The 124,324-nt window shown below is 42.8% G+C and overlaps 1 protein-coding gene and 1 non-coding gene across 5 annotated transcripts; both read left to right on the forward strand.

Annotated features, from left to right (window-relative positions):
- Positions 1-3,282: 3,282 nt before the first annotated feature.
- On the forward strand, positions 3,283-87,038 carry Rasgef1c (RasGEF domain family member 1C). Of its 4 annotated transcripts, XM_027953350.2 has the most exons (16): positions 3,283-3,429; positions 44,443-44,548; positions 45,389-45,456; positions 54,757-54,939; positions 55,121-55,243; positions 56,266-56,403; positions 60,523-60,723; positions 61,649-61,723; positions 69,783-69,872; positions 71,450-71,552; positions 72,078-72,157; positions 72,240-72,335; positions 75,480-75,575; positions 77,364-77,487; positions 85,723-85,795; positions 86,287-87,038. In XM_027953350.2, exons 4-16 carry the CDS (start codon positions 54,763-54,765, stop codon positions 86,309-86,311), a joined length of 1,401 nt encoding a protein of 466 aa, XP_027809151.1. In that variant the 5' UTR covers positions 3,283-3,429; positions 44,443-44,548; positions 45,389-45,456; positions 54,757-54,762; the 3' UTR covers positions 86,312-87,038. The 4 variants fall into 4 exon arrangements, with proteins under 4 accessions (XP_027809151.1, XP_027809150.1, XP_071468251.1 ...); XM_027953349.2 differs by lacking the exon at positions 45,389-45,456; XM_071612150.1 differs by lacking the exons at positions 3,283-3,429; positions 45,389-45,456 and adding an exon at positions 43,562-43,580.
- On the forward strand, positions 49,667-49,770 carry LOC114106436 (U6 spliceosomal RNA). The gene has a single exon (XR_003585188.1). It is a non-coding gene; the product is annotated as a U6 spliceosomal RNA (small nuclear RNA).
- Positions 87,039-124,324: the final 37,286 nt, after the last annotated feature.

Below are 124,324 nucleotides of genomic sequence, written 5' to 3' on the forward strand. Positions count from 1 at the left end.
TATAAGCAATAGTAGAATGTGACACCCATACACCCCAGTAGCTGACTATATGATAACTTCCTCCTGGAGTTTTGCCCTTGTAGTAACTTTGGAGAGCTTTCACCAGACCCAAGAATGGACACTGGGTTACACTAATAAAATGCATTGGCCAGAGCCCAAAATTCTGTCCTCATTGTTCTCAGATTTTATTGGTAATCCTGCTCGGCAGTCTTGCTTGCTGTCAGACTCCTTCCTGAGTCACCTGCTGTGGCTGTGCCAAGAGTTGGGGGCAGACGTGATGTGGAAGCCATGCAGGCTCCAGGCACTGGGCGTCTGCAGCTATTGAAACCTCAAGGGTTTCTTCCTTCACTCCCAAGGTCTCACCCCCCTACTGCACCCACAAGTCCAGATACCTCCAGGTGTGTCCTAAATTCCTTGTGGCAGAAATCTCAGCAGTCCCTGTCTTCTGTGAAGGGGCTCCTCCCCCTCCTTGGGAAAAATGTCTCCATTCCCCCTGGTCTTACCCTAGCAGCTTTTGCCACTCCTCACACATTTTCCTTGTCTTCCCATTACCCAGCCCTGCAGCTTCTTCCCCAGAAATAGCCCTCACTTGGGTCTGACCCCATCTCTTGCTCCTGCCTGGTATAGATACTCAGCTGTTCCCTGCCGCCGCCACCTCCACAGGCTTCTGCCTGCTGCTTCTCCCTCACATCCACTCTTAGTGGATAAAGACTCAAGCCCCACCAACCCATTGTGCAGGTGGTGGAGCAAACCTGGGTGGCCCAGAGTCGCATGCATGTGGAGATGTCATCTGGGCAACCAAGGCAGGGGTTCCAGAGGGATGCTAGGAAAGCCTTCATGGAAACCAGGACTAGTATTGCTGGAGACAGTACCAGCACCTTCCTGGCAGAATTGGGGCTAAACCTGCCCTTATTGCCATACCCAAGGGACAGAATCCATCTCTTCCTCCTATCCTGGAGGAATTACCTGGTCCTGACCCCTTCCTCCTTAGTTCCCAGAACTTTTCAGCCTCCTTCATCACTCACTTGCCCTCATAGATGTTGACTGCTCATAGGGCCTTTACCCTTGATCTCCCCTCTGCCCAGAACACACCTCCCCAGGCTCCTCATCTTTCAAGTTTCAGTCTAATGCCACATCCCAGAAAGGCCTGTCTACAGTAGCCCCATCCACACTCTATCACCTCCCTATATTGGTTACTTTATGGTACTCAGCGCTCTGTAATTGTCTTTATTTTTTTGTTTGTATGGATGGCAGCCCTGTCTCCCCCAGTGGGCATAGCTGATCACCCCTGTGGGAAAAGTGAGTCCTTTCATTGTTGGCTCACTAGCATGAAAAGCCCCACCTGTCCTGGAGCATAGATTTAGGCTCAGAAGAATTTTTACTGGGTACTGGGGGGCAGCACGCAGCAGAGTCTAAATATCAGGCATGGGAAACCCCTCCTGAGGCTCCTTAATCTTCAATCTCCTCTCTCTAACTTGGAGCTCTGAGGGGGCAGAAACTCAGTCCTACTCACTCCCTGCTATATCCCCAGCCCTTCAGCACACATAGGCCCTAGGTAAATACCCACAGGAAGGATGCCTCAGGGTTGTGGGGGGTTAGGCTGAGCTCACAGATGTCTGGGTGGCTCACCCTCTGTTCCAATGCCCACCCCACACTCCAACGATGAGCCCTTGGGTATGGTCTGCAATGAGAAGGGAGGCTCGGACAAGGCAGTGGATGGACCATCCAAGGAGCCCTACCTGTTCATGTGCTCTTGGGTGGACATGGTGGGGGAACAAATGTCTCTCAATGATTGGCCATAGCACCTGCAGCTAGTGTCCTCCAAAACTGGAGATCACCAAGAACAGGACTCTATGTTGATCTTGAGGCTCAAAAAGCTGCCTTGCTACATCCTCAGTAGAGACCTGACCTGGCAGGGAGAGAGAGGTCTTAAGACACCTTAAGGGGCACTGGCTTCCTCCCTCTTGTCACACACCATGGCCCTACCTCTATCAGTCATGTGGGACATTGAGCTATGAACACAGGAAAGTCCGTTCTTATATTTCAGCTGCTCTTCCAGGCACTGCCCTGCTATAAGTATCCCCAACCCCCACTCTCAGCATGACAACCATGCATGGTGGCCCCAGTCATTGACCTGAAGAAAGATGTTTTGGGGATGTCCAAGCTTTTGCTCACAGAGAAGGGTAGCATAAGGAGAGACTGGCCCCTGCTCCCTTCATTTGCACTGGGTGAGGGGGACCCCACAGAACTACTCTGGCCCCATGATATCACAGCTGAATAGGTCAGCTCACTGAATTCTGTTGTAGACTTCTCTTTCCCTTTTTCTAGGGAAAGAGAAGTCTACAACAGAAACCCACATACTTCCAGGAGATGCACCAGGACTGATCTTAGGGCTAGGTTTCAGGGTAACTATTAGAGAAGATTCAGGGGCTCTGTGGAACACTAGCCTGAGGACTAGATCCAATGCTTATTCCCCAAGCTGTGTCTATCTGCTAAAAGCGACTCACACCAGACGCATGCAATGTGCCTGCCTCTGTTCCTTTCTCTCCTTCCCCCACGTGGCCTTTGACATTGGTCTCAGACATCTCCCTCACTGTGATCAGCCTCTGGCCTTGCCTCTGCCCCAGGGCCTTCCCGACCCACTCAACCTACATTGGTCCTGAAAGTGAGATAACACATCTTTGTTATCCTCCTTGCACCCCAGTGTCTTCAGAGCAGCACTCCCTCTTCCTGTGGGCTGATCCCCTGGGATCTTCCTCACCAAGAAGAGAGGTGGTTGTGTGTAGTACCTCCACCCTTCAATGCCCACCCAGTGCCCACAGGACTCAGGTACACAGACAACCCAGTTCGATGGTCATCAGAGAAGGAAAGCCCAGAAGAGTGGACAGTCTTGAAGAAAAAGGGTGAACTGGGTTTCAGAACGCGAGCTGTTGGCCCAGTGAAGAGGAGGCGGTGGGGAAGGGAGTTCAAGCGCTGAGTCCTCCAGGAACAACGCTCATCAGGGCAGTTCTGACTTGTGTGACCTGGCAACAGGGGTGGGAAACGAGCCGCAGCGGAGGGTCCTGAAAGCAGGATTGGACGTCTGGCCTTGACCCTGAGACCCGGGAGCAGAGGAGAGGCCTGGTGGACAGAGCCACCTAGGGTACCCACGAGGCCGCTTGCAAGGCAGCGGGAATACAGTAGCTCTGCGGGGACTCCCAGGGCTCCACCCCGCGCCCCTCCCGCTCGGCGCTCCCCCTTGTGGCCGCGAGGGGGCGCCGAGCAGCGCTCCTTCGGGGCAGACCGCCAGGCGCACGGGCGGGCTGCACCGGGATCTGAACGGGCTGCGGGCAACGGGCAGCGCCCCGGGTCTGCGGCGCCGCGGCTCTCAGCGGGCGCGGCGGGCGCTGCCCGTGGGCCGGGCCCGGGCTTCAGGCGTGCCGGGAGCCGGTGAGTGGTGGCGCGGCCAGGCGGGACACCTGGTGCTGCGGACAAGGGCGCGAGGTTCGCGGGCGCATGGGAGGGGCTGCAAGCGGCGGTGGGGCGCGGGGTGCGGGAGAGGTCGGGATGCTTAGGGGAGGGGCGGCGATCTGGGCGTGGATGGCTGGCATCCAAGCAGCTGGCGGGGACGCTCTGGTCTGACCCAGGGCACAGGTGCGCGCACGGGTGACAGTGCGCGTGGCCGGCGGGCTGGCGGGGCCCGGAACCGCGGCGCGCTGGAGTGTAAGGCCCGCGCGGCGAGGGGTGGACCGTGGAGGGGGCTGCGAGCTGCGTGGGTGTGTGCCCGGAGGGGCAGGAGTGCGCGTGGCGGGGTCAGCAGGGGCTGGGTCGCTGGGACTGGAGATACAAGGAGGAACAGCGGAGGGGACCAGCGAAGGGCACACCCCCTAGCCCGTTGAGAGAGACCGGTTTCTGCCGTGAGTCCCCCGCCGCTCCACTCTGCGTGAAGAACGAGCTTCCTTCAGCCACTCGGGTGGCAGGAAAAGCCAGTCTTCACCCCACACTGGACCTCAGTTTCCCCACCTATGAAATGGGGCGGCACAGCTTACTTGTAGGGTGCTTGTGAAGAAGGGAAAGGGGCCTGATCCTTGGAGGAAGAGGGTGTTGTCACAGAAGCTGGAATCGGATTGGAAAAATGTATCAGTAACTACCATCAAAGGGCCTGCAGGACGGTGGGAGCTGCTTGGGGGCTCTGGGTGTGCCCCCCTCGCTGTGAGAGCGTGCACGATCAAGTGACCACTTCGTGTCTTCTGTTTAGATTGGGATAAGAAGGGCTTCATGCTCAGCATGGAAAAGACCAACCTGGGGCGGAGGCGGTGAGGCTCCCCACCAGCTCCTACCTACTGCTTCCTGGGACTATGAGGCAGGTGTTCTGCTGAGAGACAGAGAGGGTTCTTGGAAAGGTCTACCTGTCAGATAGATGCTGTATTTCCATTTTATAGCTGACATACTGAGGCTTAGAGAGTTGACAAGATTTGTTCAGTCTCAGGGCCATGAAGTGGCAAAGGTGAGGGTCCAACCTATACATTTTGGCCACTGTGCCTACCGACCTGTGCCTAGAGTATTCATTGAGCACCTACTGTGTGATGCCTACTTTCTGCCCCAGTAAGTGCTCTCTCCAGCTGGTGTAGGAGGGAGGAGGCCATCCAATTACAGTTATCAAAGGAGAATCCCACCAGGTGTGATAGTACATACCTGTAATCCCTGCTACTTGGGAAGCTCAGATGGCAGGATTGCAAGTTAAAGGTCAGCCTCCACAATTTAGCGAGACCCTGTCTCAAACAATACAAAGGGTTGGGAACATACTACAGTGATACAGCCACATCAATGTTTATAGCAGCTCTATTCACAATAGCTAAGCTATGCAACCAACCTAGGTGTCCTTCAACAGATGAATGGATAAAGAAAATGTTATATATATATATATATATATATATATATATATATATATATATATATATATATATATATATATATAATATATTTTATATATAATATATATAATGGAATATTACTCAGCCATAAAGAAGAATGAAATTATGGCATTTGCTGATACATGGATGGAACTGGAGACTATCATGCTAAATGAAATAAGCTAATCTCCCCAAAACCAAAGGCTGAATGTTCTCTCAGATAGGTGGATACTAACACACAATGGAAGAATGAAAGCTCTTTGGATTAAACAAAGGGGAATGAAGGGTAGGGAGTGGGGATAGGAATGGGAAAGACAGAATGAATTCCTATGTTCATATATGAATACATGACCAGTGTAACTCCACACCATGTACCACCGCAAGAATCGGATCCTAATTAGATTAAGTTATACTCCATGTATGTATAATATGTCAAAACGTAATTACTGTCAAGTATACCTAAAAAGAACAAATTTCTAAAAGTTGCTGGGGATGTAGCTCAGTGGTAGATAGCCCTTAGGTTCAATTCCCAGAACCAAAAGAAAAAAAAAAATAAAAGGGAAATTCGAGGTCAATGTCAGAGAATAAGTGCTAGGAAGAAAAACAAAAAAATGAGGCAAATGGGGGCAGCTACTTAGCCTGTTCAGGGAAGATGTCCCTGAGCGGTGACTTCTGACCATGCTGTGAATGAAAGGATGGATCTCATGGAAAAAGTCTAAGGGAACAGCAGATTCAAGGTCCCTGAGGCAAGTACAGGTGGTGGACAGCAGGAGCTGAACCAAACAAAGCCAGTGAGAGGAGCTGGTGGAGTTTGGATTTTCATCTAGGTGCAGTGGGCAGACCTCAGAAGGTTTGGAGGTTGATTATTGAAAGGGTGTTCCTAATGGCTGTGGAGAGGTCTCCAGGAGGCAGGAGAGGGAGGAGCCTACTGGAGTCAACCTGGCAGAGATGGGACTGGGCCCTATGATCAGAGATAGATAGATACTTGTGAGGAGGATCCAATAGGCTCTGAGATGTGCCATCCACCCTCTTGGGCCACAGCAACAAGGAGGCCTGGGTCCGGGAAGGACCTGCAGCATGAGTTCAAGCACTGCCCCACTCCCTGCATTCACCAGGGTGCATCACTACCACCCTCCGATCTCCCTATGCCCAGTGGGGATGAAGCGCAGTTGATTTAATCACACTTTCCATTTATTAGATCCAGATTTTGAATCAGAGTTGGAAAAACATTTCCCAGTTCAACTTAAAGAAATTCATTCATGTCTTCTAATACTTGTTTGATGTTTCATTTAATGTACAGACCTAATCTAAACTTTTTCCAAATGTCTGTCCCTCTATTCCAACTCCCATTTATTAAAAAATACATCTTCTCTCTAGTGATTAAAAATGTACCTTTATCACATGCTAAACATCCAAAAGCACTGGGCGTGTTTCTAGTCTGTTTCACAGGTGTGTTTATTTGTGTGCTGATGAAAGCATTACAGTGTGTGTGTGTGTGTGTGTACACGTGTGTGTGCATGGGTGCACTCCAAAACACGTGTGTATTTAAAGACAAGAAAGGCTTTATTCAAGACTATTGCAATAGTCTGGTTGTATTTTGATACCTGATTGGGCTGGTTTCTTACATTTGTTTATTATTTCAAGAATTTCCTACCTGTTCCACTGTGTAGCTAGTATTTGCAAGGAATCACATTAAGTTTATGTTTCAGGAAAAGGAACATCTTCATGAGGTTATGTCACCTCATCCAGAAACAGGAAAATGTCTTTATACGTGTTCAAGGCTACTTTCCTCTCATAGGTCTTTCACATTCCTTGTTAAGTTTACTCATGAGTATTTTGTCTTGTTTGTTGTAACTGTTTCTTAAGCTATGTCTTCTAACTGGATATTGTTTCTATATGTGTAATTTTATGTCTTCCCACTTTACTAAATTTACTTGTTGCTAATTTTATCATTGATTCTTAGATAGTTCAGGTATTCTGTCACCTGCAAATTCAAATAGCTTTTCTTTACTGCTTTTCATACATTCATTGCTTTATTTTATCTAATTAGATTGGCCAATATTTTCAATCAATGTTAGAAATTGAATGGACCTTGTTCTTGGCCTTAGTGAAAAAGGCCACTGGCACTTTCCCCATTTAGAAAGATGATGACTATAGAATGGGAAGAAATGGATAGAGGGAGGGATGGATAGTTAAAATTAAGGGAGTGTCTTAGTCCATTTTCTGCTCCTTTAAGAGAATACTAAAGTCTTAATAATTTATAAACAATAGTTTATTTGGCTTATGCTTCTAGAGATGGTGAAGTCCAAGATCAAGGGTCATATCCTTTAATAACAACCCACTCTCAAGATACAACTAACCCAGGGCCACAATAATGACATTAATCTATTGTTAGGCCGTACCTCAACACTGTCACATTGGGGATGAAGTTTCCAATACATGACTTTGGGGGACACATTCAAGCCATATCACAGAGTATCCATTGATTCCCATTTTAGTGGAAATATTTAATATTTGTGGAAGCCGTATATAGAAATGATAATGTCATCTCTCCTTAGTGCTATTAACATAGTGAATAATATTAGTGGATTTCCTTGTATCAGGTCTGGGACTAAAGTGAGGAAAACAATAAGAAAAATATAGTAAAAATACTAAGCTATTCTTGCATTCTGGAAGCCAAACCCACTTGAGCATGATTTATTCTGTTTCAGTATGATTATATTAGTTATCAGTTGCTACAGAACAGGTTATCATCAACTCAGTGGCTTGAAGCAGCACAAGTTTATTATCTCACACTTTCTATGGCTCGGGAGTCTACACATGGCTCGGCAGGGTTTCTGCTGGTGTTAGTCAAGACTAAGTTCCCACCAACCAGGGAAGAATTTGCTTTTCTATTCACTGTTTTTGTTGGCAGCATTTAGTTCTTTGAGGGTGTAGGACTGAGAGCTTAAATTTTTGCTGGTGGTTGGCTGGATGTCACTTTCAACTTTTGGAGGAGTTCCTAGGGACCACCTCCAGTTCCTTGCCAGGTGGGCTTCCCCAGTGTGGCTGCTTACTTCATTCAACCAGCAAAGAGAAACTCTAGAGCAAATGTATTAGCAAATCAGTCACAATATAACACAACAAAACATAACTTATCATAAAATAACAATATCACATAATCATGCTATCCCATCACCTTTGCCATATTCCATTGGTTGGAGAAAAGTCAAAGATTCCACCCATACTCCACAGTATGAATAGCAAAAGTCAGGCATCATAGGTGGGTGCTGATGAGACCGTCCACCACTAGAGGGTTGGATTCTGATTGCTAATACTTATTTTTGTTAAAATTTCTCCAGTCATTCCTTGGCTTGACAAAGTTTAGCACTTGAAAGGTTCCTTAAGAGCTTATGAGTATAATATTTCTTGATTCCTTTCTTCCTCTACCCTTAATATTTTAAGGATAGATTAGCTGGTTATAAAATCCTTCCTTGGCTCACACTTTCTTTCCTTAAATTTGTTAAGATCTTGCTATGGGTTGTATGACCTACACATTGTTGTCAAGAAGTATGTTATAAGCACACTTTTCTTTCCTTTGCAATTGACTTGATCATTTTTCTGGATTTCCAAAGGACTTTATTGTTGTTGTTATTGTTTCTCTGTTTTCCTTGACTCTCAAAGTCTAATTTTTCCATTAGGCAGTGTCTTTAAAATTGATCTCATTGAAGATGGATTTTCTCAGGTACTTGGGAGAATATGCAGATTCAAAGCTTCTTTTATTTCCATAAAGTTTTCTTGGATCATAGTTTTAAATGTTACTTATGCCATATTATTTTGTTTTTCTTTTTCAGAGGTTCCAATAATATGTATTTTAGATCTTTCCCCACACGGCCCCCCACTTCTGTATCTAACACTTTCTTCTCTTTTAAAAAAAAATTATTTATTTATTCTAATTAGGTATATATAACAGCAGAATGCATTTTGATATATTGTACACAATTGCAGCACAACTTTTCATTTCTGTAGTTGTACACGATGTAGAGTCTCACCATATGTGCAGTCATACAAGTACCTAGGGTAACAATGTCCTTCTCATTCCACCATCTTTCCTGCCCCCATCTCCCCTCCATTATGGATCAGCATCCACTTATTGAGAGAACATTCAGCCTTTGGTTTTTGGGGATTGGCTTACTTCCCTTAGCACAATATTCTCCAACTCCATCCATTTACCTGCAAGTGCCATAATTTTATTCTCTTCTAATGCCAAGTAATATTCCATTGTCTAACACTTTCTTCTGTGAGTCTCTTCACTATATTGTTTATTTGTTTTATGGCTGATTTCATTCATTTCCTTAATGACCATTATTAAATTCTTAGTCAAATCTATTCTCCTTAAGAGATTTTCTAATTTAGTGTTAATTTCTGGCTGATTCTGACTTTTCCTTATTTTCTTTGCCCAGTCCAGACAACTCTAATTTCATGTTTACCTATTTTTTGTCCATTTTTATTGAGGTTATGAGTTTATAATTTGGGAGTTTCCATATGTATATATGTATGATTGTTTTCTTGGAGTGCCTTATTCAGGTTACCATAACAAAATACCATAATATCTAGGTGGTGTTTTAAAATGACAAATGTTTTTCTCACAGTTCTGGAGACTGGGGTGTACAATATCAAGGCACCAGAATATTAGCCATCCAGTAAGGGCCCACTTTTTGGTTGATAGATCACATTCTTACTGCCACTTCCCATGAGGGAAGAGATCTCTGGGGTCTTTTTTAAAATAAAGGTATGAATTTCATTAGTGAGGGCTTTCCTCTTAGACCTAATCACCTCTCAAAGGCCTCATCTCCAAAGATTATCACATTGGCCATTAGGTATCTGCCGCAGTCTGGCTGGGCACAATCAGGAGCCACTTGTCAAAAGAAACTAACTTTATTTTTAGAACCACACACGTCAAACAAAACAGCCTCTCAGGAAAAACCCTCAGAGCCTCAACTGCCACCACTGGCTTTCCACAAGCCTCTCTCTCCCACCCAAGCTTCTCCCCACCTCCCACAATCCTCCTACTCTTGAGGCCGATTGGCTGGGTCACATGGGCGGAGCCAAAAAAGTCCCCCAATGAGCAGCTCCGTGGTCTGAAAGGGCAGGGAAACAGCCCAATGAGCATCACCGCAGAGGAGCCAATCAGCTAGATGTTGCTGGGGCCGCTGTGAGCCAATCATCAGCTGGCAGCTGGAAGTTTGCTGGGGCCCCTTCGGCTGTGGCTCTCAACAGGTATCCACATATGAATTTTAGGGAACACAAACATTCAGTCTGTAGCACAAGGCAATTCAAGTCAGAGTTTAGGGTTACATTTTTCCCTTTGTAAATTGGTTTTGGGGATTATGTTGGCTTTGTATGGATATTGTCTGTCATTGTCTGTTAACTTAGAAACATCATTCTTGAACAGATGACTGAAGGCAGGAGTTGGGGATTTGGGGACCAAACTAGGCCTCCTAGTTTGAGACTTCCCTCTTGATTCGGTGAGGTCTTTACTTGGAGTCTTTTGGGAGGTGGGAGCCATTCCATGCCTCTGAGTTTACAAGTCACTTTTGCTTCCTCAAATTTCTGCTTGTATCTTCTGTGAATTTACTGCTAAGCCTCCAAAGACTCTGCTTCTAAGCCACAGGCCTGTCCCCTGTGCCAAGACAGCCACCTCAGGCTAAATATACTTTCTGTCCCTTTTGATTTCCTAAGTGCTCTGAACCACTGGTCTTTGCTCGTTCTCTATATTTCCCCATGTAGGACTTTCTTCAGGGGACATTTCATCTTAGCTCTTGAACCCAGCTCTCCTCTCCTGTTTTCAACATGGCGCCTACTCCCTCCTCCAATACCAGTGTGGTCTCTAGAGCCAGTTCTGAAGGTTGGAGTTTTCTTGCCTCACTCACACCAGTTGGAAGCGTGAAATGTCCTGTCTCCTCTTCATGCAGGGGTTGAGGGTATGGGTGGTTACATTACAGATCTCTTGGTCGATCTGTATTGGCTTTTATCATGAAGAGATTTAGACTTAGGTGGCTGCTATTACCCTGGGGAATTGGAAATGTCACTAACCTTATTACTTGCAAAAGCTTCATAAAGTACTGTGTACTCTGTCAAAATTCATCAGTTTTTTTTGCAATTGGAACATTTTCAATATCTTACTGCTCATATTTTGGTAAACCATAAAAAAGTAAGTTGCAGGGATCATAGCATCAGCAACATATTAAAATAACCCAGATATCATACTCAAGAAATTAAACATTAATTACAATTTTTTTCCTCCTATACAGTTCATATTCAGCTTTTTTCAGTTGCCCCTGAATGTCCTTTTGGGCCTTATTTTTAAAATGAAGAATCTAATCAGTGGTCAAACATTGTGTTGGTGTGTCATATCTTTTAAATTCTTTTAATCTGCAGTAATCCCTCCATTTTTTCCCCATCTTTCCTGATGAGCTGTTTCGAAAGCTCTGTATCAATTTTCTCACATGATCTGGATCTGTTAGACTCTATGAAAAACAATAAAAGTTGTTTCAGGTCAAACTCATTTTAAGATTACCAAATGTGATACTTGTTTAAAATTACAGAGTGTGATTACAGAGTGTGATACCAGTGCCTTCTCCTAGCTTGTGTCCCTCTGGGGTTTGTGATATCTATCAGCAAGTGTGGAAAGTGGGTAAGGAGAGGAGAAGTGTTATACCTTTGCCTGAGTAGCCACTGGGGAGGGCCTTGGGCCAAAGGCTGTACAAGAATGTTCTGTGATACCTTGGGATTCTGCCTCAGTTTCCCTTCCCACAACTTTGGTGGTGTCCTTCCCAGTCCTCTTCCTTATCACTGCATCCTCCCAGGTGACTGCCTCCTATTCCCCCACCTATGGACCTGCCCCTGTGGGTCCAGCTCTGCCTCACTGGGTTTCCCTTTCAGCAAAGGTACCTGCCGTGTTCATAACATGCAAGTCACCCTAAAGGATTCCACAAGCAATTAAATGTGGTAGAAAGCACCCAAGTCACTGCTCTGATCAGAATGTGTACCCCCAAATTCACAGCTGAAGCTCAATCACCAAGATGATGGCATTAAGAGGTAGAGCCTTTAGGAAATGATTAATTCATGAGATTAGAACCCTCGTGAATAAGGTTAGTGACTTTATAAAAGAGGTACAAGGAGTTGTTTGCACCTTCTTCCCTGTGAGGAAGCAGCAACAATACACCATCTATGGAACAGACGGTGAGGCCTCACCAGACATCAAATCTGCTGATCTTGATCTTAGACCTCCTGGCTCCAGAACTATGGGAAATAAACTTCTATTATATATAAATTATCCTGTCCAAGTATTTTGTGATAGCCATAAGGACGGACTAGCACACACCACCTCCTCACTGCTGAGTCTTATACTCCCAAGACACTAATGGGGCTAATAATGCCAAGGGTTGGAACAGAACAGGTATCCACTGTGCATTCATTTCCTTCTCTTCTTGGGGAAGCCAACATGTGTCCCTCACTTTCAGATATGATAACCTAGGGACCCGACATTCCTCGGCCCAGAAGAGTTCCCTGGGGCCAGAGCCTCCAGAAGGAAGCCCTTTCGTGTTCTGCAAAAAGATACTAGTGTCCTATTGACTTCCATGGTTTCCTTAGGGCATTAGTAGCCAATACTCAGCTGCCAAGGATGCCCCAAACTACTGAGCCCATAACTTGGCCAGGAAGAGCCCTGTCAACTTATCTGTGAGAGACCCATGAGTACGGGGTAGGGAGTGCTCAGTTTCACTATTTTTGAATAAAGTTAACACAGGCTCTAGTATTACCAGATAAAGGCCTTTGCATCCTGCACCAAGGACCATTCTAACTGGCAAATTCCTGCTTTCCATACAATGATATGCTAAAGGCCAAGAAGTAGTGCATCTTCTTGGAATTAGTAAAATAATGCCCCTGCTGAGTAAATATTTACTTGGTTTATTTGTCGTTAGCCACCTCTCTGGCACTGTGACAAAATACCTTAGAAAGGACCAAAGAGAGTTAGCAGGACATTGGATATAGGGCTGGCCACAGGGACTCCACCAGTGAGAGGGATCTGCCTTGCCAGTGAAGGTTTGAGAAGAGCCTCACCTGCCTCAGCCTTGGGACTACACACCTGGTTCTACTTTGGGGGTTGATGTTGGATCTTGGAAAGCCTCAAACTGTTTGGGTCTCATCATCCTGATGTTACTCAGAAATACTTGTGGTTAAATGTTGCTTTGTAATACATAATATTATTACTTATCTACCAAGCAGGGTGGGCCAAGTTCTTTATGAACATTATCTCCTGAGACTGGACATAAACAAAACAGAGAACAAACAATAGAGGAAAACCCCTTTGGAAAAGGTGAATAGTGTTGATGAACTGTTGCAAGACTGACTAATACAAAGAGAGAGAGCAAGAAACACAAGTGACCAATTTCACGAATGAAAAAGGAGACAACATTGCACATTCCACACACATGAAAAGGAGAGTAAGGGATTTTTTTCAAGTCCCAATACATTTGATACTTTAGATAAAATGAACAAATACTTTGAAAGATACAACTTACCAAATTAATATAAGAAAAAATAGAAAACCCGAACAATACTATTTCCATTAAATAAATAGAATTTATAATTACAAAACTTTCACAGACAGAAAGTCTCATGTCTGAGAGGCTTCTCCAGTAGATTCTATCAAATATTCCAGGAAGAAATACCAGGGAACACTCATTCAGTTAGTAGAAATTAATATGTCTGGCAATAACAAACATGAGAGAAGATGTGAGATAGAAACCCTTGTCATCTTTATGTGGGAGTATGAAATAGTACAACCAGTTTGCAAAACCACTTTTAGAATTATCTAGTAAAGTCAATACTTGCCACATATCCTGTAAAAGAGCAGCTCCCCATCAGCAATATATGAGTGTACCTTTTCCCCCGCATCCTCGCCAACAGTTTTTGTTGTTTGTCTTCATAATAGCTGCCATTCTGACTGGAGTGAGATGAAATCTTAGAGTAGTTTTGATTTGCATTTCTCTATTTGCTAGAGATGATGAACATTTTTTCATATATTTGTTGACTGATTGTATATCCCCTTCTGAGAAGTGTCTGTTCAGGTCCTTGGCCCATTTATTGATTGGGTTATTTGTTTTTTCGGTGCTTAGCTTTTTGAGTTCTTTATATACCTTAGAGATTAGTGCTCTATCTGATGTGTGAGGGGTAAAGATTTGCTCCCAAGATTTGGGCTCTCAATTCACCTCACAGATTGTTTCTTTTGCGGAGAAGAAACTTTTTAGTTTGAATCCATCCCATTTATTGATTCTTGGTTTTAATTCTTGTGCTATAGGAGTCTTACTAAGGAAGTTGGGGCCTAATCCACATGATGGAGATTAGGGCCTACTTTTTCTTCTATTAGACACAGAGTCTCTAGTTTAATTCCTAGGTCTTTGATCCACTTGGAGTTGAGTTTTGTGCATGGTAAGAGATAGGGGTTTAATTTCATTTTGTTGCATATGGATTTCCAGTTTCCCCAGCACCATTTGTTGAAGTAGAAAGCAGTATGGAGATTCCTTGGAAAACTGGGAATGGAACTACTATTTGACCCAGCTATCCCTCTTCTTGGTCTATACTCAAAGGTCTTAAAAACAGCATACTACAGGGACACAGCCATAATTCACAATAGCTAAACTGTGGAACCAACCTAGATGCCTTTCAGTAGATGAATGGATTAAAAAAGTGGCATATATCACAATGGAATTTTATTCAGCAAAAACAGAGAATAAAATCATGGCATTTGCAGGTAAATGGATGGCATTGGAGAAGATAATGCTAAGTGAAGTTAGCCAATCACAAAAAAACAAATGCCGAATGTTTTCTCTGATATAAGGAGGCTGACTCATAGTGGGGTACGGAGGGGGAGCATGGGAGGAATAGACAAACTCTAGATAGGGCAGAGGGGAGGGAGGGAAAGGGAGGGCGCAGGGGTTAGCAATGATGGTGGAATGTGATGGACATCATTATCTAAAGTACATGTATGAAGACACAAATTGGTGTTATCATACTTTATATACAACCAGGGATTATGAAAAATTGTGCCGTATATGTGTAATAAGAATTGTAATACATTCTGCTGTCATTTATTTTTTAAAAAAATCAATTAAAATTTTTTAAAAATAAAAGAGTAGTTCCACCCTGGGGTGTTCCTAAGAGAATTTTATGTACATGAGCTCTGGGACTCTGCTCTTGGTAGGAGAAACTGGAACCAACCTAAATTCCATTGGAGGAAAATGGAAAAGGAAATGTGACACACTCACATCATGGACCATCACACCACAGAATCTCAGGGACATCATGAAAGTAAAAGAAAAATGTACACAGGATGATGTCATTTTCATAAAACATAAAAACAAGCAAGCTATATAACATGTTGTTTAGGGATACCTATTTCTGAAATAAAAATGTTTTGCAAATGAGTGTTTTTAAAGTTCCACAAAACAATGATTAAGTATGTGAAATGATGAATATTTTGATTAGTTTGATTTAGCCATTTCACAATATATACCTCTATTGAAACGTCTTGTTACTCACCATGAATATATACACTTTTTATTGGTCACTATTATATAAAAGGTATATAATTATACCTTTTAATTTATTAAAAATAAATTTTAAATTGATTCCAGACAATGTGGATTGGGCTGAGGGAGGGGGGAGGAGGGAGGAGGAGGATACAGATAATTAATGGTATTCTAGTGCTTAATTGGCTGTACGGGCTCCAGGTATCTAATTTGTTATCATGCTTCATGACATATATGCTGCCGGTCTTTTTATGTAGCGAATATTGCATAACAATCCTTTTCAACAAGTACAGCCTTTGTCCAAAATGCTTGAGGCAGGAAGTGTTTCTGATTTCTGATTTCTTCAGATTTTGGAATATTTGCACATCGTACATAATAAAATATCTTGGGCATGGCACCCAAGTCTAAACATGAAATTCACTTACGTTTTATATACAATTTACACACATAGGGATTTGGGGATTTCAGAATACAGGTTCTCAATCTGTAATAAAAGACTGAGAGGACATTCCCCTCACCACCATCATCTCTCTATCCTCCTCTTGTTGGTCTGTTTTCCCTTAGGAGACCACTAATTAATCAAGCCACATAGTTATCAGGGCGCACAGTGACCCTGAGTTCATGTGTGTGAGGGCTGCAGTTGAGGTCAACTCAAAGGGAGCTTTCAGAATGATGGGTTGCCCAACTGTTCTTGAAGGTCAAACAGGAGTCAGGCAAAATGTATGTGGCTGGAGAAGGAGAGGAGGGATGAGCAAGTGTCAAGGCCCCCAGCATGAGAGACTCTGGTGGCTCAGTCATGGACTGAAGCCAGTCATGGACTACTCCATTGTCACCTTACTGCACAGGGAAGGAAGACGGCACCAGGTTTGCAGGAGGGATCTGGACCTTCTTTCTTTTCCTTTTCATTTAAAAGTTTTATTTTTAATTGACATACAAGAGGCTAAGGCAAGAGGACTGCAAGTTCAAAGCCAGCCTCAACAACTTAGCGAGGCCCTAAACAACTCAGTGAGACCCTGTCTCTAAGAAAGAAAAAAAAAAAAAAATATATATATATATATATATATATGTATATGTATATATGTATGTGTGTGTGTGTGTATATATATATATAATGAGCTGGGGATGTGGCTCCATGCTTAAGCAACCCTGGTTCAATCCCCAGTACCCCCCCACACGCAAAAAAGTACTTATTTATAGGGAATGGTGTTATAATTTCATACTTGTATATAATGTGTAATGATCAAATCAGGGTAATTTGCATTTCCATCTCCTCAAATATTATCATTTCTGATATGTTGGGAGCCATCAAACTTTAGTTATTTGAAAAGTGTAAGTAATTGTTGTAGACTATAGTTACTACAGTGTCATAGAACTACTTCCTTATCACCTTGCTGTATTTCGGCACCCGATGTCCACCCTCTCTTTTAACCAGCAACTTCCTGGTTTTCCTGTCAATCTACAGCAAACCTCATGCACCAGAAAGAAAGGTAGAGGAGCGAAGAGATGAGGCCAGAACAAAACAGGAACAGGCTGGGGGCATCCTTCGGAGGGGCGGGTCACCCTGCACACTCAGCTACTGGACCCTGAACAGTTAGTGTGTGGATTGGGGACAGTGGGTTGACTGAATCCCCAGAAATTAATCACATGCCAGGGCCCCTGTAGGCAGTTGCAATCTACTTATGACAAATTTCCACCAAAATGGTTTAACTTCCCAGTACTTTAATGTTTGACCATACGTAGCACCCATTCGTCACCTGGGAAGTGGCCATATCCCCACCAGGGCTTTCCCCCAGCTTAGAACTTCTGACAAAGAGGCTGTTTTGACAAGCCCCTTAAGAATAAAAAATTGCACATTCAGTGTTTTTTTGTGAACGTGTGCAAGGCAGATTGTGGAAAAGGCTTAAAGAGGCTAAGATGACAGAGCATGTGACAGCTGCTCCTGGGATGTGAATTGCAGGCCCCCAGTGGCCTGCGGTTTGAAAACAGATGTTTCTGCATGAACGCAGCCAAATTGTATTAGCACTTTGGATGATGAAAAGGGCTTTAAGTGCCTGCGTGTTGCAGTTCTGAAATGTTTGCTGGGGAAAATGTACTTCTATTTTGCAAACAGCGAGTATAAGAAGGAGGAACAAATTAGGTTATGGTGCCGTAACCAATTTCGTGAGTGGAGTCGTTGACAGATGCACATTTCATATAATAAACGTGATCAGTGATGCTGCCACTTACCTTAATGAGGAGAGAGAGAGAGAGAGACACGCAGAGCCCAGCATCCCTTCCTGCTGCTGTCTTCATCCCCAGCTCAGACAGGGAGGAGGGCCCAGCGGGACTGCCTACCCAAAGCCCAAGGTCACCAGCAGGCCAGTAGAACTTTCAGGGAGAAAGTTACAAGCCTTTCTCTTTTTTTTCCCAACAAAAATTTTCTTATAGAAATTTTCAAAAACACGAAGAATGTAATGAACATGAACCATCCAATACTCATCTTCCAGCTCCCATGGCTGTTAATTCTCAGTTCATCTTCCATGATCTATACTCCCACCCTGTTAAGTTCTTAAAGCAAATCTAAGACATGAAATCAGTTTCTCTCATGACTTTGATTTGCGTCTTGGATCTGACAGGGATTTTATTTGCATAACCATCATGCCATTGACACACCTCATTAAATTAATAATAATTCTTAATATTGTTGCCTTAGTCTGTTTTCTGTTTCTGTAACAAAATATCTAAGACCATGTAATTTATAAAGAATAGAAGTTTATTTAACTCACACTTCTAGAGACTGGGAATCCAAGAGCATGGCACTGGCCTCTGCCCAGCATCTGGTGAGGGCCTACTTGCTACATTATAACATGGTGGAGGGAATCACATGATGAGACAGAGCAAGCATGCTAGCTTGGGTCTCTTTTCCTCTTCTTCCACAAATGCCATCACGAGAACCCCACCCTCATGATCTCATCTAATCTTAATTATCTCCGCAAAAGCCCCATTTACAAATATCACTAACATATGAATTTGAGAATTAAGTTTCCAACACATGAACTTCTGACAAACACATTCAAACCATAGCCATCATCAAATAATATTCAGTCCATAATCATATGCCCTCATTACTTAAAATCTATCTTTTTGCAGTTGTTTTCTACAAATCAGGAAAGATCCAAATTCTACATGTTGCATTTACTTTTATTTTTTAGTTGTCAATAGACCTTTATTTTTATTTATTTAATATGCAGTACTGAGAATCAAACCCAGTGCCTCACACATGCTAGGCAAACACTCTACACTGAGCCATAACCCCAACCTTTGTATTTATTTTTTATACCTCTTGAACTTCTTTTATTCTGTAATAGTCCTTCATCTCTCCTTTTTAAAATTTTCTTCCATTTGGTCTTCATTCCATTAATTTGCTAGATAAGTGGGGACATTTGTCCTGCAGAGTATCCCTGTGTTCTGAATTTTGCTTTTTATATCCTTAGGATGTCATTTAACTTGTTTGTCTATCTCTTACTCTTCTCCAAAGTAGTAGTTAGATCTATAGTAACACTGACAAAAGGTAAAATTAACAATTACAAAAGGTAAAAATTAGCATTTTATTTAACTGACTATATCCAAAATATTATCATTCCAATGTAGTGTAACCAATACAAAAGTTACTGAGGATTTATGCTACATTCTTCAAAACCAGATGTGTTTTTTGTGTTTACAGCACATCTAAGTTCCAGTGTTGTTTTCATCAGAAATGATTGATCTGAATTTAGATTTCATGGAAATTGCAATTCAAAAAAATGCACTTAAAACTTTTTCAATAACTGTAGCAGACATTGGGTTTTATAAACCTCTTTTTTTAAGTTATGTAGTCAACATATAATAAACACTCAAAACATATAGATATATGTAAACTCTTATAAAACATCACTATAATCAAAATAATGCACATACTCCATCCAGTTGCTTTCACTCAGCACAATTATTTTAGAATATACAGTCATCCCCCATTATCCACAGAGAATATGTTCCAAGACCTGCAGTGGATGCCTGAAACTGAGGGCAATATCGACAGTGTGAATATACTAGACAAAAGGATAATTCATGTCCTTGGCAAGACAGAGTGGGACAGCACAAGATTTCATCAAGCTACTCAGAATGGCCTACAAAGTAAAGTTTATGAATTACTTATTTCTGGAATTTTCTAGTTCATATTTTCATACCATATTGCCTATGGGTAACTAAATAGGAAAAAACAAAATTACACATAAGGAGAGACTACTATGTCCATGTTGCTATATGTATCAAGAGTTTCTTCCTTTTCCTTGCTGAGCAGTATTTCCATTGTATGGATATACCACAGTTTGTTTATAGTGACAAGCATTATTTAAGATGGCCCCAAGATTCCTGCCTCATGTCTCACATATTATTCCTGTAAGTGTTTCAGGTACCTCTGAATGTGATGAGATATTTGAGTGTCAGGTATGTTACATAGCAGAAGGGATTTTTACAAATGTAGTTAAGGTCACAAGGCAGTTGATTTTGAGTTAACAAGAAGGATGATTATTTCACATGGTCTTGACTAAATCAGGCAAACCATTAAATAAGAACAGCGTCATTCCTAAAGTAAGACATACTTAGGCCTCAGAGAAATTCTCTTCTTGGTCTTAAAGAAGCAAACTGCCATGTGTGGAGAAGGCTAGTGACCTCAGAACTGAGGGCCTTGGACTTACAACCATAAGGAAATAAATTCTGTCAACCAGTGAGCTTAGAGGGGACCCCAGAGCTCAGACAAGACAGAAACTCCTACTGATACCATGTGTCTTTGTCCATTTTCTGTTGCTACAACAGAATAACTAAGACTGAGCAATTTATAAATAGCGGAGGTTTATTTGGATTCAGAGTTCTAGAAGCTGGGAAATTCAGGATGGGACTCCATCATCTATTCAGCTTGCGGTAGGGCTGTATGCTACATCAACTCAAGGAAGATAGTGGAAGGGTCAATGTAGAAGACAAAATCTAGGGCAGGAACTTACTTTATAAGAACCCGCTGTTGTGGTAACTAACCCAGTTCCATAAAAGGTGGAACTCACTCCCTGAAGAAAGGCATTAGTCTACTTAATGATCTAATAATTTCTCAAAGACCCCACCATCTCTCAGTGCTTTAGGCTGGGAACCAAGTTTCAACATGCACTTTGGAGGGAACAAACTACACCTAAAAAAAAAAACAAAAAACCATAGCATCATTATCATAGCATCATTATCAGTTTTTGAATGCCTGAGCAAAGAATTCAACTAGAATGTTCCAGAATCCTGGCCCAAAGGAAGAGAGAAATAATAAATTTTTATTTTTTAAATCACGAAGTGTGTGGTAATTTGTTACACAGTGATAAGAAATGAGGGTTTGTATCCATTGCATCTGTTGATGAACATTTGGATCGTTTATGCTTTGTAACTATTATAAATAAAGTTGCTATCGAAATGTATATGCTAGTGGATATATGATTTTATTTTTCTTGGATAAATACCTATAAGTGAAATGGCTAGGTAATATGGTAAATCCATGTTTAACTTTTCAAAAAACTGCCAAATTATTTTCCACAGTGGTTGATCATTATACATTCCCTCTAACAGCCTGTGAAAATTTCAATTGCTCTACGTCCTTGAGACATTTGATATTGTCAGTCTTTTATATTTTAGCCATTCTATTAGGTACATAGTGGCTTCAATTCTCATTTCCCTAATGGCTAATAATATTAAGAATCTTTTCTTTTGCTACCACATGTAAATCTTCTTTGATAACTGCCAGTTCAAATGCTTTGCATACTTTTTATTATTATTATTATTATTATTATTATTATTATTATTGTTGTTGTTGTTGTTTTGAGAGTTCTTTACATAGTCTGGGTAAAAGTTTTGTCACATAATGATTTATAAGTCCTTCTGCCCCACTATGTGGCTATCATTTTATTCTCTTCATAGGATGTGTGTGTGTGTGTGTGTGTGTGTGTGTGTGTACTAGGGATTGAACCCAGGGGCACTTAACCACTGAGCCACATCCCAAGTACTTTTTTTTTTTAGTTTTTTTATTAAGAGACAGGATCTCACTGAGTTGCTTAGGGCCTCGCTAAGTTGCTGAGGCTGGCTTTGAATTCACAATCCTCCTGCCTCAGCCTCCTGAGCTGCTGGGATCACAAGTGTGCACCAACACGCCCAGCTTCATAGTGTCTTTTGAAGAGCACAAGTTCTTAATTTTGATGAAGTTGGGCATAGTGACCCATGCCTGTGATAATAGCTGTACTCTGGAAACTAAGGCAAGAGAGTCATAAATTCAAGATGAGGCTAGGCAATTTAACCAGACCCTGTCTCAAAGTAAAATAAAAAGACTGGGAATATAGCCTAGTGATAGAGCACTTGCCTAGTCCATGAGCAAGACCCTGGGTTCAGTCCTAGTACCCTTACTCCTTGCCAAAAGCATTGACCTTAATTTTGATAAAGTCTACTTTATCAATTTTTTTTTACCTCACCTGTGTTACAAAGATTATATCCTGTATTTTTTCTCTGGAAACTTTATTGCTTTCAGTTTTGCTGTTATGCCTATGATACATTTCTAGTTAATTTTTGTTTTGGGTAAGAAAAGTGGATCAGTATCAATTTTTTTTTGCAATTTTTTTCCCAATGAATTGTTCCAACATCATTTGTTGAAATGTCCATCTTTCTACACCAAATTACATTTGTATCTTCTTAAAATGTCTACTGACTATATATTTGTGGCTCTATTTCTAGACTCTCTATTCAATTCATCTCTTTATATATCTTGATATGCTAACACTCTACTCTTTTGATGACTATAGGTTTAAAACAAGTCTTGAAGTTAGGTGGTGCTTTACAAATGCTCCAACTTTGTTCTGTATTAAATGTGGGCTTGGCTATTCCATTTCCTTTGTATTCTGAAATACAATTTACAATCAGTTTTTCAGTTAATAGTATATACAGATCAGTTTGGGAGATTTGACATCTTAATAATACTGAATTTCTGATCCATGAACAGATATTTGTTTGGGTATTTAATTTCTCTCAATAAAGAGAAATTAAACTTTCTTTTCTATTCTCATTCATTTTAAATTTAAACCAGGGTTCTATGGTTCTTGCTTTTGTAGCCAATCCAAATATCTCTGCCTCTTAGTTGAGTTGTTTAGACTGTTTATATTTAATGAGATTATTGATATTGTTGAATTTAAATCAAGAATCTTAATATTTATATTTTATTTATTCCACGTTATTTTATTCTTTTATCTTATTTTTTATTTCTTTTGGATTAATTAGGTATTTTAATGATTCTATTTTATCTCCTTTGTTGACTTGTTAGCTATATGCTTTTTGCTATGTTGTTTTACACTTTTTGTTTCTACCTAGAACATTAATACAGTCTTGGCAAAATAAAAGGCATATTTATTATTTAAAACTTTTCAAGTGTCCTGAACAGCTTATCTGGATTCTCCCCTCGAGGTCTCACAAATCGAGGTCTGGAGTCTCATCTGAGGCTAGGGTCTCCATCCAAGCTCATGACTGGTAGCAAATTTCATTTCCTTGCAGCTATAGAAATCATAGTGGCTTCTTTCCTCAAGATGTGAGTCCTTGGGCTCTAGATCTTCTTTTAAAGAGCTTACCTGTTAAGATCAGGCTCATCTAGGACAATCTCCTTCTGGATTAACTCAAGTCAAGTAATTAAGAGTATTAATTAAGTTTTCAAAATCCTTTCATTTTTGCCAGAGAACCTAATCATATTATGTTAATCATATTCACATATTCTGAAATCAACAGAGGAAGCTATCCCTGCCTCTTCCTAGCTTCCAGTGGTTGCCAGAAATCCTTTGCTTTTGTTGACTTGAAGCTGCACAACTTCAGTCTCTGCCTCCGAATGTCATATAGTGTTCTCCTAGTGGGCTTGTATCTTAAAAGGGACCTTTTCTCATAAGGCGCCAGTTATGTTGGACTAGGGTCCATGCTGCTCTCCTCCAACATGGCCTCATCTTAATAAATTGTATCTGCGATTACTTTATTTCCAAATAAGATCATGTTTTGCGGTACTTGGGGTCAGGACTTTAGCATATCTTTTTTGGAAGGGGCATAAGCCAACTAGTAACAATGCTATTATTGTCATATATTTTATTCCACATATCTATAAGCCCCCCCACGCTACATTATTATTTTTGCTTAAAATAGTCAATTGTATTTTAAAGATACAGGTTGAGTATCCCTTACCAACCTTTGCTAGGACAAAGAACTATTTCAGATTTTTTTTTTGGGGGGGGATGTTGGAATGTTTGCATTTCTGTAATGAGACATCTTGGGGATGGGACCCAAACATGAAATTCACTGTTTCATATAAAACTTATACACATAGCCTGAAGATAATTTTATATTTTAAATAATTTTGTGTATGAAACAAAGTTTTATGGAGTAGCATTTTCCTTTTGTGGCTTCCTGTTGATGCTCAAAAAGTTTCAGATTTTAGAATATTACAGATTTTTGGATTAAGAATGCTCAATCTGTATTTTGATAGTCTTTATATTTCCCCATTTTCAGTGTTCTTGATTCCTTTGTGCAGACCAGGGGTGGATGCAGCCTAGCAGGCTGGTCACATCAGAGCAGAAGAACAGAGCAGGCACCCCAGCTCAGTGTCCAACCCCCAGGGGCATGCCAGGCCCGGCTGGCAGGACTTGCTTTCCTCTGCTCTCTCATGCACTCGAGTGCACTCGCCCACCTGGGCACAACATGTTGAAACTTGAAATTTTGTCTGAACAATAATAGTTTGAGGTGTTTTCTGGTGATTGAAATTAAGGGGTTAGTGAGTGGAAAAGGAAACCAGGTGATTTCTGGGCAGCTGGAAGTGTTCTGTTTCTCAGTCTGGGTGCTGGTGGCCTGAGTGTGTTTCCTTTGGAAGAACTCACTTTGCTGCATCCTTCAACCATATGTCTTTTCAGGATGTAGGTTATACTTCAATAAGAAGTTAAGTACAAAACAACAACAAAGGCTAAAAGGGGAGCTAAGGGCACCAGGGACATGGGTTTTGCTGTCCCTTGGGCAGGAGCCCAAGTGGTCATATTGCCCAGTGGCCAATCTGGGCAGGGGCTTAGCTCCCTGAATTTGGAGGCAGGGACCTGGGACTGGTGAATGAACTCTGCACACTATAGCTTGGTGCACATGCCAGTCCGACTCTGCAAACTGTACAGTGCAATGCACCTGTCTGTTTGTCTTCTGATTACTTTTTGGGTCTTGGAGTACATATCAAAAAGCAGCTGTGGTGGGGTGCTGGCTTTAGAAAAGAGGTAGCCTTGTGACTCTCATGTATCTGCAGCAGCAGTCAAGCCATTCTTTATGCCAACCCCTGCTTTGACAAATGACTTGCAATCAATCACCTCTACTCTCTGTCAAACTCAAATGTGCCCTAAATGCTTTGATGTGTTATTACCTCCGCAGACTAAAAAGTGGCTGGAGGGAGAGGAGTCTGTCTGCTGCCTTTTAGTGTAATTGCTGGCTGGCTTTTCCCAGAGCTGCAGACCAGTCACAGAAGAAGCAGGCTGCCTCCTTCTGGTGGCAGCCAGGGGAACCTGGCCTCACCAGGGGCATAGTTGTTCCACCTCCATCTTCTTTCTTTCCTTTCCCTTCTTTCTTTTTTTCTTTTTCTTTTCTTTTTTTCTTTTTTTTTTACCAATCTGAAAAACCCTTTCTGCTTTTCTGTTTATAAAAGTGATAGAAGCTCATTGCAGGGAGGCGGAGAGTCAGAAATACAGAAAGGGATAAAGGAGAAAACTAAACCCCTTCGCTTCCCCTCTTCCGGATGACAACTCCTCTTGTCATGTAGTGTACCTGGACCTTTTCTCTGGGTGTGTGACATGTAAATTTTTCTTTTGCAAAGATCTCTTCCCACTGAGCATAGCTTTTATTGTTTGGCTTTTCTCACTGAACAATTCATGGACATTCTTCCCCCAAATCTCTTGATTCCTTCAAGAGCTGCTTGATGTTCCTTGACTAGAAGGACCAGCTTGCTTCCTGTGTCTTGTTGCTGTATACGTCTCACTCTGGGCTACTCAGCAGCAGTGACACCCCCTTGCCAGGTGTTGTATTCATCTTCGTGTCCTTCCTGGATTAGGTCCGCAGGGTTAATTGCTGCTCACAGGTGTTGGCTCAGTCTGGCTTCTGCTTCAGGCCATCCTCCAGAGTTGCTCTGCAGAGGGTCCCCAAAGCCACACCTGGGCTCACCCTTGTGCCCTCCTCTGTACTCTCAACCCACTGACCAGCCCGTCCATTGTGAACCCTTCAGCCTTTTCTCCATGCTTCTGAAAGCCACCCCCTCCCCAGAACTCACCCCTTGAACCTCTTCTCCCTATAGTCTCCTTATGTCAGTCGTCTTGGTGGGTCAAGCACAGACCCGAAGAGCCCAGTACGCCCTTGTCATCAGGGATCCCCACCTCCATCCACACATGGCCTGTGAGTGTCCCCTTCCCAATGTGTCCAGAATGCAGCCCCTTCTCCCACCCCCTTAATTCCAGTTTATTCCCTACCCACAACTCTCCCTCTGTTCAGCCTATTCTTCACTCCAGAGCAATTGTACAGCCTTGACCAAACCCACCGTGTCCCCATCTGTGCCCCACAGCCTGTCCCTTGCCTTGCTCCAGCCATGCTGACCTTGCTCTTCTCAGCTTACTCTCTCTTCTGGGCCTTGGCACCTCTGACCCCCACCACATACACACACACACACACACACACACACACACACACTTGTACACACACACATACATACTCGCACACACATACACTCCTACAGACACACACACACACACACTTATACACACACACACTCCTACACACACATATACACACTCCCCCACATACACATACTCCTGTACACACACACACACACACACACACACACACACACACACCCTGCCTTGCTCCTGGGATGTTCTTCCCATGGCTGGTCCTTCCTGCTCCTGAATTTCAGACCAGATAGCATCTCCATACGTCATTCTGTGAGGTAGGTCATTAGGCCCATTTGACAGACGAGAATGTAAGGAAAGTGACCTCTCTAGGATCTCAGAGCCAACAAGGACTGAGCTCACATCTGCTCTCTCATCAGCCTGTCTGAAGACAGTGTGGTTCTGCTATGGTTTAAATATGGCCCTCCAAAATTTATGTTGAAATTTGATTCCCAGTGTCATGGTGTCACAGGATGGTAGGACCTTGAAGGGTGTCTGGGTTGTGAGGGCTCCACTCCCATGGGAGGATTAATGATGCTCTAATGGGACTGAGTGAACTCTCTCAGGACTGAATCAGTTAGCACAGGAGCAGGTGTTATTATAAAGGTCCTCGTGTTTTCTCTCTTTACATGGGCCTGCTTGCCCTTCTGCTTTTCCATCACAAGATGAAGCAGAACCAGGCTCTTGCCAGATGGTGGCACCATGCTCTCTGACTTCCCAGACTTTAAACCCATTAGCCAAAATAACCTTTTTCTTTATACACTATCTAATCTAGGGGATTCTGTTATAGTAACAGAAAACAGATCAAGATAACTTCCCGCAGTCTACAGCTGATTCAGTACAACCCTGATGGCTGGTAATGGTACTTTCCAGAAACATGTCATTTTCTGAAGCCTGGACTGTTAGGATTCTGTTCATTGCAAGTGCAGAGACCCAACTCAAAACACACCTCAGAACAAAGGGAAAAATCTACTTACTTCTGCAAATAAAAAGCGTAAGGGTGGACTTTGGGCATGACTAGATCTAGGACATGGTCTCAGTCTCTCTAACTCTTGACTCTGCTCTCTCTATGTGGGCTTCTTTCAGAAGAGGTCCCCAAGCAGCTTCATTCTTACTGCCTATCCTTCATTTGACCTGAGCAGAAAAAGACACTCTGCTCCAATAATTCAAAATAAACACCCCAAGAACTGAGTCTGGTGGCCCACGCAGATGACATACCTGCCCATGAATCTGTCCCAGAGGCTGGGAGGATGGAAGGCTCTGAGTAGCTGGGCCTGGATCATGTTCCCATCGCAACCATCCTGACCAAGAAATGAGTGGCACTGGGGCTGTGTGTCCTCCTACCACAGGCAAAAGAGGAAGGACAAGTTGGTTCTGTTGTCAGAAAGAAAAACAGATGTGGGGCAGACAGAAGCCACAGAGGCTGTGACCTTGGGCCGCTGTGATAGGGGCAAGCCTTGGCATGGGACCAGAGGTAAACCTGGGTCTCCCTCTGACAGGACGGAACCTGCCTCACCCCAGGCCCACTCTGCCTGTGTCCTGCTGCAGCCTGGCCAGAGGGATCTCGCAGACACACTCCTTTGAAAACCTCTGCTGGGACTGCTGCAGCTTAGAGGAAGTTAAAAGTGGAGCCAATTAACAGTCTTTTTCCTTGGGGAAGCTGCTAGAAGAGCAAAACATAAGCACTCAGTGAATTCAGCTTGAATAATAAGTGACTAAGGCCAGAAGGAGGAAGGAGGAAGGATCAGGCAGGGCTCCTGGGCCCAGGGTCTGGTGTGCAGATGGCTCTGCATGCTTCCTATTCTGGGAAGGAGGTTTCTAGAAATAGCTCCAGCCAGTCTGCCCCTCACTGCCAGTCAGCCCCTCACTGCCAGTCAGGGAGCCCCTCCCTCTCCCTCAGAGGATCTCACTTCCCACCCTGGTCCCCTCACATACTGGCAAAGTTGTCATCTCTCGGAAGCCCTCTTCCCTGCAGCCTCCTCCTCCGGGAGACCAGGTTAATCAAGGTGGGGCAGGAGTCAGAGGCCAAGCTTTGGACCACACAAAAGCCAGAAGGGAACACAGATAGCACTGGCACCCGTTCAGCACCAGCAGCTGGCATCACCAGAGCACTGATGTGACTGTATTCTCCACCATGCCAGAATGTTACCCTCAGAAAGCCAGGGCCCTCTGTCACCTGTGCAGCACAGCTGACGGGCAGCACCAGAAGCATGTCCTCCCCGCCTTCCTGTGCTAGCAGGGACATGGGGTTGTGATAGATGGTGCCTGAGCTGCCTGGAGGCCCTTGCCGAGCCCAGAGTGGCCGGAAGTCATTATTCTGATGACAGGATTGATGGGCCTGGGTGAGGCAGAGTCTTTGCAAGATTAAAGTGGGCACTTAGCGTGGATAGATCAAGTGCCCTCCTGGGGCCACTCTGTCTGCTAGAAGCCTGCAGGGAGGAGGAAGGTGGCTGCCCCCTCAGCCTTGGCCTCTGTCTCCAGAACCTGCCTGCTGCCTGGGAGGGGGTGGCCTCCGAGGCCCAGGGAAGTCCTAAAATCTACCCCACCCAACAACCATGTGTTTTTCCACCCCTTCTAGGCCAGCAACGCTGCCTCTTGGGTTGGGCTGTTATACAACATTATAACAAATGTTGTACAACATTTGTCACAATCTTTAGTCATTATTGTGAGTTTATTTTAATGCTTTTTTTTAAAGCCTATAGTTGGCACATTAAACCCATGAGCTCACAGATATCATGGAAAGGATAGATGCTAATTTTAATATGTGAATTGACACGAGGCAGATAAGTGCTCAGGCCTGGGAAATAGTCTCTGTGGGGTGTTTGCAATGATTCTTTCAATAAGCCCTGACATGAGGGGTTCGTGGCCTGGAGGACCTAAGACAAAGGCCAAGCTCTTGGCAAGACTCAGGGGGCCTGTACTTTTCCAGGTGTACCCAAGGGCACTCCACAGGGTTGATGTGCTGGGGTCCCAAACTTAAGACACTTTCTAGTTAAAGGATCTGTCCAGGTCGAGCCTCAGAACCATCAGGGCTGCACGGAACTGGGGTGAGGCCCAGGCACCTGCATTTTCTGGGAGCTACTTCAGCATCTGGCCAGACTGCTGAGAGTGAAGACAGGTGTACAGTGCCTGCATCTGATCAGGAAGGGCCTTCCCCCAAAGGTGGAAGGCTCCAGACTCAGGCAAGTCCTCCTTGGCTTGGCCATAGCCAAGCAGCCTTTTAGAGAGAACATGTTTCAGGCCGTCTGCTCCTAATCCGATTGCTCTTGGACATCTTTCAGGGGTTGTATGGGAGATGCCACTTTGCTGAGTCCCCAGGGTCGAGTCCCATACAGCAGGGGCTGGCTTCTCAGGCCTGTGGTATGAGTATCTTGCTCTCACTCTGGACCTCTCCCTGTCTGAAGTCTCTCTTTGGAGAACCCCCAAGGCAGAAAAAGAGACCTGTCTCCAGGTATCCTCAAGCCTATCTTCAAACAATAATTAATGCCCAATGTCAGTTTAAGTCCACAGGAAGGGGTGAGCAGTCTCATCAACCCATGTTCCAGATGGATGATGGAGTACAGGTCAGTCTCTCTACCCAAGCTTAAGTTTCCCCTTACGTCAAACACACATAAAAACAAAGCTACTTGCAAGAGATTTTGAATATTCTCATCATCAAGAAATTATAATGGCCAAGCACAGGGGCACACCCCTGTAATCCTAGCAGCTCCGGAGACTGAGACAGGAAGATCATGAGTTCAAAGCCAGCCTCAGCACAAGTGAGGCACTAAGCAACTCAATGAGAACCTGTCTCTAAACACAATACAAAACAGGACTAGGAATATGGCTCAATGGTCAAGTGCCCCTGAGTTCAATTCCCAGTACCCCCAACCCCCCCAAAAAAAGAAATGTAAATGTTTAAGGTGATGGATATGCCAACTACCTTCATTTGATCATTATACAATATACTCATGTATCAAAACATTACACCACACCCCTAAATAGGTACAACTATTTTGTATGAATCAAAGTAATAATAAACCTGGATGTGATGATACAAATCTGTAGTTTCAACACTTAGGAAGCTGATCACTTGAACCCAGGGTTTCAAGACCAGCATGGGCGACATAGTGAGATCTGATCTCAAAACAAATAATAACAATAATAAAATACACAGAGATAACAAAATGTAAAACTTATACTGTAAAAACTAGAATTCATTGTTGAAAGAAATCCAAGAAGATTTAAAGAAATGAAAAGACATCCTAAGCTCATGGACTATCAGACAAGTTGTTAAGAAAGCAATATTCCTCAAAATCATTTATAATTTTAACACAGCCCTTGTTTTAAAGTCTTGGATGATTTCTTTGCAAATTTTGACAAGGTGATCTGTTCTGTATGAAAATTCAAGGGTTCCAGAATAACTAACATAATCTTAAATGAGAACAAATTGGAATCAAAATTTGAAGACTTATTACGAAGCTACAGTAATCAAGACATGGTGGTTTTGCCATAGGATAGACATAGACTCTAAAGGAATGCAACTGAGAATTCAGAAATAAATCTGTGAGTATACTAAAAATCATGGAGCTGTACATTTCAAATGGGGGGATTACAATATTAGTTACATCTTAATAAGTCCATATTTTTAAAAAATACTTTGCAGCAAGTTGAAAGGAACCAGATTTGTGATCGTGTGTTTGTGTGCACACTGTCCGGGTTTTGGCTCTAAATAAAGGCCCCACTGTCCCAGAGGCTGTAGCCCAGGAAAGGGACTGAGCCCAGAATTCCGTATAAAGCCTCTGGGCTGGGGGTTCACACACGCACACATCTTCCTAGTTTTTTTGACAAGGGCCTTTTCTCTGTCTGCTCAACATTTCTGAGAGAAGTCAGAGAAAACAGTATGTTTCTTTGTTATATCATAACGCTGATGACTTCATCGTCCTTGTTCTTCCCAGAAAAGACGATGACGAATTTGTTAAAGTTCAACTGTGAGAGCCTCCTCTTATAGCAAGAATGAGAACTATCCAAAGCAGCTTCTTGCTTTTCAGAGTTATTTTCAGATATTTTCAGGTCCTGCTTGGTGTCACTCAGTGTTTGTCAAGCTCACCATATGCTGGCACTTGATTTTTCTCTAATTCCCAGTCTCTGGGACACCTGCCCTGGGTCACTCACAGGGAGGGACTTTCCAGACTCCTCCACAGCAGACACAAGAATACTATGTATCCCCTACTTTCTGAGACCACTCATGTGTCTAGGTTCCCCACACGGATCACCTTCAATGAGAAAGTGCACAGGTTTTGACTCATTTCCCCAAATTTCAAAATTCAGGGGAGAAATGAAAAAAAAAAAAAATTCTTATTTCTCTGTTATTTAAGGTCTTCTAGACCCTTAACAGGCATCTTTGTATGAAAGAAAATGACCCCAGGAAGTCATGTCCAGGTGGCCACTTCTAACTAAACAGCTGTGGTCAGTGTGAGAGTCTAGTCTCCGGTGTGTCCTGAGGCACTAAGACCCCAGCCTCAGTGCCTTCCTTGTTCCCCAAGCCCCAGGCAACCATGGAGAATTTAATAAGGAGGCAGGTACAGCAGGATTGCACGTGATGGAGACCATGAACTAGTGACATCTCCAAGGGGTGCACCTCTCAGCTCCAGTCAATGGACAGGACCAGGAACCAAATGCAGGCCAATATGGCCATTTCTCCTGAACTTTCCAGGGAAGACAGACATACTGATTGTCATGAAAGCTGCCAGTGGGTAAATAATGTAAGAAAATTCACTTTTTAAAAGGGCATTGTGCAAACCAACCAGGACACCTAGGCCACTGCATGTCAACCTCACCTGGAGAGACCATCACCACGGACTTGGCAGGTGTCTACCAAGAACTGATGCAGGAAACCAAAGGGTAAACTGACTCACCCCTGCCCATGAGCAAGCCAGCAGGCAAGAGAGTCAGCCAGGGAGCACAGGACCCGCCAGGGCATGAGCATGCCTAGAGGGCTGTGCAAAGGGTACAGGAGCCCAGAAAAGGAACTCTGACAGCCAGGGGGAGGGAGGGGACAGGCTTCCCAAAGAAAAGGACATGAGCTGAATCTAGTAAACCTCTGCCAGGCAGACTGGCAGGAAAGGGCCACCCAGGAAAAGGGTAAAGCACATGCAAGGCATGGAGGCAGGAAGAGTACAGAGGCCAAAAGAGAACATGGGCAGGTGGGACAGCTAAAAGCAGAGGCCCACACCAGGGAACTGGGCATGGGGAGGAAGGACTGGGTGGACCCCAGCTCAGGGGTGTTATCTTAGGCAGGGATTTTATCTAGGCCACTGCATGTCAACCTCACCTGGAGAGACCATCACCATGGACTTGGCAGGAAAAGAAGGGTGTGGACCTGGCTCTGTGCTGACTGAGAGGCCCTGGCAGACAGCACCCCTGTGGTATGGCTTCAGGGGAGGGTGAGCAGAGTCGGTAAGCAGACAGCATCTGGGAGGTACATATGTGGCAGACTCAGTGTCTGAACTGCTGGGGAGGCCTGCACCTCTGCTCTCCAAGCCTTTCCTTAGCTACCTCATCATCCCCAGGCCACGTCACACTCAGCCAGGTCCTCAAGTCAGCTCAGCAGAGAAACCAGGTAGCAGAAGCAGTAATGCAGGGACAGGAAACCCAGGCCAGGGAGGCTTCCCAGACATGCCATGTTAAGAGACAGGAAAGCTGAGTGGGGTGACCATCCAGCCATATGGGTGTAGGGAGGGCTTCAGTACCTGATGCAAGAACTCAGAACATCAGTGGTCACTTTTCCCCACTGTGTCACTCATCACAGAGATGGTGGCCCTGCTACTGCTCCTCAGTCCACCTTCAGGTGGAGTGGACAGGGCAGGGCCACACCAATGGATCACTGACCCTACTCTTGACCCCAGTAGACCCAACTAGGTGGGTCTGATAGGCTCCAAAAGGTGAGGGATCCATTTGCTAGCCAATCAGTGGGGAAGACACCTCCCTGCCCAGCAGGCCCACATTCTGTCCCTGGTCACAAAGCAGGCCCCTGGGCCTCCCAGGCTTACCTCCGAAGACTACTCTTAGAAATGACTCCCACAGTCTGCTGAGGAAAAGCCAAGTATTTATTTTTGCCAAATGTTCCCTGTTTTTGAAAGCGCCTGAGAGGTGTTTGTCAGGAGGTGTGGGTGACTCATGCAGACACTTGAAGACAGAGCTGGCTATTTTTGCCCCAGACTCTGAGGAGGTGGGGATGGGGGGCAGGGTGCCCATCACAGGGATGTAGGTGCTCAGGATGACTCAAGGTGACCTACAGCAGGACAGGCCCAAGGCCCAGGCAGTGAGTACTGATGCAATGAAGCCCTTGTGAAACAGACATTCCAAAAGTTGTAAATAAATCCATAGGCAGATAAATCCATAGGCCCCAGAGGCAGGGTCTCAGGCTGCTGGGGTTCTCATCAACTGCACAGTCTCTGATCCTCTCACAGATTATATTATAGTACCAGGGCTATGGGGAGAGAGTACTTCGGTCAATGTGGACATACCCTTCCCATCAGACTTCAGGGCCTGACCATGAGACCACTGCTTCAGCACCCTATCCCCTGCCCCTAGTAATGGCATTTACTTTTTCTGGGATTCCCCCAAATCTCTTTCAGCACTCACCAATGGAAGCTGAGTGTCCCAGGCTGTTGGTGCTCAGAAGTCTCAAAGCCTGAGAATAGTTTCCCCTGCCCTCATACTCCACTGGGTCCTCTTCTCCGGGGTCCCATTCCTGGCTTGGGGAAAGGCCACAGAGTTCCTAGAATGAGGGAGCCATAGCCTGTCTCTCTTACAGTATAGTACCATACCCTGGAACTTTTGCCCTGGGCTGACCCCTGCACTCTAGGATTTAAAGGCACAACTATGGAGTGGCTCTGCAGTGTCCCTTCTTTCTAGGCTCTCACTAGGCAGGAGCCCCAGAGGGGACCTCACACATACCACAACCTGTGCAGAGGCAGAGGCTTCCAGGCAAGGCAGCAGGCCAAAACCAGGGAGCTCAGCCTGGGGGACAGATCCACAATGGCCCCCATGTTCTAACCTTGGCCCTAAGGACTGGGGGAACAGGAGAAGGATGTGGCCTCAAATGCCAGAGAAGCCACTTTGGCTGCAGCACAGAGAGGGTGTAAGGTAGCGGGAGGCAGGTGGTCAGGTTAGCCAGGCATGTTGAGGTCTAAGAAGTTCTGGGGAGCCCCAGGGCAGGACAAAGGGTGAGGGAAAAAAACAACTGGAGAGCTGGCTATGGATAGAGGCTCCAACTGCATTCTTGGGAGCCATGGGAATCTTTGGAATTTATGATGGAGAGGGACCTGGGGTAGTCTGAGTTAGGAAGGTCATGGCAGGGTGGTGAGCTTGGGCATGAGCCGTGGCCCAGCAGACACCAGGAGGCTGTACCTGAGCAGGGCAGGCAGGATGGGAAGAATTGCACCTTTTAGTTGGGGGTGGAGGAGCTCAAAGAGAATCTCCACTGAGGACAGTTAGAACTTTCATCCCTGGGCACTTGTCACTTCACAGGTCTCAGTGGCAAATGTAATTTGTGCACAGTCTGATATTCATTCTCCGTGATAAATAAGGCGCTTGTTTTTGCCTCACCAAACAGGCCTGCTCCCCTCTCCCACAGCTGCTGCCCAGCTGGCCAATGATGTGTAAGCAGCCAGGACATTGCTGTCACACTTGGCTGCTAGCCAGGCACCCACTGAGCTTTCTCCTTGCTCCCCAGCTTCCTCCATCTGCTGCTGCCTCCAGTTCCCTCTCTCTGCCATTCTTTTACTCATTCATTCTTTGACCCAGCAAGCATTTGCTGAGCACTGTTCTAGGTGTCAGGGTGCAGCAATCAGCAGGAGTAGGCAAGCAGTCCCCAGAAGAACTCACAGACCCATGAGGAGTACATATAATTCAGACCTGGATAAATGCCACCAGAAAAATGAAACAAGGTCCATTGTAAAGGGGGACTAGACAGTAAGTGTGTGTTGACCAGAAGTCAGGAAGGCCTCCGAGGGAAGGTGAGGGGGCAGCCAGGGGAGGAACTGGGGAAAGGTGTTTCCGGGGGAAGAACAACAAGCCTGGAGCCCTGAGAAAGGAATGAGCACCTTACCCTAAGCAAATGTGTCATATGTAATTCCTAATCCTAAAGATTGCAAGACATTGTCCTACATGCATGCAAGAAGGCAGCAAAGGGAGAATTGGGGGACCACGTCAGAAAAGTGGGCTTGGAGCTCAGTCATGTAGGACCTTCTGGGACAGCAGAAGGGCCAGGGCAGGTCATGAGATGCAGCCAAAGATGGTGCTGAGCAAATCCCAGGCCTGTGCTGGGCACATTTGCTCACAGCCTGTCCATACTTACACAGGGTTATTATTGTCCTTGTTTTGCATGGGGGAAACTGAGGCTCAGAGAGGAACCAGCCCAGAATTCAAATGCTTCTCATGTCTACCTATCTCCAAATCTCCCTTTCCCAGCTGGCCAACCCTTGCCAGTTCTTACCTTATTGCCCCCAATGCTTACAAAACCCTTTGTTCACTTTCTTCCTGGAATAGTCACATCCAAAATGCATAAATGACGGGCACCCTGTTATGGCATTTTCAAAAGCTTCTCCTAGGAAGAGACACTGAAACTGACCTTCAAGGGGAATAAGGAAGAAGGGTGTTCTAAGAGAGGAAGCAGGGTAAAGCCTGTGTCTTCATCTGTTTTCTGTTTCTGTAATAAAATACTTGAGACCAAGTAATTTATAAGCATAGAGGCTTATCATTGTCCTAGAGCATGGTGCCAGCATCTGTAAGGGCCTCCTTACTGCATCCCAACATGGTGAGGGCATCACATGGTGAGACAGAGCAAGCTTGCTAGCTCAAGTCTCTTCCTCTTCTTTTAAAGCCACTAATGCCTTCATGGGGGCCCCACCCTCATGACCTCTGTAATTACCAGGTTCCTGGATACAGAGTATCCATTCTGGAGGCCACAGAAGCCAACTGCATGTGGAAGGTGCTATAATTTGAATCTGGCTTATCCTCTCTGAAATGCATGTTGAAATTTAATCCCTATTATGTTAAGAGGTGGGACCAGATGGGACCTTCAAGAGATGATTAGGGTTTTGCCCTCATGAATGGATTAACCCATTGATGCAGTAGTGGGTGAATGGATTAATGGGTTATCTTGAGAGTATGTCTGCTATGTAAGTCAGTTTGGGTAGTGGTCTCTTGTACACTATCTAATTACTTCCCCAAAGTCCCACCTCCAGATATAGCTTTGGAGAATAAGTCTCAAATGCATGAACTTTGGGGAGACACATTCAAACCATAGCATCCTGATACAAAAGTGATGCATATCCTATTTGGGATGCAGCAAGCAGGTAGTTAGGCTGATGTCATCTTGTCCAGCATTTCTCATAAAATCAACATACTTATTAAAATTAATACATTTTAAATGAAATTTTACATTCCTACCTAAATCACCAGAATGACTTCCCATAAATAGAAAACAACCCATAAAAGTTAATGTAATAAACACAAATGTTCCTCATTTAAAAAGATAAAAATTATAACATAAATACGAACACCAGCATTCTGGTCTAGGCTGGTGTAAGTACATTTCACTCTCTCTCACTGAATACAGCTAGAAATCTGACACTGAATACAGCTAGAAATCTGACAGAATGCATGAACAACTATGTGAGGAATTAAAAATGAAATATTAAGCAGATTGGGAAATAAAAGCAGAATTTGAAGTACCACCAACCTGGAAGTGACTCTATAATTTTTCCTAACTTAATTGGCCCAGACTGAACTCAGGAAGCCTGAAACATGGAAGGGACATCAGGACTCACAGAGGCTTCCAAGAGAAACCCTCTGGTTGTGGCTCAAGGAAGGAGAAAGGGGTCCTCTTATTATTCAGAGAGAGTAGGAAAAAATCCATTAAAAAAATTGTTTCTGTGTTCCCTCACTCCCTAGCCACAAGCAGTCCCATGGGAGCTTTGCACGGACCCTGTAAGAGCCTCAAACTCAGAGTGAAGCAAAACCTTCCCTTCTGAGTAGAGAACCTACTGTCCCAAAGAGGGTAGGGTGAACCCACTGTTTCTATTTCCCCCTATCCTCCTAGACTCAGGGAAGTGCACACCAGAACAGGGTAAGTAAAGCCCTAGTTCTCTTGCCAAAAGACCAAAAGGAGAAGCCTCGGGAAACTGGAAAATACCATAGAGACTGCAGAGAGGGAGGAACTTGGAAAAGCAACTCCATGAAGTTGTTTATAACTCCTAGCTTATCCTCAAGCTGCGTGAACATGAATCTGACCCTAAATAGCACACCATAGGCTTTGATACCTGAAGTACGAAATAACCACTATCCTGGTCTCACACTGGTCATTAGGTATCACACATATTTCAATACCAATTTTCAACGGCATTGAAAATAACATTAAAACCATAAATAACCCCACAGAAGCCTGGTCAGAACTTTGAGCCTGAAATTAACTAGATCAATTGCCTGCTAAATATTCTCCACAAGATTCAAATAAATACCCAAATTCCATAATTTAGTATTCAAAATGTACAGAACATCATTCAAAACTGACATGTAAAAAAATCAGGAAAATCTTTGCTTATACAGGAAAATATAATGAACAGATACCAAACCAAGATGAAGCAAGTGAATTATTTGGGCTGGGGTTGTGGCTCAGTGGTACAGCTCTTGTCTAGCATGTGTGAGGCACTGGGTTCAATCCTCAGCACCATGTAAATAAATAAAATAAAGGTATTGTGTCCATCTATAACTAAAAAACATATTTTTAAAAACGTTGGAATTATTTGACAGAGATTTTTAAGTAGCTATTATAAAAATCCTCCATCAAGTAAGGGGAAATGCTCTTGAAACAAATGGAAAGTTAGATAGTCTCAGCAAAGAAATAAGATATAAGGAAGAAACAAATGAACATTTTAGAACTGAAAGACACACTAACCAAAAATTTAAAACTCACCCAGCACAGTGGCCCACGCTTGTAATCCCAGCAACTAGGAGACAGAGGCAAGAGAATCACAGGTTCAAAGCCAGCCTTAGTAACTTAGTGAGGCCCTAAGCAACTCAGAGAAACCCTGTCTCAAAATAAAATATTAAAATGTTTCAGGATGTGGCTCAGTGGTTAAGCACCCCTGGATTCAATCCTGGGTACCAAAACAAAATTAAAACTCACTGGTTAGGCTCCAGAGCACAATGAAAATGACTGGGAAAAGGACCAGGGATATTGATAATAGTTCAATAGAAGTGATCCACTCTGAACAACAGAGAGACAATGAAAGAAAAGTTAATGGAATATCAGGCACCTGTGGGACAATAGCAAAAGAAGGAATGTTTGTGTCACCAAAGTCCAAGAAGGGCAGGAGAAAGAGTGCCATAAAGAAAAAGGATTTGAAGAAATGATAGCTGAAAACTTCCCAAAGACATGAACCCACATATTCAAGAACCCCAAAACAAGATGAATCCCAACCAGAATACAACACAAATTCATGACCAGGCACACCATAATCAAGCTGAAAACCAAAGGGGTAAAAAATGTAAAGCAGGCAGTAAAAATTGATGTTTTACTTAAAAGGGAAACATGATTCAAATAACTGTGGACTTCTCTTTATAAACCTTAGCAACCAGAAGTGGAACAACATTTTTAACTTCTAACTAGCAACCTATAATTCTATAAAAATTACCTCCTAAAATATCCTTCAGGATACATGCTCAGATGAAGCAAAACTAAGAGAATTTGTTGCCAACAGAACTGCTCTGAAAGCATTGCTGAAGAAGTTCTGACAGAAAGGAAATGAAACTCTAAGTCCACTTGCACACCAGGAATGAAGGAAGAGCAACAGAAATGGATAAATACCTGTGTAAATGGCAGAGTAGTCATCCCTGAATCCTTAAAATATGTTTAACAGTTGGAAACAAGATGACATTGTCAGGTGATGTTTTCAATAGATGTGGTTGTAACATAAAAGAGACCTACATATAAATAAGGGATGGTAAAACTTCCTACAGAGTGTTAAGTTTTCTATATTTCACTTGAAGTTGTGAAATATTTATTCTAGAATGTTTTTGTTTGTTTGTTTGGTACTGGAGATTTAATCTAGGAACCCTTTACCACTGAGCTACATTTCCAAACCCCACCCCTTTTTTTAAATTTTGAGACAGGGTCTCGCTGAGTTGCTTAGGGCTTCACTAAGTTGCCAGGGCTGGCGTTGAGCCTGCAATCCTTAGCCTCCCAAGTTGCTGGAATTACAGGTGTGTGCCACAACACCTGGCAAAATATTTATTCTAAATAGACTGCAAAGCATTAAAGTATGTACATTGTAATGCCTAGTGCTACCATGAAAAAAAAAAAAACCAAAGAGATGTAATTTTAAAACTGAATATAAAATGGAATAAAAAAATTCAAATAATTCAAAAAAAAAAGGCAGAAGGAAGGAAACAAAGAATGAAAATAAGGGGAGAGAAAAAATAAAGAGGCAGCAAAAAGAAAAAAAAAGAAATCATTACTCTGATTTGAAAACTGCTCTAAAGAATAAGTCAACTAATAAAGAAAACTAGTAGCCCGCATCCAAATACATCAACAGATATATTAATTGTAAATAGTATAAATATACTTATTAAAAGACAAAAGTGTCAGGAGAGGTTTATTTCTTGATTGATATTTTTATTTTTTATTAGAGATTTATAGTTGTACATAACAGTTGGGTTCATCCCAATAAATAGGATAGTTTTTTAAAAATGATTCAATTTTTTGTTGCCTAAAAAAAAATTTCAAATAAATTGCATAGGTAATTTAAAAGAAACAGAATGGAAGAAGATACTAAAACATTCAAAATCCTCATTATTGTGATCATCATCCTCATCCTAGGATGGCTATTTTAACAACAGGCAAAGTAGACTTCAAGGCAAAGAATATTTCCAAAGATAAATATGAACATTAATAGCAATCAAAGAGACATTTATGAAGAGGACATAACAATCCTAAATGTGCACATACCTAACAACGAGCTTCAAAATGGATGAAGCAAAACAGACAGAACTAAAATCAAAGTAGACAAATTCACAAATATAAAGACTTTTAACACACTTCTCTCATTCTTAGAATTAATAGAAATCAGCTCTAAAAAATAAATCTACTAATAAATAAAACTAATAACCCCCATACAAATACATCAACAGATATATTAATTGTAAATAGTATAAATATACTGATTAAAAGACAAAAAAGCATCAGGATGGGTTTATTGATTGATTGATATTTTTAGATAGAGAAGAACTGAACAGCAACAGCAACCAACTGGATCCAATTGACATTTACAGAACAGTCACCCCAAAAGAAAAGCAGAGCACACATTCTTTTTAAGTGCATGTGAAATATTCACCAAAATAAAATCATATCTGGGAACATAAAATTCACTTTAACAATTATAAAAGCATCAAATGCATACAAATATTTTCTGACAATAATGCACTTTGATTAAAAATCAAATATAGAACAATAACAGAAAAATCTGCACACATTTACTTGTAAACATTCCTAAGTTTATAGGTAAGAGAGAGAGAAATTTGAAAATATTTTTAAATGAAAATGCAGTATTTCAAAATTTGTAGGAAATACCTAAAACAGTACCTAAAAAGGCTAAATTCTTACATTAGAAAGGAAGAAAGTTCCCTAATCAGTAATTGAAATTGTTACTTTAAGAAACTAGAAAAAAAAAAACAAGACAGACCCAAAGCAAGCCAAATAAAAGAAACAATGAAGATCAGTATAGAAATTAATGACCCTTGGGCTGGGGTTGTAGCTCGGCGGTAGAGCGCTTGCCTCACACGTGCAAAACCCTGGGTTCGATCCTCAGCACTACACAAATAAATAAATAAATGAAATAAAGATAGTGTGTCCAACTACAATAAATAAAAAAGAAAGAAAGAAAAAGAAATTAATGACCCTGAAATCAGGTCCTCTGCCTTCAGAATTGCTGACCCATCTGGTCAGTATTTGCCTCCCAAAAGATACACTGGGCAAGGCAGAGGGAGAACCCTCTCCCACCTACTGCCAATCCCTATTTTTCAGGGCCTCCCTGCAACTTTCTCTCCCCCAAGCCTAGGAAGCATTTTTCTAATCTGGGGGCTATAAAGGAATTTTGTCTTTTTTCTTTTTAGTTGTACATATTTAAGGTATATAACATTAGTGTTGATAGACATAAATATAAGTGTATTGATTATTATAGCCAAACAAATTTATATATTCATCCTCTCACATAGTTCATTGTTGTTGTTTTAATGGTTAAGAACACCTAAAATCTCCTGTCTTAGTCAATTTCCAGTATACAAAAAATCCTGTTAACTTTACTGGAGGATCTTTGCCTTTATCCATAATGGTTTTCCCACACTTATAAAACTTGAAATCCCAAAAGAAGAGTTCTGTTTTTCTCTGTTCTTTGCAGCTACTTCCTCCCCAGTGCTCTTGGACAGGCTGGCTGTGTGAGAGGGGAAAAGGGAATGTTGGTGGGAAGTCGTCCGTATTTTCTTTATGCTATTAGTATTTTATTTTATTAGTTTTCACTATTTTAAGTGATGTTCCTCCTCCTCTTCTCCCTTCAATATCCACAATTTTCCAGGGTCACATCAAATGCTGGCATGTACCCCTTTCTCAATTTCCTGTCATCGCTCCTGTTGACACATTTCCTGAGTATTGCCACATTATGCTATGTTGTAAATACAGATGCTATAACCTGAATATCAGCATAGCAAAGAAAATGCCTTGATGCCCTTGTAGGAAACATTTATGAATCTACACTAGGGATTTGCCTGGCCTGTATAGGCAGGCTCTTAAGCTGTGTAAAGATTGTTGCCGGTGTAGGACTCTTAGCACTATAGATGTTCTTCTACTCACTTTTCCCCTCACTTCTCTATACAGAGGTTCATTTTGTATTTCTTAGCTTCCAAAACATTTTCAAATCTTTCTATCACTGCATCATTGGAGACAGGCATATCATATATGACTAACTGAAATGAAGAGCAGTTTTTTCTTCCAAGAGGCAAAGCCTGTGTGGGATGATGGGGATGCTGGAATTGGTATTGGGGTAGAAGTCTAGATACGAGCAGAGCAGAAGTCTCCTTACTTCAGGAAGTCGGGTATAGTGATCCCAGGTGGTGAAGCAATGGTCAAAATATGTCACCAACAAAGGAGATTTGTCATCAGTGGGGAGTCTCCCCTTGCCCACAGCCTGAGAAAAACCCTTTGACTAAGAGAGTAACAGCAATATAATATATTGATCACCCTGGTGCCCAGGAGCAGAGGGTGATCAATCTGAAGGCCCCAGAGAACAACTGCACATGGAATGTGCTATGATTTGTATATAACTGGTTTGTCTTGTCTGAAACTCATGTTGAAGTATAATCCCCATTATGAGATATTAAGAGGTGAGACCTTTAAAAAAGGAGTAAGTCTCTGACCTCATGAATGGATTAGTCCATTTATGCAATAATGAATGAATGGATTCATGGGCTAGTGGGTTATCTTGAGAGTGGGTTTTCTGTGAAAGCCAGTTGGGCTAGTACTCTCACACGCTCCCTTTCACCATGTGATGCCCTGCACCATCTTGGGAATCTGCCAGCAATAAGGGCATCGTTACCAGATACAACCCCTTGGTCTTGTTCCAGAATCATGAGCCAAAATCAACCTCTTTTCTTTTTAACTTGCCCAGTCTGTGATGTTGTATTATTAGCAACAGAAAACAAAGACAGAAGGCAGAGCTTGCTCTATTGGACCATGGAGGCTTTGCTGACCTCTATCTGTTGTTCTGCCCTAGTTGGAGCCAAATGGCTTCTTTCAGTAGGACCCTGGGTGAGAGTGAGAAGTGCTGACCTGAATCACCAAAAACAGAGATTTACAGGAAACACTCCAAGTTAGTAAGGAAATGGTATCCAGAGACACTTACACTGACATATCCCTGTCCACCCTCCATGGGTTACACATCTGTGTTCATAAGGGATTTTTAAAGCTCATTTTATTAGCCTGGGTAAGTCACAAAAGTCCAAGTTGTTATAATAATAATTTATTATTATTTAAATTACAAATGTGCTTATAGACTCTTTTGTGTTTGATTCATTTTTTTTAATTAATGAGGGGGAAATATTGAAAGGACATTTCTCCATGTTAGTCTCCAAACAAGGCCCGGGATTTACTTTAATCATATAACCTGCATCATCGGTTCAGGGGGAGGAGGGGATGCTGCACTCTTTGGTCAGGTTTACTTACACCCATCCTGCTTCTCTAGCTCCCCTACCCAGGGTCCCAGCCAATGAGGAGAAATGGTTCCTGGAAGTGAGGAAGCATCAGGAAATTGAAATAACATCCCTTCAATATGGTTTGAGGAAGCAATTAGGTGGTATATCTCAACTTCTATAAAAGAGATGGTATCTTTTGACCCAGTTCCTCTCCTTCTAGAAGTGTCTTGGGAAATCATTGAGAATGTGGTCCAGGGAAGAAGAGGACGTTTTCACTCTGTGGAAAGCTCTATTTTCAGTTGCCAATCTTCTGTGGGTCTTTGGTGCTGTTCACTTGTACTGGACAGGTCCCTTCAAGTCAGGCCCTGAGCTTTCAGAAACTGCTTCTGGAGGTGTGGAAACAGCAGGATCTGTCAGCTGGTAACCGAGGGCCATTTGGAGTCCAAAATAACTCAGCCCAGTGCTCCACTCCCCACCAAGTCTGTCAGGTGGCCTCCTAGAGGCAAAGCCAGGTGCATTCCCAATCTTGGCAAGCACGGTCGCGAGCTCAGGAGTACATCCCAGTACCCTCATAGCATCCCTTCAGACACCAAGGAACAGGGAGGAGACTTTCAGAGGACCCAAACTGCAATAAGATGTGCCTCAGCTTTAGGCTTTGCCAGAAGGGAAAGAGGAGGACCCCAGAGTTTGTTGGGCTCTGCACTGCTCAGAGCAGCTGTGTATGAACTGGCATGATCCAGGTCCAAGTGTGGGGAGTGGGGCTGGTCAAAGGTTCTGATGCAAAGTGTGAGGAGGGCTGAGCTGTGGGCTGGAGCTTCTCCTTCATGAGAATCCAACAGGGCATGCTTAGGGAGCTCCGCAACCCCTGGAGACTGGGCCACTTTGGGGTTTCCTAGTATTCAGGTGGCCCTCCCCAGCTCCCAGCCCCTTATCCCAGCTCCCCTGTTGAATCTCCAGGCCATATCTGTTCTCTACTTAACCTTGACCAATTCTTCTTCACAGAACCATGCCCAGGAGTTGGACCTAGAGTTGGGAGCCCAGGCATCCAGGGACGTCCACTAGTCACCAGCAGTGACCTTGTCCACCCACATTACCTCTCAGGGGCCAGGTATGTTCCTCTGTGAAGTGAGCAATCATTCCCATATAGTTGTTTTAAGTACTGAGTGATAGAAAACAGAAGACACATACGCATGATACAGAGTTTTTCTTCTTTGAATTAAAACTCCTGGAGGTCAGAACCTGAATGGGGGAAGTGAGGCAGGTGCTTCACCCAGGACCCTTGGAAACAGGCCTTAGTTCAGTTCCCTACCTCCTAATACAAAGGAGATGGTCCTTGTTCCTGAAGGAGCAGCAGAAGCTGTCTCAAGCAAAGATGCTAATGTGACTCCCTCAATGATGCCCTGAGCCATCAGATACTACCCAGGGGGCACTACTGCCTTGGCCACTGTGATAAAGTAAGGAATGCAGGCCTCTTCTGAGAGCTTCTGGGGCCCCTGCAGAGAATGGAGTATAACTGAATGGAGACTGAAACAGGAGCTCTGAGGAGGCCAAGCTGCTCGGATCTTTCTCATGGCAGGGGAAGGAAGAGGCCATAAGTTCCTGGTGCTTCCAGACATTTGTAGAGCTATAAGGCCAGCATCGCACTCTACTACTGAGCTAAGCTTCCAGCCCTATTCCAAAAATTTTACAAAGATATAATGGGGAAAAGGAAAGCGAGTTATTGGGCAAGAATGTCTAAAATTCTACACATACTATGGCAAGAGCAGAATAGCTCTGATTTGGAGATGTGGGCTGTCCTATTTCTTTTTTGGTTGCTATACCAGAATACCTGAGAACGGATCATTTATTTAAAAAAAATAGAGTTTTATTTTGGCTCATGGTTCTGGAAGTTGGGTCGTCTAAAATCGTGATTCTTATGAGGACCTCATGCTGTTTTAATTCCTGGTAGCAAGCCAAGGAGCAAATGAGTTTGTGTGGAAGAGGAGAAATCACATTCTATAAGGATTCACTCTCCAGGTAACCAATCCAATCCCATGAGAAAGGCATTAATACCTTTTAACTATCTAATCAGCCTAAATGCCCCACCTATCAGCATAGCCACTATGGCAATCAAGTTGCAGAGAGGATCAACAATATTCAGTCCAGAGCATGAGACTACTATTACCTTCAAGGCCAGCTCAGCAGGGATAATTCCCAGTAGCTATTGATGCCTGGTTGCAGAAAGTCCAGCTAGCAGGCTGGATGAGAAAGATAGTGGGTTATCTGGGCCACAGCCAGCATGGAAATTCTGGTGGACCAGGGGAGCAGAGGCAGCAAGTCTTTTGGGCACAGAGCCTCAGATAGCAGGTGGAACAGTTACCACCTGTATTGTAGTTCCAGCCCCTGGCAGGCAGTGAGTTCCCAAGAGGAGAGCTGACCTTGGGGACCCAGTCTTCTCTATGGCAGGTGGTGTGATGTTTGCTTTGTTACTCGATCTCATTGGCATTTCTCCCTGTTCTGAGCAGGTGAGGACACTTGTCAGAACTCAGGGGAGTAACTTCCTGGCATGACAGTAGTCCTCACAGGGCCCTCCTCCTGCAGTATCCTTTGCTTCTGTCCCTTCCACCTGCTTAGCCCAGTGCCTGCTCAGGAAAGTTTGCCTGGAGAATATGCCCTCTCTAGTCCCCAGGAAGTAGTGAGAACAACATTGCCTTGACCAGCCACCTGCAGGATGGGGATTATAAATTGGCCACCTGGGAGCTAGAGATGTCATTTCTAAATGTACTTTTGAAATGCCTCACAGCATGGCCTCCAAGGTGGCTTTCTTAAAAAGCAGAATTATAGTGAGCCCTCTGTATCTGCAAATTCTGCATCCATGGATCCCACCAACTACAGACAGAAAATATTTAGAAAAATATTGTGTCTGTTCAAAATACAAACAAACGTTTTTCTTATTTTTCCCTAAATAATACAGTAAAATGATTGTTACATGACACTTACATTGCATTACATATTATTAGAGGTGGTTATAATATATATCATATATATTAGAGATGGTTTAAAGTATACAAGAGTATGAGTGTAAGTTATATGCAAATACTACATCTCTTCTTTTTTCCAATATTGAAAATGGAACCATGGATGTTCTACCACTGAACTATATCCCCAGCCCTTTTTATTTTTTGTTTTGAGATGAGGTCTTGCTAGGTTTCCAGGCTGGCCCCAACCTCACCAACCTTCAACCTCAGCCTCCTGAGTAACTTGGGTAATAGGTGTGCATCACTGCCCAGCCAATACTACATTTTTTTAAATAAAAGGGACTTGAGCATCTATGCATTCTAGTATCCACAGAGATCTTGGAACCACTTCCCATGGATATCAAGGGAAAACTATACCGACCACTCTGAAAGTCAGAATAGAAACATGAGAGTTGGGTCCTGGTGTCCCTTAAACCTGGAAAGTGTGGGCATGTGATCAGCCCCTTGGGAGTCCAGCAAAGCCTGTGTTTTTTCATCACCACATCCCAGGCTACTCTCTAAAAGCCTCACACTGAGGAGAAGTGACAGAGCCTTTAGCACTTTCTTTTTTTTTTTTTTTAATTATTTTTTATTGGTTGTTCAAAACATTACAAAGCTCTTGACATATCATATTTCATACATTAGATTCAAGTTGGTTATGAACTCCCAATTTTACCCCAAATACAGATTGCAGAATCACATCGGTTACACATCCACATTTTTACATAATGCCCTATTAGTAACTGTTGTATTCTGCTACCTTTCCTATCCTCTACTATCCCCCCTGCCCTCCCCTCCCATCTTCTCTCTCTACCCCATCTACTGTAATTCATTTCTCTCCTTGTTTATTTTCCCATTCCCCTCACAACCTCTTATATGTAATTTTGTATAACAATGAGGGTCTCCCTCCATTACCATGCAATTTCCCTTTTCTCTCCCTTTCCCTCCCACCTCATGACTCTGTTTAATGTTAATCTTTTCTTCCTGCTCTTCCTCCCTGCTCTGTTCTTAGTTGCTCTCATTATATCAATGAAGACATTTGGTATTTGTTTTTTAGGGATTGGCTAGCTTCACTAAGCATAATCTGCTCTAGTGCCATCCATTTCCCTGCAAATTCCATGATTTTGTCATTTTTCATGAAATTCATATGGAAAAATAAAAGACCCAGAATAGCAAAAGCAATTCTAAGCAGGAAGTGTGAATCAGGCGGTATAGCAATACCAGATTTCAAACTATATTACAGAGCAATAGTAACAAAAACAGCATGGTACTGGTACCAAAACAGGCGGGTGGACCAATGGTACAGAATAGAGGACACAGAGACTAATCCACAAAGCTACAACTACCTTATATTTGATAAAGGAGCTAAAAGCATGCAATGGAGGAAGGATAGCATCTTCAACAAATGGTGCTGGGAAAACTGGAAATTCATATGCAACAAAATGAAACTGAATCCCCTCCTCTTGCCATGCACAAAAGTTAACTCAAAGTGGATCAAGGACCTAGATATCAAATCAGAGACTCTGCGTCTGATAGAAGAAAAAGTTGGCTCCGATCTACATATTGTGGGGTCGGGCTCCAAATTCCTTAACAGGACACCCATAGCACAAGAGTTAATAACAAGAATCAACAAATGGGACTTACTTAAACTGAAAAGTTTTTTCTCAGCAAGAGAAACAATAAGAGATGTAAATAGGGAGCCTACATCATGGGAACAAATTTTTACTCCTCACACTTCAGATAGAGCCCTAATATCCAGAGTATACAAAGAACTCAAAAAATTAGACAATAAGATAACAAATAACTCAATCAACAAATGGGCCAAGGACCTGAACAGACACTTCTCAGAGGAGGACATACAATCAATCAACAAGTACATGAAAAAATGCTCACCATCTCTAGCAGTCAGAGAAATGCAAATCAAAACCACCCTAAGATACCATCTCACTCCAGTAAGATTGGCAGCCATTATGAAATCAAACAACAATTAGTGCTGGCGAGGATGTGGGGAAAAGGGTACACTTGTACATTGCTGGTGGGACTGCAAACTGGTGCGGCCAATTTGGAAAGCAGTATGGAGATTCCTGGGAAAGCTGGGAATGGAACCACCATTTGACCCAGCTATTGCCCTTCTCGGACTATTCCCTGAAGACCTTAAAAGAGCGTACTACAGGGATACTGCCACATCGATGTTCATATTAGCACAATTCACAATTGCTAGACTGTGGAACCAACCCAGATGCCCTTCAATAGAGGAATGGATAAAAAAAAATGTGGCATTTGCCTTTAGCACTTTCTTGCCCTGTGTTTTTGTATGGTTGGATGAAGATGAAAGGTACATTCCTAGTACCTTCATCTCTGTCAAAAGCAGGGAAATGAAAAACCCAGCTCTCCTCTAGGCTGTGACTTCTTAACAGTCCCCAGCCCCATCATACTCTTGTCCCTGTAGACATCTTCCAGTCTCCCAGACAGGAGTTAGGCTTAGGTCATCCTGTCCCAGAAACTTTGACAGTGCCAGAGTCCAAGAGCAGAATGGGTTCTGTGCCTGTCAGCATGACCTAGAGAAGGAAGCATCCCAGTTGGGCATTGGTGGAGGTCAGGATGCCCCCCATTTCAGGGCAAATTGTGGGGGTCCTCTCCCTTCTGTCCACCTTCTTTTCTGTAACCAAATCCCAGGCAACCCATGCTAGGTGTCCCCTTAACTGTTGCATGAGCCTGAGGACCTCTAGCTATGGACCTGATGCAGGATGAGGAGACCTACATGTACCTAGGCAATGGGAATAGATGTAGGCAGAGAAACTGAGGCAGAAGTGCATGCCTAGACCAAAGGCAGGAAGGGGAAATCTGACACAGAAGCCATTCCAGCCTCCTCCCACAGCTAGCCTGCCACAGGTTTGGCTCTTATGTCAGGTCTCCACCAGCTGGATCTTCCAGGAAGGCATCTTATTGGCCCAGACTTGGCTGGTGCCCACCTCTTGGCCAGGGGAGGATGGTGCCTCCACTGACTATCTCAGCAAGACAGTTGCTTTTTCATCAGAGAATGATATTATTTCCCAAAGCAAAAATCTAAAGGTCTAGCCAGAGAGAAAAAAAAAAAAACTGGATGCTAAGAAGGCAAATCAAACAGACAGAAGCTCTAGGAGGGGCAAATTTGGGTCCAAGCTCAGGTCTAGGATGGAAAGAGAACTAGACCCTCGGAGGGGCTGCAGGAGGCTCAAGATTGACATGTGGTACTTGGCTCTGCAGTACATATACTAAAGTTGAAACGATACAGAGATCAGCATGGCCCCTGCACAAGGATGACAGGCAGATTAATGAAGCATTCCATATTAAAAAATATATATATATATATATATATGTGGGATAACCTTGGCACAGGGCCCTGGGGAACCAAACACATTGCTTGGGGAACTGGCCTGTCCCAGGAGGGCTGTTGTAACCAAAAGGCCAGCTAATATGTCCTCCTCTGTTCATGTCCAGGGCACACTCAGGAGTTTGACTGTGTCCTTTTAGCTCTGTAGCTTGGGGACAGAAGCATCAATGCCTATGTGGGTGATTGGCAAGAACAAGGAGTGGACCTCAGAAACACCTGTCTATTCTCAAATTGCATCTCTGCCAGGTATACTTGGCATGTGAGCTGGCTGCCTGCCTTTCACTCTCTAAGCCTCAGTTTCCTTACAGGTGAGGTGGGAGAACTATAGGATGATTTGGAGGTCAGGCAGAGAGGAATGGCCCTGTGAACTCTCCCCGGCCAGCTCCTCAAGCATTAGCCCAGCTCCTCCCTCGCACTGGCCCCACTGCTTGAATGCCTGGTATGTTCGCCAGCTCTTCATCTCCATCTGCACTAATTTGTCTTCAACCACTCTTACCTGTATCACGGGAGTCACTTAAACACGACACGTCTTTACTAAGCACGCTATGTTCTGGGTACAGGGTCAGGCCTTTGGGGTGTAACAGTGAGCAAGCCAGTCTACTTTTAGAGAGCATAGCAAGATTAAAGCCAGTGTGGGGTCTTGGGGGATGGAGAGTTGGGATCCTGGGGAGTCACGAGGGGGCAGCCTGGACAAGACCATCGATGTGTGTTTGAGCTTGTCAAGGAATTCACCCTGGTCATAGGGGACCCTCGCCAGGGGTGGTCAAAAAGTAGACTTTGCAGCTCAAACCTTGGCTCAGCCACTTCAGTTTTGTGCCAGAGCAAGGCATTACCTCTCAGTAAATGTCCCCTTGGTATCCTTGTCACAGGGTGGGCATGTACCCCCAACCCTACTCACCATTCACACAGCCCCAAAATATGTCCAGGTGTTCCTGGGGTCTTTCATCCTGGAGGCTGCATCTGAGCACCCAGCTTTACATTCAGCTTGAATGAATGACACTAAAATAATAACAGGGCAAGCAGAGGGCATGTCAACGATGCATTTGTCAGTGCCCCAGTACAGTCTTTGCCCACATGAACATTATCATTTGTATCCTGTGCAATTTTCTCTCCTGATGTTTTAATCTCATTATGCTATAACCATTTTCTTTGTTATTACTGGATGTTCATAACCATAATTTCAACAGCGAAAGAAAATCCACCGATGGGTGTGTGATTGTCTCCTTGTCTGTTCTTGTTCATCATCTTACAGCATTCTAGACTGAGTTCGCTCTTTACAATTAAAGCAAATAATTTTTTCCAGAGCTTTTTTCCTCTAGGTTAATCTCATGGAGTAAATTGCCAAGAATTTGATGAGGGTGAAAAGACCTAAGAACATAAGGATCTTGGCACATCAATCTTGATACAATTTAAAGGGAGTGTGACACTGTACACCTCACCTCCAGTAATGTTTCAGGGGCTACTCCAACATGCCTGCCAGCATTGGTTATTTTATTGTCTTATTTATTTCATGGATACTGCTATAGTTTGGATCTTAAGTTTTCCCCAAAGGTCCACATGTTAAAGATTTTGTCCCCAGCATCGTGCTATTGGGAAGGAATAAAAATTTTTTAAATTATTATTATTATTATTTTTTCTTGCCAGGTGTGGTGGCTCACACTTGTAATCCCAGCATCTCAGGAGAATCATGAGTTCAAAACCAGCCTCTGCAAATTGGCAAGGCCCTAAACAACTTAGCAAGACTCTGTCTCAAAACAAAAAGGGCTGGGATGTGACTCAGTGGTTAAGCACTCTTGGGTTCAATCCGATGTACCCCCCCCCCAAAAAAAAAAAAGACTAAATACTAATCCATTTGTATGGATAGACTACATTTTATTTATCCATCAGTGGACACTTCAACTGCTTTATCATTGACTTCAGATTTTTTTAAGTGCTGTTGATCAAACCCAGAGCTTTGAGCATGCTAAGCGAGTACTCTACTACTGAGCCATATCCCCAGACTTCATCACTGGCTTTTAAAATTACTCTCAGATGCCTGGTGTAGTGGTGCACATCTGTAATTTCAGCTACTTGGGAGGATGAAGCAGGAGGATCACAAGTTCAAGGTTGGCCTGGGAAACTTAGCAAGACCCTGTCTGAAAATTTAAAAAAATAATAAAAATAAAAAGGGATGGGGTAGAGCATCCTAGACTCAGTCCCTAATATCACAAAAATTAAAAAATTACTCCAGGATAGTCAAACAATGGAATATTATGAGGCAGAAAAAAAGTCTCCTGTCCTGCTATGGAAAGATCTCCCAAATGCATTGTTAATGGAAAGAGACCAGCACAGGACAGTGTGGATTCGCTGCTAGTTTTTTGTATAATAAAGAGGGGGACTATATATATTTATATTTCCTTGTCCTTGTCCAAAACTAATGAAAGCAAGTACAAGAGGGGTTGGGCTGAGACTTCCATCTCCACAGGCCTCTTTGGCTGTGGTTTTGCACACAGGAACATGATGCACCCCATCATTCTGCATTCTCCCTGATCTCCAGTGGTGGCAGCTCTTATCTCATTTTCTCTTGAATAGTCTCCTGAGATCATCCAACCACAACCAGAGAGTTGCCACTCCTGAAAGAGCATGTTCCCCAGTGGGACAGTCTCTGTGTATAATTTTGCCTGTATATTGTCAGCTTTCCTTCACCAGCCCCATGAGGCTGTGCTTTGACCCTCAGTGCCTAGAATGGTGCCAGGAGTCCCTCCATGCATGTATGCAATACCCCTGACAAGCAGAAGAAACCCAGGCCTGGGACCAGCTGGAGACACAATGGGTATTTGGAGGTCAGAGGGCTCCCAGCAGCCCGTCCCCTCTTTATGCATCCCTATGGGTCATGATGGTTTTGCAACTCTCAGCCCCAGTCCCCAGGCTGATCTAGCTGCTCCAAAGCACTGCTGAGCCTGAGAACCATCCTTACTAACCCAACCCCATCCATTGTGCCCAGTGCCCTGCATAGAGCGCCTAGTTCCAGGCCACCCCCCCACCCAAGGTACTCTGAGAGCTTCCAGGGTCACTTCTTGAAGGACTCTTACTCAGAAGGGCCCCTCTCTGGCTCCTTCCACCATCTGCCCTGCCCTGCAGAGAAGTTCCCAGTTCACTTCTAGCCCCAGTACTGGCTGATCTATCTTTGAGAAAATTGGACTGGGATCTGGGGAAGGCTCGAAGCTGCACTGGAAAGAAGTGTCAGGCAACTGGTGGGATGGAACAGAACTTGACAGCTGATGAGTTATCTGTCCTGTGGAATTACTCAGGCACTGAGCTCTGAACATGAGGCAGAGCCAGAGCACCCTGCAGAGCTGGCCACCACTCCCCGCTGAGCATCTGCAGCTCCCTGTGTACCCACATATGCATCAGCCACCCCACTGGGAAAGACAGGAGGTGATTTTGTGAAATGTTAGTTTCATCAGCTGAAAATTGAATGCTTACAGCTTAGCTGGGGATGTGAAAATAAAGCTGTGATTGTCACCGGGGTCAGGACTGTGCAGAATGCCATCACACAGATGCCAATCCCTCCCCATGCTGTAGCCCAGTCCCAGTTCCTCTCATAACCACAGGCCCATGAGACAGTCCTCTGAGGGGTTCCCTTTGATCCCCTATATCATCTCTGACTTCCCATGTCCTTCTGTCTCTACTTTTAGGGCAGAGTCACTCAGGGGCTAAAAGAGACAGAAATTAATTAGGGTCTGCTTTGGGGGCAGAAGAGACAGGGCAAGCAGGGGACTCTGTGAGTCCTGTGGTGAGCTCACAGGACTCTGTGATTGAGAATGTAGGGGTGACCCCAACATCTAGGGTGGGGACTGGTTGAACAGTCACAGGCTTGCTCAAGACATGTCACCAACATGAAGGCCTCTTCCCTTTCAAGAAAGACTAGCCTACAGGAATGTGTGGAAGAGACTCAGAGAGAAAACACAGGCTTCCTGAACATGGAATATAGGGAAGCCAGGTCACAGAGGATACACTCTGGTGTTTGTCTAAAGGAGGTTTGGATGAAGATGACAGAATAACAGCCACAGCTGATCTATCTCCAGGTCAGATACAGAAAAGCAGTGCCTCAGACCTCTGACAAGGCTAACAAGGAGAGTCCACTGATGCCAATCAGAGGTCAGGAATCACGTTGGGACAGGGGGACACTGAGGGAAGCAGAGAAGACCCAACTAAGAAGGGGGCATTTCAACCATGTCTAGAGGGATGGAAGACTGAAGATGATAGGGAAGCCACCCTTCAGGGGGAACAATGTGTATGGTGGCTCAGAGTTGGAGAAAGCATTGTAGTAGAGTACGTGGCTGGTGCCAGCAGCATGCACTGGAAGGTGATAGGAGGTGATGCTGGACAGATCAGCTGGTCCAAATCACAAAAATGCTGGGATGCTGGGTACAGAGGGCAGTGGTTTTGAATATTCCTGAGAGCACTCCAACTTAAATAGGTATACATATGGAAAAGTCCACAGAGCAACTTCAGGCATAATAGAATCTCCAATGCTGTTTCCCACTTTCCTAGTCCTTAATAGTGATACCAGCTCAGGGGCCCCAGAGGAAAGAGAGCTTCCAAGTGCCAAAGAAGTTCTGGGGTTGTGCCTGAGCCCCCAAATTTTGATCAGGCATCTTTGCAGCCAGCGGCAGGAGAAAATATGCTGATTGTACAAGACTTGTCAAAATCAGCCGTCAGGGAGAGAAACTGGAAGTAGAAAAGAAGTGTTTGGCTCCTGGGGGAGAGTTGAAGGGTTTAACAAGGAGAACAGATGCTGTACTATGAGGTAGGAGGACCCTGGCAGCCTGCCCAGGAAGCGATCACTGGATTTAAGAGATCACACAGAGGTGAATATGGAAGGCAGAGTCCTTCCAGCTTGGAACCAGCGAACCAGTAGGCTCCCCGCTCAGCTGCACCCCCAATTGCTCCTTGCCATCGCAGGCAGGCATGCCCCGGACCCTGAGCACCTCCGACATGGTCACCCCAGGCAGACTCAGCCCACCCCCTACAGAGCCCACCGATGTCGAGCAGGCTGGGCAGCCCTTCCTGGATGGAGCACCATCCTCAGCCTCTCTGGACACCCTGATTCAGCATCTGGTACCCACAGCTGACTACTACCCAGAGGTGGGTGAGCCACCCAGTGGGGAGGAAGGGGAGAGGGGAAGGAAGAAGGGAGGCTCTCTCCTTCACTCAGGAATGGAGCATGCAGCAGGGCTGGGAGTGACCTTGGGCCTGGCGAGGTGGAACAGGCTGGAAATATGTCCTCCCTCCGTGCCCTCTTGTGCTTGTGCCATCTTTCTTGCAGAAAGCTTATATCTTCACCTTCCTACTGAGCTCTCGCCTCTTCATCGAGCCTCGGGAGCTCCTGGCCAGGGTCTGCCACCTCTGTATTGAACAGCAGCAGCTGGACAAACCAGTACTGGACAAGGTGAGGGCCTGGAAGACCAGGGAGCCTCTGAAATCAACCTCTCGGGGAGGCAGTGATTGTCCCTGTTCTCCTGACAAGAAGCCTATTGGGCTTTCTCACTTGTCTGCAGTCCAGGCCCTAAAAGGACAGAGCCAAGGCCTTTTCTGCTATGCAGTTTTCCGGGGCTTTGTGGAAACCCTTGAGCTCACATTGAACCCAGTCCTAGGTTTCCAAAACCCAGTGAATAGTATTCCTGCTCTCTGTGAACTGGGATGGTCCTATGGCCTCCACTAGACTTCCTTCACCCAGTACACTCGATTCCATGTCCCTGCTCTCTGGCGTCTGTTGATAGCCCAGCCTTCCCATGGTTCTTCACATCTTTCCTCTGTTACTGGCCTGATCCTGCCTACTGTCACTATTTATATGCATGTCAGTTAGGTTGTACTGTGATGATGATAAAAACTCGGCTTCAACTGGCCTAAGGCAAGCGGTTCATTTAACTGCCAAGTCTCTGGTACTGCTGCCTCCAGAGGATTAAATGACAGCATTAAAACCTTATCTTCCTCATTCTGACCCTCTGCTGTGGTTTTCTCTGGGTTTGCTGGCCTCATTCTAGCTCTTGCAGGTTCTCCTGCGTGGTGACACGCAGCCTCTATCAGCAGGGACACCTTCTAATCTCAAGAACTAGCCCCTTTCTCCACAGGCCAGTAAAAGTCCCAATCTCATTGACCTAGCTTAGGTCACATGCCCACCTGTGAGCCAATTATTACATAAGATGGTGTTTTCTGCTCTGATTGGCCAGCGCTGAACCCCAGGTTCCACCCCTGGGGCAAAGTCAGCTGTTCTAGAACACAGTGTGCCTGAATGAGCAGGGAAAATTGAGATGCTGTCACCATAGAAAGGGAGAAGGGATGCCAGGAAAGCAAAATAGTCTGGCCCCAAAATATGTGTCTGATCCCCTCTTGCTCCCCCATAGTGCAGCCTAGGCCTCTCCCCTCCCTTCCCAGTGCCCTATTCCTGTTGCCCCTCTGCTTGCCTTGCAGGCCCGTGTTCGGAAGTTTGGCCCCAAACTGCTCCAACTACTGGCTGAGTGGACAGAGACCTTCCCGCGGGACTTCCAGGAGGAGTCGGCCATCGGGCATCTGAAAGATGTGGTGGGCCGCATAGCCCCCTGTGATGAGGTGGGCAAGCCTGGATAGAAGTCACTTTGCCTTCTCTGCCCCCTCATATCCAGGCCTGAGCCTGTTTCTTGTGGCTTCCCTGGTCTCTATCCCATACCCCCAGGTCCCCTGATCTCCCAGCTTTGCACACTGCATGCTGTAAAACCAGCCCCTTTGTGACCCATCAAGGAAACAGGTACTGAGGGGCTATGAGCTAATCCAGGCCTCTGGTTCCAGGACTGGTTTCTTGACCTCTCTGTGCCCTGTTCTCATTGACGGCATCAGGTGGCCAAGAAGGGAAGACCTACTCATGGGTTCTTGTGGATGCATAGTCAGGCTGTTGGTCTGTGACCCACCAGGCCACCTGGAAGGGCCACATCTTGGGCCTGTGCCACAGAGGTCTCCCTCCTGCCTCTGTGCTTGATCCATCTCAGGATTATGGGACATGGTTTAGGATGTAGAATAGAAAAAGGTCAGGGAAGAGTTGATGATTGGATGGATGGGAAAAGGAGAGAGTGGAAGCAGGGAAGAGGGATGCTGGCTAACTTGGTGGACAGTTAGGTGCTTTTATGGATGGATATAGGGGAGGATAGGTGCTTGAGTAATTTGCATAGGCAGGTGGATTAATGGAGTGAATGAATGTGGAAAGATTGATGGAAGGAAGGGAGATGAAAGGGGGGAAGGTGAGTGGATAGATGGGTGAAAAGGTGAATGAAGGGTGGGTGAATGGGTAAACATAGAAAGGTAGGAGGAAGAATAGATTAGTAAATTGGTGGATCTGTGGGTAAGTAACTGTAAAGGGGGAGGTGGGTGATAGCACATGAGTTAGGAAGAGATGGGTACAGGACTATGATAAGTGATGGTAAGTGGTGGATAGGTGGGTGGGTGGATGGGTAGATGGATGAGTGAGTGAGTGGATGAAGTAGGAAGGATAGATGAGTAAACTGATGGACCTGTGGGTACAGTGGTAACTGTCTGAAAGGGAAGGTGGATGATAGCACATGGGTAGAGAAGAGATGGTACAGGGATGGTGGGGAGCTGGATGGAGCAGAGTAAGTGAGGTGGGAGCTCCATCTCCTGCTTCATCCCCACTCCCTCCAAGATTTCTTTGGCAGCAGTGAGATCTGAATCATATGATGAGACAGGGTTATTTGCCCTTATCTGACCTGCCTGACATTGTCTCAGGTGCTAGGGGACAAGCTGGTTTTCCTTGGGAAGCCATGACCTCTTCACTATTCTGAGAGTGTCAGGCCTATCACCAAGACTATGTGGTGTGGACCAGAATGGGAGTTCCCTGGTCTCTATCCCATACCCCCAGGCCTAAGCCAGGGATGCTTCCTACGTCTTCACTGTCCCCAAGTCACTCTTCCACAGAAGGTATCCAATCTAAAGAGGATGTCCTCTCTGCACTGGTTCTCTATGCTGGATATTTCCTGGTGGGTGGCAGGTTGTTCCCCTCCCAGCACCACACAGGCTAGTATGGGAAGAGCAATGAAGCAGACTGTGAGTCAGTCCCATAGGGCTCAGAGCCAGGGGATTTAGGTCATATTACTTGAGCCCAGATCCAGTCTCAGAAACCACAGCCGTGTGGCTTTGGGCAAGGTACTTTGTCTCTCTGAGCTTCAGTTTTCTCATCAGTAAACCAGAGACATTCACCACTGCCACTATGCAACTTGGCAGCAAGGAGGTCTGAAGTTATTTCAGCACTTAGTAATTATGAGCTACAATGAGAGGCAAATTGTTCCTCAAATTCAGGCATATGAGAATTATTCTTTAACTTCCATGAAACATTTCAAAAATACCCAAGCATAAAGAAGAGTAACCATGAACTCCTCTGTACCCATCACTTATTCTCAACAGTTATCAAAACTTTGACAAACTTGTTTCCTCTGTGCCCTCACACACTTCCACCTCTCTATAAATTAGTTGTAACCAAATCAAGACGATTATATCTTTTGCTCCAAAAACATTTGCTCATTATTGTTTTGTTTTGTTTTGTGTATATGTGCTGGAAATCCAACTCAGGGCCTCCAGGGATGCCAAACACACATCTACCACTGAGCTCCACCCTCAGCCCTAGCATTGTGTTTATAAAAGATTTCTCACACAGGGAAAGAATTAAATGAAATAAAGTGCTGTGCACAAGGTCATGAGATGAGCATGGGTATTTTCAGAGCTACATATCTTTGAGCAAATTACTTAACCTCTCTGAACCTTGTGTTTCTTTCTATAAAAGGAAGAGTGATAATTCCTCCCTTATGGGACTATGGGAACAAAGGGACCCAGGGTTGTAGAGGAGACAGAATGGTTGGAGATGTCATAGAGGGTGAAACCAGAAAGCAAAGAGACATGATGAATGGTGTAGCCACTCAGGAGACACTGGCTGTGCATTGGAAACTGGAAGGAAATGTCAGGGCTCACAAGTGACTGTGTCACCAGGGCTGGCCATGCTGCATCTAACTTAACCATCTTCCCAGCACTCAATGAGAACCTACAAGGCAGCATTTTATTACACTTTTGGTGCAGTGTTGCTGAGAGAGGCCATTCCTTCGGTGAGCAACAGACAGAAGAGTCGGACCTCAGTCTACCCACTGACTGGTTATTTCCCAAATAACCAGTGGACACCTTCTGCGTCTGACCCCTGTAGCTCTAGGAGTTTGGGTTAGGTTTAGGATTAGAGTTAAGATTAGGATTAACTGCCAGGGGTAGAGGGCAACAGTGAGGCTAGTCAGGTTAAGTGCGCTCTTATCCTGTCCCCTGTATCCTGAGGCTTTGCCATAACCACCCATGGCCACTTCACAGAGAAGTAGTTCCACGGACCAGAGAGGACAGCCTCACCATCACCACAGCACTGGGCACCAACAAACCTCAGACATCAGCAGCACTCATTAAACCCTAAGAGACTGCAAGGAACTGTTGAGGCCCAAAGCCACTCACAGCCCAGTAAGTCAGACACTGCATCTACAAAATGTCACTGGGTTTGTGCATTTCAAAATAGCATGAAGAAAAATTCACCTTTACTTTCTTAAATTACCTGACTATACCAACTATTCACTAGCCTATTGTTTTCTGAGACTTCTGGTCCCGGTTTGTCTAGTTGATGTTTCATCATTGCTGGGAGGCCATGAACTCGGCTCTCTCCTGCTAGCACCCAAATCCTTGGTTCATAGGGAATTGCATGTTTCTCTAGGGGTGACATTTCCTACAGGCTCATGAGCTCAGGGGCCTGTTCTATGGGTTATTGACCCAAACCCTTGGGGATATGGATATTTCTCTTCCAGCCAGGATATTGGTATATTTCTTTAGAAATAGAGGTCTCTGAAGGGAAAAAATGATCACTTTCTCTTGGGAATAGAAGGGTAGGTTCCCCTTGGCCTACCCTGGAAGAAGGGCCATGGCCTTTCATCCTTCCATCCAGCCCAGGGCATGGTCCAGAGCAGGAATCCATCTGTCTGAGCTGAATGATGAAGGGACTCTGTTGGTAGGTTATTGAGCACCCACTACATTCACAGAACTGGGACAGACTCTGATAACATAGAGAAGACAACACAGAATTCCCTGCCTCTCTGGAACTGTCATTCTGGGGTTGTGGGGGAAGTGGGTAATAAACAAACCTGATTATCCCTGATAGTGATCCTATAAAAGAAGTCACATAGAGAGTTACAGAAAACTGCTAGGGTAGAGGGCAGCAGTGAGGCTGGTCAGGAAGTTCTCTCTGAGCTGGGCTTAAGATTTAGAAGGGGTCACCCTTAAAGCCAAGACAAGGGACAGTTATCCAGGGCAGGATCTGTTCCATGTCTTCCTTCCTCTCTTCCTTCCTTCCTCCAGATCCCTGGCAGCACACCCCCCATTCTGCCCAGCTGCCCAGACAGCGTGCTTTGAGCCCCACTGGCCTCCCTGATATGTGCTCTTCTCAGTTCCCACCAGTAATCCTGGAGCTTTCTCCTCAACTGGCCTTCACTTGACCCCAGCTCCCACATGCCTGGGGTTGATCCTATTTTAGGTTGAGGGCAGGTCCCAGCACATTTGCTGGTATCTGGCCTTTTCTGTAGAGCCCTAATGGACCCTGTCCACCTCAAAGGTAAAAATGGGTATTCAGACCTGAGCACCCTTTCTTACCCTCCCCCCATGCCCCACCAGGCCTACCGGAAGAGGATGCATCAGCTCCTGCAGGCCCTACACCAGAAGCTTGCAGCTTTGGGCCAGGGATCTGAAGGCTTCATGGGTGCTGACAAGCCCATCTCCTACAGAACCAAGCCACCGGCCTCCATCCATAGGGAGCTCCTTGGCATCTGTAGTGATCCCTACACGCTGGCCCAGCAGCTGACCCACGTGGAGCTGGTAAGCAGGCAATGCTGCTCTTTACCCAGGGCAGGAAACAACTGGGAATCCTACCCAATTGATGGGCCACCACTCGTCCCTCTGCCCTCCCTACTTGGTCTCAGGATAACCCTGGATCAGGCCCTTCACAGCACGGGCAGTCAGCATCTGAGACTATCCTGGAGCAGTGAGTTTCCCAACACTCCTGGAGCCTGGAACAGGAGGGCTGGAGGTGTCAGCCTCTGGCCTGTCTGAGGATTTAGCTCTTGAATGAAAGAACTGGGTTCACATTTCAGCTCTGATACCACCTGTTGGTGATATCAGTACTAGTGACTTCCCCATCCAGGGCTCACATGGACTCATTGCTCCCTGTTCAGCTTTCCAGAGCAGCTCCACAGGCTTTTTACCTGCTCATAAAGGGAATTTCTTTGCCCAGCCAAAGAAAGAGGAACAAGAGGAGTGGGTTTCTTCCCTTCTACACCTCCACCATTATGGCACTCTGTACTCGCCATAGTGCTTACATGCACTTCCCATTGCACTGCAGGGTTGAGAAATGTTACATGATTTGCCAGAGTTCACAAGCAGAAGGCACAGAGCCAGGATTTAGTTCTGACCCAGATACTATGCCTGGCCACCAGGTCTCCCTCCCCCACCCAAAGAGCTGGTCATTTCAATAACCTGATTTTGAGCCTGGTACATTGCTTCGTTTACCCACTCCTCCATGACCTGGAAAAGGAGGGGATCTCTCCTTCAGGGATGGTGTTGAACTCTGTGAAAACAGGATCTCTAAGCCCCCGTGTGAAGGGTGACTGCAAACAGATCCTCATGGTGGGGGGGTGGGAAGAAGGTCAGGGAGTCAGGCAGGAGCACCCACCCTACCACACCCCCAGCAAGCCCTTCTTCCCCAAACCTTCCGTTTTTCTGACCCTTCTCCCTTCTGATGCAGGAACGACTGCGACACATCGGACCTGAGGAGTTTGTCCAGGCTTTTGTGAACAAGGACCCTCTGGCCAGTACAAAGGTAGAAAGAAAGCTCTTGGACAAGCTGTCCCAGCAATGACCCTCCTCGCCCCCATCGTGTGGCAGCCACGGTAGGGGCGAACCCAGAGCGGGATGGAGGGACTTTGGAGGAGTCCTACCCACTCACTCACGCACCTCCAGCTGAGACCTCGATAGTCCCGCGTCTTGGGGAAGCCTAGAAGGCTAGACGTGCCCTGGGTGGGGAGAAGGGAGGACCGCGGAGGGAACCCCCGGCGCGCTCCAGGACCGCGCGGACCCTCGCTGTGCGTTTCGATGGGCGCTGATGCCCTCCAGCGGCCAGTCGGGGAAGCGCGGGCTGGTAGGTGCTGCGGGAAAAGGAAGGGAAGAAGGCGCTCAGGACACCGTCCCCCACACACCTGGATTTTGAGCCAGTCCTTCCCTTCTAAGGAGCCCAACCAGAGGGTCCCTGGTGCTTAACAACTGGCTAAATCCGAACCAAAACTGAAAACATTCTGTCTTGTACTCTCACACCTAATAAAAGAAGTACAAACTAAATTCTGTAGTATGTGATTGCATTTTCACCCTTTAGATAAGCAAAGATCACATAGTAGGATAGACATATTGGGGATATGTAGGAAAGCGGCATTCTCCTACACCATTGGTAGCGGATGAAATTGTCGCAAGGCTTTAGAGAGCAAATAGGCAATCGTAGATCAACAATTTAAACGTCCTTCTTGCCGGGCACAGTGGCGCGCGCCTGTAATCCCAGCGGCTCAGGAGGCTAAGGCGGGAGGATCGCGCATTCAAAGCCACCCTCAGCAACTTAGTGAGGCCCTAAGCAACTCAGTGAGACTCTGTCTTTAAAGAATATAAAATTATAAGAGGGCTGGGATGTGGCTCAGTCGTTAAGTGCCCCTGGGTTCAATACCTGGTACCAAAAAAAAAAAAAAAAAAAAAAAATGTACTTCCTTTGGCGGGGATGTAGCTGAGTTGTAGAGCACTTGCCTAGCACACATGAAACCCTGGGTTAGATCCCCAGCACCAAATAAATAAATGTACATCTTTGGTCCAACTTTCCACAGCTAGTAATTTATCTACACATTCATGTAACACAAAGATGAACATATACAAAGGTATTTGGGGTACATAGTATTTGTCATGGTCAAAGACTGGAAGCAAATAATTACCTTATCACCCGTGGACACTGACTTAAAAAGTATAGTACATCCATCAGTAGAATGCTTTCAAGTATGAAAAAGAATAAGGCTGCCCACAAGTATGCAGTCATCAAGATCCATCTATCCAATCACCAAGAGAAAGGGGTAGAGTGACAAACAGGGCATGTGACCATTTGTGTAACAACAAAAAAAGAAGGCTTTGTGATACATCAAAGCTCACACGTGTGCAGAAATGACCTCTAAAATGGGGAGGACAACCATGGAACCATGGGACTGAGGGCAATAGGAACAGGAAGGAGACTTGGCTACTTTTTGAGCGTGTGTGTGTGTGTGTGTGTGTGTGTGTGTTGTTTGGCCATTTACAAGTATTTCCTTTTTATTGTGAAATTCATCTAGATTACACATGACATTTATTTATCCCACCCAATTGTAGATGAACAGTTATCTTATTTCCTTCTTTTTGCTATTATAAATTATACTGCTGTGAGCATTCTTACATGCGTTTCCCTGGATACACCAGTGAACATTTTCTGTGGGGTACCACTTCTCTAATGTTTTGGGGTCAGGATCCTTTTATATTCTTAAAAATTATTAAAGACCCTAAAGAACTCTTGGTTAATAATTGATTACTTCTATCACTATCATATTAGCAATAAAACTGATTACTTTTTCTTTCTTCTTCTTTTTTCTTTTTCTTTTTCTTTTTTTTTTTTTTTTATAGTGCTGGTGATCAAACCCAGGACCTTGTACATAATAGTCATGTGCTCTACTACTGAGCCAGACTCCCAATCCCAAAACTGATAACTTTTAAAAATATTTACTCACAAATACAATAACCCATTGCATGTGGACATAAGTAACATATTTCATTTAAAAAATTGCATTTTCTGCAATAGAAAATTCTTGAAAAGTGATGTTGTTTTATAAAATTTTTACAAATCTCTGTAATGTCTGACTTCATAGAAGACAGCTGATTTCTTTCATCTGCTTCTGTGTTCAGTCTCTTGACATATACTATTTTGGTTTAAGGAAATATAATCTCACATAGATATGTAGTTGGAAAATTGAGGAGTATTTTGACAGCCTTTTCAGATAATTGTGAATATTCTTGTTAGATACTGCACTAAAACTCAGCCAGTAATAGTTTTTAAAGATTAATTATAATGTGACATCTGAAAATATTATCAATGATCTTTCTGAATGCTATGACATCCATTACATCTTGCATCTTGAGGGTATGATTTTATAACATCATACATTGATCATTTAGAATATGAGGAAACGTTGAGTTAGGCAGATCTTCCAAATGTTGGCACATTTTATTGTATAGTACTTTAAAATCACATTCATTAATATCAAGAGAAAAGGGTAGAGTGATGAACAAGGTATGTATACACTCCTGATCTCATAATTTTAAAAAATGTCTGGAACTGCGGTATAGCTTAGTGGTAGAATGTATGCTGAGCATGCGCGAGGTCCTGGGCTTGATCCCCAGAACCACCAAAAAAAAAAAAATGTTGTTTAAAATGTGTTTTTTTTAAAAAAAAAAAAAAAAAAAAGAGTATGTAAATATTGAGAAGCTGTCAAGCCACATAAGCAGATACATGTTTTACAAGTTCCCAATTTTCTCTTGAAATCTTGAATTTTATCACTGGCAACAAATACTGGGATCTGTTTTCCTTGAAGTGACAGGTTCATTTTGTTCATTTTTAAGAAATATCAGCCAAATACTGAAATCTGGAGAATGAGAGTTTGTCTCATAGAGTTCATCTGTTAGTCTTTTTTTTAAGTAAAAACAGAATTCAGTGGAAACAATGGCCAGTTCAGTGCATGGGTGAGCCAAGTCCTGCCCTCAAGACAACCCCACACTTGAGTATACAGTGAAAGTGCTCGGTACTGATGCCCCATTTTGTCACACTTGAATAAGAAACATGTACTCACGGGCTGAGATTGAATAGAATAGTGTTGCCTCTTTAAGGACATCCATAAGTCACACTCCCCCCCCCCCATTTTGCTGGGCAATTTTTCCCACCATTGCTTTTGCACCATCAGGGCAGACCTCAACACAGTGGGGAAAAGAATATGATCAAATTATTATGAAAATACTTTTCCCCAGAAAGTATACCAGGAACCCCGAGAAGTCTGTGGACAACACATTGAGGACTATTGCTCTTCCACATACCTAGGGAGGAGAATTACTATGTCACAGGGTAGGCACGTGGGCAGCCTTTCCAGGTAATGCCAGGTGAGGTAACCTCTTACCTCCCAGTAGGGAGGTATTCTTGTTCCACATCTTCAGTCTTGAAATTGTCAGACTTTTAAGTTTGGAAAATGGAGTATCTTTTCACCTGTTCTGGCCATTTCCATTTCCTCCTTTTGTGATATGCCCCATCTCTGACTTTTAGCCTGTTTTCTACTGGTGAATTTTCTTAAAAACTTTAAGGAATTTTTTGGTTTTGTTTTTACTTGAAATATGTCCTAGATACTAAACCTTTTATTTTCCTAGTTGTTTTCTTCGCTTCTCATTCTCATTACCATGGCTTTTGATGAACAAGAATTCTTAAGCTCCACCTAAATTTACTAAACTTTTCCTTCAGGATCCTCTGATCTGTGTCAGTACACGTTGTCTTCTTTACTATAGCATGACGATGTGTCTTCAGGTCCAGTAAAACAAATTCCCCAGGTTCTTCTTGAGGAATGGCGTGGCTATTTTGGGCCTTTTGCCTTTCCATTTAAATTTTAGAATCATCTGTCAAATTATATGAAAAGTCCTACCAAGATTTTGTTAGACTATATTAAATATGGATCAATTTGAGAAGAATTGACAGATTTATGTTATTGACTCTTTCAATCCATAAAAATAGTATGTACTTCTATTTCCTTAGGTTTATTATATATCTTTCAAATGGCTTATAATTTTCTCCATAAAAGTATTACACAGGTTTTGTTAGACTTTTGCCCTAGGTGCCTTATGTATACTTTTACTACTGCAAATGAAAAAAACCTATTTTCACAGATTATTTTAAAATGTGATTTTATATTTCTGGATGTTCAAAAAGAGTGCATATTCTCAAATAAATAAGCACAGGCTTCCATAATTACTCATTATCTCAACTATGTAGTAATTGCATTTTCTTTTTTATTGATTTTATTATTTTTTTAAATACACGACAACAGTGGAATGCATTACAATCCTTTTACACATATAGAGCACAATTTTTCGTATCTCTATATATAAAGTATGTTCACATCAATTTATGCCATTATACATATACTTTTTTGCATTACAATTCGTAATACACATATATACCACAATTTTTCATATCTAGTAATTGTATTTTCTATCTGCTTGTTTTGGGTATAAGAAATTAATTTACTTTTTAAAATATGTTTTTTAGTTATTGAGAGACCTTTATTTTAATTATCTATATGCATTGCTGAGAATCAAACCCAGTGTCTTACACATGCCAGGCAAGTGTGCTACTGCTAAGCCACAGCTCCAGCCCTGAAATTAATTTACTTTTATGTATCAATTTTATATCTGACAATATTGTAAAATCTTGCTAATTATATTAATGTGTCGCCATTCTTTGGAGGATTTCTTGTAGGCAGGCACATCATCTGCAAATACTTACATTTTGTTTCCTCCTTTCCAAGGCTTATTCTTTTTATTTTCATTGTAGTCGTAGAATAGAACTGACTTGAGGGCTGGGGTTGTGGCTCAATGGTAGAGTGCTTGCCTAGCACGTGTGAGTCCCTGGGTTCCATCCTCAGCACCACATAAAAATAAGTAAAAATGAAGTATTGTGTTCAACTACAACTAAAAAATAAATATTAAAAAAAGAACTGACTTGAGATGGACAGGAAAGGTAGATAAACTTTACTGTATCATTTTAAGTCTCTGAAATATTGAGAGTGTTAGTTGTTGCAGAATAACTCTGCCTGATCCAATAGAATTTGCTTTTCCTATTTATTGTGCTAACCTGCACTTCTGGTACAAGGTCAAATAGAAGTGTTGATAGCTGACATCCTTCTTTTGTCCTGACTTTAATAGGAATGCTTTTAACCAGTCACAAAAGAGCATAATGTTTGTTATTGGATTTTTTTTTTTTAGATATGCGTTATCAGTTTAAGGAAGTACCCTGTTCCTTTCTAGTTTGCTTAGAGTTCTTATATGTATGGTTATTGAATTTCATCAAATTCTTTTTCTGAACCCTAATACTCTTATGTTCTCTTCTCCTTTAAAACTTTTAAGTGATTATTCATATTAGTTTTTTGAATTAATGTTGAATCAACCTTGCATTTCTAATATACAAAAAACTGGATAAATGAAGCCATTATTTTTTTTTTTCAAACATGGCTAGATTTTGGTGTGCTAATGTTTTGGTTAGGATTTCTGCAATTGTATTCATGAGTGAAATTAATCTGTTATTTCCCTTTCTGACACTATTCTTGACTACTCTGTTTCTCTTTCCTTATTCTCTATTTTATATGAAATATTGGGGTACCTGTTCTTGGAGCATTTATAGAATTTACCACTGAGCCTCATTTGTTATTTGAGGTTTTATATACTGATCCAAGGTTTTTCTTGTTTCTATGTTTATTCTAGTTGTTGTTTTAGTGGTTGTAGGACTGCTTATATTTTTATATCTTATAAGTCCATTTTATAATTTATATTCTTTTGAGAATTTGCCCATTTCCCCTAAGCTTTCACACTTATAGACATAAAGTTATACATAGATAATACTTCTTTAATTATCCCTTACATTTCTTCACATCCATATTGATTTATCTTTAATATCCTTTGCTATATATTTCTCTTTGTTTCTTCATCAGTATTTCCAAAATTCATCAATTTTATTAGTCTTCAAATAAAAAGCTTTTGACTGTTGTTTCTGAATATTGCAGCTTTCTTTACTATTGCATTTATTTCTTCTCCAATCTTTACCATTTTCTTCCATTGACTTTCTTTAGATTTATTCTGTTGTTCTTTTTATAATTTCTAATGTTGGATTTCAGCTTATTTTTATCCTTTCTTCTATTCTAGTGAAAGCATAAAAGACTATTCATTCACCTTTCTGATTACTTTGCCTCCATATTTTGACCCTATTTTACCCAGAGTTTAGACTTCTGACATATCCCTGATGAATTGAAACTTTATCGTTGTGGAGTTAGTCTTTTATCTCTTCTAATACTTTTGGTCGTAGATTCCTTTTTCCTTTTTGCTTTAAAATCTCTTTTGTCTGACATTAATGAAGATGCTGCTTGGCTTGAGATGGAGTTACATCCTGATAAACCTATTATAAAGTTGAGAAAATGTTAAGTCAAAACATCAAAAATTGGGAACCATCTAAATAGCTATGTGATATTTATCACATATATTTTTCTATTATTTGCCCTTGAATTTGGGGCATGTTCTTGAAATTGACAAGAAACTGGAATTTTAAAAAATTAAAAGATTGAGGGTGGGGATATGGCTCAAGCAGTAGCGCGCTCGCCTGGCATGTGTGCAGCCCGGGTTCGATCCTCAGCACCACATACAAACAAAGATGTTGTGTCTGCCGAAAACTAAAAAATAAATATTAAAAAATTCTCTCTCTCTCTCTTTAAAAAAAATTAAAAGATTGAGCTTATTAATCCATAAGGATTTACTCTTACTGCCTTCTGTTACACTATCTATTTGTCTCCTTTACATTTTCTATTTCTTTCTCCTTTCTTTACATCTTTTGGATTAATAGATTTTATAGATGTGCATTTAAGGAAGTACCCTTTCCTTCCTAGTTTGCTTAGAGTTCTTATATGAACTTTAATTCATTTAATCCTCCCCCCCTCTGTTTATTGAAAGTTATCCTGGCAGTTTTAGCATGCACATTTAAGTTTAATCTGTTAAGCTCGGGTATATGTATACATGAATGTTCTACACCAATTTTATTTTATTTTTCTACACAAATTTTAAAATTATGTCTTCAAAGGATATTTTTTGACCCACGAAAAGATTAATGTGGAAACATATATGTATAATTATAGATACATGCATATATTCCCATGAAGACTTGATTCTCCTTATTTGCAGTAGTTGTGTTCTATAATATCATCTCAGACATTGAATCAGCAAATACTGAACACTTACTTTTAGGGCAAATACAGGGTTACGTTCCTGCAAGATTCTTATCACATTTTGTCAACCTATCAATGTATATAACCCTGTTTTACATGTTTAAAGACACCTTATTTCATATATATGAATATATATCATTGATTAACATTGAACGCATGACCAATAGTACAATATGATTCATGAATATTATCAAATAATTTAATTCAAGCTTCCATATTTGTTCTTTACCTCAACTATATAAATATATTTTCTCTGTAGTAAGGCACTTCAGCACTATGCTTGGGAACTTTATTAAACATTTAAATAATTCCCCCCAAAAAGCACAAAAATTGGTGGGGGGGAGACTCTAAATAGTCTAAATAGGAAACAGGATACTTACAGTGTGAGGGCTGAAATAAGAAGGCAGAGTGTCCTTTAGTTCAGCCTCAACTGGAAACACTTATGAGTATTGAGTGACAAATATTTTGGCTCCTCTGCACATACGCATAAATGACCATGAAAACCACACAAGCTATTGGGATTGCAAATAAAATTCAGGAAGTAGGCAAATTTGCAAGTATAAAATCCATGAACAATGAAGATCAAGTGTGTCTGTGTATGTGTGTATGCACACACACATAATTTTGAAATACACCCTTAAATATATAGAAAAGAGATTGGAAAGCTACATACCAAATCATTGGTGTTTCCAGATGGTTTTGAGATTTTCACATTGTCCAGATTGTCTATAACCATGAACTGACTTCATGTTCTAATGAGTTACTGACAGAGACTCAGCATGGGGTCCTGTGTGTCTCTTCTAGCCCTGTTTCAATGACAAGACTAACAACCTGGAGGCTTATGTGAAATGGTTCAACAGGCTGTGCTACCTTGTGGCAACTGAGATCTGCATGGTGAGTAGAAAGCCAGGGTGGGCATGACCTGGTATAGGCAAAAGTGGCCTGGGATCTGGAGGCGCCTATCAGGGAGGGAACTAGAAGGTCACCTTAAGCCCCAATAGTCTCCTGGCAGTTAAATCTTGACTAAGTCCACCTGAGGATTGGCTAGGCACCAAGTGTCACCAAGCTTTCTTGCAGTGACATTTCCCTCAGGGTAGAACCCAGGATGGACCCACTGAGCTCTGTCAGCAAGGAAATCAGAATATTTGCTCAAGGAGTGAGGAGTAGTCACAACTATGCCCAAGGGGCTCTACTGCCTCCATCCATGCCTGTCTTTCCACCCCAGGCAGCCTGGCCTGCAGTGAGGTTTGATTTGGCTTTCTCAGGATTGAGAAGTTGTCCGATTCTTAAGAAATAGGAGAGTACATATAAAAAGTCCAGGTCATTGGCTTCCCCTGGAAAGCAAGGAATCTTGACAACATGGAGCTGGACATGCTTGTCACTGAGTTGAGGGTCCACCTGGCCATGCCTGCCCATCGTCTTTCTTATAGCAGAGGAATCATCCTCTGGACCCACACCGGCATCATAAGGTGAAGCCCTGAGGCCCCTGTCTCAAGAACAGATTGGACAGACTCAGTCTATAAGGCCAGCTGGGCTCACTGGAAGCAGGTGCTCAGAGAGCTTGGGGAACAGATGTGAATGAGTATAGGGGAATCAGGATGCACTGAGGAAGAAGCTGATCTGCAATGCCCACATAGACTGAGGTGGTTTTCTCCCACACCTGGTTTGAGATCAGTATTACCCAGAGGGTTGCCCTTTTGAAGGATAGGATCAATGATAGGTGGCTCTCCAAAGCCAAAGTCACATCTTGAAGGGGGCTTGTGGCATGTCCCCACAGGGGCCAGAGCAAACTTCTTGGTGGCAATAGATAATTGCTGCATGTTTCATAGGCAAGGAAAGTCTACTTGTGGAAAAAAAAATACAATATAGGGTACCACTGACCCAACCCTCTTCCTAGAATCATGCCATTGTTCTGACAGTTAAAAGGGGATTTTATCGTTGTGAAGCCTGGACTAAGCCCACATGGTCACCCAGGAGCCTACCCAGGACAGTGCAGGATGGATGGCTCAGGGGAAGGTCACAGTTTGTTTCTGAGCCATGCAGTGGAGGGGCTCAGGGGACAGGGCCTCAGGATCAGCATGTGACCCCTAGTGAGGGGAGAGCAAGCTCAGTACTGGGAGGAAAGGCAAGGGGCAATGTGTTCTGATTTGGGAAAAGAACAGGTGCTAGAGGTGGGCCTTGAGGAAGAGTGATCAAGCTGCTCCCAGAGGTGCCTCACAGCCCATCCTGTGCTGCAAGTCACTCCTGTACCCCCACAGGAGCTCTAGCAGGGCTCAGCTGAGTCTCCCTGGCAGTGGACTATGTCCTGCTTTGCCTGTGAAGTGCTCTGAAACCTTAAGGTTCAGACATTTCCCTGGGCCTCAGCTGTGAAATAGATTTGAAGAAGGTTAAGAGGGCAGGGCAGGTGAGCAGGGTGTCTGATCAGGGCAGAGTAGAAACATATCACTAAGGCTCTGGTGCCCTGTCCCCAGCCAGCCAAGAAGAAGCAGAGGGCCCAGGTGATCGAGTTCTTCATTGACGTGGCCCGAGAGTGCTTCAACATTGGCAACTTCAACTCCCTGATGGCCATTATATGTGAGTGGGTTGCTCCAGGAGCCCCCCCCCCATGGGAGGATCCTCAAAGAGGTTCAAGTGGGCACAGCCAGGCAGGTGGGGTCAAGCCCAGACCCTCTTCTGAGCAGCAGGTGGGTGTGGGCTTAGCAGTTTGCAGCCTAAGGCAGCCAGCAATCCCATGTCCCTGCCCCAAAGGCCTGGAGAAAGCACCTCTTTTGAGGCAAACTCAGCCTCCTTAGGGTGCTTGGTGAGGGCTTGGCAACATATCCCCAGATCCAAAAAGAATGAGAAGGAACTAGCTCCAGGATGGGGCCTGTATGGTGGGAACATGGTCAGAGTTTACACACACACAAGCTGGACCCACATTGTCCATTACTACATGCCCATTGTCTCCCAAGCTGAGGCCACTGCAGACCTTAGCCCTACTTAGGACTCAGCCTAAATGGCTGGGCAACTGCAGCTACACACTGACCTCCCTGCTCATGAGCGTGAGGGGGACTGTCCAGGCCAGAGAAGCCGTCCCCAGCCCAGCCCTCCCTCTTCCAGCTGGCATGAACATGAGCCCTGTCTCCAGACTGAAGAAGACTTGGGCCAAAGTGAAGACAGCCAAGTTTTTTATCCTGGAGGTAAACAAGGTTACTGGGCTAAGGGGTTCAGCCAGCCAGCCCATGAAAAGAGGTGCCCAAATGCCTCCCTGTCTTCTTCCAGCACCAGATGGACCCAACAGGGAATTTCTGCAACTACAGGACAGCCTTGCGAGGGGCAGCCCACCGCTCCCTGACTGCCCACAGCAGCCGGGAGAAGGTAGGTGAGAATCCTTGATGGTCAAAGTCCAGGTGTGCTGTATCAATGGGTTAGTCAGCTTTCTGTTACTATAACAAATAGCTAAGATAATCAACTTATAAAGAGAAAAGATTTATTTTGGCTCAGTTGTAGAGGTTTCCTTCTATGATAAGTTAGCCTATGATAAGTTTTGAGTCTATGGCAGTGGTGAAGGAAATCCACTCATCTCATGGCCAGGAGCCAAAGAGAGAGGACGAAGAGGGTAAAGCTTCACAGTCTCCTTCAAGGTCATGTCTCAGTGACCTAAAGACCCACAGCTCTACCACCTCCTCCCCCGGGGGTAAGCCTTTACCACATGGACATTTGGGGGACAGTTGTGATCCAAACTACAGCAATCAGGGAATCTGGAGGTTGACTCAAAGATCACCGGGTCCAACCCCTTCCCTTCAGCAGCATCTATGATAGATAGCCATGTCACCTTGCTTGCATGCCGTCAGTGTGGCCAACTTCGCCACCTCCAAAACAGGTCATGCCCCACCCCAAGAAGCTCTGATGCCTTGAACTTCCTTGATAAGTGCTTCCTTGTGGGGCCAGACTTGGCCACCTCAGATCACATTCTCTTAAAGGGAACTACTCCCTCTTCTAGCTACCAGTCCTTTCACAGCCTGCGTGTCCCCACCATTGTTTGCCTCAATGGACAGTCCCAAGCCTAACTTGAGATTCCAGTCCCCTCCCTGCTATGACCCTGAAGAGCTCCATCTGTCAGAGTCCCTTCTGTTTCAGATCAAATTGTAGCTCCAAGCACAGAGGGTTTTACATCTGCCTTATTCTAAATGTAGTACCTCTATGTATGTGGCCTTAAATCACATTTTTGGCTTTGGCAATGACTATCCTAGGTTCTTGTTCACCCAAACTGCCTTTTCACAAGAAATGTCGTATACATTTGCATTTGGGAGGGCCTTTGCTGATCCTGATCAATTTTATTTCTCCTCTAAATTCTCCGATTGGCCTCTGATAGAGGATACTATACTGAGGTCCTAGGATTGCAACAATCATCTGGCTTAAAACTTGTCATCAAGTTTTAAGGAAGGAAACACCAAGACTTGTACCTTTGAAATTTGGTCTCTTGCAGGAACGTTGGTGGAATCAGGTCCCTACTGTGGTTGGTGGAGGTCTTATCTCCATCCTGAGAGATAACTAAGGGGAAAAATGCTAGATGAAATTCTACATCACTCTGGAATTGTATTGGATGGATACCAGTGGTCAAGTTTATGAAGCAGGCTGAAAAATATGTGCTTGTGCCACCCACCAGGACTTCCTGACCATCCACCCAGTGGGTCTTACAGCAGGGGTCACATGAGCAGACCCTGATGGCCATATGCTACCCAGCTGGTCCTTCTAGTACAGGCTGTGAGTTCTTCTGTGAATGAGTCCCAGGAGGGCTGATGGAATGCGGTGGAGCATTGAGTGAGGCAAGACCTCCAACCCCAGAGCAAAGGAGCCTGTCTCCTAGAAGCCAGAAATCCAGGAAGTTGGGATAGCAAGGGCAAAAATTTAACTTCACTGAGCACCTACCATCTGCAGGCCACCTGATCTCTATCCCCTCCTCCATTCTATGGGATGGGCTTCAGCATTGCCATTTCCCAGATTGGAAGACTGAGTCTCAAGGAGACCTCACTGTCCTATCACATTGTGAGCTAAGCCAGGAATCAAACTCTAACCTCTCTGGCTCTGAATCTCATGGTCTTTGCATATCATTGTCTGTCTCCCTGTTCCCAGAACACAAGTGACCATATGTGACAGTCACAAGGTTCCTGGCTTACAGCCCAGGAGTTGGACCCTGAAGCAAAGGTATATACACATTGGATTTTGAGCTGTGGCTGCAGCCTCTAGTTTGCAGCACTGGCTGTCCCCACTATTTTTCTTCCAGCCATGCTGAGGCAGGGTAGCAATGGAGCAGGGCACACTTTATGTTCCTAAAATCTGGGGTGCTGGGATACTGTGCATTTAGGTCTTGTGCTATAGGTGGATGACTTTAAAATGTGCATTTAGTTTTAACTGCATTCTCCTCTATCTTCCAGAGAGACCATAGGCTAAGACCAGAGAAGAAACCTTTCTATGGGCTCTCCCTTCAGAAAACAGAGCAATAATGCTCTGCTCTTGGTCTCATCATAAGTGCATCAGGATGGATCTTTAGCATCAAGAAAGACAGGATGACAAATTACTAAGTACTTTTTAGAAAAGAAAACAGGTCACAAAATTTTAGAATATTTGACTTACATATGTTTCAGGAATGTTTAATAGTGTGCTTAGCATGGCCTCTGCTCCCAGTACACTTAAGAGAAAGGCCTGTAGCCCTCCAGATGGGGATGTTGTGAGGTTTCTACCAGCCCCTCCCGGCAGGTAATAGAAAAAAACATCCAAGGGTCACTGTGACTCTGCATCTTGCACCTAGCCCAACGCAGGGTAAATGGCACTGCATGCAGTGGGAGCTCCATCAGCACTGGTGCCTAATGGGCCTGGGAGGAAACGTAATCTGACCCAGAGTTATGGGGCCTGTATGTCCTTGATTAGTGGTTTTCATGTTGTCCCCATGATGCATATTAGTTAAAATTATCCTTTGTTATGATTTGGATCTTAAAAGTCTTCCAAAGGCTCTGTATGCTAAAGGCTTGGTCACTTGGTCACCAACCATGGTGCTACTGGGAGATGGTGGGACCTTTAGAAATTGGGACCTAGTAGGAGAAAGCAGATCATTGGGGGTGTGCCCTTGAAGGAAATATTGGACCCCCAGCCCATCCTTTCTTTTGCTCCACCATGTAGCCCCGCCATGGTGTTCTGCCTCACCACAAGCCCCAAAACAACAGAGCAAGCTGATATTGGTTGCAACCTCTGAAACCATAAGCCAAAATAAACCTTTTCTACTTTTAAGTCATTTATCTCAGGCATTTTATCACAGCAATGGAAAAGTAAGTAATAGTCTTATACAATTCATGAAGCCCCGAGGCTGGTTGGGCTTGCCCAGGAAGTCTCTCCTGTCATCGGCATTCAGGGGTGCATCTGAGGTCCCTGGGGCATGTGTCTACTGGCAAGGTTGCCTCCTGCCCTTGAGCCAACCCTATGGGGAGGCTGCCTGGGAGCTGACCCAAACCCTCTCCCTTCCAGATCGTCATTCCCTTCTTCAGCCTACTCATCAAAGACATCTATTTCCTGAATGAGGGATGTGCCAACCGCCTTCCCAATGGACATGTCAACTTTGAGGTAGGACCCAGGGACCTTGGAAGGGAATGCAACCAAGTGAGATCAGCCACTAAAAGTGCCCCCCAAAAAGCCTGCTGGACCCTCAATCATCAAACTAATGGGGGACCTTGAGGCAGACAGAGTGTAGTAGTTCTCAGGATCTCCCCACCCCCACATCCACCAGAGGGGGATTCTGAAGCCCATGCACATGTGGATAATGCACTCTGTGCCGGGGCTTATGCCCAGCATGGGTGAAGCCGAATCATTTTTGCCCCTTGAGGAGCACAAGGGCAATAAGAAAAATAGCCCCATAGGCCCATGGTGACAACTGCAAAGGGCTGTGACAGGGCTACACAAACACACAGTGCTTAGGAAACAGGAAAGGACCCAAAGGAGCAGCAGGGGTGAGCTGTTAGGCAGAGGCCAGAGTGGGCAAAAGAGAAGAAAGAATTCTGCTCCCTTGGTAGACACCACGGTCAGCTCAAGTGTCCCCTCCTCCAGGAAGCCCCTCACTGTGACCTCTTAAGGGCTCCTGCAGAGCAGCAGATGGCATCCCTCACTTTGTCCCAGCACCCAAGTCTCTGAGTACCTCAGAAGCAAGGCCAGGCTGATTGCTGTGTCCCAAGTAGGCCCATCTCACACACACGTGTGTCAGAGTGACTGGTGGGCGAGAGTACACTGGGCAGTAGCAGCAGGAGGTCACTGAGTCAGACTGACAGAGCATACCATGTGGTAGTGTTACCACCCACTCTGCAGGAAGAAAGGGACTCTTCTTCTCAAAAGCCAACTCTACCCTAGTGCTAGCCCCAGCAGGGACACAGATGGATGCAAAAGCCCTCAGCCTCCAACTCCCCAAGGGGAAGTAAGTCCTGGGCCAGTCACTTGCTCTTTATGAGCCTCAGTCTCTCCCTCTGTAAAATGGGGCATCAACTACAACTATGGCTACACAGAGAGGCTAGGAAGAGGAGATATGCAGCATGAGCCACCAAAGGCTCTGAGTGTCCCCTGCTGATGAGCACCAGAGCACATGCCTGGGCCCTTCGGCCTGGAGCTGCCCTCTGCACAGACACCCCTGCAGACCATCACATGCTGCCCATAGCCTGCTCACTCCTGAGAGCCAGCAGAGCTTGGGGAAAATCCAGTCCAATCTGGCAGATGGTCCAGTCCCAGCTGCTGCACCCCTGGGGATCAGCCCAGGCTGAAGGCCACATGGACGAGACTGCAGGGGCCCAGGCAGCCTAGAGTGAAATTTTACTCCACAGGTGACCCTGACACACAAACCAGTGTAGGATCCCCTGTTTTTTGCCCTTCTTGAATTGGTCCTCAAAACCAAGGCAAGGGGTTGGGGTAAAATTGCAACTCATGTGACCACCACAGATTCGGAAAGCAGGTACTAGGAACCAGACATGGCTGCCAGGGCTGATCAAGGGGTATCATAGAGCTGGGATCCCCACCCAAGAGTGTCTTTGTGCTGCTATTTATTTAACAACCTTCTTAAAGTTGGCATGGTTTTTAAAATTAAATGCACATTACAATGAGGCTTCCAGATCCACAGATTCTGCATCCACGATCTTACCACCTGTAATCCTAGGAACTTGGGAGGCTAAAGCAGCCTCCCAAGCAAAGGCAGGAGGGTTGCAAGTTAGAGGCTAGCCTCAGCCACTTAGCAGGGCCCTAAACTCCTCCTCAAATCCCTGAAATCACTAAAGGGTGAGAAGAGAGGGTTTCTCAGGGCTGGCCACTCACACTCACTGGGAACTTTAGGCACTGTGGGTACCTCCATTTTGTGTCTCTGTGTGACCCTGGCAGAAATTTCTGGAACTGGCCAAGCAGGTTGGAGAGTTCATCACATGGAAACAAGTGGAATGTCCTTTCGAGCAAGACCCCAGCATCACCCATTACCTGTACACTGCTCCCATCTTCAGCGAAGACGGTAAGGTGATCTTGCAGCCTTCCTAACCCCCTCAGGCCATGGGACTCTTGGGTGGCCTCTTAGTCACCATGTAGGAACCTCTACTCTGAACAGGAATGCACTATCCCCACCCTTACTGGCCCTCAAATGGAGCAGAGAAGACTGCATTACCCAGGATGGCCAACTGTCCCCTCGGGAACACAGGATAGATCCCAGGAGCCATGGGCTGGGGCCTCAAGGACCCCCAGGCCCAGGCTTCTCCCTGGATACAGTTTGAACACTGTTGGGTATTATATAAGTCTGAACCATCTGTCTATATTACCCCATTTTTCTCATTAGTTAAGTGGGAGTGAGGGTAAGAACTGGGGCTCACATGGGGATGGCTAAGCACTGACTGACTCTGGGTTTTTCCATGGCTGGTGCATGTGTATGTGTGTGTAAGTGTGTGCTGGTTTGGGTGTGTAATACACACTGACATGATATGAGTTGACTTTTCTGCAGAGTGCTATTAATGTCTGTCTATCCCTTCCAGTAAACACACATTCCCATCTAATCACTTGTCACAAATCAGTTTGTTTGCAAATTTGCTAAGTAGTAAACCCTGAGATCCCCCTTTCAGAAAGTGAAAGCTCTAAAGAAGGCAACTGTCAGGTTGTCATCTGCTGTGGGGGCAGTGTTGCCCAATGCTTAGCAGCTCTCACCCTGGGATCTGCCCTCCACTCCAGCACACAGGAAACCTGGCTCATCTTCACCAGCAAGCAGGTTACAAAGGAACCAACAAACATCTGTGTCTGCGGAACATTTACTGCCCCACCAAAGGGAAAAAAAAAAGAAAATTAGGGAGAAGTCCTTTTTTTAAATGATTTTGCCTTTGGATACTTCCAACTTTGCCATTTTACTTTTCATATTTGGGACCCAGAACTTGCTGAAGGGAGTTCTACCTATATCTGTAGCCTCCTAACACTTACTTCCATCAAGAAACAGAGCAAGCTGGGTATGGTGGTACACACCTGTAATCCTAGGAGCTTGGGAGGCTAAGGCAGGAGGGTTGCAAGTTAGAGGCTAGCTAGCCTCAGCAACTTAGCAGGGCCCTAAGCAAATTAGTGAGACCCTGTCTCAAAATTTAAATTTTTTTTAAAAGGCTGGGGATTTGACTCAGTGGTTAGGTACCAGGTGTTCAATCCCTTGTACTGCTCCCCCCATACCCCACCATGAAAAAAGGGAAGCTGAACAGTTGATGGATAAACCAGCCCAGGCTGGTTCACACAGGGGTCTGTATGAACTCAGGTATCACCTTCTCTAAGCCTCACCTATTTCCTCTATCAAGTGAGGTAATGAGAGAACCTTCTTCCTGGGGCAATGATGAGAATTACTTGAGTTGAAAGAGGTAAAACCCACAAGTCTGTACTCAATCAATGCTAGTCTACAGTACTTCCCTCTATTCACAGAGGATATGTTCTAAGATCTCCAGGGGATGCCTGAAACTGAATAAATCCAAATTCTATATGTACTATATTTTTCCCTACATATACATACACAAATAAAATACCTTTTTCTTCTTATCATGCACTGTGGCCATAATTTTTGCAGTTTAAAGTGTGATGGCAAAACTAGCACAAATTTCTTTTTCCTTGTTCACAATTTTACAGATGGAAGATTTGTTCCTACCACAGATCTTAGCAACCTCAGCATATGATTTTTTTTTCCTTTCCTTGTTTAGTGGAAATCATTCCCCTTTGCATTTAAAGGAAGCATTTTACAACCTTTGGCATATTCAAATTACCAGCACCCCTACTCTTGTGATTTAGGGCCATTATTAAGTAAAATAAAGATTGCTTGAACACAAGCACTGTGATTCCATGACAGTTGATCTGATAACCAAGAGAGCTACTTGTGTTAGTCAGCTTTTTTGTTGCTGTGACCAAATTGCCTAACAAGAACAACTTAGAGGAGGAAAACTTCCTTTTGACTTACAGTTTCAGAGATTCAGTTCATAGATGCCCGACTTCATTGCTTTAAGCCCAAGGTGAAGCAGAACATCATGGTGCAAGGGCATGGCAGAGGAAAACTGCTCACCTCATAGCATTCAGGAAGCAGACAGGGAATAGTGAGGATCCAGAGACAAAATATAAACCCCAAAGACATACCCTAGTGACCCACTTCCTCTGGCCATGCCCCCACCTGCCTAAAGTTACCACCCAGTTGGTCCATTCAAATGATAATCCATCAAATGGATCAGTATACTGATTAGGCTGTGGCTCTCATAGTTGAATCATTTCACCTTCTTCATTAACACAGGAGTTTTGAGGGATACCTCATATCCAAACCATAATGCTGCTAAGTGACTAACAGGTGGGTAACATATATAATGTGGATACACCGGAAAAAGGAATGAGTCATGTACCAGGAAAAATGAAGTGGGATGGCATGAGATTTTATATTACTCAGAATGGCATGTAATTTGAAACTTATAAAATGTTTACTTCTAGAATTTTCCATTTAATGCATTCAGACCATGGTTGACCATGAGTAACTGAAACTTCAAAAAAGAAAAACAAAGATAAGGAGGGACAATTGTATTAGGTTCCTATGGACACTAAAACAAATCACCACCAAGTTGGTGGCTCAAAACAACCACAAACTTATCCTTATGCAATTCTGGAGGTTGGATGTCTAAAATCAGTTTCACTGGGCTAAAAATCAAATTATCAGCAGGTCTAGTTTCTTCTGGAGGCTATGGGGCTAGGGTGGGAGGGATCCATTTCCTGGCCTTTTTCTAGTGGCTGCCTGTATTTCTTGGCTTGTGGCCCCTTCCTCTTTCTTCGGAGCACATCACTTCAATCTTTGCTTCCAACATTGCATCATCTTTTTTCACCTATAGTCAAATCTCCCTCTGTCTCCCTCTTATAGGGATTTGTGATTGCATTTAGGGCCCAATCAGATGATCCAAGATAATCTCCCCATCCCCCAAATATTAATTTAATCACATCTACAAAGTTCCTTTTTGCCATACAACATAACATTCTGGTCCTAGGGGTTAGGACCTGGGTTTCTCTGGGAGCAATTATTCATCCTCAACCAAATATACTAGTTATTATGATGATTATTGTCATTAGCCAATCACCTCATAGTGGAACTTGGGCAATGAAATGTGTCAAAGGTACATGAGAAGGGGTTGGCATTGTGGCTCAGGGGGTAGAGCACTCACCTAGCACATGTGAGGCACTAGGTTCAATCCTCAGCATCACATTTTTAAAAAAAAGGTACATGAGAAGAGGGGCAGAGGTAAACAGTATTTCTTGAGACCCTGCAATGTGCTTGGCAGTGAGTCAGTAGTGAATATATTAACAAAACCCCAGCACTATTAAAAAAGTACTGAAGTTCTCAAAATTAGAAAAGACAAACCTACAGATTCAAAAGGTTGAATGAAGCACAAAAAGGATCAACCCAAAAAAACCCATACCAAAGCACATCACAGTCAAACTTCTGAAAACTGAAGAAAAAAATAAGAGAGAGAGGGGTGGGGGTGGGGGGAGGAAGGGGGAGGGAGAGAGGAAGGGAGGGAAAGCAGGAGGGAAAAACAAATTTTGAAAAAAAGACAATGGGGGGAAAACAAGCTGAATGATATCAGATCTCTCATCAGAAACTATGTAGGCCAGAAGACAGCACCCTATATTTCAAATGCTGAAAGAAAGGAACTAACAGTCAACCTAGAATCCAGTATCCAGTGAAAATATCCTTCAGGAATTTACTATAGGCAAATCAAAATGAAATTCTAAAAGTTGTTGGTGTAACAAATAGGAAGAGAAGAAAAATAAAACAGAAAAGCGAAACACAAAAAAAGCAGAAAACAAATAAATAATAAAATGGCAGACTTAAGCCCTAACATACCAATAATTACATTAAAGGCAAATGGTCTCAATACACTGAGTGAAAGACAGAAGTTGGCTTAGTGGATTTAAAAAACTTCCAAGGAAAGAACTTTTAAAATACCAAACTATATGTTGTCTTTAAGAAGCTCACTTCAAATATAATGATGTAAGTATATTGAAAAACAAAAGAATGGGAAAATACTTACCATGCAAACATTAATCAAAGGAAAAACAGAAGTGCAAATATTAATATCAGATAAATTATATAATAATGAAAAATCAATCCCTCAAGAAAACATAACAATCTTAAGTATGTATCTGACAAACAGTAGGGCTACAAAATTTGTGAAGTAAAGCTACTTGAAAGGAGAAATAAATTGAAAAGTAATTGGGACTTCAAGACCAACAAGACAGAAAATTAGCAAAGACAAAGGACTCAATAGCACCATTATATAAGATCTAATCAACATTTTTAGAACACTCCATAGTACTAATTTTTTTCAACTGCCTACAGAATATAAACCAATATTTACTATATCCTGAGCCATAAAACAAAGCACAACCAATTTGAAGTAATTGAAATCATGAGTAGTAGGTTCTGCAACCACATTGGAATCAAATTAGAAATCAGAAACATAAGACCACAGGAAAGTCGCCAAACATTTAGAAACTAAACAAAACACTTCTGTGTGGTGGCATTCACCACAATCCCAGTGGCTCAGGAGGCTGAGGCAGGAGGATCACAAGTTTAAAGCCAGCCTCAGCAACTTAGCAAGGCTCTAAGTGACTTAGCAAGACCCTGTTTCAAAATAGAAAATTAAAAAAAAAAAAAAAAGACTAGGGATCTGGCTCAGTGGTTGAGTGCCTCTGGATTCACTCCCTGGTACCAAAATAAATAAATAAATAAATGTTTAAAAATAAAATCACACTTCTAAATAATTCATGAGTCAAAAAAGACTCAAAGGAAATAAAAAAGTAATTGAACTGAATAAAAATACAAACAGAATTTGTGGGGTACAGCTAAAGCAGGACCGAGAGGGAATTTCATAGCACTGAATATACACAGTAGAAAAAAGGAAAAGTTTCAAATCAATAATCTAAATCCTAATCCAAAATTTTAGAAAAAGAGGAGCAAAATAAGCCCCAAGATAGCAGAAAAGAAGGGAAAAAACAACACTATCTCTGGCAAGTAGAACAGAATGGAACTCTCCAATTTATTTTATTTAGCCAGTTGTCTTAGTTCAGGCTGATATAACAAAATACCTTAGGCTGGGTGCTTTAAAAATAATAGAGATTTATTTCATACAGTTCTGGAGGCCAGGAAATTCAAGCTTAAGGTGCCAGCAGATTCAGAGTCTGATGAGAGTTGGCTCTCTGCTTCCAAGATGGCATCTTCTTGCTGCATCCTCATGTAGAGAAGGATGGCAGAAAGTCAGTAAGGCTGAACTCACTCCCAAGCCCTTTTATAAGGTCAATAATCCCATTCATGAAGATGGACCCCTCATGGCCTACTCATGGGGTTCCCCATCTTCATGTTCTTACATTGGAGGATTAAATTTCAACATGAATTTTGGAGGAACACAAACAGTCAAACCATAATACTTCATATTGACCTTATATTAAAACCAAAGATAGTGTGAAAAGTAAAATGTAGACCAAAATCTCCCATGAACATAGATAGAAAAATCCTTAACAAAATATTAGCAAGTAAAATTCAGAAATATATGAAAATAATCATGTATCATGACCAAAGCTCTTCAATGTCTGAAAGTCAATTGATGTGATCTATTATATTAAATATCTAAAGAAGAAAAATTACATGATTATATCAATCAATACAGAAAAGTGTTTGACAAAGTTCTACCCCTATTCATGGTAAATAAAAAATTATCAGGTAATAATAACAGAGCAGAATTTATCAACTTGATAAATTACTTCTACAAATAACCTTATAACATCATATTTAATAGTGAAAGACTAAATGCTTTCCTACTAACTCTCACCAAACTTTGAATCTGCTGGCAGCTAAGATGAATAACAAGGCAGGGAATGTTCTGTTCCCTAGTTAGTCAACATAGTTAGTGTAATAAGGCAAGAAAAGAAAACAACGGATCATAAAGGGAAAAAAAATCACACTATCCATATTTGCAGATGATGATATTTTTTTTAAAAATTCAAGGAATCTACAAAAAGTCCTAGAGCTGCCAGGCATGGTGGCACACACCTGTAATCCCAGTAATTCAAAAGGCTGAGGAAAGATAATCTCAAGTTCAAAGCCAGGCCCTAAACAACTTAATGAGATCCTGTCTCAAAATGAAAAGTAAAAAGCATTTAGGCACCCCTGGTTTCAATCCCTGATACCAAAATAACAACAATAACAAGGCTGTCATTATATAGTACAGTAATCAAGACAGTGTCATACTGCGAGAGGAGACAGACATAAGGATCAATGCAGAAGAACAGAGAACCCAGAAACAGACCCACACAAATGTACCCAAGTGGTTTTTAACAGAAGTGCAGAAACAATTGAAAGGAGTCAAGATAGGCTTTCAAAAAACTGTGCTGAAGCATTTGGACATACAAAAACCAAAAAATGAACCTTAACTGAAGTCTAAGACCTTACACCAAAAATAAAAAATAACTCAAAATGGATCACAGACAGAAATACAAAATGTAAAACTCTAAAACTTTTGGGAGTAGGGGAAAGAGAAAATTTTCAAGATACAGACTGTCCCCAACTTAAATTGTTTGGCTTATGATTTTTCAACTTTACAGTGAGAAATCAGTGAGAACAATGTCACTCTATGGAAATTACTCTTCAAATTTTGAATTTGGATCCTTTCCTGGACTAGCAATATGCAGTTCAATACTCTCTTGAAATGCTGAGCAGGGCAGTGAACCCCAGTTCCCAGTCAGCTCTGTGATCCTGAAGGAAAATATCCAAGACTCTACAGTGTGCTGTGTTGCTTAGCTATGATGACCAGTAGATTAGGAATTCAATGCACTTTTTAAAAAAAATATTTTTTTTAGTTGTCAATGGACTTTATTTTATTTGTTCATTTATATGTGGTGCTGAGAATCAAACGCAGTGCCTCACACATGCTAGGCAAGAGCTCTACCACTGGGCTACAACCCCAGCCCTCAAAGCACTTTTTACTTAAAATTATTTCACTTTACAAAGGGCTTACTGGGATGTAATCCCATCAAAAGTCGAGGAGCGTCTGTATAGAGCTAGGTAGAACATTTTATAAAACTAAATATGTAAGTTATGTGACCCAGTAATTGCACTCTTGATCATTTTTTTATTCTAGACAGATGAATATTCAAGGTCAAATAAAATTATTAAAAATCTGTACACCAATGTTTATAGCAGCTTTATTTGTTATAGCCAAAAACTAGGAACAACCCAGATGTCCTTCAGTGGGTGACTGGTTAAACAAACTGTAATACATCCTTACCATTTCCTATGTAGCTACCAAAAAGAACGAACTGTCAATACATGCTATAGGATGGATAAATCTCCAGAGTTATGATAAGTGAAAAAAGACAATCCCAAAAGGTAACATACTCTATGGCTCAACTTATATAACATTCTTGAAATGATAAAAGATCAGTGTTTCCAGGGCTTAAGGAAAGGGTGGGGCTAAGAAGGAAATAGTTGTGGCTATAAAAGGTCAACATGAGGGATACTTTGGTGGCAATGGAAATGTTCTGTATCAGTATCAATTTTCCACTTGTGATATATACTGCACAGATGCTCCCCAACTTACAAAGGAGTTACATCTCAATAAATTCCAGCATGCATTAGAAATATTCTTAAGTCAAAAATGCACTGAATACATCTAACCTACTAAACATAATAGCTCAGCCTAGCTTACCTTAGATGTGCTCAGAACACTAATATTAGCCCACATTGAGCATAATCATTTAACACAAAGCTTGTTGTATAATAAAGTTTAGAATATCTTGTATAATTCATTGAATATGATGCACTATTGAGTATTGATTGTTCCCCCTGTGATCGCCCAGCTAACTGCCTGGTATCTCAAATGAAATCTTCCCACCTATCACTAGCCAGGGAAAAGATACAACTTGAAATTCAAAGTGCAGTTTCTATGAATGAGTATCACTTTCACAGCATCATCGAGGAATGGTATAAACTATACTATACTATACTATAGTTTTGCAAGTGGTTACTATTGGGGGAAAATTGGTAAAAGGTTCGCAGGATCTTGGCACATTATTTCTTACAACCACATGTGAATCTACAATTGTCTGCAAGCAAAAGTTCAATTTACAAATAAAAAGTAGACCCAGCTCTGAGTGTAGAACCAATTATCATCATCTACCGTAATTATATAATTTCACTTCCTTTTCTGCCTAGGTCTTTATTTGGCTTCTTATGAAAGTGAGAGCCCAGAGAACCAAACAGAAAAAGAAAGGTGGAAATCTCTAAGGTCAGTCTTTGTGCCAGGATGGGTATAGGGTGGGTGGAGGGAGGGGCTTGGGCTGCTTGGAAGAGGGCTAAGGGGCTTCTGAGATACCTGATCATCAGTCTCCTGGGGCCTTGGCCAGATCATAGACAGGGAGAAGAATAAGCCCAAGTTCATAGGGATTGGGACAGAACTCAAGGGCTAGGGTAAGTCCATGACCACTGGTAGCTGGTCTTTGGGCAATCAAGATATGTGTTCCAGGGCCAGAAACTCCCAGTCCATATCTGTACTCCAGAAAGCAAAACACACACATACCATATCCTGTTTATTCTGCATGTTAACACAGCTGAATGGAGATCAGAAATGAGTCACAGCAATGGGCTCGTGAGGACTGAGCCAAAAAGACTTGCCAAACATTCTCTGGCCACCTCCTCTCATATGCTGTGAAGGTATCCATGCTGGGGAGAAATCAGGGCTGGGACCCTCATCACTTTCTGGCATTTTTAAATCTACAGATCTTCTATTTTGGGGAAGACATGAGAAGCCCAGAGCTGAAGGAGGAGGAAGAGATGGAGCCAGCAGAGGCCATCCACAGCCCCGCCTCAAATGGCCCAGTTGGCGGAGGCAGAAGCAGGGCCTCACTACTTTGCAAATCAAGACCTTGTGGCCTGGTACCCACCACAATAGCTGCATGGGTACAGGAAACCTACTGTGGGACTGCATCCCTGGCAGACTAGACAGGGCCCCCAGACACATGGGTGGCATACGCCTTGGTGACTACCTGCCTTAAGGACGGTGGAGGCCACATTGCCAGTCAGTCTGTCCATCCTGGACAAGGACATGGTGCTACTCCCAGAGAATTGAGCAACTGCAATCGCATTATCTTACTAAGTGACATGCACCACAGAAGTCCACACAGTTTGTCACCAGTTGGTTGAGAGTCTCTGGAACTATAGCAGGCATCATGACATGATGTGAAATAAGTCTATACCAGCTCAGAGCCGACCAGCGGCCCCTGCCATTCTGCTGACAGACTGCTACCCTGTCCCTCCCAATGGGCTTGTCTCTGCAGCCCCATGCACCCTTCCCTTTCTGGATCCTGCTGATATCAGGATAACTTTCTGGTGACGGCTGTGAAACAGTTCAGCAGGACACACGTGGATCACAAAGTTGACAATGTGAACATTACAATCCTGTTGCATAGCTCCCTTGTAAACTTTAGAGTTGGTATAAACACATGTTCATAAATCCTGGATATCCACGTCCACTCTGAGTCACTGACTTCTGGATTTTAAGTAGCATTCAACCAAGATGCAGGGTTGTTTCTTAAATCAGCCCCAGGAATGTTGCAGCTGACATTCAAGAGTAGGAAGTGGTGGCCATTTCCTATCCATAGACCCCATGTCATGCTGACAGAGGCTGGTGCATATCAAGTGCTCAGTAAATCTGTGGTGAATGGATACCAACTGCCTGCATGTGTTCAAATGCCTCTTGTACAGAGAAGGTGGCAATAAAACCAATAGGGAACACCTTGAGGCTCCCCCACAGTCTTCACCCAGCCTGTATTTCTAGTCCTTCCTATACTGGACCAGGAAGCAAATGAGCAGTGGAGCAGCTGAGGCCTCACCTGGCCTGTGATGAGTTCACCTAGTCAGGAAGTCATGGAGTGCGATATGCACCCTCTTTGCAGGTCAAGGACTGCTGGGTGTGGGCACAGGTGTGGGAAGTAGATGGAGTGTTGAGATGCACTGGCCCACCCCACCTGGTTCCTGCCCATGTTAGGCCCTGCAGTGGCTGGGACCCACTCAGAACAAGACTGGGACGGTCTTGGGGGACAGACAGGGAAAAGATAACCAGCAGCTATGAATGCCTCACCCAACTCAGGAAACTGTACCTGTTGAACCAGGACTTCAGTAAGGCCCCAGAAGGACCCAGGAGCCAGAACCCTGGCAGAGTTGTGAGAGTGCTACATATTAGGGTTGCACACAACCAACCATCCCCCTTTTCCCCTGAGACCCCAGAAAGGGCAAGTAGAGTAGGCAGATAGTGGCAAAGCAGGAAACTAATCTTGAGATGATCCCAGGCTCTCTGCCCCTCCACACTCCATGTACTGCTCCCAGTGGGGGCCTGAAATGGTGCTGTTGGGGCCAAACTCAAGAAGACTTGAAATTCCAGGAGCTATCTAGAGTCACCTCCTCATTTCCCTATCCCTACCCAAAACTGTCTCTCAGTTCCTGGCATCCCTAAGGCAACATTAGAAAAGATCCTCTTCAGATGGCAGCAGGAACTGTCCCTGCTTCCTGGCTGTGAAGAGTATTGCCTGTCAATATCTGGGGTAAGCAGTCTATAGTTAGGCTGGGCTTAGCAGATACAAGATCAATGCTCAGAGCCTGGCTTCAACCAGAGGAGACCGTCTCCTGCTCCAGCTATAGAAATAGGAGGTAGGGGGTTCTCCCCTCACCCCAAGAGCCAAGGCCATGCTGATCTCCTGGTTTTACCTCCTTATTCCTAAGTTAATTGGTTCAGGGGCCTATGAAGAAACTCTGAGCTTGGGAGTCCTGGGGGAAACTGGCCAAGATGCCCTCTCCCTGCCTCATGCAATTCCTCACCCAGGCCTAGCATCCTAGCTCTCTCTCCCAAGTCCAGCCTCAAAATGCCTCCCACAGCCAGGCATCTCCACTCCTTTCCTAGAGGCCAAGGCCCCAACTCAGTTCTCCCTATCATCAGCCTCGAACCTGGCTGTGGAAAACCTGAAGAAAGGAGGTTGAGAAAACAGTCCAGTCCCACTGAGATTGAAATGTCATGGGTTAGCTGGAGAGGAAGGTCAAATCCTAATAGCATTTATGAAAGATAGCTCCTGGCTTTACCAACCCCATTGCAAAAGAAACACAGAACTTTCCCCCTCCTCTGGCCTTGTACACACTGTGCTTTTTGTACTACTGTTCCCCACTTTGTCAATCTAGTCAAAGCCACATCCTCAGGCGCAGGACTTGTCTTCTAGAAACAATTCCTGATAGTGTTACAAAAATCATGCTCAGCAAGAGACCAAGCATCACTGGGAGAGTTGGAGAAGTCAGGTTTATTTATGCTGGTGGACCCAGATAAGCCAGTGCTCTGAAGTACTGGGCCTGGAGCTGAAGTTACAACCAACAGCGCCACCTCTACAGGAGACTGCTACTAACACCTTTCTATCACCAGAGGGCATAAGTGTCCAATCAACAGCACCACCTCCATATGCTGGGAGGCTCCCAACCCCCGCAGTTGATAGTTGGGATCCTGAGACAGGATCTCAAATATTAACATGCCCTGTATTTGAGGCAGGAGGGCAGCGAATTCACCATGCTTTAAATTTCAAAACAGTGAAGCAGCTAAAAGAGGCTGTAACAACCTATGGTCCTCAAGCACCCTTCACTGTAAGCTTGGTCGAATCCATTAACAACTTGAACATGACACCAGCAGATTGGGCTAATATGTGTAAAGCTGTGCTAAATGGAGGACAATACCTGTTATGGAAGGTTGCCAATGAGGAATTTTGCAAGGAGATGGCTAGGCGAAATGCAGCAGCTGGTTATCCTCAGAGAAATCTAGATATGTTGTTAGGAAAGGGACCTTATGAGGATCAACAGCAACAAATTGCATATGATCCTGGCGTATACGCACAAATTGCTGCAGAGGCGGTTAGGGCATGGAAGACTTTACAAGGACATGGAGGTTTACAAGGTCAATTATCTAAGGTAATACAAGGAGCTAATGAATCTTACGCTGAATTTGTAGATAGGCTTATTCAAACAGCTACCAGAGTTTTTGGGAATACAGAACAAGCAATGCCATTAATAAAACAACTGGCTTATGACCAAGCGAATCGTTGGTGCAGAGAAATTATTAGACCATGGAAACATGAAGATTTAAACACATATATTAAATTATGTAGAGACATTAATGAACAAGAGCAAGTCATGGCAGCTGCAGTAAAACAGGCTTTAGATGCCAGAGACATTAATGAACAAGGGCAAATTGTGGCAGCTGCAGTAAAACAGGCTTTAGATGCCAGGCCAAGAACATGCTACAATTGTGAACAAACAGAACATTTTAAAAGGAATTGCCCCATAGGAGGAGGGTTTAACAAAACTAGGTATCAAAGGAGTAGAATACCGGGTATTTGCCCACGATGCCGTAGAGGGAGACATTGGGCTAATGAATGCCGTTCTCAAACCACCATAGAGGGTACTCCATTATCAAAAAATGATCAAGGACCAGGTGTTTATCCACGATATCGTGGAGAAAGGCATCGGGCTCCATTGCCAAAAAATGGACAGGGGGGCCCAATGCTCCGGGGCCCCAAACCACAAATATACGGAGCACTGGAGGAACCCAGCAACCCCATCAGGGTAGTGCCCAGGACACATTGTCCATCAGATCCCTCATTAGACAAACCAGAGGGAGCACAGGGTTGGACATCTGCGCCTCCGCCAGATCAGTACTAACTCCAGACATGGGAGTTCAAATCGTTCCCACAGGGGTAAAAGGACCTCTTCCCAAAGGAACAGTAGGCTTATTATTGGGACGCAGCTCTTCTACTCTAAAAGGACTTATGATAAGTCCTGGGGTAATTGATCCCGATTATGAAGGTGAAATAAAAATTATAGCCAGTTCTCCAAAGGGTATATCAGTAATTTCACCAGGAGATAGAATAGCACAGTTACTAATAATACCCAGCCTACATGATAAATTTTCCAGTCGTGCTGTAGAAAGAGGTTCCAAGGGATTAGGCTCCACAGGTGTAGATTGGGCTATGCTTTCTTTAAATTTAGATTCTCGCCCCATGCTAAAACTAAATATTCAAGGACATGAATTTAATGGGCTACTGGATACAGGTGCAGACTTTAGCATCATGTCTCATCAAGAATGGCCAAAACATTGGCCATTACAACAAGCCACTCAAATGCTTCGAGGCCTAGGAGTGGTGACTAATCCCCATAGAAGTGCAATGGTGTTAGATTGGAAGGATCCTGAAGGATGTGAAGGAACTATACAGCCATATGTATTGGATCATCTTCCCGTAAATTTATGGGGACGAGATGTCCTAGATCAATTAGGTTTGACATTAATAAATAACATCAATCAAAATGCACCCACTATTATGGCTAGACAAGGTTTTAGGAAAGGAAAAAGATTAGAAAAACAAGAACAAGGTATAGCAGCACCAATACAAATAGATCAAGGAACAGACAGACATGGGTTGGATTTTCAGTAAGGGCCACTGAGACAATAAAAATTACTTGGAAATCAGAAAGACCAGTATGGGTTCCTCAGTGGCCCCTGACTAAAGAAAAGATACAAGCAGCCCATGACCTGGTCAAACAACAATTAGCGGAAGGACATATACAACCTTCTGTATCTCCCCATAATACTCCCATTTTTGTCATTAAAAAGAAATCTGGTAAATGGAGATTATTGCAAGATTTAAGAGCCATTAATAATGAGATGGTTATTATGGGACCTGCTCAATTGGGGATTCCGCAATTGTCTGCTTTGCCAAAAACTTGGTATGTTTTAGTTATAGATATTAAAGATTGTTTTTTTTCCACGTTTTGCATTTACTATCCCTGCACTAAATCATGAAGGTCCTGATCAGAGATATGAATGGAAAGTACTCCCTCAAGGGATGGCTAACAGCCCAACTATGTGTCAAATTTATGTTAACAAAGTAATCCAGCCACTTAGAAATCAAAATCCTGAACTACAAATATTTCACTATATGGATGATGTATTATTAGCACACAAAGATAAAAACACATTGCTAGAATGTTATGCCACACTTACAAACTTATTAAAAAATTATAATCTAGAGATAGCAATAGATAAAGTACAATTAAATTTTCCAATTAATTATTTAGGAGTTCTATTATCCTCAACCATGGTCCATCCACCAAAAATTCAAATACGAGTAGATCAACTCAAATCACTTAATGACTTTCAAAAGTTATTAGGAGACATAAACTGGATAAGGCCTTATCTAGGTATACCAACAGGAGATTTGGGACCTTTATTTGATATCCTAAAAGGTCCATCAGATCCAAATTCACCCCAAATGTTAACGCCTGAAGCAAGAAAGGCATTAAAAATCATTGAAACATATATGGAAAATATGCATTTGGATAAAATTGATATAAGTTTACCTTTATTATTTATTGTACTACCAACAAAAAATATTCCTACAGGAGTATTTTGGCAATAAGGTCCATTATTATGGATACATTTATCTTATTCTCCTAACACTATTCTTACTAGGTATCCTGAGGCTGTAGGACAATTAATACTCAAAGGAATAAAAGCAGCAAAGGGAGTGTTTGGAATTTCTCCCAATAAAATTATTACTCCATATACTATGAATCAAATTGATGAGTTAGCTAATGAGTTAAATACTTGGGCAATAATCATGTGCAAATCTAATGTTTCATTTGATAACCACTTACCATCTAATCCTTTATTGTCTTTTTGGTCATTGCATCCTGTAATTTTTCCAAAAATGACAAGAAAAACACCCATTATGAATGCTCCAAATATATTCACTGATGGGTCAAATAATGGTACAGCAGCAATAGTTACACCTGATCAAACTTTTACATTTTTAGTACCCAAACAATCAGCTCAAAAGGTAGAGCTTAATGCAGTATTACAAGCTTTTGTGATGTTTAAAGATTCTGTATTTAATTTATTTTCCGATAGTCAGTATATAGTTAATGCTATAGTATCCCTTGAAGATGCTGGTAGGATTTCCCCTTCCTCTACTGTTTTCTCTTTGCTTTCCACTATACAAAGTCTAATCTGGGACAGAAAAGATCCGTTCTTTATAGGACATATCAGGGCACATACAGGATTGCCTGGAGCCCTTATTTTGGGCAATGATTTAGCAGATAAAACTACACATGACATACATATTTTCTCTACACTAGAAGAAGCTACAAATTTTCATAAAAAGTTCCATGTCAATGCTAATACTTTACAAAAGCATTTTAAAATAACTAAGGAACAAGCTAGACAAATAATAAAACAATGTCAAAATTGTGTGACCTTTTTACCACAAGTTAATCTTGGAGTCAATCCTAGAGGATTGATACCTAACCATATTTGGCAGATGGACGTCACACACTTGCCAGAATTTGGAAAATTAAAATATTTGCATGTTACAGTTGATACTTCTTCTGGATTTTTGATGGTCTCCCTTCATGCCGGAGAAAAAACTAAAGATGTTATAGCTCATTGCTTACAAAATTTTGCCACTGTGGGAGTTCCAAAACAGTTAAAAACAGATAATGCCCCTGGTTATACTTCTAACTCTTTTAAACAATTTTGCTCATCATTTGGCATTACTCATATAACAGGAATCCCATACAATCTACAGGGACAAGGCATAGTTGAAAGAGCTCATCAAACTATTAAAATGTACTTATTAAAGCAAAAAGAAGAAATTGGGAAGGGGTATATATCCCCCAAAGATAAACTTAAAATAACCCTTTTTACTCTAAACTTTTTAAATTTGGATTCATCAGGACTTAATGCTGCAGAAAGGCATATGTGTCCAAAAAATGTACATAAGCCCTAAGTACTTTGGAAGGATATTCTAACAGGACAATGGAAAGGTCCTGACCCAGTAATTGTCTGGAGTCGGGGGTCTGTTTGTGTGTTTCCACAGGGAGAACAGCAGCCGATTTGGATTCCAGAGAGATTAACTAAGGTCCTGACCCAGTGATTGCCTGGGGTCGGGGGTCTGTTTGTGTGTTTCCACAGGGAGAACAGCAGCCGATTTGGATTCCAGAGAGATTAACTAAGGTCCTGACCCAGTGATTGCCTGGGGTCGGGGGTCTGTTTGTGTGTTTCCACAGGGAGAACAGCAGCCGATTTGGATTCCAGAGAGATTAACTAAGGTCCTGACCCAGTGATTGCCTGGAGTCGGGGGTCTGTTTATGTGTTTCCACAGGGAGAACAGCAGCCGATTTGGATTCCAGAAAGATTAACTAAAGCGATTTCTACAGACCAAAAAGAAGATGATTTGGCTCAAATCCATAACAGCTGATATCCAGAACTCCAGTTTGGCTATCCTTACATCTGCGACAGAACCAGGATGCTTTTTTCAATATCTATTTTATTATTGCCCTTTCCCAAATCATGAAGTTCTATTTTGTTTTTTGAGCTCATACAGACCTAGGTTAATGTTTTGCTGATCAGTTCTATTTTTTGACTATAGAGTTTTTAAACATTGCAATGGAGGTTTCACCTGTAAAAAGTTATAAGGCCTTTACTATTATGTTATGTGTTGTATGTATTATATTATATGTGCACACTTGTGTTTTGTGTTATATGTTTGAATGTACGTATGTCCATATATCATATATGATGAGCGCTCATGAAAAAATGGATCCAAATAATTTTTTTTTATTCACGTGATTTAAATGGCTTAATTTAAATTGGGTAAACAGCTGTTGAGGATTGTTTTAAAATGTGAACAAAAAAGGAGTTTAACAGATCTGTTTGTTTACTTTCACCTTTCCTTTTCATTATATTTAATAATTCTCTTCAATTATAAGACAATGTAAATTGTTAAGAAAATTGTTTTCTTTTAGTGCCTTCTGGAATGTTACATAATTTTTTCTTTAGCCATTATTGCCAGAATTCCTATCTTCATCCCAGTGCTGGTGAAGACAAAAATAAAACCAATCTACAGCTTCTGCAATAGCCATCACTGAACTGCTTGCAAAACTTGCCTGGACTATGTATCACTTGTATGCATTGTGAACTCACTTGTATGCATTGTGAACTATCTGTTGGTGCAGTGACTTGTGGTACTGTTGGGGTATTTATGCTGATGGTGTCATCGGTGGTACAATTTTTCCAAAAGGAGCCATCACTGAACTGCTTGCAGAACTTGCCTGGACTATGAATCACTTGTATGCATTGTGAACTCACCTGTATGCATTGTGAACTATCTGTTGGTGCAGCGACTTGTGGTAGTGTTGGGGTATTTTTGCTGATGATGTCATCAGTGGTACAATTTTTCCAAAAGGAACCATCAATTGGCTTGATGTATCTTCCTCCCTTCTGCTTGTCATGGTCGTTCAGCTAAAATTTGGGGACCAACAGAGGTGAGGCAAAGAACCTCACCCCCCTCCCACTGATACAAAGACCTATCTACAGGTGTGGCTGTATACTGGACCGGTAGTCAGTGACAGGTAAGATCCAATTGCAATGGTACCAACCTAAGACAGGAGGCTGACGCCTTGAGGTCAGCTCATCCGATAACAGGTAAGGACCATATGTACTATTGGACAACCTAAGGCAGGCACGGTCCCTAAACCACATGCTTGTTGTTTAAACAGAGAGGGGGAGATGGTTCCCTGACCGGGAAACGATAACACCAAGGTCGTGGGTTCGTTTCCATACGGGCCACCAAATGCCGCAGTCTGGCTGGGCACAATTCAGGAGCCACTTGTCAAAAGAAACTAACTTTATTTTTAGAACCACACACGCCAAACAAAACAGCTCCTCAGGAAAAACCCTCAGAGCCCAACTGCCAACACCGGCTTCCCACAAGCCTCTCAACCTCCCCCACTCCTCCTGCTCTTGAGGCCGATTGGCTGGGTCGTGTGGGCGGAGCCAAAAAAGTCCCCCAATGAGCAGCTCCGTGGTCTGAAAGGGCAGGGAAACAGCCCAATGAGCATCACCGCAGAGGAGCCAATCAGCTAGAAGTTGCTGTTGCCGCTGTGAGCCAATCATCAGCTGGCAGTCTGAAAGTTTGCTGGGGCCCCTTCGGCTGTGGCTCTCAACAGGGATTTTATAGGAAAATTTGATATCATTTCTTAACCATTACAACATTGGTGGGTTTGAATTCTTGGCCTACAGGATCAGAAACCATGCACAGGAAATTTACTATAAGTAGTTCACAGGTGTAGAATAAACAGTAAAACACCTGTGAGTGATATTGTGAAGTGGCTTTCACCACAGACAGCAGTAACTCAAAATGACCTGAGTTTATCTCCCTATGAGAGATTTGTAAGAACTAAGTCAAGGAGGTTGTAGTTTAGGTACCAGTTAATTGGCCTAGCAATTAAGTGATGTAGCTACATTCCTAGAGAGTTCAGAAAGTTTCAAAGTTTAAGAAGAAATGACCCTTTCTAAAGGGACCTGTTGAATCTCTGGACTGCTATTTACAAACCAATAGATAGGGACTTGTGGTTAATTAGGTCCCCAAGAGGTTGACAGAGGGGAAGGACAAAATTAACCCTTTCCCCAGACATTGGTTCTTTATCATAACACTCTAATAATTTCATTTTGTAATCAGGCCTGGTATCATTGCCACAATAGAAGCCCTCTCACCAATACCTGTCAGCCCCACAGTGACATAGCACGGAATAGGAACCAGGGGAAGATGTAAAGGTGAGACCTAAACTCTCAGAGCTCACCTCCAATTGCAGGAGAGTCCAGAGCAGGAGAGGAGGCAGCCTATAGCCAGACCTGTAGAGACCACAGTGTTGAGGGGGCTCAGGCTGAGTATGTTTGTGCCTAAGGACCATCCAAGAGGACCTCAAAATTGCTCTCTACATCTCTGAGCAACTGCCAGGCCCTGGTAGAGCCAGGAAGAGTAAGGTCCCTCAGAGGACCCAACCAGAAGCCTCCCACCTATACCAGGTGGAGATCATTTTACCCCTTCTCCAGGTGCAGCCTTGGAGCCCAGAAAGGAGTGGGCCTTGCTCACAGCCACACGGTCTGTTTCTTAGCCACATCCAGAACTCATGGCCATTCCCTGCAAAGATGCTTCTGTCCTCCTGTCATTCTGGCTCCAGTCCTTATGGCTGGCCATAAGGGAAAGGCCACAGGGGCTCCATAAGGCAGAGCCTGTAATTATGAGACAAGTGTCAACAGCACAAATGGTGCCCAAGAATGTGGTGCCAGGTGATGCAAACTGACACACAGCTCAGATTTGGAGCTACCAAGCTCAGCCATGCAGCTGGCACCAGGGCAGGAGCATGGCTGTGTGTGGGAGGCCATCCTTGCACGTGATTTGAGTTACCTCCCTGGCTGGGCAAGTGGCGCTTAGGCACATCTTGTGTCCAGAGCTTTCCCCATCCTTCTCAGGTCCGAGAGATTGTCCTTGCGGAGGCGTGTCTGGCCACTACCCCGAAGACCCAATCATCGCCCCTGACCTTGGGATGCTGCCCCCCCTTAATCTTCATTAGATGGGATTTTCCCCAGAATTTTTTGTTCCCCAATAAAAGTCCACTCCCTGGCGTGTTCCACCCCCCCCCTCTCTCTCTCTCTCACAATAGGTGGCTGGAAGCTGGGGCTAGGAAGAGCCATCCTGGAGCTGGTTTAAAGGTAATTAGAGTCTCGTCTCTTTAATTCAAAACTCCCTAGCGGTTTCTCATGTCTCGAACCTTCATTCATGAAGCCGGGCACCGGTTGCAGGCTAAATTTGGCGCCCTGAAGTGAGGCACGTGAGTCAAGTTGAGTAGAAAGCACGCTATAGATATGCAGAATTTGTGACAATTTTTAGGGTCATGGAGGTACCAGGCAGTTTTTGGAGCTAAGGGACATTAAAAGAATTAATAATGGGAAATTCAACTTCTACCAATAAGGACATGTTTTGGGGTTTTTTTTTTAATTTTTATTTATTTTTTTTAGTCATACATGACAGCAGAATGAATTTTGACATATAATACATACATGGAATGTACATACATCAATCATATTGTCTATTCTATTCTGCTGCCCTTCCTATCCTCCCTACTCCTCCCCTCCTCTCCCATCCTTTCTCTCTATCCAATCTAATGTGACACACTTTTTTTTTCTTTTTCTCATTACAACATCATATATGTATTCTGTATAACAATGAGGTTCTCCTCCCATCTTCTGTGCAACTTCTCTTCTCCCTCTTTTTCCCTCCCACCTCTCTTCCCTATTTAGTGGTAGTCTTCTTCTCATGCTCTTCCTCCCTATCCCATTTTGAATCACCCCCCTTATATCAGAGAAAACATTCATCATTTGTTTTTTAGGGATTGGCTAACTTCACTTTACATAATCTGCTCTAATGACATCCATTTAGATTTTATTATTTTTTTAGTACTGAGTAATATTCCATTGTGTATAAATGCCACATTTTTTTAATCCATTCATCTATTGAAGGGCATCTAGGTTGGTTCCATATTCTAGCTGTTGTGAATTGTGCTGCTATAAACATTGATGTGGCTGTGTAAGGATATGTTTTGACCATTTTAGAAACACTAATTAATCAGAAGGGAAAGCAGGTCAAAAGGACCCAGCTGTTACAATTTTTAAAAATTGTTGGTGAATTCTGTGCTTGGTTTTGTGACCAAGATTCACCAAATTTACATACATGGGATAAATTAGGAAGAAAATTACATAAAGTTTGCCTTTCTAATGAATTACCTGGCAACATTGAAAATATTCAAAAGGTTTGGACTGCATTAGAGATTTGCCTTTTTTATTACATGGGTCAAAGTCCTTGCCCCACCCCCAAGATCTATTTAAAGGTATTCAGAGAGCCATTAAGTCTATTCAAATGGAAAAATTGCCTGAGGCAAAGGAAACCTCTTTTGCTTTAACCAGACTAAAAACAAAAACAAATTCTATTCAAGCAAAAAACCTAGGCGCAAAGCCCAAAGCAAAAAACTTAGCTTTGCCTGAACCAAACTGGAGTAGTCTAGGGGAGAACCATAGAGAGGAAGCTTCCAGAGGGATAGAGAATCACTCTCTGGGAGAGGAAAATTCAGAAGAAATTCATAGAGACAGAAAGTTGTTGTTGTCGTCCTCCTCCTCCTCCTCCTCGTCCTCCTTCTCGAGGCTTTGAAGATCAGAATCAAAATGTCGACAGAGAAGAGTTCACAGAGGAGTCTCAGTCTGAGGGAGAGGAGTCAGACAATGAAGTCCAGGAATTACCAGGGAATTTTAACAGATTATGCCTAAGGGGGCCTGCTCCGGCCATTCAAATTCGGCTGCTTCCTGTTAGAAGGACAAATTTTAACAGGTATTCTGAACTGGCGATGACCTTCCTTACTCCGCTACAGCGGGGAGTTAGAAAGGCTCAAGAAGCCGGGGAAGACATTAGTGGGTTTCAATTTTTCCCAGTTTTTGAACAAGTTAACGATCAAGACCAGTGTGTTCGAGTCCATGTGGTAATTCTGTTACCGCCGTTGACCGGTGACGAGTCCTTGCTTCCCCAATGTTGAAGAATAACACCAGAGAGCATGCCGAGGCAAGGTCAGAGTAGAAATTAGAAGTTTATTAAAGGACAGCAGAAAAGACTTCTCCCAGAGGAAGAAGGGGACCCAAGAGGTGGAATCCGTGGAAGTGCGGTTGTCTCCCCTTTTTATAGTTTTGGTGATGGAATGTAAGGGGGAAGGGTTGGGACACAGGTGGGCCACAAGTAATCTGGGCAGGAAGGACTTCATTATCACTTCTTTGGGATGGGCTATCTCCAGATCTGTTGGGGGCTGTTTCCTGGGTTCCATTAACATTTCTTTGGGGTGGACTTTGGCCTAGGGCCTTTCCAGGACTTCATTAACATTCCATGAGTTGTCCTGCATTTCCGGAATCATTATCAGCATGGCCTCCATTTTAGATTTCACTCGATATGATATTAGACCCAATTTACCTAACTACACTGACTACCTAATTTTAAATCTGGCTTCAATTCCATTTAAAACTATTAAGAAATTAAAAACTGCTTGTGATGTTTATGATCCTAATTCGTCATTGGTACAGAGCTTGCTCAAGACAATTTGTAGTCAACTGCTCCCGCCAACTGACTGGATTTCTATCGCTAGATCTTGGTTGAGTGGTGGGGATTTTTTACTTTGGCAGTCGTACTGGACTGATTTTTGCTTGGAACAGGCAAAAAGGAACCGAAGGCAGGACATTCAAACACCAGTGGACATATTTTTAGGAATGGGTGAATTTATCGATTTGGAAAGGCAGCTAAATTATGAATTTGCAGTGTACGATCAGATTACCACATGCGCTAAACACGCCTGGCGCCAAATTGCCTCCAGGGACCAATTTAGCTTAGTTCTGACTAAAGTTAAACAGGGTGCCAATGAACTCTATTCTGACTTTATTGCGCGGCTTTACCAAACTGCGAACCGATCAATTGGAGACCCAGGTGCTTGTGAATTTATTGTTAAACAACTAGCATTTGAAAATGCAAACAAATTCTGTCAAGATGTTCTCAGACCCCATAGAAAGAAGGGAATGGTTTCAGAGTTTATTTGTTTGTGTTCTGTTATTGACCCAGCTCATTTACAAACTTTTACTCTCACAGCAGCTTTAAAACAAACCCTCCAGCCCCAAGAATCGGTACCCATGGGGGATGTTTTAATTGTGGAAGATATGGCCACTTTGCGTGAAATTGTAATGTCTGCATTTATAAGCCCAGGGTTCCCCCTGCTGCAAGTAATCGATATTACTGAGTTAGAGACCACATGGCAGGGGAAGAAAACTACCAAGATGGCATCAGTCCACCTGCATTTTGGCCTCCACTTCCACCTAGTAGGGAGTCAAAAAACTTCCAGTCAGCCCATCCCCGGGCCAGAAAAACAGAGGAACCGGAAGAGAGGTCACACAGCTTAACATCATCACGGCCGAACATGGGGGAACTGCCATTACCAGCGGAAACCTCTCAGGCGATTCCTTTACAACCATCAATGGTAGTTGAATTGATTCCTGAGACAGGGCCACAGCAAATCCCTACTGGGGTTTTCAGGCCACTCCCTAGAAAAAATATAGGGTTAATTTTGGGACAATTAATTTAAATTTTAACAATTTAAAAGAGGCCATCGAGGTGATACCTGGAGTGGTGAATTCTTGTTTTGAGGGAGAATTAAATGTTACTGTAAAATCAAATTATGCCACCCAGCTTACTCCTAAGAATACCATAGCCAAATTAATCCTTTTACCCTGTAATTCTGATGGACACCCACAAGTAAATTTGGCTTCCAAACCACCAGAGTGTACTGGTCTCAATTAGTGCAGCAGGAGCGCCCCCTACTGGAACTTAAAATGAATCATAAAAAGTTCAAAGGTGTAGTGGACAAATAAGTCCTGTCCAGTCATTTCTGGCCTAAGAATTGGCCCTCGCATATAGCGCCAGCTAACTTAGAAGGAATAGGACAGATCTCACAGCCTGCTCAGAGTGCTCAGTATCTCTGCTGGGAAGATCAAGATGGGAATAGTGGAGTTTTTAAAACTTATGTGTTAGAATCTTTATTAGTAAATCTATATTAAGCAAAATAAGATTATTATTAATAACTCCAAGTTCTATGAAATCATTTGAGGAAATTAATCAAGGGTTTCTTCCTAGAGATAATGAAAGAAATTATCAGAAAGAGTATCTGCTTACAAACCAGTCTCCTCGACAGAGATTAGTAAATGCTCCAGACCAAAATTTTTACTAGGGGCCCTGAGTGTCTCCCCGATCCAAAAGGCAGCAAAAAATATCACCTGGCTCATAGAAGAGCCTATATGGATTTCTCAGTGGCCCATCTCAGGGGAAAAACTTAAGATAATAAATGTGTTAGTTGAGGAACAACTTCAGGCTGGTCATATAGAACCAACACTTAGTCCTTGGAACACCCCCATTTTTGTTATTAAGAAAAAGTCAGGTAATTAGAGATTACTATAAGATTTAAGGACAATAAACCATGCAATTCAGCCTATGGGATCATTGCATCCTGGACTTCCTTCTCCTACAACAGTTCCTTTAAATTATAGCTTAATGGTGATAGATCTAAAAGATTGTTTTTTCTCAATAAAGTTGCATCCTGAGGATTGTGAAAAATTTTCTTTCAGTGTCCCAGCAATTAATTTTAAAGAACCTGTTAAAAGATATTGCTGGAAGGTTTTGCCTCAAGGAATGCGTAATAGTCCAACTTTATGACAAAATTTTGTGAGTCAAGTGATAACTCCTGTAAGAAATAACTTTCCTGATTCGTATATTATTCATTTCATGGATGATATATTATTGGCTTATGCTAATCCAGAAGTACTTTCAGAAATTTTTACTCAGTTAGAGGCTTCACTTACAGTAATGGATTTGTGCATTGCTCCTCAAAAGATGCCTCCCTTTCAATATTTGGGTCTGATAATTCAAGGACTTACAATCTGTCCTCAAAATCTACAGATAAAAGTTAAGGAGTTATGTACCCCTAATGATTTTCAAAAACTATTAGGAGATATCAATTGGTTGAGGCCATCCTTAAAACTAACTACTTCTGATATAAGTCCTTTATTCCAGATATTACAAAGAGATCCTTCTCCAACTTTTCCTCGTCAACTGACAATAGAGGCTAGAGCAGCTTTAAAAAAGGTTGAAAGTGCAATTAAAAATGCACAGCTTACCAGAATTAATCCTAAAGCACTAGTATATTTATTAATATTTCCAACAGTGCATACCCTCACGGGAGCCATATGGCAAAGATTGGGAGTTATTGAGTGGATTCATTTAGCCCACTCTCCCCAAAAGACATTAATTCCTTTTCATGACTATTGTTCAATTAGTAATTAAAGTAGAACGAGAGTTTTACAATTAATTGTATCTGAACCTGATATTATAATTATTCCATTTTCTGTTCATCAAAATAATTGGCTTTTTCAAGCTTCTAGTTTATGGCAAATAGCTTTTGTTGATTTTCCTGGTCAGATAGAAAGTCATTACCCTCGTGATAAAATTATTCAATTTGCATCAATAACACCGCTTATTTTTCCAAAGATTGTATGTGCCCAGCCCATAGATGGAGCCCTATCGGTGTTCACTGATGGTTCAAGCTCAGGTAAAGCAGGTTTTTATAGCCATGTTCACACAGAGATAATACAAACCTCATATACTTCTGCCCAAAGAGCAGAGCTACAAGCTCTCATCTGTGCCTTAAATTACTTTACAAATGAGCCTATTAATATGTATCCTGACAGCTTATATGCAGTCAGAATTACCAAAGATATTGAAACTTCAGTTATTGGATATATCTCATCACAAAGCTATTTAAATTATTTCATAATCTACAAAAGGCAGTGCAAATGCAAAAATACCCATGTTTCATAGGACACATACAAGCTCACACTAATCTTCCAGGACCTTTAACTTCAGGTAATGACAAAATTGATAAATTGGTAGCTGTTTGTAAACAGTTGTCTCCATATGATTGTGCACAAGCTTCACATTCTTTACATCATCAAAATGCTTCTAGTTTACATAAAATAATTTAATATTACTAGAGAACAAGCTCATCAAATTGTAAGCCAATGCCCTAAGTGTGTTATTCACACTCCATCTCTGCCATCAGGGGTAAATCCCTGTAGATTAAAACCAAATCAAATATGGCAAATGGATGTAACTCATATTCCTCAATTTGGTAAGCAATGTTATGTACATGTAATAGAGCCAAGATTCAAACGACTGAAAATCAACCCAAAGAAGCCTTTCCTCAAAAGGAAAAGATATCAAAGAAGAATGAAGATGACCCAGCAAGACCCAGCTGAAAAGCTGATCTCATGGGAAGACGTGAAAAAGCTGACAACACATGCTTCACGAATGATTCGACTCCTAGGGAGAAATAAGACCCCATTGATGATGGTAGCTACAGTGATTGCTCTGCTGGGCTGTCAGGTAAAAGGGAGTTGAGCAGACACTTACTGGACATATTTCCCAGATCCACCTCTGGTACACCCAGCTGTGTGGACTGGAGAATCTATTCCAGTGTTTACTAATGACTCATTTATGATGGGAGGATTTACAGATACTCATATTACTCCCAATCATGTGACTAGATTTAATTATTCTGGCTACAGTGCCCAATTACCTTTGTGTTGGTCCCATGATAAACATGCTGGCTGTCTCAGAGTATCATTTTAGGAAAAGACAGCGATTGGAAGACTTAGACTGATTAATCATACTATTTATGGAGACTTAAAACCTTATACTAGATCAGTGATCAAAATGGGACTTTCCCATAACAAATCAGTCATTTCTGCAAAACCTCCACGAATACCTCATTGTCCTAATAGTTCTACAATTGAGATTGGCACCTTTCCTAGATGGATAGATTGTATAAATACCTTTCCAGTGCAACATAAGGTGTCTAAAGATAGTGGGTATACTTTAGACTGGTCTCCAAAAATTGATAAAAGATAATTATGAAAAAGTTCTGCTATGACACCTGCAGGATTTTTTAGCAATATTTTGACCTACAGTGAAGGTGGTATTCAAAAAGATGTTTGGTGCTTAATTGCTGCCTCAGAATTCTTACATTTTACAGACAAGCCTTTACTGAAATTTGTTGGCAAGAGCTGTAAGGAAGGTTCTTGCTATGGCTTACGAGCCTGTGTCCAATCGCCTTACGTTTTAATAATTGGAAATGTAAAAGTTAAATGGATAGATGACAGGTATGTTGTAACATGTAACAAATGTAACCTAACCAATTGTATTACTAGATATAATAGAGGAAAAGGAGTGCTGGTACTTCATCAGCCCTCTTTTGTTTTATTGCCTGCTAATATTTCAGAGCCACGGTACGCTGATGCTGGTTTTCAAGTCTTACAGCAAATCCATACCCAGCTAGCAAGACCTAGACGTGCCATTGAAATTATAATTGTGGGAGTTATAGCCTTGGTTTCTTTCATTGCATCCACAGTCACAGCTTCAATAACTTTATCTCAAAATATTCAACATGCAAAATTTCTTAATAATTTATCCCAAAATACTTCCAAGGCTCTGCACAATCAAGTAAATATTGATGAAAGGATTGAGACTAAGTTAAACGCCTTAGAGGCAACTGTTATAAATATAGGTAATGAGCTTTTGGCTTTAAAGTTTAAAGAAAGGCTTAAATGCCATGCAAGTTATAAATATGTGTGTGTTACAGCTGCCAAGTACAATGCTTCTCTCTGGGATTGGGAGAAGGTTAAAAACCATTTGTTGGGTATTTGGCAAAAATAATAATAAAAGCTTGGATCTTTTGGAACTCCATCATCATATCCAAGATATTCAAAATAATAGAGCTGATTTTTCAGATCCTTCTTCTTTAGCTAATCAAACATTAAAGGAATTAAATGGATTTAAACCTGGAAACATTCTTAAACACTCGGCCTGGTGCATTATTGCATTGTTCTCTTTGCTGTTAATTCTTTTTTGTGTTGTAATTATAGGATGGCGAGTCTTCAGAGCGAGAGTGCAGAGACTTGAGAGAGTAAATGATCACCTGCTTTTTAAAAGAAAAAATGGGGAATATGTGGGAGGCCATCCTCACACGTGATTTGAGTTACCTCCCTGGCTGGGTGAGAGGCACTTAGGCACATCTTGTGTCCAGAGCTTTCCCCACTCTTCTCAGGCCCAAGGGCTTGTCTGTGCGGAGGCATGTCTGGCCACTACCCCGAAGACCCAATCATCGCCCCTGACCTTGGGATGCTGCCCCCCTTAATCTTCACTGGATAGGATTTTCCCCAGAATTTTTTGTTCCTCAATAAAAGTCCACTCCCTGGCATGTTCTCTCTCTCTCGCTCGCTAGCCTCTTCAGTAAACCTCGCTACCACAATAGGTGGCTGGAAGCTGGAGCTAGGAAGAGCCATCCTGGAGCTGGTTTAAAGGTAATTAGAGTCTCGTCTCTTTAATTCAAAACTCCCTAGTGGTTTCTCATGTCTCAATCCTTCATTCATGAAGCCGGGGTGGGTCATGGGCTAAAGCTGTGGTCTTGCCTTTGTAACCTAGTGCTCTCTCTTAGTGCCTTCCAGAGTTGGAACTGGAATGGAGTTTTTCTCCAGAGCCCTGGGCATGGCTGGGGTCCAGAATCAACTCATTTTTACATGACCAATACATGGATCCTCTGAAGCCCACCCCCACATTGCTATTCAACAGGGATCCTCTACTCTATTAGTTCCTTAGGACAAGGTGCATCTTAGTCTGTTCTGGAAAAATATCTTAGACTGAGTATTTTTTAAACAACAGAAATTTATTGCTCACAATTCTGGAGGCTGGGAAGTTCAAGACCAAGGTACCATCAAGTTCAACTTCAGATGAAAGTTTGTTGCTCGTGAATGAAACCTTCTGTATTCTCATATGATAGAAGAGGCAAATGTACTCCCTTCCACTTCTTTAAGACACCCCTTTTTAATATTATCATATTTGGGATTAAGTTCAGTATATATATTTTGGAGACACAACAACATTCAGACCATACATAGCAGGGCATCTTCATTGTGGCAAACAACTTATCTCAGGAACCTAGCCACCTCTAGTTCTCCATGCATTGCAATTTGCCATGTAAATTGGTACACAGTTATGGACATGAATTTGGCAGTATATTAGCTTTTCATCAATACACATAATAACAGAGGCAGCTAACTTATATTAAGTGAAGAGGTTTAATTATCTTACAATTCTGGAGGTTCAAAGGCATAGTACTGCATCCACTCAGGTCTGGCAAGGACCCCCTTGGCTGTGTCACATCAGAGGGGTGTGGGTGTGTGTGTATGGGGTGGTGAGGGATCACATTTCAAACAATAAGCCAGAGAAAGGAATCTCCAGTGATAACTACCAAGGGGTCACATGAGAGAGGGCAGTGTCCAGAATTTCCCTGGGTGCCTCCCACTAGGCCCCACCTCTTAAAGGTTCTATGGTACCTCTCAATACTACCACCTTGGGGACCAAGTTTTCAACACATGAACCTTTGGAGGAATACACAGTAGCCAAACCATAGCAAGGAGTTTCCATCAAAATTATAAATATGTAATTGCTGTGATGTGGCTACTTCAGCTCTAGTACTTTATCTACTACCATTATACTTGTTCATCTTCAAATAATTTCCTCATAAGGCTATTCATTGCTGTACCGTTTGACAACAAAAGATTAAAAACAACTCACATATCCATAAATAGGGACCTAGTTAAATATCCTCTGCAGCTATAATGAGGATGCTTTATGTACTGATACAAAAAGGTACCCATGACCCCATGATGGTTGTACTGGCCTACACTCCCACCAGCATCGTTCAGGAGTCCCCCACAAATCTTTGCCAATACTTGGTATAAGGACTTTGTTCCTGAAGCAAGATAATGCCATCAAAATGAGAAATCAATCAAAGATGATGAGGATCAGCAATCATGGGATCCAACACAAGGAGAAGGAACAGGAAGTCCTATGGGAACAGCTACGTGGTAGCAGGAGAATACCCAGAGTGGACTAGAGCAAGTAGGATGATAGGGACTCCTGGAGGATAGGGACTCTAGGAGAAGCCTGAACCGAGAGTTTCCTGGCAGGTGTGACCATCCTGTAACTACAGATGGAGAATTTTTGAAGAGGAAGGATAAGAAGCAGTAGTAAAGCTGTTAGGATGAGCAATTAAGGAGAGAGGGGAAGGGAAGACAAAGGGTAGCAGCTTCTGTTATAAGCCTTTAACACTGTAAATTATTTCAAGTAATACTTTGATAAAATTTTAATCTTAAAAAGAATCTCTAAACCATATCCAAAAGTCAATTCAAGCATTTTTTCAACCCCCCAAAATTACAAAAATTTGGGACTGGGACTGTAGCTTAGTAGTAGGGCATTCACCTGACATGCACAAGATCCTGAGTTCAAACATCAACACCATACACACATACACACACACACACACACACACACACACACAATAATTCATGATGGAAGGTGAGACAAAGCTTCCAAGCCTGAGAAGGGTCTATGGCCTTGCAACAGAGTTATGTACCCAGAGTGAGGAGCAAGGAAATGGGAAAGAGGATAGGATAGGAAAGGCAGCAGAATACAACAGACACTAGTATGGCAATATGTAAATCAATGGATGTGTAACTGATGTGATTCTGCAATTTGTATACGGGGTAAAAATGGGAGTTCATAACCCACTTGAATCAAAGTGTGGAATATGATATATCAAGAACTATGTAATGTTTTGAACAACCAACAATAAAAAATTTAAAAAAAAAAGGAAATGGGAAAGGGAAAGTACAGAAACAGCAAAAGATAGATTCATCTCTTAAATATGGTCTTTCTCCAAAATAATATAATTCTAGTCACACAGTACCACCAGAGAAGAAAATGTCCTAGGGACAGGAGACTTGGAGGGGAGCGCCATATGAGGATCCTCAGGTCAGTGGGGATGAAGAGTATTTCCTAGGAATCAGAAACAGAAATCTCAGAGAGTTTGTAGGATCCCCTTCAGGAATAGTGGTGTAAAGAGTTCCATTGACCAACTCTCCAAAAAATCAAGGGTAAATGGTGAAAATTAGTTTTTAAAATTTCCCTGGAAATTCTCTTGAGATCATAGAGCAAATGAAGAAAAATTAAGAAAGCCTACTAAAACTCAAAAAACAGTGAGCATTATTACATTTGAACTATGACCACTTCCTTTATAATGACAGAAACTCCACTCCAGGTGGGAACAGCTGAGAACACATAGCTCCCAGCCACTGGCTAACATACCTCTACAGGACAGACGGGCTGCTGGCATTTATCACCCACCCCTCAGTTATGTGTTGCAAAGACTAAATCCTAAGTAAATACAACCAAGAAGTCAGGCGTTCCCATTCAGAGAGTGGAGGCTTTGCTACTGGGGTCCTGATCAATCGCTCCCCAACTCATTCAGGGAAAAGGAAGTAAAACAGAGTGATAAAGAAGAACTGGGAGGTGGACTGGGGTTGTAGCTCAGTGATAGAACACTTGCCTCGCACCTGAGACACTGGGTTTGATCCTCAGCATCACATAAAATAAATAAATAAAATAAAGATATTGTGTCCTTCTACAACTAAAAAATATATTTTAAGAAAAGGACTGGGAGGTGAGATATTAGAGAAATCTATTTGAGGTAAAGACACCTGAGTTATAAGAAGGGACCAAATAGAGGTTCAACAAGGGCAAAGAACATTGTAGGCAAAGGCACCAACCATGCCAAGTCCCTGAGGCAGAACAACTGCTATTGTTATTCATTCAGCCCACAAATAGTTGTTCAAAGTCCAGTCTGTCTCCTAAAGTGCAAGAAATAAAATCAAGAATCAATAAATGGGATGGATTAAAACTTAAAATTTCTTTCTCAGTAAAAGAAACAATCAATAATGCAAAGAGATAGCCCACAGAGCGGGAGAACATCTTTACTACATGTGCATCAGATAGAGTGTTAATTTCCAGGATATATAAAGAACTCAAAAAACTTAACACCAAAAAGACAAATAACCCAGTCAATAAATGGGCTAAGGAACTGAATAGATACTTCTCAGAAGAATATATACAATTGATCAACAAATATATGAAAAAAAAATGTTCAATATCTCTAGCAATTAGAGAAATGCAAATCAAAACTACTCTAAGATTTCATCTCATTCCAGTTAGAATGGCAATTATCAAGAATACAAACACAGTAAGTGTTGGCGAGGATGTGAGAGAAATGGTACATCCATACATTGCTGATGGCACTGTAAATTGGTGCAACCAATCTGGAAAGCTATATGGAGATTTCTTAGAACACTTAGAATAGAACCACCATTCAACCCAGTTATCCCACTCCTCGGTCTAAACCCAAAGGACTTAAAAACAGAATACTATAGGGACACAGGCACATCATCAATGTTTATAGCAGCTCAATTCACAATAGCTAAATTGTGGAATCAATCTAGATGCTCCTCAATAGATTAATGGGTAAAGAAACTATGGTATATATACACAATGGAATATTACTCATCTTTAAAAGAGAGTAAAATGATGGCATTTGCAGGTAAATGGATGGAGTTGGAGAATATCATGCTAAGCGAAGTGAGCCAATCCCCCAAAACCAAATGGCAAATGTTTTCTCTGATAAGTAGATGCTGATACATAATGGAGGGGAGGGGCCATGGAAAGAATGAAGGATCTTTGGTTTGGGTAACTGCACGGTGGAGAGGGAACATGGGGATAGGAAAGATGGTGGAATGAGACAGACATCATTACCCTAGGTACATGTATGATTGCACAAATGGTGGGACTCTGCATCGTGTACAACCAGACATATAAAAGTTGTACTCCATTTGTGTACAATGAAATGAAATGCATTCTGCTGTCATGTATAACTAAATTAGAAAAATATTTTTAAAAATTTAAAAATGTATTTAAAAAAGGTAACTACAAAAAAAAGTCTAGTCTGTGCTAGGGACTGTTACTAGGGATACAGCAGGGATAAAACCTCCTAGATAGAATGTTGGTATAAGGGGAAGGGAGAGGAGCGAGTTTGGAAAGGCTGCATTATACAAGGAGGTCAAAGAAGGCCTTACTAAGAAAGTGACATTTGAGCAAACAGGAAAGAGAAATGGTGGTGAAGGACAACGGAGATGTTGAAGGACCCAGACAGCAAGGGCCTAAGGCCATCTGTGGATGGGGACTGGACTGTGGGGTATACAGGGAGCTGCTAGAGGGTGGAAGAATATAAGTGACACAACTGGATCATTCTCAAAAGATCTAGATCACTCTGGCTGCTGTGGGTTCAATGCCTCCATCTTCCAAATTGGCAGCAAATATTATTTCTCAGAGTTTTTTTCTGAAAGAATTCTATGTCATATAAATCACAGATATGATACCTGTGACAAGGAAAAGACTTAGACATGTTTAATTTTACAGAGCTCAATTGGGCAAAGAATGATGGATAAATCAGGCAGCCTTCAGAACTAGAACAGGTTCAAAGAACTCCTAGAGGCAGCATAGTCAGAGGGCATTCCAGACAGAAAATGGAAGTGAGGTTTGGAGACAGCTTAATTTGGGACAGTTCACTGTTTGCCTTATTTGAATAAGTTGGCTGTCTGTGATTGACATCTCCCGTGATTTGCCTGAGAATCAGCCATTTATTTATTTTTTTAATTGATTGTAATTTGTTATATATGACAGTAGAATGCATTTCAATTCATATTACACATATATAGCATAATTTTCCATATCTCTGGTTGTACACAACATAGAGTCACACCATTCATGTATTTTAAGTAATGATGTCCATCTCATTTCATTCCCTTTCCTACCCCCATGCCCCCTCTTTTCCTCTCCCTCCCCTTTGGCCTATCTAGAGTTCATTGATTCCTTCTATGCCCCCCCACATCCTCATTATGAATCAACATACTTATATCAGACTAAACATTTGGCATTTGGGTTTTGGGGATTGGCTTATTTCACTTAGCATTATATTCTCCCACTCCATCCATGCAAATGCCATGATTTTATTCTCTTTTAATGCTGAGTAATATTCCATTGTGTATATATACCACATTTTCTTTATCCATTCATCTATTGAGGGGCATCTAGATTGGTTCCACAGTTTAGCTCTCTATCGTGAATTGTGCTGCTATAAACATTGCTGTGGCTGTGTCCCTGTAATATGCTGCTTTTAAGTCCTTTGGGTATAGACCGAGGAGTGGGATAGCTGGGTCAAATGGTGTTCTATCCCAGTTTTCCAAGGAACTGCCATACTGCTTTCCATTTTGGCTGCACCAATTTGCAATCCCACCAGCAATGTATGAGTGTGCCTTTTTCCCCACATATAGCTCAGTTGGTTGAGAGCTTGCCTCACATGGACAAAGTCCTGGGTTCAATCCCTAGCACCACAAAAAAAAATAAAAATAAAAATCAGCTATTTATTATAAGAGTGTATTCCTAGCTAGGTTTTCAGGTAGTTTACATATTAAGTTAGGCTGTGGTTCATTACAGAGGACTCAAATACAGAGGCATCCTCAGGTCAAATTTCATTTAACACACTATTAGGGCTTGACAGTTCTGGGATTCCTTGGGGCCCTACAGTGGACATAAACTGGCCAAGTTCTCAAATCCATCAGGTAAAGGAACCACCACTGTGACACTTTGGCAGAGGCAGTGTCCTGAGTCCCACCCCTATGACTAGGCTCAGGGATCTGGAATAGAACTGGGAGTCATTTTAGTGACCTGTGTCCCCAGGTGCTGCTCATATAGGTGGCCACAGTCTCCACATTGAGAAAACAGCAGGCTGGACTTTGCAGAACACAGTGTTAAAGCCACTTGCCATGGCAAAGTACAAACCAATGGACTCAGATCCCAGTTTAAAACCCCATTAGCCTGGCCACCATGGTAGTTGCATTTTAGTTAATTTGCTGACAAACACTTAGAATTGGGAGATTATAAGCAACAATTTGGATATTCTTGACAAGCTGCCCCATCTTCCAGCTCTGGCCACATCTCCTAACAGCAGTTATATACATCTCCTGTGGGCTTCTCATAGATTCATGTGACCCTCCTGGGTTGTGGTCTGTGGTATCTTAGTCTGTTCAGGCTTCTACAACAGGGTGGCTTAAAAACAACATAAACTTGTTTCTCACAGTTCTGGAGGCTGGAAAGTCCAAGATCAAGGTGCCAACAAACTCAGTTTGTATTGAAGGCGCATTTCCTGGTTCACTGTGTCCTCGTGTCACAGAATGAGGGACCTCTCTGAAGCCTCTTTTATGAGGGCACTAATCCCATTCATGAAAGCTCCACCTTCATGACCTAATCACTTCCCAGAGATCCTATTTCTGATCTGCCATGGATTTTCCGTAGAACAGAAGAATCCGAGATAGGTAGGAATGATATTAAAAAGGAAGGGAACAGAAACTATAAGTTTAAATCTGAGAAATTCCATGAATCTACCCATCTTTACTCCCAAGGTTGTTTTCCTCCAGCTCTAAATTCTTACAAAGCCCTTGATTCTTAGAGTATTGTGAGTCCAGATGATTAACCCGCCTATGTGCATTGCTAGCTTATACAACGTATTTTCTTTAGACTAAATAAAGCAAAGGGAAATATTGTTAGGGATTTATGGCATGGGTATTTCCAAACATCATAATTGGATGATTGGATGACATCAACCTAGAGATCCTGAGAGAACCAGACTACCATGACCTGCCCTGTGCTCCAGGACAGAACTGAGGGCTGGGGAATATGGCCTGGTGCTGGAGTGCCAGCCTAGCATGAGCAAAACTCAGGGTTCAACCCTCAGCATCAAACAAAACAAAACAAAACAAAAAAACCAAAGAGAACTGAGCTCACCAGACTGATGTTACCACCATATCCTTCTCATGTTCACTATTTACATTTCCCTTAAAAAAGAAGAGCCCAAGACCCCTAAAATTTCCCTCTCCCTTGAGTGAGTATCCTGTTGCATTGCTTGTTTTCCTAAATAAATCTCTTTGCTTTCTTAAATAAATCTCTGTGTCTCTTTTGATACATCCTGAAGTTCCTTTCTGAGGCAAAAATCAAAAAGGGATAAATTGAGGTCCCTTCTACCTTCTGGGGACTCCTAGGCCCCCTTTCTGGTGACATATTAAATGTGTCTTCCCAAAATCTGTTAAAAAGTCCTCATAGTATGTGGAGGTGATGCTTTAGGAGGTACTTAGGGTCAGACGAGGTCATGAGGTGGAGCTCCTCGATAGGATTTGTGGCTTTGCACACTTGCTTTCCTGCCATGTGATGCCTCCTGCCATGACACAGAAGGAAGCTCTTCACCAGATGCCAACACCTTGATATCAGACTTCCCCGCCTCCAGAGTATGAAAAATAAACTTATTTTCCTTATGTAAATAAAGTATGATACATTAGTTTACTATAGTAACACAAAATGGACTAAGACACTATCACATTATGGATCAGATTTCAATATACAAATTGAGGGACAGGGAAACACAAGCATTCAATCTATAGAAGTTGAGTTTGGGACACTGAGGGGATCCTAAGGATGATGTCCACATGTTTTCAAATGGCATTCATGAAACAACCCTGTGTGATTTGATCTGGGCTTAATTTTCCACCCACTTAAAAATTAAACTACTGGTTCTGGGGGTGTAGCTCAGTGATGGAGGACTTGTCTAACATGCACCAAGTCCTGGGTTCAATACCTAGTACTACAAGAAAAAAAAAATTAAGCTACTACTAAAAGCTCCCAGAGAAGTCACTAAATAATCATGTTAATAAAGTATTAGCATAGTAGTAATTTATTTCTTTCTAATAGCCCCCTTTCTAATTATTTCTTTCTAATAGCCCCCTTTCAAAAATTTCTTTCTAATAGCCCCCTTTCACAAAACACGTTAACATATATTATCACTAATCCTCTCAATAACTTTATAAAGAAGAAATGTTGAATACAATCATTCCATTTTATAGATGTTAAGACTAAGCCTTAGAGAATCAAGTAAATCAGTTTCCTAGGGCTGCCACAACTAATTACCACAAATTCAGTGGCTTAAAGCAACAGATAATTATTATTTTGGTGTTCTGGAAGCCAGAACCTGGGTTCAATTCCTAGCACTGTTAAAAATATTTTTTTCTTGGGTTGAGGCCGTGGCTCAGTGGCAAAGTGCTTACCTGGCATGTGTAAGGCACTGGGTTTGATCCTCAGCACCACATACAAAAATAAGCAAACAAAATAAAGTCATGCTGTCCATCTACAACCACAAAAAAAAAAAAATTTTAAGAAAAATTTTTTTTCTTTAAATCTACTTTTCCCTTTCTTTTTTTATATCCAGAATAAGTCATCAGGTATATCAGGCATATTAGGGTGGGTTATATTAGATGAGGTTCCTTATAGCTGACTTCTGAGCAATGGAGTTAGGACTTTTGCTGGTTAAGCTAGAAGGAGTAAGTCAGGTCAGGTCCCAGACAATGCAGACTTCCTTTCTGTCCCTAGAATTGAACTTGCCCTTTATACATTCCAGAGAAGACTCAGGGCTGAGAGAGCATCCAGAAGGAATATGGGCTTTAAGAGGCCAGAAAGGAGGACAAATACTTTTATCTATGCCTCCGGAGGACAAAAGGCCCAGGAGGAAGAGGGACTGACCTGAATTTTTGCCGATCAGTCCTGTTTGCGGGGAAGAGGGGAATTGGTCTCTTCCATTGAGATCAGCAGATAACTTGATTCTGCCCCATGCCAGGCATTTTGTCAGTGGTAAGACAAAGGCAGTGAGGAGTAGCCTCTTACCCCAGCCAGAGAAATGGGCCTGCATGACAGGATAAATTAACCTTTTACTCTGGCCACTGGGGCACTTACCTGGAGCTTGGAGAAGTCACACAACCTTGGGAATCCTTAGGAGAAGATGTTTTCAGTTACTCTCCGAAGAAAAGAAGAAAGCCAGAAGGAGGCAGATGCACTATAAGCATAATAATGCCACAGTGATGGTGGAGGCTGAATAGTGGCTTCCAAAGATGTTCCACATCCTCTTCCCAGGTATCCATAACTATTACCTAGAATGGCAAAAGGGACTTGAACAGGTATGATTAAGTTGAGAATCTGGAGATGGGAGGATGATCATGGATCAGCTGGGTAAACCCTAAATGTAACCACAGGTGTTTTTGTTTTAAATACTTTTTTTTAGTTGTGAATGGATACAATACCTTTATTTTATTGATTTATTTACTTACTTACTTACTTGTTAATTATGTGGTGCTGAGGATCAAACTCAGTGCCCCACACGTGTTAGGCAAGCTCTCTACCATTGAGCCACAACCCCAGCCCCACCACAGGTGTTTATAAAAGAGACACAGAGGGAGATATGACTATAGAAGAAGGAGATTCAATGATGGAAGCAGAGAAGCAGAGTGATCTGCTTTGAAGATGGAGGAAGGAACATAGGTGGTTATGGAAAAAGAAAAGAAAAGCAGATCTTCTCCTGGAGACTCCAAAAGGACTCAGCCCTGCTGACACCTTAATGTTAGCCCAGTAAGGCTGATTTGGGGCTCCTGACCTCCAGAATCATGAGAGAATACCTTTGTGTTGTTTCAGGCCACCGAGTTTGTGGTCATTTGTGACTGCAGCCATAGGAAAGAAATACAGGGAGTCACACAGCAGGAAGAATACACGTGCAGCAGCCTGAGTAGTCTTCAGAAGAAAACAAACTGTCGAGGGGCTGAGGATGTTTAACTCTAAGGGCTTTAAAAAGAAAAATCAACCGCAGATTTGCAGGTGCAAAACCCTGATGATTCCAGCAGCCCCTGCCCCCATGAGCAGGAAAGCAGAACCCATGTCAGCAGTGTCAGCTGTGGGAAAGAAGCAGATCCACTGGCTTCCCCACAGCTGCAGCCCAGGGTGGTGGCAGCACATGTCAGTCAAGACTGAGCCATCATGGGGGGAAGAGAAGAAACTGGGCAATGAGGGAGGAAAGGGGCTCACTGGAGAACACTGAGGAGGGCAGAAGCAGAGGGAGGCAGGAGGAATAAGGAGGTGGCTGGATACCCCTCACTGCAGTGCTCTCCACCCCAAGAAGCTTGGGCTCAGAAGGAAACCCTTCCTTCCCTCCTCTCTTTTTTACCTCCTATCTCCCTTCCTCCCTCCCTCTTCCTTCTTTTACTTCCAAGTCAAATAAGTTTCCCTATTCAAAATAATGCATTATTATACAGTGGTTCCTCTACTTACAATGGGGCCACATCCCAATAAACCCATCATAAATTGAAAATGTGTTTAATCCACCTAACTTAACCAAGAGAGAATCATATTGCATTATTGCTAGGCTGGGAAAAGATCCAAACTCAAAATTTAAAGTACAATTTCTGTGAAATGCATATCTCTTTTTTGCCATCATGAAATCAAAAAATCTAAAGTTGAACCATCATTAAGTCGGAAACCCTCTGTATTATCATTATTAATTTTAATCTAAGATACTTTAAAACATACTGGAAAAGTAACAAAGGAAATCCCTAAACACTGTCAACCTTTTAATAATTCTACTTCCAGAAATTATTAAAATTTGTCTTGAGATAGTTGCATCCACATAAATACTATGTCTGTATATTAACATAATCCTAATGATCTTTTCAGTGTGATTTTTTTTTCCCTTTTACATTTTTCACATGGCTTCTCCCTTTTCCTATCTCCTCTCCAACCACTCCCCTGAGGTAAGCAAATTGCATGTTTCTATAGTTTTGTCCAAACTTTGTGCAATCTTTATCATACACAAACACACAGTCCTTCACAAAAATTTCACTATATTCCCACACGATCTCTTTTTGTACATTCTTGATGTCTCTTTTTATAAGGGCACCAATTTCATCCGACCAAGGCCCCACTTTCATTATTTCATCTAACCCTGATTAAATCCAAAAAGGCCCATCTTCAAATGCCATCACATTGGGGTTAAGGACTTCCATATATGAATTTGGCAAGTAACACAAGAATTTGATCCATAGCATTGCCTCATAGTGCTCCATCTATCAAAATTCCATTGTATTTACTCTTGGACCCAGCCACCCCACTGCCTCCTGACAGAGCAGTTGTGAAGAGCTAAATTATATCCCCGACCCCAAAATTTATATGCTGAAGTCCTGCCAATATGTCAGAATGTGACTATATTTGGAGATGGGGCCTGTTGTGGTTTGGAGGTGAGGTGTCCCCCTAAAGCTCATGTGTGAGACATGCAAGGAGTTTAGCAGAGAAATGATTGGGTTATGAGAGTCTTAACCCAGTAGATTGATCTCCTGATGGTATTAACTGAGTGGTGACTAAAGGTGGGTAGGGTATGACTGGAGGAGTGGGTCCCTGGGGGAGTGCCTTTGGGGTATGTATCTTGTATCTGGTGAGTGGAATCTCCCCCCCACCCCTCTCTCTCTCTCTGCTTTCTGATCATCATGTTATCTGCTTCTCTCTGCCACACTCTTCTGCCGTGATATTCTGCCTTACCTCAAACCCCAAGGAATGGAGCCAGCTGCCTATGGACTGAGACCTCTGAAACCATGAGCCCCCAAATAAACTTTTCCTCCCCTACAATTGTTCTAATTGGGCCTTTTAGTCACAGCAGTGAAAAAGCTGACTAAAACAGAGCCTTTAAAGAAATAAACAAGGTAAAATGAGGCCATGAGAGTGGGCTCTAATCCAGCACAACTAGTGTCTTTCTAAGAAAAGGGAAACTGGGACACAGATACATCCTGAGAGAGAGAAGACCGCATGAGGACACAGGAAGAAGGTGGCCATCAGCAAGACAAAGAAAATGACTTCAGAGTGAAATTCACCTGCTAACTCCTTGATCTCAGACTTCTAGCCCCTAGAATTGTCAGAAAATAAATTTCTGTTGTTTAATCCACCTAGTTTGTGGTATTTATTACAGCAGCCCCAGAAATACAGTAGCATGCAGGCAAAATTCCACATGTATTAATTTACTCCTTGTAGCATAGTGTATGATAGAAAAAAAAATGGGTAACACCTCAAATGTTTCTCTAGAGTACTGATTAAATTAACTGTGCTCCATCTGTGTTCTAGAAAGCTGTGCTGCTGTTTGGAAGATGGAGAAAGCTGTGTCCTAAAAATGAAAGGTATTCAGAAAAAATGATATTAATTTTAAATAATAAACTAAAAAACAAATAAAATATAGCATACTATCTTTCCCCCCATGTTAAAAGAGGAAAAAGGAAATTTGAATGCATGGTCATTTATTTATATTTCAAAAAAAAAAAATCAGTGTAAATGCTAATGTATAGTGGGGCGGGGACTGATTTGATCTCTGAATCGTGTGGCTGTGTTGTGTGTGAATGTGTCCCACATGAATGTCACCTGTGTAGATGTACAGTCAGTTCCAACTTAGGATGATTCAACTTAAAATTTTTTTTATTTTAGGATAGTGCAAAAGCAATATGCATTCAATAAAATCATACTTCAAATTTTGTGTTTTGGTCATTTCCCAAGCTAGCAGTATATGCTATGTGGTAGGATACTCTTGTGATGCTGGGCAGCAGCAGCAATCCGCAGCTCCCAGGTGGACTACACGCTCACATGGGTAAACAACCGAAGTTCTCTGGTGTGCTGTATGGCTAGGGGGATTTGTTAGGTTAGGTTTATTCAATCCATCTTTGTCTTATAATATTTTCAACTTACAGTGAGTTTACCAGGACAGAAGCCTGTCATACATTGAGCAACATCTGTATCCTGTGTGGATGTTGCCCAGATGAGAGTCTTCCCTGTGAATATGTCCTGTATGGATGCATCAGTGTGGTGATACCCCATGTGAATATATTACTCTAGTCATCTTAGTACTGCTCACTGAAATTTCTGGTTTTCCCCCTCCTGGTCCCATGATTGGATCACACTTCTGCATCTCCTGAAAGTCAGATGCAGTCATGTGACTTGCTTAAGTCAATGAAATGTGAGCAGAAGTAACAGATGTAATGCTCTTCCTTCTGCCCCAGAGATCAGGAATGTTCAAACAACAAAGATACTGACACCCGGGGTACTTGTGGAAGAATAACATGGAGCAAAAATGCCAACAAAGGCTGTGAATGTAGCTCAGTAGTTAAAGCACTTTCCTGGCATATTCAATCCCCAGCACTAAAAACAAAAGCTTCATGGATGTGAAGCATGAACAAGATTTGAAAGCCAGTGAGACTTTGGCATTGTTTGTTACAAAAACTATCCCATCCAGACTGATATGATTATGTATTTTTAAAAATAAAAGCCAGGCTTGGTGATGCACACAGGTAATCCCAGTTGCTCTGGAAGCTGAGGCGGGAGCAGCCCAAGTTTGAGGCCAGCCTGGGCAACTTAATGAGACTCTCAAAAATAAAAAAAATAAAGGGCTGAGGATATAGTTCAGTGGCAGAGCACTTGCCTAGCATGTGTGCAATCCCCAGCACCACAATTAACTAATTAATTAATCACATGTATTAGTTCTGAATCCAGTCAGAAGAGAGAAGCCACAGAGTAATCTCAACAGGAAACACATAATAAAACAAATTACCAACTGAAATAAGGGGTTGCAACAGTGAATTGGCTAAGAAGTAAAGAGAATTCTAGAGGTTAAGAGGACATTATCAAGAACTTTATGGGGGAAAATAAGCCCAACGTGATAAAAATGACTGTTTCCTAGGATAAGAGAACTTATCAAAACTGATAAGAAGAAATAAAAATAAGCCCATAATTATTTTTTTTAAATCTGAATAAGCCAGCAGTTCTGCATTCTATTTTATGAAGAATTCTTTTGATTATGAATAATGGGAGGTCAAAGCAAACTCTCCCCAGCAAAATTTCAGAATCTTTGGTTCAAGAAACCAAAAATCTCAGGTTGGCTTGAAGCCCACTAAACTTGAGATGTTAGTAGGAGCTTGCTCTTTCCTCTTGGCCTGGTTGTCCTCTCAGGCAACCCTCCACCCCAGAAGTTCCAAGAAGCATCCTAGAACACCTTGACCTCATCTGCAGCCCCACCTTTAGGCTCTTTGCTGGCCTGTAGGCAGGGCTGCACTTTTGTGGGCCTGTGGCATTTTTCCCTTCATGGGACCCTTCGGCTCCAAAAGATATATTTTGTATTGTTTTATGTGATGGTCGTACAGCCACAAGGAAGACACAGAGAATCTGCAGAAAACAAAGTTTATTGTGCCTGCAGAGAAGGCCCTTGATGCCACACAAGGCCTCACAAGAAAGACAGCAGGTTGGTCAGAGGCAGAAGACAAGAGTAAGGGAAAGGTTTAAACCAGAACCTTCATTGAGGTTTCCTCATGAATGGAAAAGCAGGGTGAGGTAAATGGTTTAGGATTGGCGAGTTTGAAAATTCTGCATCAGGCTCTAGGCTATGTGGTGGTATTATGGCTTAAATGTGTCCCCAAAGCTCACGTGTTGAAAACTTGATGCCTAATGCAACAGTGTTGGGAGGTGGGGCCTAATAAGAGATGGTTAGGTTATGAGGGCTCCTCGCATGAAATGGATGACTATAGGTATCAATGGAGTGGGTTGTTATTGACGGACTAGTTTATTGTAAAAGCAAATTTGAACCTTTCTTAATCTTTCTCTCAGGTTCTTCCCCTTCTGCTTTCTGCATGGGGTGATTCAGCACAAAGGCTCCACCCCATTTTGGACTTCCTACCCTTCAGAACCATAAGCCAAATAAATTTATATTATTTATAAATTACCCGGTGTGTGGAATTCAGTTATAGTAGCACAAAATGGACTAAGACAGGTGGTCTTTAATTGCCTGGTCCCTGGTCCTGGGACATTTAGGCTGAGTCCTGTTACCTCCTGGGGTGGGAGGGCCAGATGGAGGAGGCATGGCCCTGGGCTGGTTACCTTGCATATCAAAGGCATGTTCCTGCCTAAGCCTTTGTTCTCTTAAGAATTGGCTGTCCCAGTGAAGGGCAATATTTCAGTGGGAAAGATTTCTTTAAGATGCCAAAACATCATAATACATGGAAAAATGTTAAGGATACATATGTATACATATGATACATATGATAAGGATTCAACATATCAAAATACCTGTTTTATTACTACATTGATATGAAGACAAATATTATCCTTGGCCCCAAAAGATTATTTTTTTCCTACCAATTTTAAGACAACCTAAAACATTTCCACGAATCTCTAACAATATTGTGGGCCCTAGTAGACAAGCCAGTACTGTGTATGGGGGAAACTTGCCTGTTGCTATGTGACCAGGCTACGGTCACATGCTCACCTTGAATTTAAGGAAGTAGGATTCATGCAAACCAGGTAACCCAAGAATGGGAGCAAGGAATTCAAAAAGAAAAATAAAGTCTTTTACCAAAGAAGATACAGCTGTGTGTGATTTAATGATTAAGACATTTTCCAAGAAATCTGTCTTTAGGTGACTTTGTTGTGTGTACATTATAGTGTGTACTTATACAAACCTAGGTGGTCTACGTTAATTAAGCTATGCAAATGGTATTATGACCTTTTTTTTTTTTTGCGGGGTGGGTGGGGCAGGTGTACCAGGGATTGAACTCAGGTGCACTCAACCACTGAGCCACATCCCCAGCCCTATTTTGTATTTTATTTAGAGACAGGGTCTCACTGAGTTGGTTAGAGCCTCACTGTTGCTGAGGCTGGCTGTGAACATAAAATCCTCCTGTGTCAGCCTCACGAGCCACTGGTCTTACAGGATGTATAGGGCTGCTTCTGGCATACTGTTTTATAGTAAACTTTTTTTTTTTTTTTTGTAGTATTGGGGATTGAGCATAGGAACATTCTACTTCTGAGCTACAACCCCAGCCCCACACCCCTTTTTCTTTTCTTTCTTTCTTTTTTTTTTTTTTTTTTTTTTTTTGGTGAAACAGGTCTTATAAATTTGCCTAGGCTAGCCTCTAATTTATGATCCTCCTGCTTCAGTCTCCCAAGTAGCTGGAATTACAAGCATGAGCCACCACACCTGGCTACAAACTTTTTTTTATAAGTAGGAGTACATTCTAAAACAATTAAAAGTATAATATAGTACACACCAGTAACATAGTTGTTTATTATCAACTATTATGTAAGGTATATAATTGTATATGCTAAGCACTTATATAACTGGCAGTGTGGTAAGTGTTTCCACCAGCATCACCGCAAACAAATAATGTTTCCCATTCTGTTACCTATTACACCACTAGATAATAGGAAATTTTCCATTACAATTTTATGGGAGGGAGTACCATCATCACTGAAACATCCTTACATGGCACAGGTCTGTAGTATGTAAAAAGGTCCCATACAGGAAAGTCACAGATGACCCCAGGCAAGGCACAGCTGAGGCTGAAGCCACCTGTAGCCTATACTCCTTCTAGATCCATGCTTTCTGCTCCAGGCTTGAATCTGAGCCAGGGTAGAAAAAGAAAACAGGAGCAGGGGGTGAAGATATGGGGGGGCCATGGAGGAGATCAAGCTCTGACTTTAAGATCCCACAGCAAGAACTTCTCTCCCTAGCTATCCATCAATTTGATGATAAAACCCAGAGGCCCTTTCTGACAGTGTTGACTGGACAAGGGACCTGGGGCTAAATTCATTGATTTTTCCAGTCAACTTTCTTAGAACTTTTGGTCCTAGCCAGGCATGGTGGCCCATGCCTATAATAAGTTTGGGGACAGCCTGTGTGATTTAGTGAGTGAGACTCTGTCATAAAATTTAAAAACTAAATAAATAAAAAAGGACTGGAAATGTAGCTCAAAGGTAGAGCGCCCCTGGGCTCAATCCCCAGTACCACCAAAAAACAGAACAAAAAACCTTTGGTCTTAATAGGTAGTACAAATAAGACCTGCAAACCACTCAATACTTTGACACAGAAGGCAAGGAGAGATATATTTAGTGCTTCCCTAAATTTTGGGGGTGGGGTGGGTACCAGAGATTAAACTCAGGGGAACTCAATCTCTGAGCCACATCCCTAGCCTTATTTTGTATTTTATTTAGAGACGGGTTCCCACTGAGTTGTTTAGCACCTCACTGTTGCTGAAGCTGTCTTTGAACTTGCTATCCTCCTGCCTCAGCCTCCTGAACCACTGGGATTACAGGAGAGTGCCACAGCACCCGGTTTGTTCCATAAACTTTTAATTATTTGTCTTATCACTATAGGTGTCCCTTTATCCTCTTCAGATAATACTGTGGTATGTATTGTACTTACATATATTGAGAACTCTGTCAAGCAATGTTATAATTTTATTTTTAAATGCTCATTCACAGTTTTAAAGAATTTAAGAGGGGGGAAAATCCAGTACATTTACCCAGACATTTAGCACTTTTTTGTTGCTCTTCTTTGACTCCTGAAGTCCCAAGTTTACCTCTGGTGTCTTTGCCCTTCAACCTGAAGAGGATCCTTTAGCAGGTCTGCTGGCACCAAATCTCTTTATTTCCCTTTCTCTAAGGATGTCTTTATTTTTGCTGTCATCCCTGAATACATTTTCAGCCAAGAGAGAATTCTGAGTGTTAAAGACTGAATGTTTGTGTCCCTCCATATTAACATATGGGGCCTTTGGGAGGGTACTGGGCTATGAGAACAAAGCTCCTGTGATTGGGATAGTATCTGCTAATAGTTTGAATTTGGATATGGTTTGACACTCAAAGATTCATGTGCTATAGTCTTGGTCACCAGTGTGAAGGTATTGAAGGAGTAGAAACTTCAAGGAGTTGAGCTTGGTAGGAAGTGGTTAGGTCATGGACACTCCACCCTGGTGAATGGATTAATGCTCTCTCAAGGTCAGGTCTTATGGGACTGAATCATTTCCCAGAAAAGCCTGTTGTTATTTTTTAAAAAAATGAGCTAGGCTACACCCTAGTCTCTTGCTTCCTCTTTCACCATATGACCTCTCTCTTCTTCTTGAATGTAATCCCACCACGATGCCATCTGCCATGTTGTAATATAGCCATGATTGCACCTCCCCAAGTGCAATCATGGACTTTCAACCCAAAAATGTGAGCTAAATAAACCTTTTTTTTCCATTTTTAAAGAAACTACCCTCAGGTATTTTGCAAAAAGGGCTAAAACAGCATCCTTAAAAAAAAAAAAAAAAAAAAAAAAAAGACCCTGTAACCTCTTCCACCATGTGAGGACACAGAAAGAAGATAGATGTCTAAGAGCTATAGAAGGGGGTCCTCACCAGACACTAAATCTTTTGGTACCTTGATTTTGAACTTCTCAGCCTCCAAAACTGGGAGGTTCAATACATTTCTATTGCTTATAAGCCACCCAATTTCTGTTATTGTTATAGCATCCCAAATGGACTAAGACACTATATTGACAACCATTTCCTTTCAGCACTTTAAAGATGGTGCTCCAAAATAGAAGACACCATCAA

The sequence above is a fragment of the Marmota flaviventris genome, chromosome 5 (genome assembly GCF_047511675.1).
Source record: "Marmota flaviventris isolate mMarFla1 chromosome 5, mMarFla1.hap1, whole genome shotgun sequence".
Taxonomy (NCBI): domain Eukaryota; kingdom Metazoa; phylum Chordata; class Mammalia; order Rodentia; family Sciuridae; genus Marmota; species Marmota flaviventris.

What these genes read in the sequence shown, in the direction of transcription:
- Rasgef1c (XM_027953350.2), top strand. Translation starts at nt 54,763, where the DNA reads ATGCCCCGGACCCTGAGCACCTCCGACATGGTCACCCCAGGCAGACTC. An exon ending in ACAAACCAGTACTGGACAAG is followed by an intron (nt 55,244 to 56,265) that starts GTGAGGGCCTGG and finishes CTTGCCTTGCAG; the next exon opens with GCCCGTGTTCGGAAGTTTGG. An exon ending in TGGCAACTGAGATCTGCATG is followed by an intron (nt 69,873 to 71,449) that starts GTGAGTAGAAAG and finishes CCCTGTCCCCAG; the next exon opens with CCAGCCAAGAAGAAGCAGAG.